This window comes from Pistacia vera, unplaced genomic scaffold (genome assembly GCF_008641045.1).
Source record: "Pistacia vera cultivar Batoury unplaced genomic scaffold, PisVer_v2 Contig478, whole genome shotgun sequence".
Lineage (NCBI taxonomy): Eukaryota > Viridiplantae > Streptophyta > Magnoliopsida > Sapindales > Anacardiaceae > Pistacia > Pistacia vera.
This window is the reverse complement of record NW_022196310.1, coordinates 865,736-985,943: the sequence shown is the minus strand read 5'-3', so window position 1 is coordinate 985,943 and position 120,208 is coordinate 865,736. Positions and strand designations below refer to the sequence as shown.

Sequence of the window (120,208 nt, the reverse complement as noted above, 5' to 3'; positions counted from 1 at the left end):
TGCGTTGCTCATGTCGAATCTTGTATTTGATGGAGCTGTTAACTGGTTACCAGGACCTTGGTTTGGGGAGTGGGGGCGTCCTTTTACTGATGCTATCCTCCTTTCTCTCTTGGGTTCTTGATTGCCAACATTTGGTGCTTCTTCCAGTTTGCTTGAATGGGATGCAGACTGAACATGATGAGACTGAGCCATAACTTCATTGTCTCTTGTCGGAGAGGTGGTGTTGTAACCCCACTGGGAAGTGGAGTCCTTTCTATTAGCCCTCCCAACTTCCGTCCCTACATTTGACCATGCTGGGCCGGCTCCCCGTTGATTAGAGGCTGAAAATGCCTGTGGTTTCGGTTGCCAATGAGAAGTTCGATTTTCTTTTGAAGCAGAAGGCAAGTCAGATTGACTCATCTCAGGTACAGGTACCGAAGATTGCACATAAATCTTATCAGCATCCACGTATTGATCTTCTTGTGATCATGATCATGATTATTTCCGTGCCTTTCTGCCCCTTGTATGATGACGCTTTCCTTGGATGCCACTCCCTGATCTTTTGCAACAGGAACAGTAAGTGGTACCGCAGGGCAGGATTTTCAGGCATGTTCCAGCCACAGAACCCCAATCATCGTAATACTTGGGCTGCTCTTTCACTGGCTACATCAGGCTTTGGGGTTGGGAATGCTCAGTTGATTTTTGAACATTCCTACTGGCATCGAAGAATGTGCATCATGCGACCCTTGCACAATGTCAGAAGAAGCCCGTTGGCGCATGATCCATGCATTTTTCCCTGTTTATTCTGCTATTATCCCCATTTTTAGACTCCATAGCCACCGCCATTTCCCACTGGCAAACCCAGCAGCTTGGGAACTGTCTGCACCGGGAAAACCAGATTCTGCTCTGCCAAAAAACTCATGTGACGTGGTCTGATCAACTGAAGGAATCAAAATGCTGTTGAATACTACCTTGTTGAGCCATTCTTTGGCTACAGGCTTAGGATGTATTCTCCATTTCGCCCTCTTGTTTCTTGAATTATTTTGACTTGATGGTCGCTCTTACAGATGAACCTCAACCATAGATTTCTCACTAGCACACCAGCCACCTCAACTTTGTTCTGAGTCCGCGGTGCCCAGACAACAGCTCATTATATGGAATTTCTCTCTGATTATTAGCTTGTGTTCTTGATGTCCTACGAGGATGCTGAGATTTCCACTGGTTATTGCTCTTCCATGGTTTTCATCGGTTGGTGAAGACAAGCACATACAGAAGACTGATTTGCATCTTTAGGATCGTCGGTGACTGAAAGAGTTAGGATCAACTCAGATTCAGAAGCCTCGTCTTACTAATTCACGTAAGTGTTCAAATATGTGTTTCTGTTACTACTGGTAAGGCGGCCACAGATGAAGCCTCTTACTCTGTGCTTCTTGCCACTCCTGTTATTTCTCCTCTTTGTGTACAGAGGACTCAACCATGACATTTGGATTGCCAGGCAAAATTGACTCATGCTAGGGGTAATTCATCGGTAACAACCTCAATGGATGTGGCAGCATTAACTATTAAATCAGTATGGCCTTTCAGTGACTCAGTTGTGCTAGTACTGATAAAATTCTCAGAGGAATTCCTTTCTGACGAATATTCTTCTGCTTATAGCTTACCGCTTTGTCTAGACAGCTACTTCATATACCGTGGGGCATTGTTTCGTGAACAGGGTCATTAACATCCTGTATTGGGAATAGATTCATTATGCTTATCATCCCAACAGGTTCCTTGTGGCCACTCTTTGGTCTCTCTAGGAAGGAGCTATTGGACAAAACAGTGGATTTTTCAACTCTACTGCTGCGCCTTTCACTACTTTGTGCCACATCACTGAGTTAGAAACCAAACCTGAAGTTGATGCTCCAGATTTGCTAGCAACCTTAATTGATTCAACCAGAGACTGGGATTCTTCTTGTTTATTTGGACATCAACACTAAGAAAAACCTCAGACTTCTGGGTTGAAACTTCCACTGCTTGTGAACGTCTGTTCAGATCCTCCAACTTTGCAAGAGCCCTGGCCTTCTGGTCTCCGCCCGTTCTTCCTTCCTTCGACGTGTTTGACACGTTGCTTGGCTAGTCTCTATCAACTTACACTATTAACCCTTTGCTCCATGATAAACGCTTCGTGGGAAATGCTACATATGAACCCTGAAATGCAATAGACAAAACATTTATTCTACAAGTTCAGACAAGCAAAAAGAAACTCAAAAACTCAATTCTAGTAGTAGCATACATAAATGAAAACTTTAATAGATATGACACATCAGAGCGAAACAGAAAGAAAAGGTTCAAACTAGGGAGGTTCCATGAAAACATATCATCACCTACAGGATTGAACTAGCAATTCATGATGAAGACACAGGATAAGAGGCATTATATAACCAGGAGGCTGAACTGGAAAGCTAATAGTTTCCACTCAGGAACATACAGAATATATATAATGCAGCAAGTGGCATAGTTTCTGCTTATTACCATAATGACATTCAATTCCGTGATTTTGGAAACTAGAAATGTTCGAGATTATATGTAGGGTATGTACACTTATATGAAAAAAGGAAGATAAAGGAACATTGGTGTAGTGCTCCAATTGCTCCAATAGGTTTATCTTAAAACGGATAGTTATTTCAATGGCAAACTTGCTAAGAAATATTAGATTTGGCATATAATAAAAGCGCAAATCCTTAAACTTATTTGAACTGAGACACTAAGACCTACGATGTTAATCAAAATATATATTCCAATAATTATAATACCCAAAGGCATAGAATCAACAATATAGATTCTGATATTAATTAATATCACGTAAACGGGGAAGAAAATAGTTTTACACAATTCTCCGACTGCCAAATATGAAGATTTATACGGTTCTGTACTAGAAACTACATAACCTGCAACCATTATTTGGAGCAGCACAGCCACACAACTATAATTTAGATTCTTCAGTTGGTTATGCCAGCATATTTCAAAATCAATACAAATTTTCCCGCAAGTCTAGGCTTCATGAAATTTAGATGCAAAATTGACAGACAGACACATAAAGAATGCCCACTTTTACAGGCTTACCTGCAACTGATGGGTTACCAACACCATTGTCTTGACCCTAAGCACCGGATCATTTACTCAATAGGACCTAATTCAATAAACAGTTGCTAGATAAGAGCTACTTTCACCACAATGATAATTAAAATATAATCTTAAAAAGACCAAAAGATAACAAAACAGAAGGAGTTTTAAAAAAAAAAAAAACAATGACTTACATTTATTTTTTTCAAAAACCAAGTTTTACAAACGCATAATGTGAAGAACCCTTACATTATCTAAGAAAGCGGAAACAAGAAGCTCAAAAATTTTAGTTAAGCTTATCCTTAAGCAGCAAAAATTAGGATAATTAACATTTATTTCCCGCATGTTCTTGTTTTCCTCGGTTTTCTCAGCACCCAAACAGAAGCCCTAGCTAAAACCTCACCCAAAACATTTCTCCAAGGCAAATAAATTTACCCATAACGTTTAAAAACCAAAAACAACAAAGAATTGAAACCTTCAAATAAGTATTTTCCCTCCTTCTCTATTATCCAGGAAACCAAAAAAAGCTACAAAAAAAAAAAAAAAAGACCCTTCCAGAAAATATCCGTAAAAAAAAGAGAAGGAAGAAGCTTAGAATTAAAAATTGAAGCTGAAAACAGAGATAATACCTGAGTAAAAGAAATCATGAGCGTGCGTGTGAGAAGGTATGAAGATGCAATTGATTATTGAAGATAGGTAGTGGATAGGGAGAAGAGAAAGCTTTAAACGGTGAATTTAGGGTTTATTTATAGAGGATGGGTTTCTTCTGGATTGATTTCACAGTGGATAGAATTAGAAACCAAAGGGTAAGGGTAAGGCGAAGTAAATCGATTAAAATAATTTTTAACAAAAAACAAATTAGTGGCTTTTGTGAAGTGACCCGTTTTTGTAATCAGGTTATTTTGGTGTAAATAAAGTGCTATTTCGGGTTTTACCCTTCTTTTGGGCCAGGCCCATGATGTGGTACGCGCTTATCATGTTAGAACCACTGAATCTACGTTCCCCTTTCAAATTTTCAATGTGTCGCCCACACATTCTAAAAGTAAAAGGTGATAATTTATACCTTAATTTCTCTAATAAGTGACATTTTTTCTCTATTTTTTTGGTACTTAGGCCAAACTTCTGGCATTAAGAAATTAATGATACTGTTTCTATTCTATAATTGAAAATTTGATGGAAGATTTAGGTATTTTTATTATAACTACAGCCCGTTGGAAATGGAAATCATCCACAAAATAGGACTTCCAAAGTCATACAGAGATATGCCGCTCTATGTCTATTCCTGTCGAATTCTTTTACTCATAAAAAGCTGTTCATACAGACCCCAAACATCAATCCACAGAGTAAAGCCAAGCCACAACAAAGGATTAAAATGATATCGAGGGTGAAGTGGGAGAACCAGAAAACTTCTTCTCTACTTCATTCCCCCTATCTATTCGTGTTCCATAATTAGAGCAACGTGAAATATTAATCACTAAATACAAGGCTCAATGAAAATGCAAAAAAGTTCCATAGTAACACCAACCATGACCAAATTACAATGTTGTTCTCATATCAGGTACATTTTAAAAAATAAGGGCAAGAAATCATCCACTTCCATGTACCTCCATTCAAACTCACTATTTCTTTTTGTCTAGCACAATCTTTGCTTTCCTCCTAAGCCTCCTGCTAAATTCACAACCATCAGTTCCAAGATGATTTAGTTTTAGTTTATATCTACAATTCAAAATGCGACCTCAACTACAATACCTGAAAACTTGTGGGATCAAGCCACTACACTTCATTGGGATTTGATTTTTGACCATACAATAAACCACCCATCTGGGCTTATTTTCTTCACTAATCATAACTACCATCTGCTGCTCGAACACAACCACTTTGCCTTCCATGGAAGTTCCCCCCACCGCGCCTTGAGTGACTCTGACCCCTCTCCCTATACCTTCCCCCTGCTGCATTATTAGGGGCATCTTTTGGTCCTTCATAGTTGTTTCCCCTGTTGCTACTACTATGATTGTAAGGTCCAACAGGCTGGTACTCATACTGTGAATTGTGTCTCTGCCTCTCCCTGTTGATAGGTTGGTTATGTTGTTTGTTATCTTGTGCAGATGAAGTCCAATCTCCACGAGATTCATGCCCCCTGCCAAAACGGCTACTCTGATTTCCATTTCTACGGAACCCTGAAGGCATGCGTTGCTCATGTCGAATCTCTGTATTTGATGGAGCTGTTTCAACCTGGTTACCAGGACCTTGGTTTGGGGAGTGGGGGCGTCCTTTTACTGATGCTATCCTCCTTTCTCTCTTGGGTTCTTGATTGCCAACATTTGGTGCTTCTTCCAGTTTGCTTGAATGGGATGCAGACTGAACATGATGAGACTGAGCCATAACTTCATTGGTCTCCTTGTCTGGAAGAGGTGGTTGTTGTAACCCACCTTGGGAAGTGGAGTCCTTTCTATTAGCCCTCCCAACTTCCGTCCCTACAGTTTGACCACTGCTGGGCCGGCTCCCTTGTTGATTAGAGGCTGAAAATGCCTGTGGTTTCGGTTGCCAATGAGAAGTTCGATTTTCTTTTGAAGCAGAAGGCAAGTCAGATTGACTCATCTCAGGTACAGGTACCGAAGATTGCACATAACTCTTATCAGCATCCGCGCTATTGATCTTCTTGTGATCATGATCATGATTATTTCCTGTGCCTTTCTGCCCCTTGTACTGATGACGCTTTCCTCTGGATGCCACTCCCTGATCTTTTGCAACAGGAACAGTAAGTGGTACCGCAGAGTCAGGATTTTCAGGCATGTTCCAGCCATCAGAACCCCAATCATCGTAATACTTGGGCTGCTCTTTCACTGAGCTTACATCAGGCTTTTGGGGTTGGGAATGCTCAATTGATTTTTGAACATTCCTACTGGCATTCGAAGACTGTGCATCATGCAACCCTTGCACAATGTCAGAAGAAGCCCGTTGGCGCCATGATCCATGCATTTTTCCCTGTTTATTCTGCCTATTATCCCCATTTTTAGACTCCATAGCCACCCCCATCTTCCCACTGGCAAACCCAGCAGCTTGGGAACTGTCTGCACCGGGAAAACCAGAATCTGCTCTACCAAAAATCTCATGTGACGTGGTCTGATCAACCGAAGGAATCAATATATGCTGTTGAATACTACCTTGTTGAGCCATTTCTTTGGCTACAGGCTTAGGAATGTATCTCTCCATTTCGGCCCTCTTGTTTCTTGAATTATTTTGCACTTGATGGTCGCTCTTTACAGATGAAACCTCAACCATAGATTTCTCACTGGCATCACCAGCCACCTCAACTTTGTTCTGAGTCCGCACAGGTGCCCAGACAACAGCATCATTAGTATGGAATTTCTCTCCTGATTTATTAGCTTGTGTTCTTGATGTCCTACGAGGATGCTGAGATTTCCACTGGTTATTTGCTCTTCCATGGTTTTCATCGGTTGGTGAAGACAAGCACATATCAGAAGACTGATTTGCATCTTTAGGATCCATCGGTGACTGAACAGAGTTAGGATCCAACTCAGATTCAGAAGCCTTTGCCTTACTACTTTCACTTGAAGTGTTTATAATATATGCTTCTGTTACTACTGGTAAGGCGGTCACAGACAAAGCCTCTTCTACTTTGTGCTTCTTGCCACTCCTGTTATTTCTCCTCTTTTGATGTACAGAGGACTCAACCATGACATTTGGATTGCCAGGCAAACTTGACTCACTGCTAGGGGTAATTTCATCGGTAACAACCTCAATGGATGTGGCAGCATTAACTATTAAATCAGTATGGCCTTTCAGTGACTCAGTTGTGCTAGTACTGATAAACTTCTCAGAGGAATTCCTTTCTGACAGAATATTCTTCTGCTTATAGCTTACCCGCTTCTGTCTAGACATGCTACCTTCATATACCTGAGGGGCATTGTTTTGATGAACAGGGTCATTAACATCCTGTATTACGGGAATAGATTCATTATGCTTATACATCCCAACAGGTTCCTTGTGGCCACTCTTTGGTCTCTCTTGAAGGAGCTCATTGGACAAAACAGTGGATTTTTCAACTCTACTGCTGCTGCCACTTTCACTACTTTGTGCCACATCACTTGAGGTAGAAACCAAACCTGACGTTGATGCTCCAGATTTGCTAGCAACCTTAATTGATTCAACCAGAGACTGGGATTCTTCTTGTTTATTCTGGACATCAACACTAAGAAAAACCTCAGACTTCTGGGTTGAAACTTCCACTGCTTGTGAACGTCTGTTCAGATCCTCCAACTTTGCAAGAGCCCTGGCCTTCTGGTCTCTCGCCCGTTCTTCCTCTTCCTTCTGACGTTGTTTGACACGTTGCTTGGCTAGTTCTCTCATCTTAGCACGCTGATGGAACAAGTCAAAATAATTGTTATAAGAAAATTTTCCGATCCATAAAACCAGCAGGCGTACAATATAAAAGTAAATTACCTGCGCTTCGCTATCATTGGAATCAGACATGGGTAGCATGGACTCCCCTTCATCCTTCCCTTGAAGATATGACGCAGACTGTTCAGCAGCCTCCTTGAGAGCCAGATCTTGCATGTGAACAATAGAACTTTCAGAATGTGTAGCACATGTTACACTTGGAGAGTCTGCAATTGGAGATTTCTTCCGCCACCCATCAACCTCTTGGGAATTAAATCTTCCTTTGCCACGATGATCAGTTCTACCATGCATGGCATGAGTAGATCTCCTGCAAATCTGCATTTCAGTACTTCCAAAACATTGAAAATAACAAATATTCCCTATAGAAACCTACAAATTAAAAAAACAACCTTGAGACAACTGTTCCACTGGCAGCAGCTGATTCAACACTCTTATCTCCAGCAGAAAAACTGCCATCGTGCAAAGCAGGATTATTACTTCCACTGGCATGACTTCTACCAGGATATAAAGAACTAGCAGCAGCTTCATTGGCAGAATGGTTAGCCTCATGATTAACAACTTGTGGTTTATTCTTTTGTTCCTCCTTACTGGAAACAGATATGAGATCATATCTACCATCTGAGGCACGCGCCTTAGCATTTAAACCCTCTATTTTCTGAATCAAAGAGGAACCTTTTGCGGCAGCAGGGTTTTCTGGTAAGACAGTAGTTGGATGTTCCAACTTCTTCACTGAAATGTCATCAAATGCCTTTGTTCCCATACTTTCAGGTGACTTAACTTTGACAGGTACAGAAGAACCTCCAACATGGTCAGATGTCTGAAAAGAAGTTTCTTCATCAATAGCCTTTCGTTTTAAATTCATCTCTTCATCTTTTCTGTAATCTCCTCTCCAGTCCTCATCCCATGATGACGCTCTTGGTTGGTCACCCTTCTCAACATGTGATGCATCAGTTACAGTGTCTTCCCACTTCTGTTCTTCATCCTTCCCATCCCAACCATCTTGATGCTTTAAGAGCACCCTGTATGGTCCTCGACCATCAAGAGGATGACCCATAGGTTCTACTTGTTCTGAAGCCAAGCCTTTGCCATTAGGACCATATCCACTGGATCTAGGGTGGGAATTGTTGGGATCATGAACATTCTGACCAGAGTACCTGTTATAAGCAGGGTGACCAGGTGCCATTCCCATAAATGGTACATCTCGTTCATTGGGATTACGGTAACCCATGGGAGGCCCATAGTAGCCCTCATAGGCCACTGGACCAGGATAAAATCCAGGCCTAATTGGCATACCTGGGCGCATATAAGCATCAGGCATAGGAGGTCTGTACATATCCCCATTTTTTGAATGGTGTGCCCTTGGTCCCGCTCCCGGTGGGGGAACAGGCTGTGGATTAGGAAGCCCAGTTGTTGGCATAGGAGGGCGATAAAAATGAAACGGTTCCATGGGGAAGCCCCCAGGAGGAACTGGAGAATATGGAGGACCTCCTGGATTATTGATTGGAGGTCCTCTATACCAAACACCACCAGGATGATTATTGATTGGAGGACCATGCCAAGCCTCATAATGCTGAGGCGGCATAGCGGCATTTGGGTATGGATGGGGTCCATGAGGATCTGCTTGCCACTTCTCCACATTGGGCCGCCCTCCATCTTCACCATATGGAATATTATCTCTTCTCCATGAATTTGCAGTTCCACTCCTCACATTTGCGTTTACAGAAACATCACCTGAAATTTGGGAAAACATACCTTAAGGATTAAGAGAATGACACTACTTTATAAACATAAATCAAAATCATCTCACTTTTCTTTCTTTCTTTTTGACAATGAAAATTAAGTTCATGCACACAAACCAGATACAGAAGTCTCAGTTCTATCTTTCAGTGGGGCCACCCCACCTGAAGACATTTTGGGCTGACCATGAGAACTGTGCTCTGCAATGCAAGAAAATGAAGTTTTATTGATACTGTAAAGGGAATATAAAGAAACCATTCTTGAACAAGTAGCCAATCATGTTCATAAAACTACAAAATGAACAGGCTAACATACAACTATATCATATGCCCGTAAAACAAAATTAAACATGAAACCTTGTGGCTCTGTGTTCTTTCCCACATTGTCTTTCTCTGCACCAAGGGTTGGAAAGTCTCCAGAAGTTAGAGAAAACCCATCATTCCTAGAGGATTTAACCCCCTGCATGTATAACAGTTAATAACTAGCAAAAGTCATATCATTTGGAAACAAAAGAGAAAACCTCAGAGAGCGAATAACATAAGGCTGACCAGGTGTTGATAGTTTTCTCTATCTTCCTTTTCTAGAAAGATATTTTTCTATTCTCTTTTAAATCACAAAAGCACATACACAAGCGAGAGTTCAAGTCCCATGGAGGCTTTTTGTATAACAATAAAATTCAAAAATCTTATATTGCTTTTCATATAACTTTCTTTGGAACAACATGAATATATAAAATGTTGTAATAATTTAAGAAAATCCTAACATAAGATTACACACTAGTTTCATATAAAATTTTGCTCTAACTCTGCTTAAGGAAAAGATTTGCATACATTTTTCTTTTGTCTGGAGTATTTCAACAACGGTAAGAATCAAATACAACCAGAGACGCAACATTCTAGGACAACCAATTTCCTTAGCATTGTCAACTGCACTAATTCTAGCAACAAACTATCGTTCCTTGAATACAATCAAAACTTTACTCGAGTACAGCCAAACCCAACTGGAAAACAAAATCATAGGTTAAAAAATGCATTTGAATCAGTTCACAAGCTGAGTCGATATACCCAACAGGCTTATGAAAAAGAATTTCACTCGCATATACAGATCAATAAACATGGTGTGTTACTAATAACTTGCTGACACATATTCTTACCAACAAAATCAGAAAATAGAAAATCTCTTAAACGAATACTTGTGACTTCTTGATGATTACGTGTGTATTTTCAGTAGTTGATAATTACAAATGAACTAATTAACAACGGGACCATACCAACTTTTCGGCTGTTGCAGCTGAACCCCAAGCCACCGAATTGTCAGATAATGGTTCAGCAAACCGGGACAATTGTGAGCTACCAGGTCTTGTTTCTGCACTTCGAGGGCGTAAAGATGCCAGTGATGTCTTGTTTGATGTCAATACTCCAGAAGCTGATGATGGTCTAGAATTTGAACCCCATGCACTAGCAATTGATTCATGGGCTCTATCACTACCTGAAGTTGATGGTCGAGTACCACTCCCACCAGATGAAGGGCGGCCACTAAGATGGCTTGGAGAGCCAGTACCACCATCAGCATTTGGAGACAATGTCGAGGAACCCCATGCATTTGATGCAGAAGAAGATGACCTACTTCCCCAGCTAAGTGTACCCCTATCAAGTGTATAAAAATTATTAATTAATCCAAGCACCACTTAAGCCTTTTTAAACTGAAAAAAGGAAACAATTAAGTGCACCCAGAGGCATTAAATGCTAAAAATATGTGGGGGAAGCAGGCAAGAACCCAAACACAAAGACATGTTACTCACTTGGGAACAATTTCCACATTCGGGTCCAGCCCATGATTTTCTAACCTTGAAACAAAGAGAGAAAACATGAGATTTAAAAGGGAAACCCAAACACATCCATTAACTGAACTTTAAAGTATATGAAAACAAAGAAAGAGAGCAGTCAAATGGATACTTTTGGCTGGGTAAGTTAATTGGTTTAGGAACAGCAATTTTCCCCAAAGATGTCATGCCACTTCTTCTGGCAGAAGCCCACCTGCAAAATATTTACAAAAGATAAAATTAAAAAACAAGAAATTGCTTATAACATAATGTGCCTTATAACCATATATATCCAACAATGCTCCCAACCCTATACTGATTGTAAACTATTAACATCAAATGCAGCAAAGTAACTTGCACAAATGGGAAAATAACTAAAACAGGCCTAATAACATCATATTTCAAATAAAAATTGAATATATCATCCCTTAATCACCTTACGCAATTTACCTACAACTTCTGAACAAACATGAGCTCTAAGAACTAAAAATAGCTTAAGTATATCCCATATTGCAAAATAACAGGGTACCTTCGCTCTCCAGTCAACATACTTGAAGTCATGGTTAAGCTGTCGTTGCAAGGTCATTCAAACAATTTTGAAGCAATCTGTGTAAAGAGAAAACAATTAAATCAATCAGTATAAAGTCTTATAAATATTGCAATAACGATTATTTTTTCAGGCAGCTGCAAGGAAAGACATAAGTAAGATTACCAATGCCCAATTATTTTATTTAAAAAAAAGCTATATGAATAGTGATATTCCCCCATTTCCAAAACAAGCACAGCTACCACATATTATAAGAATGTATAATTCAAAAGCCCATTGAAATAGCCAGATACACCCTGCACATACTTACACATATAATGTAACAAATAACCACCAAACTCTTTGACATCAATCCAAAACGATTAAAAATCACAAAATTCAACCCAAAGATGTGAATTAAATAGTATAACCAAAGTATTTCAACCATAAGGCTTGACAAATCCCCTTAAAGTCACCTACCAAGTATATAATATCAAACGAGTTTCTTACGAACAGATTATTAAGCCAAGTAGTCCCCATATTAATTGTGCTAAATATAATAAGGGGGAAGAAACTCCGCAAGATGAATTATTACGCATTTGACTAATTGGACATTGAAAGATCAATTATGAGCAAACATGTTACTTCATGTGTACCATGTAATTACATCAAATTTTTTTACTGATAAAACTTACGGTTAAATTCATAATACTTTATTGTGTGGATATAGGGTCAATAAACTTGTAACTCCTCAATAATATTGCTTCACCAAATGAAAATGATAATGAAAAACTAAAATAGCAGAAACAAAAGACAAGTTCAGTTTCAAAACTGATAAATGCATTTCAACCAAAGTAAAAAGGCATCTTCACCCATCCACCATCAGTTAACACAACAGAAAACCTGAATAGAATCATCTTTGTAGACTTTGAAACATTAAATCTGTCAGTAAAGTGCTCTATAAAGGCTAATTCCATGATAAGAAATCCACTGATTCATTCTGCATTGTACCACTTGTTCTAGAAACTGGTAACACAACCTAACATATGAAATGGCCCATTAAACAAAAAGGTACTCTCAATTCTTCTCTAGAAAAGTACCATAAGCCTGACACATTTTGCATGCTAGACTTCTAGGACAAGTCCTTCAAAACTTATTTCTCTACTTGCTAAATTCCATCCCTTAGAAGAACAAAATGGTTTAAGCTCCAGAGAACATTCAACACTCAGCCAGCAACCATCAGAACAAACAACAGTTTCTATCCACTAAGAGTCCTACCACATTAGTAACAAGTTTCACTGATTGAATCTTCACATGAAACAACAATTCGCTTACCAGATAGTCCTCACCAAAAGTACAAACCTGTAAACAAACAAATCGCATCTAAACCCAAGCTCAAGGCCCATAACTCAAGTGTTAAGACATTGTTAAGGTGAAGACCTAACGCCCTAGATCCCAAATCATATACCTGCCAACTACAGTTCTCTATGGCTAGACTGGGATTTGAAAACCAATTAATCTTTATATAGGCCATAAATTCAATGGAACAGTACATCAAACATTAGTTAAGATTATCATGTAATTTGGAGGTCATTTCAAATATTTGACATGCAGTACTAAACTAACATATTCAGGTGAACACAGAACCCCCTTTTTAATGGAAATTGCTTTACACAGCTCCCAATAACCACCCATATGCTCTCTCAGCATCACCATTCAAGTAAACCATAACCAGCAACCATGCTCTAAATTCCTATTTTCTCTATCCAGTTTCTCTCTTTTCAACTTGATAAAACCCTCTTCCCGCTAATTCCATTTAACCATCCAAAATCCTCCCCACCCAAAGTCCAAAATCATAACACTCATAGCCCCCTTACACTTATCCATTTATCCACATATTTCAGCTATCCTTGTTTGAAACACATCAAGTTACAAGTCATAATTCAAAAACCATTAATCCCAATAAGCACGTTAAGATTTTGTTTTATTATCAACATTTGCACTTCAATATCTACTAAGATACCAAACACTTTCTACGCACTCGATTACCAAACATTAAAAAACAAAAAAAACGCCAGTAATCAAGAACAAATCATCCAAATACACCAAACACTCCACAAACAAAACCAAAAATAAATAAAGAAATCACCAACAATTAATTCTAATAAACGCAAAAACTACCTTAAAGCAACCAGAAACAAAGAAACACAAAATCTCACCATCAAAAAATAAAATTTAAAGATAGAAACTAAAAATAGCAACTACCGGTGACATGCTGCAAGCTTCTAAGGTTTGAGAAAATAAAATTCTAAAGCGACATCATTCCGTCTTCCAAAAAAATAAAAACAGGCAGAGGCTTTAATAAATATAAATAAAGAGGGACTTGCCTGAGATAAGAATGAGATTTAGGGTGCGTTAGACAGAAACCCTAGCGAGAAAGAGAGAAGGAGAAAGAGATCGAAAAGTGAGAGGGTTTGAATGATCGCAACGACAATAGAAAAGAATAAGGAAGAGAGATCCGTAAAGAGTGAAAGCAGGAGATTACAGTAGGGTGATTTTCAGATCGGAGAATGAGAGAGGGAGAGGGAGAGGGAGCGAGAGAGCAAGGTGCTTGTGATTTTAATATAAAAACAAAAACAAGAAAAGTAATTTAATTTTTATCAAGAAATAGAAGAGAAACAGTGATTTGTTGTAAATTTATACTTGTCAAATTAATTAATTAATTAATTAATTTTTATTTTTATTTAATCTAATTTGCATGGCTCTGATTGGCTCGTGTTAATATTATACAATCCGAATAGATTATTACAATCTTACATATGTAAGATTAGGTGGATGAGTTTAGTTTTTACTCTTGGGGTACAAAAAATTTGATTAAAATTATGCTTTTGCATTTTGAATTTCACTAGGTTTTGATACCATACAAATTTTATAATTTTTATTGAGATTGCCCTTCCAATTTTCTCTCCAATACATAATCTAAATTAGAAATATTTAATATTATCTTTACTTTGTATAATTGTATGAATAATTATGTTATATAAAAAAGTGGGTGGAAATTACTTGATAAAGAATAAAAATTTCTATGTAAAATATCTATTGATGAAAACAAAAAAAAAGAACTCTATTGTGGTTGGTAGCCTTGAAAGGAGAGAGAGGAAAAATTATGAAGAAATTCACATAAAATTATATTATTTAATTTCCCAATTAGCAACTGAGAGCCTGTTTGGTTGAGCTTATAAAAATTAATTATTTATAAGCTAATTTGAATTTATAAACATTTGAAATTTTAAACAGTTACGTGTTTGGTTAAAATACTTATAAATGACTGATAAGTAGTTAACGCGTTTAATAAAATATGTCTACATTTTATTATTAAAATAACTAAAAATAATACTATATTATTTTATCAAATAATAAATTATACCATAAAATTTTAAAATTAAATATAGATAATATGGTAATATACATTGTCAAACTAACTTATAAGCAGAGCGTTTATAAGTTGCAAAAAATATATATATATATATATATCTCCTCCTAACTTTTTTTTTTTCTTATAAGCTCAACTTATAAATCTAAAGAAGTTATAAATAAAAAAGTTATAAACAAACATGTCAGCTTAATTTTGGAGCTTACAAGCTCAAACAAATACCCTTTAAGAATCTTTCCACACAAGTATCTTTCACCATTATCTTGAATTTAATATAGTTTTATAATTAGACCAATCAACTTAATTAGCTTCCATACAAATGAAAAATAATCAATAGATTTTATTAAGTAAAAATACTGTATTCTAAGATTACTTATTTAATTATTTTTATTGATGAAAATCATAAATTAATAAATTGCCTAAATGGATTAAATTGAAATGAGTAAACAACATGTTCCCACCCAAGGTTTCTCAAAATAGCAAGTTCCCACCCCTGGTTTCATAAATTATATATTCTCACATTTAAATTAGAGTAACACTACACTCACTAACTTTCTCTCACAAACGCCACGTGTCAGCTCACAATTCGTCAATTCACAAGGGTCTCGCCTGATCAAACTAATCACAAACTCCCACATAAGTTTAGTGAGGGGGATTTGTTAGGTTAGTATTATTGTTTAAATTAACAAAAAAATGTTTATCAAAGGGTAAAGTGGTCATTTGCATTAAATTAAATCTGAAATGAAAAAAAAAAAAACCAAAATAACCCTCCGCATCTCAAATTTCTCTCCCAAGCACCCTTTTTCTAAAACTAGTTTTTCTCCTCTGTCGCTTCTCTCTCCCTCCCTTAGTCACAGCCCTCCATTTCTCTCCCTAACCAGAAATCATGCTCCTCTCTCCCTCCTTAACCCACAGTCGCCAGCCACCAATCTTGTGATTGGCATGGGCGTCGGCAGGTGGCTTTTTGCTACTATTTAAGTGCCCTATCACGGCGCTTCACTTCCTATTTGTACCGCATGACCTCAAGTTGCAATTTCCAACCTGTTTGCTCGCAAAATCCCGCATCGCCATCACCGCACAGGATCTGACGCTGCTGGCGTTTTCGTTCACCGCTGCTTCTAACCACGCAGATATGCTCCAGTGTGCAATTGCACCAGCCAAATGTTTTCGTATACTACTGCTTCCAACCGTGCTATCTACACCAGCGTACGACATGCAAGCCCAGATGTTGCTCTTCACCAACTCTCGCGCACGCATCTGTTGGTTGCACACTCCTCTACTCGCAAGATTGCAGTTAGGGGTGGAGAAAATTTAGCTGACCGGCCATCCGAAGTTTCGATTTAAGAAAATGGCCTTGAAACTGTTTTTCATTTTTTTTTTTAATTTAGAGAAGCTGACATGGCACAGTTAGGATCCATTAAACATGTAAAATGGGTTAAAATGAAAAGATTAAAACATATAAGGACAAAATATAATTAATGATAGTTTTTAAAATTTGAAATTTGAAAAAAAGCCCCACCCATTCAAATCGCTTAATCGAAACCAATTAAGGCAAAAATCGATATCTTCAATACCTAAACGCATTCTGTGCAATTTCCGGCAATAATAGTCCACATTCCTGAAAATTTTCACACCCAAATTCAATCCTAAAGCTTCTTCTTTTCTTAAAACCATGGCTGACATTCACAATGAGGAGGAAAACCCAACTCCTCTTCGAATCGTAGAGTCCGACGGCGCAAGCAGTTCAATGGCTACTCTGGTGGATCCTCCTATCAGTAAAGGTGTTCCAGTAGCGGAGACAACGGCGGCACAACAAGAGAGAGAACAGGAGCAAAACGGTTCTGAAGAGGAAGAGGAGGCCGGGCAAAATTCAGGCCAGGAAGAGGAGGCCGGGCAAAATTCAGGCCAAGAAGAGGAGGCCGGGCCGAATTCAGGCTAGGAAGAGGAGTCCGGCGAGAGTTCAGGCGAGGAGGAGGCTGCCAAAGAGGAGGAGGCCGTCGAAGAAAAGGTATTTGTACTTGCCGAGACCTAAGATCGCTTAAGCGATCGATGGCTTTTACTCTTGGTCGCTTAAGCTATTTAGGATTGCTTAAGAGTAAAAGCGATGAATCGCTTAAGCGATCTTAGATCTGGCAGATGGATTCTGCCTCGTACAAGATCTCTTAAGCGATCTCTTCCGAGACAGAATCAAATCTGCCCAGATCTATAATCGCTTAAGCGATCCTTTGTATCGCTTAAGCGATTTCAGATCACTTAAGAGTAAAAGCGTCGAATCGCTTAAGCGATCTTAGATCTAGGCAGATGTTGATTCTCCCTCGGAAGAGATCGCTTAAGCGATCTTAAATCGCTTAAGTGACCAAGAGTAAAATCGACGAATCGCTTAAGAGATTCGTCCCTTTTACTCTTAAACGATCATCTTGTATGAGGCAGAATCATCTGCCTATCGCTTAAGCGATTCTTCCAGAGTGTATTTTGTTTATATTTGATTTGGTTTAATTTTTTTGCTGATATTTTGTTTATATCGATTATATAGATTTTCCCGAGCGTAAACTATAGAGAGTACGGATTGGAGTATGTAAGCGATACGGTACTGTACTTCCCTATGAGGGTGACAGTGAGGTCAAGTTAGGATGTTTTAACGAGAATAACAGGGATTTTAGGGACAGTGAGGAATGGTGAAAGGAGATTCAAAGAGACTTGTTTCAGTCATTTTTGGGATATGGACACAATGGAAAAAGACATTCTGGGGATCGGGAGTGCATTATATGTTGCTGCACTCAATAAAAAGTAACAAAAGGCACGAAATATGGTTCGTAGTGGATGGAAAGCCACTACGTTTCGGGATGATGGAATATGCGTTGGTGACTGGCTTAAGATGTGGGGAATTGCCAGGTGAGGTTGAGGAAAAAAGAATAAAGGACAGTACGGGAGCCAAAAGGTTGTCTAACAAGGTTTTGGCGGGGAACACGTCTATTAAGGCACAGGAATTAGAGGACAGGTTAAAAGATGGTGAATTTAACGATTCGGAGACGTTCAAACTATGCTTGGTATTGTTCTTACATTCGATCCTAATGGTTGGTGACTCAACAAAAGCCGTTGATATTGATTGGGTGAAGTTTGTGAGCAACTTGAACTTCTTTAATGCTTATCCGTGGGGACGAGTATCATTTAAGCGAACCATGGAGTTCCTGCAAGCAAAAGACTTGGCGTTAAAGCACTCTCAATGGGCCGAGAAGAATAGAGCGGATACGTACAATTTGTTTGGCTTCCCATGGGCAATGCAGGTAAATATTAATAGGTTTTTGTTATATTTTTTTTAATATGTGTTTGAATTATGATATGGATTATTTTTTTACAATGTAGGCTTGGATGTATGAGGTCATCCCTGTCCTGGCTAAGGCAGGGGGGAGGGTTAGAGCTTCGATTGTGCAACAGACATTTCCTAGGATGTTGCGGTGGCACGACTAGAAGTGTACCCATTGGGATTATGAGCAAATAGAGATTGAAATTCAATCAGCTCAGGTAAGATTAAAGGATTAAGCTTTTGAATATGCATTTGCTTTAAAATGTCGCTTAAATCTGATTGATTTTGTTTCTTATTGCAAGGGGTTGTCCGTCCCTTCCTCACCGCTACTGGGGGTGAAGCATAACAACACTATGTCAAATCTTTTCGAGCATTGAAGGATTAAAGGGATGAAGGGATAAACCGCCTGACGCAGGAGCTACAAGGGGTCACACATGTGAGGGCAGTTGCAGAGCCACTGCTTGAGAATGTGGTTGATGTCGAGGAGGATGAAGCCGCAATCGGTGGGAGGGAAGAGGAGGAGGGGAGTGGGAGGGAGGAGGAGGAGGGGAGGGGGGAAGAGGTTCGTATGCCTCAGCAAACCGGTACAACAAGTACCGCTTTGCCGAGGTGTCGAGGTCAGGAGAGTGAGGTGGTTAACCTTATAAACAGTTTGTTTGATAGTTTTACAACAACTGTTTATGGTAGGTTTGATAAGATGGAAGAGCAGTTGAAAAAGGTGGCAGAGAAAGTGGATAAGGTGGCAGAGAAAGTTGTTAGGGTGGAGGAGGAAGTTGGTAGGGTGCAGGAGGAAGTTGGTAGAGTATTGAAGGCGGTTGAAGTGTAACCTGGGCTGAAAAGAGAGAGCCAAAAGAGCAGGTTTGTGAAATTGCCTTACATTGTACTAACACGTGGAATTAAGAGAAAAACAAAGAAACAAATTGAGGAAGAAGCCAAAATTGAAGGGGTTAAAGAGGTTGTTGGAGGAAGTGGGACAGTTATAATGGAGGAGGTTGAGGCGGGAGGCGAAGGAAGCGGGGACGTACAAATGGAGGAAGGGGGAGGAAGCGAGCAAGCAAAAATGGAGTCCATTGTCGATTTGTATAGGCCAATAGAGGAGGAAAAGAAAAAACCCTTCTATGCCTATTACAATGATTATACCGAATTCCAAAACTTGTCAAAGTGGCTTAAGATTTATTCTGTTTTGGCACTATTATGAATGATTTTAAGTTTAAACTTTCAATTACATTGATGTCTCTTATATTTTGATATGTGATGGATTCGATTGATATAAATGGCTTCATTTTGCTGCTTATTCTTTTCGAATTTGGGAGGAAAATGAGTGAGGTCGAAATGTATCACAATCACAGTTATATCGAAATTAGCTCTATAAAGACAGATTATTACATAATTTAGGAGAAATATAAGATTCTTCTCTTTTTGTAATGATCGCTTACGCCATATATGAGCGACCACATATATCTCTTAACCGGCCAAGAGTCTTTTACCAAAATCGCTTAAGCGATACGTAGGATTGCTTAAGCGATCATAGATCTGGGCAGATATACATACTGCCTCGGACAAGATCGCTTAAGCAATCTCAAATATGAACGCCAGATCTGTTTGTTGCGAGCAGAGTTCGTTGCGACCAGGTAAAAGCGATCTCAAATTTCAGCATCTGGCCTAGAGTTGATTATGGCCAGATCTGTTCGTTGCGACCAGATATAGTCGGACTGCGACCAGATCTGTTCGTTGCGAGCATATCTGTTCGTTGCGAGCAGAGTTCGTTGCGACCAGGTAAAAGCGATCGTTTGTAGCTATCGGTGGTAGCCGGAATCTGGGAAGTTGGGTGGTAGGGGTGTTTTTGTTAATTTTTAAACTTTTTCAGGGGGTATTAATGAAATTAATTCACTTAATGGGTCTAAAATTAATTAAACAAATACTAAAATTTCCTAAATAATTAAACAAAGAAAAATTTTAGGAATAGGATTTGTAATATTTATAGAAATGTTCAACCAAACGCACCCTTTATGTTATAAACAAAGAAAAACAACATATGTTTAGCATTGACGTAATGATTACTACACCTTATATGTTTCATACTGACGTCAAAGAACTATATGTTTAATATTAATATAATGACGATCACGGTCTACTGAACGAATTGTAAACCCTATATGTTTAGCATTGAAGTAATGGTTACTACACCTTATATATTTCATACTGACGTCAAAAAACTATATGTTTAATATTAATATAATGATGATCACGGTCCACTGAACGAATCGTAAACCCTATATGTTTAGCATTGACGTAATGGTTAATACACCTGATATGTTTCATACTGACGTCAAAGAACTATATATTTAAGAGTTCGAGCAATAAAATTCAGTTTAATAGTCAAAGGAACTTTGTTTACACAGGGTCGCTTAAGCGATCGTAGATATCACTTAAGCGATGCTTTTCTTTTTAACCTAGTCGATTAAGCGATCGTAGATATCGCTTAAGCGATCATGTTATTGGCGGAATCAAATGTATGATCGCTTAAGCAATTAGTGATATCGCTTAAGCGATTCTTGCCTTTTTCACTTGATCGATTAAGCGATCGTTGATATCGCTTAAGCGATATCTGTGAATGGCAAAATCAAATGTGAAAAAGACAAGAATCGCTTAATTCAACTTTGATTAATAAAATGTTTTACACCAAATACAATTCAATGTATTTTAATTCAACTTTGATTAATTGTCCAACTGAACAAATACAAATATCAAATAAGAGCGTTTCTTCAAAATGAAACCATAGAGAAGAAGAGAAACTGCCAAATATTACTTCTAGAAACGGCACTAGACAATATACCAAATAATTCAAATCAGATATTGAACACACTTACACACCCCAAAACCAATATGTTTTCCACTATTGCATTTTGTCATTTCATTAAACAAATATTGGAATTTCCAAATTTACAGACTCTTGACTTTTGAAAAACAAAATAGAATGAAATTTATGAATCCATCAGTTCCATGCATCAACCTCCTCATTTCCCCAACAAACAAACATAAAATCAAGCAAAATGTTCAAACGTTAAATATCGAATATACGAGTTTTTTATTCGTTCCATATGAAACTCAATTATTTTCATATGAAACTCAACTATTTTCAATCTTGTTAATGGAGGATAGATGGAACTCATATTCATTTTGAATTTTCCGATCTGCATTTCTTAGAAAAAATATTGTCTTTTTTCAGTGAGTTGAACGTTAATTAAAGAGTTAGTATTTACCTTATCGAAAAGTGTCGAAAGGGGGTCGAGGTGGTGAGGTGACGAGCTGTTTGCCGCCCATTGTAGTGTGATAACGGGGGACGGATGGCTGAAACTTCACGCTTAGGGCGGACGATTGACGAACATAGGAAGGACTGAAGGAGAAGTGGTTTAGTTTAGAGAAGAAGTAGATTTTAGGGTTATTTGATTTGGGATTTTTGAAAAAGGGTTTTTGTCTTTTAATTTTGTTTTACAAACCGCTTCGGCTTGGGTACTCGGTTTATTTTTAAAATTGAATGGATACCCGAACAAATTATTCGAGATTTCGGGTACGTCTTATAGTGCTACTAGTATCTGAACCGAATTTCTAGGTACCCGAATTTTTCTGTTCGGTTCAAGTACTGTGTTCGGGTAGTAGGTAATTTTGCACGGCCCAATTGCAGTCTCCACTTCCTTCGAGTGATGCACCTAGGTTAGTTCTTGTGATTGACTTGCTTGTTGTGTTGAGTGATATTTGGTTGAATGCCACCTTACTTGGTAGTGTTTGTTGCGGATTGCAGTGGATCGTGTTTGTGTTGTAATGGATTGTTGGTGATGAAGTTTGTTTGGATTGAAAGAAAATTTAGAGGGTTGGGTGGGTTGGGATTGAAGAGGGTGTTGGTGAATGAATTTAAGATGTATAGGATTTTCTTAAAATTTTATTAATTTGGCTGGAGGGTGATAGTGGTTGGGTGGCAATGGGACAGCAGCTAGGTGACAACAATGGCTAGGTGGTAGTGGCAGTGGCAGCCGCTCGGTGGTTGGAGATATGGATGATGTGAAAGTTGAAGAAGAAAGTATTATTTAATAAATTTGGAAGTAAGATGGTTGTTTTTCTAATTTTACTAATTTGGGGGTTAAAAATTAATTATTTATTTATTTGTCAAGGACAGTATGATAATAGCAATCTCTGTATCTATGTCAAACCTAATAATCGCTAACGCTACTTTAAGGGTGAGAATTGAAATTTATGAAACCGGGGGTGGGAACTTGTTATTTCGCGAAACCTTGAGTGAGAACATGTTGTTTACTCAATTGAAATTTATGCTACATTATTCCGGCCTTAATGTATTTGGGTTGACCAGCTTGCCTTGTTTAAGGAACATATATAAAGCTTTAAAATTGAGATTCCAGTTGTTCATTCTCTGGACACACTCTCTATCATCTCTCGCTCCATTCACAAAGAGAGAGAGAGAGAGCAATAGAAAGTAGAGAGACCAGGGCGTAGTGATTTTCCTGGCAGAGACAAAGAAAGGTACTGTTTTGCATATTATCGTTTCTTTGGAACTGAAATCGAATTTGACAAGCGTTTCATTGATTCATGATCTATTTTCAAGCACCCTTCATTGCTTAAATTCAGTTCCAGATTTGATTGTCGATGATATTGTATTGTGTCTTTCGCGATTTCTAGCATAACTGATTTCTTAAGTAAAGAGTAGCAGAAAACTTAANGGGTAGTAGGTAATTTTGCACGGCCCAATTGCAGTCTCCACTTCCTTCGAGTGATGCACCTAGGTTAGTTCTTGTGATTGACTTGCTTGTTGTGTTGAGTGATATTTGGTTGAATGCCACCTTACTTGGTAGTGTTTGTTGCGGATTGCAGTGGATCGTGTTTGTGTTGTAATGGATTGTTGGTGATGAAGTTTGTTTGGATTGAAAGAAAATTTAGAGGGTTGGGTGGGTTGGGATTGAAGAGGGTGTTGGTGAATGAATTTAAGATGTATAGGATTTTCTTAAAATTTTATTAATTTGGCTGGAGGGTGATAGTGGTTGGGTGGCAATGGGACAGCAGCTAGGTGACAACAATGGCTAGGTGGTAGTGGCAGTGGCAGCCGCTCGGTGGTTGGAGATATGGATGATGTGAAAGTTGAAGAAGAAAGTATTATTTAATAAATTTGGAAGTAAGATGGTTGTTTTTCTAATTTTACTAATTTGGGGGTTAAAAATTAATTATTTATTTATTTGTCAAGGACAGTATGATAATAGCAATCTCTGTATCTATGTCAAACCTAATAATCGCTAACGCTACTTTAAGGGTGAGAATTGAAATTTATGAAACCGGGGGTGGGAACTTGTTATTTCGCGAAACCTTGAGTGAGAACATGTTGTTTACTCAATTGAAATTTATGCTACATTATTCCGGCCTTAATGTATTTGGGTTGACCAGCTTGCCTTGTTTAAGGAACATATATAAAGCTTTAAAATTGAGATTCCAGTTGTTCATTCTCTGGACACACTCTCTATCATCTCTCGCTCCATTCACAAAGAGAGAGAGAGAGAGCAATAGAAAGTAGAGAGACCAGGGCGTAGTGATTTTCCTGGCAGAGACAAAGAAAGGTACTGTTTTGCATATTATCGTTTCTTTGGAACTGAAATCGAATTTGACAAGCGTTTCATTGATTCATGATCTATTTTCAAGCACCCTTCATTGCTTAAATTCAGTTCCAGATTTGATTGTCGATGATATTGTATTGTGTCTTTCGCGATTTCTAGCATAACTGATTTCTTAAGTAAAGAGTAGCAGAAAACTTAATAGTAATTTAAGTATGGAACCCAAATCTCCTTCCAAACATAAGATCTCTATCACTGTATTTACTCAATATAAACGGGTCTTGAAAGTTTGTATTTTTGTTTTAGTTGTAGTGTTGTTTTTTGTTGGCTGTTATTTTGGGTTTAAACCAAGTGGAGCTTATGGCATGCTAAGTGGGTCGTACTATACTGTTGTTGTGGACTGTGGAAGCACTGGAACACGAGTAAATGTGTATCAGTGGAAAAAATATGTGGAAAGCGAGAACTTTCCTATTCTGATGCATTCGTATCCAGATAACTCGACCGAGGGATCACTTCGGAGAAGTTCTTGTCAGTACCACTGTCTGCAGACTGAGCCTGGTTTAGATAAGTTTGTTGGTAATGCTTCAAGAGTGAGAGCATCTTTGGAACCGTTGATTTTATGGGCGGAAAGGTTGGTACCTCCTGAGAGACATGGAGATACTCCTGTATTTGTTTTAGCTACTGCTGGACTAAGGAGGTTGGTTGTTGAGGATGCCAGGTTGGTCTTGGATGATGTTGAGGCGGTTGTAAAGGAACACTCATTTTTGTATAAGAAAAGCTGGATAAGGGTTTTGAGTGGGAAAGAGGAAGCTTACTACGGTTGGGTTGCTTTGAACTATAAAATGGGGAGCCTTACAAATTCCTCAAGGACGTCCACCTTGGGACTTCTTGATCTTGGAGGTTCATCTTTGCAGGTAGTGATGGAAGATGATGCCATAGGAGATGACAAACACCTGATAAGATCTGAGATTGGCTTGATTGAACATCGAATATTAGCATTTTCTCTGCCAGCATTTGGTTTGAATGAGGCTTTTGATAGGACAGTTGCCATTCTCAACTCATTGAAGCCACCCCGAGAAGGTACTCGTGACAGAATTGAAATCAGGCATCCATGTCTCAGATCTGATTTTGTGCAAAATTATACTTGCTATGGTTGTGTTCAACAAAATATTACTAATAAAAAAAATTCCAGTAGTCAAATGCAGAGAACAAATTCCGCATCTGTTTATCTGGTTGGGGACCCAAATTGGGAGCAATGTCGGGGGCTTGCAAGGGCTGTTGCCATCAATTCAAGCAATTTAGATTGGTCACACCCAACAGTTGGTACAAACTGTAAAGCAGGCTTGTCATCTTCTAGCAGTAAGTTTATAGATTCTATTACCTCTCTTCTGCAATCAATCATTCATTCTTATATCTGTATATATTACATGTTGCTAGGCTTCCCTATATTCCTTTATGAGGTTAGTCATCATTACTGAAAATAACAATACAATAGCTCATTTATCAAGTTTTCTTGAGCATAGCAATTATTAGGTTCAGACATATGAAGGGTTGCCAACTTGATTACATATATGTTGTCAATTTGTAGGAAAAAGGTTAGTCCTGTCTAGTGTCTATAGGTTTGTACAGTTCTCTTGCAAGTTGCAAGTATATTAGCAAGTGTTCTTGTTAACAATAATATGCTTATAATTGGAATTCCAAACGAGTGTTTGTGTTGTGGAAGTGCAATTTGTTAATGGGAATACTTGGTGGTGGTCAAGTGGGCTATTGATACAGAAGTTTGGGATTACATACTTTAATACCATGATTAAAAATTATATATAAAGCTAAATAATGTTTATCTTGTGTTTACTGGCCATTGAAGCTGAATAATGTTTATCTTTCTCTCTTTAAAAGGGAAAACCTGCGGTTCATTCTGCATACCAGGTTGGTACTGGGTTTGGGTTGTGGAATTTCCAAATTGAGCCAGTGGCACAATAAAATTTGAGTTAGTGGTCCTTGGGTGGAGAAGACTCACTTGAAGGAAAAACATATCTGTAACTTGGCCGTTGATTCTTGTAAACAAGTTAATACAATTCTACATCTGTTTCTTGAAGTGGCTTTGACTCTGTTATTAATAGATCCTTTTATATGTTCTGTCTATAGGATGCTTTGTTTTTTAATCTCATTGAAGGGGATGAACATGAGTTTGTAATTTACAGTTTCTCATCTCTGTTGTGCAGGCATAAATATACTTAATCTGACAGCTATCACCCACCCAACTGGACACTTTCATGCTTTATCAGGATTTTTTGTTGTTTACAACAAATTAAATTTGATTTCAAGAGCCAATTTGACAAAAGTCTGGGAGAAAGGTGAGCAATTATGTCCAAGATCATGGGCCGACTTGAGTTACAATGCCGGAAACCGAAACCATGCTGTACAGCATTGTTTCCAGGTGCCTTATATGGCATCACTCATTGAGGAAGCTCTGTGTCTTGGTGAGGCAGAGATAATATTTGGTCCCGGGGACCTCTCATGGACCTTAGGTGCTGCACTGATCGAGGGGAGATATTTGTGGCAAAGAACTACCAAAGCTCAAACCAGTTTTTCAATTTTAAAGCATACGGAAGTCTTGTCCTCTCCCATTTTTCTTTTTCTTTTCCTTCTCATTCTTCTATCTGTTGTATACTGTAGTCAAATCCAGCTCCCTATGCCAGGCAAGAAAGGTCCCAAAGTTGGGGTATCTTTGCCATCATATATTCATCCAAAACACCGGCCTAACTAGGATTTAGTGAGTATATTTATTGTTGTACCTTCACAACTTCAATTCATTCATTCTTTTAGGTCACAGATTTTTTTGATATAAGCATTGGACTGTATGGATAATCAATTCTATTGGATAGGTTTTGAGTTGCAAGAATGTTTGCATAATTTTGCTTCTTTGCTTTTCTCTCATCTTTTAACATTTATCTGGTGTGGCGGGCCTTGGTGTGGAAAGCATTTATTTTGATAATGCGAGTAATTTTGTGATATCAACAATATTAACATGCTTAACCTCATGATGCGAGATTTGTGGAACCTTGCTTTTGAGCTTTAGTTTAGAGATTGATCTAAATGCAATGTTGTTGGGACAACTACAAGTAAGCACTGCGCTCTGTCTGCAACTTGACTGTTAATAGTTTTAAAAGAGCCCTGCTAAAGTCATCATTATGAGCAGCATGAAGTCGTCCCTTGAGGGAAAGTGTCACAGAAGAGTGAAAATTGTGAACAGTGTGGTATTATAGGTCTTCTGTTTCCTAAAAGAAAACATGTGAATGACAGGAGATTGAATGATGAATAAACTGATTTTCTCTTAGTTGGACTATCTTTATCGTCCAATGCATGTGTTTTTGTAGGCAGTAAGAAATTGGGTCTTGGAACAGTTTAACCACCTGAGGGCTTGTCAGACTCAAAGTTTTCAACTTGGCTGGCCAATGAACAGCGGAACATTCTCTCAGCGATAATCGTTAGCTTCATTCTGTTTCTATAGCTAAAGAAACTCATTATGGGCAACTAGGCAAGCCTGTGATTGCCTGATTGGAAATAACCTGATACAGAGAACCGCACACTAACATATATTTCAATAAACAAAAAGATGTCCGAAATATAAAAAGAAACAAAGAATACTATGAACTACTTATAATATTTCCCATAGATATCAATGTCTGACTAAAATACAAAGTACCATCTATTTCCATAATATATACACAAAGATAGTAAAATTAGGGATATAGTATTCAATTTTCTTTCAGGCACATATAAGTAGAGACCGATACTGATATGCTACTTATTCTGCAATATTTCAGTATGCAGCTATATTACCGGGTTTACAGGCGTCTATTCCGGATGCATCAATATCTACCCAGATTTCATTAACGCGACCAATGAACTGGAAAGGAGAACTATATTGTGCAATGGAGTAAGCATAATCACTGTCAGAAGAAGTACCGTTAGCCCAAGGAGACCTCCTCAAGCTGATGGCAAGTTTCTCGGCCTCACGCACAATGTTTTCATCCTTTGCAAATCCAGAGAACTTCCTTACAGCAACACAGCGACTGTCCCATACATAAGGCTTCAAATGAAGTTCAGGCAGGGGAGTTGGTGGGTCAGCTTGGAACTTCACAGGCAAGTAAAATCTGACAACATAGGCAGATGAATGAAGGGGGCCAGCTCCAGGAACAATGCTTGTCACAACAGGGGATGTCATAGGAATCCGAGAGTAGTTAAGATTGGCACCTTCGATGAACTGGAACAACCTGTAATAACATAACAAGTTAATTATATATTTTTTTTAGCTCGAAAAGGTTGTAGAATTCATCTCCAAAATAAAGTGACAGATGATACCATCTTCAAAATAAACTGCAGATTCTTCTCCTTCATCCATGTTAAAACTCTTTTTTTTTAATAATCAGATATATAGTCTTCCCAAGAACACAACCAGGCTTTTGAATTAAGGGATGTGATTGTTAATATTGGTTACTTAGAAAGTAATTTACATAACAGTCTGCACCAATTACACACGGGCTACTATTCATTAAAGTACATGATGAGCTTGATTCTGAGTTAAATACAAAATTGGAGTGACAAATCATAAACTTTAAGGTCAAAAGATAATTTTTTTCCCGAAATATAGGAGTGATTACAACTATTTTGATAGTTGATACAAACTATACCATAATATAATTAACAGTTAAAACTAGAATATGGGTTGCTGAGCAGAGCAACGATACCTGTGAAAGCCAAACAAGGTGGCCTTCTCGAAGGAGAGTTCACGAACGGGGGCAGACATCCACGTGGATTCTGTGTAAAGTCTGACATCGAAATCCGATTCTGAGTGTACCACCTCATATTTCGGCGACTCGATCGCGTTGCTTAGTACCACTAGACACAGCAGACTGACCACCTTCATTAACATCCTCGCTCTCTCCATTTCTTTCTCCCACTTTCTCCAGAAACATCAAAATTGCAGAAATTAAGACTGAAGAATCAGAGTATCTTGGAGGAAACGGAGGTTAATTAAATTTACAATTTTGTCCCTGTTTGAAGTCATTGTCCATTGTGGATACGAGTTAAAATTGGGGTAATCAACTTCTCTTATTATTAATTTAAAAAAAAAAATTAATCAACGTTGTTTATAAAGGGTTAAAATTGTAATCAAATTTAAGATAGTGACGTATGGCTTAAAATGTAAAGATATCTTAGCATGGCATACTCACGATGAGGCTTATTGGGCCAAGGAAAAGCCCAGCCTCGAGACAATATTTTGCTTCAAAATTACCTCAACGTTCGAAGTTCAAACCAACAAATTTGTAGGTAATTCTTGTTTTCTCTCTATATTTTCTGATAGTAAAACCAGAGTCAGACAGACTGACGAATTAGGGAGCAAGAATAAGTGAATGGGAACCTCTTTTATAGCGTTATTTAATAATACAATTGAATGAAGAGGAAATGAGAATATGTTTTATGTCCCACATCGTTCAGATTAATTAAGCAGCGGAAGATGGCGCACTATAAAAAGCAGATCAAACACCTCACCAATTCATACCTTTCTCGGCCTTTTGGCTAAGATCAAGTGTAGTATCTGTTCTTATCAGTTTAATATCTGATATGTGGATCATTGATCCACGCGATATTAAATTAATTTTTTGAGGGGGAGGTTCCGCAACGGTAGCTTGCTACTGGGATCCTCAAGCGTCGCCCATGCGTTGCACTACTGCAAGGGCCTGGCGCACCCCTACCAAGTCTTAGTTTAAAATTTACAATCACGTATTTGAACTATTTCAAGGTTAAAAAGCATGTTCTGCCTACACTTTGTAGAATATTAATAACGTAAGTAATTGAATAACAGAGACACAACAAATTAATTCTATTTTGGCTGGGATACAACAAATAAACTCTGTTCTGGCTGGCGATACAACAAATAAAACTCTTTTCTGGCTGGCTGCGCATTTTTTGGACTTGATTTAGTAATGGACATTTAGACATTTTTTGGACTTGATTCAGTAATGGACATTTACTATAAAATTATTGTACAAAAAGTGTTCGATTACAGGAGGCACAATGACCCTAAGTTCTTCTGGTGAGGGACCCATTCCTTTGCAAGGAGAAGCTCTAATTCATCAAATATTTCCAGAAGTCTATCAGTAAACTTCCCAAAGGGGAGGCCGAGCAAGTTGAAAAAACATGAGCCCATCAACTCTGTTTAAACATTGATGAAGTTCAAGCACATTTGAACTGTCTGTAGTCTGCCACAACCCTCGCATCCATGTCTTGATTCTGCAAAATTCCTGCATGCAATGTAAATTTAGAATAAATTTGTGAATCATTTGTCATTGTGCCTGTCAATATCAACCATCCACTTTGTGCTGGGAGAAAATGCTGCGACATCAGCGATGACGTTGTAACATCAAGGATTGATCATTGATGCATTCCTAGCAACTCATTAAAGGATATAAGCATATTTCTCATGATCCCATCATTAATAGCCAGTGATTGTGAAGATTATAAACTCCATACCTAAAATAAAAGGGGATGATACAGTCAGTCTTTGAAACTGACTGGTAGCTTTGCTTCAGTAAAATATTCCTTTCTGACAGTCTCCACAGAGCAAAATTTTACCTTCAAAAAAGGATTAATAATAGCAACCAAATAAGGTTTAGCTCCAAAAGAAAGAACAATCACGTCAGAGATAGGTAAACACTACTGGTGCATACCATTGAAGCATATGATTTCAACAAGGGCTTGACTAGCTGCCAAAATGGCTTAAATATAAATGGAGCTCCCACAAAGAGGACTTCACGCAACCGCTTTGGATAATAATTGTAAAATATATCAAACTGCGATGAGAACAAGTAAAAATCAACTCAAAGGAATTTTTAGGCAATTAGGTATGCACATTCATGTCATGATAGAGAACTTTGTGCAACAGTTTGGATAATAATAGTAAAACACATCAAACTGCCATGAGAACCAGAATATGTTAAAATGGTCCATATTATCATTTTTGGGCAATGAAGTACGAACATTCAAGTTATTAATGGTACTGATGGAGATAAGATCAAATGAGATTTAGTAAATATTAAAAAACAAAAAAACAGAAGTTCACTAGTTCTTGTACTAGTGATCTGCCTATCAGTACCAGCAGCATTTGAATGGTATCAAGAATTTATCTCAAACAAGGACCCCACTATGGTAACATAACGGACCTTTGCAACCATCAGAGATTCAGATGGACAAGATCTTGTTGTGCGGGTTAATCAATGATTGTCAAAGACTCAATAAAGTTAATAAGAAACTATAACATTACCCGTCAAACAAACTCAACCGTAATCCAAAAATACAACCATTCAATCTTAGAAGAAGTAGTTGCAACATTACAGGTACGGCCATAATAGTAGTTTGTTCAGAAACATAAAGAATTATGCAAACCCAGGGAATTTAACAAAAAATGTATAATATCATGTTGCTCTAATACTCATAATGGAATAAATTGGAGCAGCCAACAAAACCATGTCATTAACTGAAATTTATGCTTTACTTTTCTTTATATTTAAGAGAACTAATTTTTCTAGTGTATTATTGCAGCTGCAGCAATAAGGAAAAAAATACAAGCACCCAAGAGATCAGAATCAATTTGTAGAAATTACCATAAAGGTTAAGAATTTAAGATCTGCATTCTCAGTACGAAAGCCTCTGAGATCAAATATACCAAGAATTTCTTCCTTTCCAGGTGGGAGCTTGCTCAATGCCTTCTCAACCAAAAAGGCACAGAGCTTCTGGTCCTCAACAGGATCATGCACCTATAGCCATTGCAATTATTGCTTATTATGGACACGTCAGAAGAACATGGACAGTCTAGACATTCAAATATACCAGTGCTGCAGCCAAAAGATGAAAGTAACAAGAACCCCAGATTACCAAATACTAGTCTGACAAAAAAAAAAAAATTCACTCTAATTTGCAAGACTGATACTAATTTACTAAACTACTACGAGTTTCAGACCGCATCTTAACAGAAATTTGTGCAAAGAAAAATAAAAAAATCAACACAAAAGTTTACCGCAGGTAAATGCTTTGATGCTACCACTATGAGCACTGGTCTGCCATTAACATCAAGAAAGTCATGCACATAAGCTTTTCCAGTTTCAGCAATACCTTTCACAGACTCTTCATTTAGTTCAGACACTCTAAATTCTTGACGCCATTTCTAAAAGGTTAAAACTTAGTAAGAAAACTTTTAAATATAACAAATTTAAACAAATCATCATATTAAACCACAAATACAAGTTTTGAGAACAGCTTTTCATCTATAAAGAATTTCAGTGAATTTCCGATGAAGGATACAATGGCTTTAGTCAATTTTGCAACGGCTTCTTCAACGGAAAACCTCCTGTCCTTTAGGTACCAGAGGATCATATCTTCATCATCTCGTCCATTTTTACCAACTGGGAGACTACTATAATCTTTTTGAAGCCTCTCTTTTACTTGCAAAACCAGCTGCAAATTTCTATAACATCAACTATAACGATTCATAACCACAAGTAGATAACGCAGTAAAAGGCGAACAAGATTCATTATTTAGAAACACATTTGGAATCCAGTTGATTATCTAAGTAGCTGATTAACATTGATATTAAACCCCACAAGTATAAATTACAGCACTTGTTAGGTTCATGAACCTCGCAATACTAAATTTCGTAAATGTAATTAATCTTCCGGAATATAAATTAAATTAATGTTAAACAGAGAGAAGAGTAGTACCTTACGTGATTCATTTGGGTCAGAAATAGAATTCTTAACTGAGAATTTGCAGTTTCGAATGGGTTTCCTAGTCAATTTGATTGAGTTAACGAAAGGAGAGGGAAGAGTGTTGCACGTGCGGAGCGCCATTTCTGTTGCTTGCTGCTCTTAGGCTCGAGAGTCGAGAGTCTTCAGTCTTGACGTGATGATAGTGGTGACGACGACGTTTAAGTGAAATTTTTCAAAAAAGTACAAACTATATTTTCCTATTATGACTAAAATTATTGCGAGACCCAAAGGATTCAGAAATTGACACTTGTATCCAATTATATTAAAACATATCAATCTAAAATCTCTTCCTTTTAGGTGACATCTCGCCCAGTGGTCTTCTTGGATATCGCATTCGGGGATCATCAAATTCAGAAATGTAACAAAATTCAATTTCAAGGCTTAAGATTTTAATTATTCATCCATCTAAATCTAACAGTTAAGCTGTATTGAGATTAATGGCAACCAACACATGAAATTTGACTAATAATTTTTATGTTCCTTGTTGGTGCTGAAGAAGAGGAAAGTTTATTCGGCTGAAGTAGCTGGAAAATCTTCCAAGAACAACTGTATATAGTCGATAACATTATTATTATTATATAACAGATATATTTGACAACATTGATGAGATGCTAAATAATATTCTGGTAGTGATTATCATTGATACAAGGGTTGGTGCATGCGGTGTAAATGTTATTATAATCACTGAAGCTCTAAGAACAAGCTAGCTCGAGGATGGAGGCCAGCCTCTTTGAGAGTAATTCCCATTTGATCAACACCATAAACTCTTCTGGGGAAGCTTGATACCAGTTTGTAGTTTTCAACACCAGGCAGGCCTAGAGAATCAACGTATCTGTAGATTGACTGGATTCTATCGGTGGGCGAAAAGCTATGTTCTCTTCTTTCACCACTTGGAAATCGAATCAGTATCTGAAAACATATTCATCAAGTACTTGAATGATTGAATGGATTAAATCTGTCTCTAGTTTAAGCCAAAAGAGAAATGGTTGCAGTATATATTGTACCTGAGTAACCTGGGAATCCTTTCCCCAGTTTGTAGTCTGCTTGTATTGAGTTTCTCTAATAGTACTGGGGGTTATTTTTGCTTTGCCGTTGTGTTTTTGAATAGGAGTGTGGCTAAACTTCTCATAATTTGCTTTATTTGAACCTACTTCAACTGGGTTCTGAGCTTTTCCTCCAGAGGGCAATTGTTTGAGTTTCTCTTTTTCCTGTGTAAAAGGAAAGTTGTCAATTTTCAGCCATAAAATGAACAATAGTGAATTGTAACTTAAAGCATTGATGGCGTATAATACAAGTCACACACTTTGTCAATCTTTAGAGCTGCTAGATATGCTGCATCTTGTTCTTCTCTTAACTGACGATCTGCTTTTATCTTTTCTTCTTCCTTGGCTCTTGCGATTGCTCTCGCCTTTTCTTCCTCCTTTGCTCTTGCGCCACCAAAAGCCGACCCTTGTTCCTCCATTGTTCTCTGCAGAATCTCCACTAGCTCTGCTGGGGATATTGGTCCTTCCATCTGAACATTGACAATTCAGAAACAAATCAATACCTTTAATTAATCTGGTTAACATATGATGTATATTGCTACAATTACTAATCATCATTATAATTATTTGGACCAATTCACCTGTTGAAGCACTGCTATGCTATTACCGGCAGCAGGAGCTACTACTGCACAGAAGGGGAAGCTGGCAGCCCTCATTGTTGCAGCCATTTGTAAACCTTCTCCTCTATCAGCAAGAGCCCCCCAGGAAATGAAGTTTGCATCAAGAAACTGAGTTACAAACTCTGAACACAATGTGTCTCGACAGAAAGGGGTAGTGAAAGGGTGTTGTGGCGAGTGGAGATACATGAACATAAACTTATGTTCATCTTCAGCTATCTTTAAAGCCTCCATGAAATTACATGCATAAAAGAATGGATGTGTGGAGCCATATTGCTGCTCAAAACTGTTTAGAAAAGCAAACTCTTCTGGAACAACTACTGGTTCTTGTGGAATTAGTTGCGGAAATTGAAAGTTCAATGGTTGAGGGTGATGCCTTCTTCCTCCTATTGATCCCATGACATTTATACCATGACCCATTACTCTTGAAAATCCCCCTAAAATGCTTCTCGGAAGGCCTACCATCCGCCGGACAATGCCATTGCAGGAAGCTTCTCCTATGCCTCTTCCATTTTCTCTAATTGTTGAAGACATTTTTTTTTGGTTCTTCTCTAGTTTAAGCACAAGATTAACAAAGAAGAAATCTGACTACATATGCAGCTATCTGCATACAGAAGAATTTAGTAAAGCCAACAAAAAAATAAAAGTTATACTGCTGTCCACTACTCTCGATGAACCAATCAACTGGGTAATTCTTTGCTTTTTGCTTCTACGGACCTTTATTCAAAGTAAAGTCAAAAGAGTTATGCGAGAATATGAAGATGCTGGCGATTTCTTTTTGGTTTCTGCAAATTTCAAAGAGAATGCTTTGCTTGTCAATCAATCAACCGTCAAATAAAGATGAAAAAAATTGGATGTTAAATACTATGGCGGGTGGAGGATCGGATCCCTATTCCTACTACTTTTCCTTTTTATCCTTCCAAGATCAACAACCAATTGTATTAAGCTTCTTCTACAGTGAAATAAATGTACCATTTACAGTATCATTATCCTTGTTTTAGCGTTGGTGGATTTGGTTTTCGTTTTCCAGCAAATATACTGGTGGTTTTCGTGGATTGAATGAAAGTGTTGGACTTTCAGGTTGGCCCAACAATCCAATTGGCCCATAAAAGAAGTTATTATCAAATAATTGTAGAGAGTCAACTGCTCAACAGTTTCTCCATGGCTCAATAACTTAAACTATTTTCTCAGTTTTCTCTACCATTATGTGACTGAATTTTAGGTAATATCGTAATAGAATTTCCACCGTGCATATCAGAAGAAAAGGGCGTGATGAAACACTCCGAATTGATCCTATTTTAAACACTGGAGGTGAGTTATATTGATATTTCCTACAGATAATAGTGTTAAACAAGTTTTTTGGGGATGAAGATTTGATTTCTGGTGACAGCTGCAGGAGACTACTTTTTGGAATATTACCGAAATTCCATTAATTGAAACGCCAATGAGGTCAAAGAATAATTTGGAATTTGATCCTTCAATTTTAATTCCTTCTAATTGGCGCCAAACTAGAAATCACTTCTACCCAAGGATGATTTGCGGGCCTGCACGAATATTTGATCTCTTTGCTTCATAAGTTGGCATTCCAACAGGAGTGATGGGCCTTCAAAGTTTGCTACTTTTCTATTTGAACCCAGATTGGGGCTCCAATTCCGCCCTGATTAAAAAGTGGATTTATTTCATTTTTTTAGTAATGTTAGGTCAACAATTAATTCTCACAACCTTCTCTCATAAGCCTAGACGTGACACCTCATAAAATGAGTCTTGTTTACTCATTGCAAGCTAATCAATGACGAGCTGTCATGTCAGAGATTGTGAGAGAAGATTGTAAACCTAATATTATTGTTCATCTTTCTCTATAGGATTGTGGTATTTTTAGGCATGGCAATCGGGCGGGGCAGGGTGGGGATCTCATTCACCATACCCATCCCCGCCCTCAAAATCACTCCCCACGCGTGCCCCATCCCCATTACGGGGATGACAGGAATTCCCCTCCCCCCAAAGGGGAATGTTGGAGGTTCGTCCTCACCCCGTTAATTTTACATAAAGATAAATTAATTTGAGCATTACCAAACACAATAGTTAATTCTCGTCCATATAACAAACACTTAAATTAATTGTTTAAATATAATTAATTATACATAAATATGGGTTACGGTTTGTTCTTGTTCAATTGTTTAGGGTGAGGGAAATTGGGAAAATATGGGTTTATATAGGTAGGATAATTGTGTTATTAGGTGAAATATAGAGGTATTAGAAAAAAGTATATAAATGGGTTTATATAGGTAGGATAATTGTGTTATTAAGTGAAATATAGGAGTATTAGAAAAAAGTATATATATATATACACGAGGAGGGGTGGGGCGGGGGAAAGACATCACCCACCCCCGTCCCCCCGCCCCATCCCAGAGGATGGGGATTAAAACGCCCCCCACCCCTGCCTCTATCCCCTAAAAAATCGGGGCTTTTGTGGCGGGCCGGGACGTGTCCCTAGAATTCCGGGGAACATTGCCATGTCTAGGTATTTTTGGGAGGATTTTGTAATTGCAGAACCCATTAAAATAAGATGATTATAAAATAAGCCCTATTATATATTTTTCGGAAAGCATCAGCAGTGATTTTTGTATGCCCTACACAGCGGCTTTATTTGCAAACATTTTAAGTAGAATGCACTTTGAGCCGAAGCTTTTTGACCTCCAAACAACATCTATTTCTTTTTAAAAAATTAATAATAAACCTAGTCATCATTCTACAATATCTGATCCCATGTGCTAATCTGAATCCCTGCCAATTTATGAGCATTTCTGGGATGAAGGTTTTTTAGTGCTACTTTTAAAAAGTTACAATTCAGCTTTCTTTTCATAAAAATAACAAAAATGGTTTAGTTATTTATATATGAATATAGAATTCTTTCACATGGTCTCCACATCAAAAAAGAAAAAGAAATGGCCTGACCCATTACCGTCTTCAACCTTTAAAGTATAGACACTAATGTTAACGTATCTAGTGCTCTAACTTCAACAATCGCCCATTATTTTTCTCTTTCAAGACAACGACTTTGTGCTTCCTTCCACGACGATATTTCCTCTAAATGGTGCCTTACTGGGGCTGCCCATGATCAAACTTATGTATACTACCAAATAGTCATTATTGGTGTAAGTTTTGTTATAATTCACAAAATCATGGGGGTGCTATAAGGTAATAAATATAATTAATGGGAGCAAAAGTATATCATTATTGATAAGTTTGGTTGTAGTACTATATCATGAGCTGCCATTATTCATAAATTTGCTTACACTAAATCTTTGAGGAGGACCACATATATGAATTAAGATTGTGATTTATAACCACCAATTGATGCTATTTATCATATGGCTATGAGTAATAATGTAGCACCCCGACTNAATCCATTAAAATAAGATGATTATAAAATAAGCCCTATTATATATTTTTCTGAGAGCACCAGCAGTGATTTTTGTATGCCCTACACAGCGGCTTTATTTGCAAACATTTTAAGTAGAATGCACTTTGAGCCGAAGCTTTTTGACCTCCAAACAACATCTATTTCTTTTTAAAAAATTAATAATAAACCTAGTCATCATTCTACAATATCTGATCCCATGTGCTAATCTGAATCCCTGCCAATTTATGAGCATTTCTGGGATGAAGGTTTTTTAGTGCTACTTTTAAAAAGTTACAATTCAGCTTTCTTTTCATAAAAATAACAAAAATGGTTTAGTTATTTATATATGAATATAGAATTCTTTCACATGGTCTCCACATCAAAAAAGAAAAAGAAATGGCCTGACCCATCACCATCTTCAAATTATAGGCACTAATGTTAACGTATCTAGTGCTCTAACTCCAACAATCGCCCATTATTTTTCTCTTTCAAGACAACGACTTTGTGCTTCCTTCCACGATGATATTTCCTCTAAATGGTGCCTTACTGGGGCTGCCCATGGTCAAACTTATATATCCTACCGAATAGTCATCATTATTGGTGTAAGTTTTGTTATAATTCACAAAATCATGGGGGTGCTATAAGGTAATAAATATAATTAATGGGGAGCAAAAGCATATCATTATTGGTAAGTTTGGTTGTAGTACTATATCATGAGCTGCCATTATTCATAAATTTGCTTACACTAAATCTTTGAGGAGGACCACATATATGAATTAAGATTGTGATTTATAACCACCAATTGATGCTATTTATCATATGGCTATGAGTAATAATGTAGCACCCCGACTTACTGCCGACCCAACATAATCAAGATATTGTCTGCTTTGGTAGCCTCTGTAATCTGACTCCGAAGCCCAACCCCTCACAATTTTGTTTTCAGACCCAAGAATTCTTGCTTAAGCCCAAAACGCGTCTTGACTATTGGAGGGTTCCCCTAGTATTTAACTAGCTCAGGCTTAGAGTTGGTCAAGGACCAGTCCCAAGCAGGCCCAGGCCTGGGCCCGTTTGGTACTAGTCTCCTATGGGCCCAGGACCGATCCTATGGGCCTAGATAGTTTATTTTCCCCCTGATCTTTTTTTTATATTTTAGGGGCGAAATGAAATTTTATAGGGAGTTTTTAGTATTTTTCAGGGTTAGATTAGAAAGTTTCTAAAAAATTAATTAATTTTAAAAAATAATAAATTAATTAATAGTTAATTTTAATTTTTAACATAAATTCACGTTTCACACATTCACGCTTCACAAATAAACAATTAAATAATTTTTTTATTAAATTATTCATTTTCATCGTCCACAATATTTACATCATTGAAATCTGTATTCCTAAAGAGTTCGAGTAGTTCGGGATCTTCAGGGTGCTGTTGTAGTTTTCTTTCTATATGAGTCTAATCTCGTAAACACGTTATCACTTCAATCATCTCATCGGTTAAAGAACATCTTCTGTCTTCAACAATCCGACCACTAATTGAAAATATTGACTCAAATGCAATTGTAGAAACCTGTACAGATAAAATGTCATGTGTCATTTGGGCTACAATGGGAAATCGACTTTCATGGTGGTTCCATCATTGAAGAATATCCATATCATGTTGCTCCTTCATCGTCATAAAGGACAGGTCTACTTGTAGGTAGCGATTCAGCTCATTTGGTCCATATATGTATAAGTTCGAACTGCTACTTCTACCACGTTCCACATACGTCTACTTGCTCGATCCTTGACGGAGGGCTGCATTAAGGTCCTGATCCTCTCTCCTGAACGTTCAACTTCCACTTCCATTGTACCTGTTCTCATATAAAGAAAAAAGGCTATCCAATTTTTTTTTTTAAAGTTAGTCAAATAAGACGTATAATCATGTCCTAAATGCTGGCCTATCTCAGTAACTATACAGTTAACTACGTGTAATTTAAACCTAGGATCTAGAACAAGGCCTAATCCATATAAGAATGGAATATCTAACAAATATCTCTCATATTTTTCTTCCATCTTTAAAACAATTTCCCTTAAAATGTTATTATATCTATATTGAGCAAAAGTTTTAGCAATTTAAAGTAAAATATCTAACACTAAATTAGTAGTTGGATAATAAATACCACTTAATGTATTAGTAGATCATAAAAAATTTGAAGAAATGAATAAAAAAGTTTACAAACCGCCCAATCATCATAGCTGACAACTTCCTCTAGATAGTGCTTCCGGTTGATGAAATCTATAATTTGTTTCGCGGTTGGCAAAGCTTTTTCCAACATCAAGTAGGTGGAGTTCCAACGGATAGACATGTTTGTACATAACTTCAAAGGTCGAACCGGTGGGTCCTCTTGCTTACAATATTTGACGTACTTCTGCCATCTTTTATTGCTACCGCCGACGATAAATCTGATAGCCGCGCACACCCTCTCCATCTTCGAATTTATAGCATCTAAACCTGCTTTAACTATCAAATTGATGATGTGGCAAGCACATCTCCGGTGAAAAAATTTGTCTTCACCACACGGATCCAATCTCTTTTCAAATAAAGAGATTGTCGCGATGTTAGCAGCTGCATTATCAAGCGTTAGCGCAACAACTCTATCAGTTAATAAATATTTTTGTAAAACTTCAAGAATTGTAAAATAAATAGTTTTAGCACTATGTTTTTCATATAATGATTTAAAACCCATCAATTTTTGTTGTAAACCCCAATTATGATCTAAGAAATGTACTGTGACAGTTAAAAAATTGGTTTTTGATCTACAAGCCCATATGTCTGATGTAGATATATTCCTAAAATTTTGAAATTCGTTTTTAACTTTATTATTTATTTTTTATAAAGTTTTAGTATATCTCTTCTACTTGTACTGCTGGACAAAATGCAGTTTTAATCATGTGAATAAAATAATGATTTTCAGATAAACAAATGGGAGAGTCCATAACAACTATGAATCTTGCTATTTCCTCACGTGCAACATGTGCATTATATTGTCATATTGAAAGAGTTGAGGATTGTGGGTTAAAATTAAGTTGAGTTTGAATTTATCTACCTGATCTGCTTGAAGATGTATCCGGCAACTATATTATTTGGAGGTGCTTCTTCTCCACGTGTCGTCGCACTCGCATCGTCGAAGTCCCCTTCTCAACGCCAATAATGATTCCACAGAAATTACATATCCCACACGATTCTTCCCCCTCCCCATTTGTCTTTGGCCATTTTGATTTGGTGAAGTGTCACCATACATCGGACACGGCTCTCTTTGACGGTCAGGGGGGTTGGGCTATGCCTTGCCCGTTGACTCGCAACTCGCATGTGTTTGACTATACCTCGTCCCGACCGAATGTGGTTGTGGAATTGCAGCTGTTTCCTCTGGAGGAAATGGTGAAAATGGATTGAACCCTTTAATTTCTTCGGTGGATGGAACGTAAAACTCATTTGGGGAATCTATTATAAATTTATGATAAAATAATAAATAATTAAAATAAAAAGAAATTAAATAATAATATGAAATTGTGATGATATTGAAAAACAGAAAAAAATAGAATAATATAAATAAATAATATGAATAAATTATAAATATAAATTGAATGAGAATTTGATTGGAGATTTGGAGTAGAGAAATTGAGAGATTGATTGGTGTGGAAAAAATGAAAGATTTTAGGGTTATTTATAGTGTAGTTGGGGGGGGGGGGGTGTAAATAAAAAAAAAAATGTCATAATAAAAATTATAGCCATTGGCTGGTGGCCAACGGTTAAAAAACAAAATTATAACCGTTGGCAGCAGCCAACGGTTAGTAAAATTTTTTTATTTTTTATAAAATTTCATTTTAACCCTTATAATTTATGTTTATTTAAAATATATAGGGGGTTTTATGTAATTATATAGGGGACTAAACTAAAAAAATTCAAAAAAATTTGGGGCCATGCCTGGCTTGGAGGAGGGCCCAGGTCCTCCTCCGTAGGCCTGGTCCCATTTTGGGACTAGGCCTCCTAAGACTGGGTTTTTAGGCACGGTTTTTTTTTTTTTTGGGGGGGGGGGGGGGGGGGGGGGGGAAAAAAAAAAATGTTTAATAAAAATATAACCATTGGCTGGTAGCCAACGGTTAAAAAAAAAATATAACCATTGGCAGCGTAAATTTTTTTTTTTAAATAAATTTTATTTTTAACCCTTGTAATTTATTATTTAAAATTTATAAGGGGTTAGTAATTATATAGGGACTAAAATGAAAAAATTCAAAAAAATTTGGGCTCATGCCTGGCTGAAGGAGGGCCCGGGTCCTCCTCCGTAGGCCTGGTCCGTTTTGGGACAGGCCTCCTAGGACCGATCCTCTCAAGGACCAGTCCTAGGGCCAGGTTTTTGGGTTGGTTTTGGACTCAGTTCCAATATCCACTCTACTTAGGCCCCTCCTTCTCAAGCGATGTGGGATGTCTCAAATAATATGTAAGATTTGATATAGTTTTATTACTTCTCATATTATCTCATCATGAGGCTTAGATCGTGATGACTAATCAAAATGTAGATTATTGTCATTTCTAGATAATAAAAATGTGTTTAAGGGTCTCATCCATTTCTATTGATAAATTCTGTATTAGCATACTTTTATTATTATTATTTATGAACGGAGGTATTCAAGCTAATTTATGCGCACCTCAACAATTTCCTAAAACTTAGAACATCGGCCGAGTAAGAGCTCTAAGGCTACCCTATTAACACTCGATGAGGGATTCGAACTCAAGACTCTAAGTAATACACTTAAGATCTCTTGAGTAATTCACCCAAGAGTCCATATCAAATCACTCAGTCACCCAAAAGTAATTAGTATTAGCATACTTTATTTGTTTTAGAAAGCAAGATTACAAAAACTTGAAGCTCTTCTTATATTTGTACTAGAAACATGCTTGTTAGTCTTGTTCTTATACAAATTATTCCTTTTCTTTATTTGAAAACATTATTGTAAAACTTCCATTAATGGATCCAATGATTCTTTTTTACCACCAAGGGTGTTTGACTAGCTTGAGGTACCTAACAATCTTCCATAGCTTTGGAACTGTTGGTCGGGTAAAACACAATATCATCTATAATTCTTGGAGAACTCGAACTTAGGGGTTCATAAAACTTTTTTTGCTTTTTATCTTAGGGTTATCAAGTGGTGCCAATTTTTTTTTTTTTTTTTTTTTTCCTGTTGTAGAAATGGTGACAATACAAAACTACTCCTCGCCACTTCAGCTGGAACCCAAGTCACCCGACATGATTGAAGATATAAGAAATAATTCTTTGAGCTTGTGTTTTTGAAAGTATCCAATTCCTTTACAGTGCAACTTTCAAGTTTCAAATGGGTTGTACTCATCTTCAGAAAGCATGGCAATGGCAGCCTTTTTCACCAACATCATAAAACTACACTGCCCTTGATATCACTAAAACAACATTTAATAAATAAAATGGGTGGACGGACTGTGGTGTTCAAAAAATGAATAATCTTTTAAAATTCTAGATTGTGGGGCTGGAATCTATTCTCTCTCTCTCTTTCGGACCAACTAACTTTATACAGGAGCATGCCTCCCTCCACCGAGAACAATACCTTAATGGTACATCTTCTAGTTGCCAGTTGTTTATAATGAAAGTGACTTTAATTTCTCTGTCTGTGTGGACCTCTTTGGACTTGGAGGTGGATGAATGAATGAGCTCTTTTGCCATGGTGGGCATTTCTGAAAAGAAGAGAAGATGAATTAAGAATAGTCATTCCAAGGGAGAAAAGTGGGAAGCACCATGTCCCAGAACCCTAAAAAGATAACATAAACTGGCTAAGGCCCCATAACTTTCTGCTCCCAAAATCCATTGCATTTACGTTAACGAATTTAATTAAAGTTTAACCCATAATTATCTTTAATTACCTATAATAAGACAAAGGACAGGTTATTAGCTTAAAGGGCTAGGCACTTTCACCCCACTTTGGTAAAGATATATATTTTCTACATTGAAGCTGTTGGTGGTGGAGAATTTAGAATCTAATCTGGAGATTCCCAACAGCTGAGAGTTAATTATATTTACTCCATGAGGTTAGCTCCATTATCCAAGTCTTACAATTTAAAGTATTAGGATGCATCTCTTATTAAGAAGAAATAGATGGTCCGAACCTAAAATATGGGTTTTCAAAATTGGAATAATATATTTTGACCATTACAGGATAGTCTTATAGTAAAAGAGCAAAATAAGGTTTTATGAGTTTCTAAGTTTGAGTCTCTCCAGATATTAATAGAGGTGGCAATTAGAGTTCTTATACAGCCAGTAATTTCAGGGTTTCAAAGGATTCGTTGAGATACGTATAAATTGAACTAAGTATCTTCAATGATTCAAAAAAAAAAAAAAAAAAAGAGAACAATATTGAAATGAGGAGTATTCTTGCTTTTGAATGGAAAAACCTTTCAATTAACAGATTATGTAAAATGTTACAAATTAGCGTGAATATAATGTTTTAAAATAGAGGATCCAGACAATTGACCAAATTGTTAAGGGGTAAAGTTTTTCTCTCCAACTTCTGGGAAATAAGAAAACAATAATGATATATTCATAACTCAAATCTTACAATCGTCTTTTATAATTTTTGATATAGCTCTTAAATGGGTAATAAGACTCATATAAATAAGTGGGACTTATTTTATAAACTGATTAATAACGTAATAAAGGTTGCGAAAGAAAGTTGTACAGCTCTAACATTCCACTTAAAAGAAAGTAAGAAAAAATATTTACTGACAATATTCTTCCTTCTTTCTTTGACCATGATTCAATTTACCTCTGACCATAGAACCGTACAATTACGGCCCAGGCCCTCATCAATGAATGCAGTCCTGCATGGTCCCATTGCATTTATTTTTATCATTTCCTCGAGTAGATTGATAATTTAATCACCTCATTAATAAACAATTGTTTTATTTGTTTTCATCGTGCAAAGACATTTTATTGGGAAATCATAACTAGGCCCCTTTTGCTCATCTCCAAACATTATACCCAAGAGTCAAAAAAGAAAAAGAAAAATTGGGCACGTTGGAAAGCAATTTATTTTATTTTCCTCATCATGAAATTCTTGACATTATCATTTCATGTGGCCCAGCGATACTATAGTACAAAGTATGCGTACATGAATAGTCCATTTCATTGTGGTTACTCACTGGGTTACACCTACACCACCACTAGAATATAATACTGTATCCTACTGTATTAATTACAATTGTCAGAACAACATAAACTATGAACAAAAATAATACTGAAAGCTACAGGGGGAGAAGACTGTTCTGTCAAATTTTGGTTTCACATATAAGGTAGACAAAAAGGAGAAAGCTCAAAGCTATATTAATTATTAAGTAATTAAATTCCCATAACTGTATTGTAAAAAATGGTAATTGTAAATTCGGAAAGAAAGAAATGTCATCTCTTTTTTTTTTTTCTTCTGAAAAATCAAAACATGGTCAATCTGAATCCAACTCAGAAGTCTCTGCTCTCTGTCACCCACACAAACCATAACGCAAATTCTTGCAAGGCTGAATCACATTTTCACCCCAAATCTATCACAACATAACTTTTACCCCCTTATTTTCGGAAGTACCCCTATTTTTTGAAAGGGCAATCTTGTCAATTCATAATGTTAGATTAGTTTTTTGTGCCCGTAATGTTATATATGTGAGGTGAATTGATAAAATTATCCTTTCACAATTAAGTTTTGGAGTAATACTGTCTCAACAACTCAATCTTACAACATTTTCGCACAAGTCCAACGTGGCAGTTGAGTTGACAATTGTAACGTCAACTCACACCGTATCTACGACACTAAATGACTTTCACTAAACATGAACAATTATTTCTTAGGAACGAACGATCAGAAACGACCATTTGTCTCTAAAGAATAATAATTCATATTTAATTAAAGTCGTCAATTAATGTGATTGTGTTAACTCTGTTGTTATGTTAAAGTTGTAAAAGAATGTTGTAAGATTGAATTGTAGTGATAATATTTTTGTAAGTTTTAATGTTAGAATAAAAAAAAAAGGGGTTGAATATGGGCTGTTTCCATAACCAAGAAGGGAAGTATTATTTCACAATAAAATGAGGGAACTACCCTGACGCGTGCAAAACTTTAAAAATAAACAAATATTTTGAAGACTGGAAGCCGCGTGGCAACGAGAGAGTCAGGAAAATCCAGTTACCGCTTATGGGTAAAAAAAACTTGGGAGACAAGTATTTTAATAAGTTGGTTGCCTGAAGTTTCTTGTTGTTGTCAGAAGACAAAATCGAGGCACCAGAATCTCTCTTAGAGAGAGTGAGAGTTTGTTATAGTAATATTATTTTCATTATAATTATATAAAATTTTAATTATTTTAAATTTTTAATAGTATAATAAAATTTATATGATTATGATATATATCCAAAATGATATAAAAAAAGGGTGGAAATGTAACATTATTCATATGTTCAGAATGGTGAGGCATTGAAATAAATTGTGCTTCGGCTTCCTCTCTCTCTCTCTCTTTCTGTTTTGTATTGACATGAAGAGATTCATTTTCCATTGACAGAAGAAGTTTCGAATAAATACACCATGTTGTGTTACGACACAAGAGGACAACTCCAATGTATACAAACACTACCCTTCTTTCCAAAACAAACAACTGCACAAATACATTCTTCAAAAATGGCTTCTTCTACTTTTCTTCGCAACAAACTTTCTCTTCTATCATTTTTTGTTTTTTTTCTTGTTGCTTCTTCTTCACTTAGCCCTGTTCAGTCAGTGTCCACTCTCTCAGATTCCGGTCACCGGATACCGGCGAACCAAACTTTCCGGCCTAGTAAGGAGACTCTAAAGCTTAGGAGAATCACTGCCTATCTGAAGAAAGTCAACAAGCCTGCAGTGAAGACAATTCAGGCATTCTCTTTTGTCTTTGGTGCTGTTCTTTTGCGTAAAGATTAATTTTTTTTTTCTAATTATGTTGTAATTTTCTGATCTGAGTTTTTGTTCTTTCTTGCTGCAGAGCCCTGATGGCGATGTGATAGATTGTGTTTTATCTCATCTTCAACCAGCTTTTGACCATCCGGAGCTTAAAGGACAGAAGCCATTGGTATTTTTCTGTTTGTTTCAATTAATTTTTTCTCCAGTCTTGGAGACTTAAGGCGAAGAATATAATTATATATTCAGGTTATTCAATCTTGAAAACAAGATATTGGTTTGGCAGGATCCACCAGAAAGGCCAAAAGGCCATGAGACGACACAAACAATAACTGAGACTGAGACCTTTCAGCTATGGACAATTTCAGGTGAATCATGCCCAGAAGGAACTGTTCCTATCAGAAGAACCACTGAGAAAGATGTTTTAAGAGCAAGTTCCATTAAAAGATTTGGAAGAAAATTAAGGAGACATGTAAGGAGAGACTCAACAGGCAATGGCCATGAGGTTTGTTCCTAAACCAAGTTCCATTTGAAGTTTTACATTCTTCATGGATTTAGCCATTCAACTGTTAATGGAAGAAAATTGCTTTTTCCTTTTTATTTATTTCCATATCATTTCCCCTTTATTCTTCTTCCACGAACCCCTCTACAAAAAGACTAGTTTCCATGAAAAAGGCACATCTTATTTTTCCTATCTATTTTCACTGTAAGCAAACAGTGGATTGAGAGGTGCTGAAAAGACAGAAACAAGGCAGTGAAGAGACATTAATTGCAAAAGTTTGCAATAATAGTATCAGAACCGTTGATTTTTCTTCACCTTGTCTCTAGGGAGGCCTTACTTTAGAAAATTAATGGGTTAAGAGTCTATAAACACCTTTAAATTGAACCATAGAAACTGGGTTATGCTTTATCGTGGAAAAGCTTTGGTTTATGGTTTCTTATAGTTCATATTCAACGACAGCATGCAGTCGTATTCGTAAATGGGGAACAATATTATGGAGCTAAGGCCAGTCTAAGTGTGTGGTCACCACGCGTTAATGATGCTTATGAATTCAGCTTGTCACAAATATGGATCATCTCTGGTTCGTTTGGCCATGATCTCAACACCATTGAAGCCGGTTGGCAGGTACGTTTAATCTGAAAGTTTAAATTTTCCGAAAACCAGTATTTCCATTACTGTTTCTTGTTTGTGTTTGGCATATTATGAAATTTCAAATGATTCTAATAAGCTATGGGCATTCATATTAATTTCATCAGGTTAGCCCAGAATTATATGGAGATAACTATCCTAGATTCTTCACTTATTGGACTGTAAGTATCTCTTCTTATTTTGATCCTAAAGTTAAATAAAGTAGTAGCTTTCCTCGTTGATTTTGTAATTTTACAGACTGATGCATACCAAGCCACTGGATGCTACAATTTACTCTGCTCTGGCTTTGTCCAAACCAACAACAAGATTGCAATTGGAGCAGCAATTTCTCCAAGATCGTCCTACAATGGAAGACAATTTGATATTGGTTTTATGATTTGGAAGGTAAATAGGAACATTCAATAAGCGTAAAGTTTAAGATAATGCAATCCATGATATGAAATAATTTCAATTAAAACATTCTGTCGGTTAAGCTAGAAGTCTTTTTAACTTTTGCAACTACTTAGATTGTTTGAAACGTTTTCCAAAAGGTTTGATCATCCAATATGATTGACTCCTTAGTGGTTACGTTATACTGTGCTATAGTCATTTAATAAAACAAAAGAATGATCAAAGTATTTGACATTTTTCTACTTGATTCTTTTCCTATTCTAAATATTATAATCTAAAGATTCTCTTTCTTTTCAAAGCTTTCATAGTTGCATCGACTTTTGTTTTCTTTTTTCTTTATTAAAGTTAGTAACTTTACTAGACTAATCCCAGATGGTACTTTGGGTTAATTTTTCTTCCCATCTGGATTTACTCTTTAGTTCTATCGTTACTTGTGTCTCCCACCATAGTTTGGATAAGAGGACAATTAAACAGAAGCAAAACTCATTATGTTTGCCGTTGAGAAATCATCATGAGACGTTTATTCATTTTTTGCATATTGGCAGGATCCAAAGCATGGACACTGGTGGCTAGAGTTCGGGTCAGGGCTGTTAGTTGGATATTGGCCTTCATTTTTGTTTAGTCATTTGAGAAGCCATGCGAGCATGGTTCAATTTGGAGGAGAAATAGTGAACTTAAGATCATCTGGTTACCATACTGGTACACAAATGGGTAGTGGCCATTTTGCAGAAGAAGGATTCGGAAAAGCATCTTATTTCAGAAACTTGCAGGGTGTTGACTGGGATAATAATTTGATTCCCTTAGCAAATCTTCACCTCTTGGCCGATCATCCAAATTGTTATGATATAAGACAAGGTAGAAATAATGTATGGGGAACTTACTTTTATTATGGAGGTCCTGGTAGGAATGTTAGGTGTCCATGAAAATCATATATATATAGGTAAAGATAAGCTTGATTTTTCTTCATTTTTTTTACTTTTTTTTTTTTTTTTTATGGGTATTTCTCCAATTTCCCTTTAGAAGAAAAAAAAGAAAGGTTTTCTCACAGGATGATCATCATCCTCATCACTACCCCATTATGATTATGTAAATTTAATAATCATAAAAGATTGTTAATAGCATTGGGTTTTGTGGACACTTGTCTCTTCTCTACACTTTTCAGCATATTCATATCACCTTAACAACTACTTTATGAAATGCAGTGAGCTGGTGTGCTTTTATTTTATATTGTTTTTTGCCATTTCTACTTAAAAATCAACCCCAATGCCATTACTTATTTCCATATGGGTTTGCATGTGCAGAACGACAAAAAAGATGAGTTTTAAAGGGGCCCAGACTTCAAGCCGAATGAACCTTCTGTACAATATTATACTATTGTCAACTTGCTCTTAGTTTTCTAAGATTATAAATTAAAACAAACCAATGAATCTCACTAACCACTATTTATTATTGTTTCTGTGCTGACTGCTTGCCATTACTATATTCTAAAGAAAAAAAAAAAAAAAAGTAAAAATACAGTCAATCCGAACTGCATCAACATGGCACGAATTAAGTAGTATTGAAGTATTAAATTAGAATATATATTTTATGGCAACATATTGTCCCTTTCTATTTTGTTAGAAAGAAGAAAGGCACTTCCCTCTTGAGATAGGTGGAAGTCAATACGTCACTGAAACCTAATCTTCTCTGTCAACTAATCCCATATATCAACTTCAACTGATTAAAGAAATGGGTTTTCTGAAAGAGACAACACTTAATCTACAAAGGCAAATTTATAACAACTGAAAAATGCGTCACAAAAGATGAACTAACAAATAAGGTAAAAAAGCTTGACAACTATAAGCTAACAGAATTAAGTGTTTGTATCGTAGAGTGGAAAAGAATATTGCAGCTCAGATTATACAGTAATTGATCATAAATAGAATGTTTTGTGAAAATTGTGATGAAATGGTATGGTCATTTTTCAGCCCTGACATAAACCCGACAAAAAAAAAAAGTATACTAAGATGCTTTAGCATGAAAAGGAACGAAACCAAAACTTTGTGGGACTAATCAGTCTAATCAGATAAAGCAAAGGAAGAAAGAAAAGCTGGTCTCTCATGTGGCTGCTTTTTCTTGAGTTGAATAGCACAATGTCCAATTGAGAGAAAAAAAAAATACCAAATCATGAAACAATGAAAAGATGTTTCGGGTTTTTCAACCTCTGCTTTTCAAATTTGAATGCTCTTGTTACTGTAAGTATGGTTGCAGATTTTGCAATAAAGTGAGACTCTGGAAATGACTGGCTAAAATGTGGCAGATATTACAAAGTGTATCTAAACAAAGAACAAAAAAGTGGTAATTAAACATGTAGATCCCATAAAAAGAAGAAAATTTACTACAGCAACCAATTTAAGTGGTTAAGTTGTACTGACATAGATGTATAAATACATGTCCCTGGGTACCTCCATTTCTGAAACACTTCAGTAGTTTCCTGAATTGTGGCAGAACGTTAGTAATGACAGAGTAGTCAGAATCAGGCATCATCAAATTTAGACAGCAAAATATTTTCCTCAGAGNAAGTTTTAAAGGGGCCCAGACTTCAAGCCGAATGAACCTTCTGTACAATATTATACTATTGTCAACTTGCTCTTAGTTTTCTAAGATTATAAATTAAAACAAACCAATGAATCTCACTAACCACTATTTATTATTGTTTCTGTGCTGACTGCTTGCCATTACTATATTCTAAAGAAAAAAAAAAAAAAAAAAAAAGTAAAAATACAGTCAATCCGAACTGCATCAACATGGCACGAATTAAGTAGTATTGAAGTATTAAATTAGAATATATATTTTATGGCAACATATTGTCCCTTTCTATTTTGTTAGAAAGAAGACAGGCACTTCCCTCTTGAGACAGGTGGAAGTCAATATGTCACTGAAACCTAATCTTCTCTGTCAACTAATCCCATATATCAACTTCAACTGATTAAAGAAATGGGTTTTCTGAAAGAGACAACACTTAATCTACAAAGGCAAATTTATAACAACTGAAAAATGCGTCACAAAAGATGAACTAACAAATAAGGTAAAAAAGCTTGACAACTATAAGCTAACAGAATTAAGTGTTTGTATCGTAGAGTGGAAAAGAATATTGCAGCTCAGATTATACAGTAATTGATCATAAATAGAATGTTTTGTGAAAATTGTGATGAAATGGTATGGTCATTTTTCAGCCCTGACATAAACCCGACAAAAAAAAAAAGTATACTAAGATGCTTTAGCATGAAAAGGAACGAAACCAAAACTTTGTGGGACTAATCAGTCTAATCAGATAAAGCAAAGGAAGAAAGAAAAGCTGGTCTCTCATGTGGCTGCTTTTTCTTCAGTTGAATAGCACAATGTCCAATTGAGAGAAAAAAAAAATACCAAATCATGAAACAATAAAAAGATGTTTCGGGTTTTTCAACCTCTGCTTTTCAAATTTGAATGCTCTTGTTACTGCAAGTATGGTTGCAGATTTTGCAATAAAGTGAGACTCTGGAAATGACTGGCTAATGTGTGGCAGATATTACAAAGTGTATCTAAACAAAGAACAAAAAAGTGGTAATTAAACATGTAGATCCCATAAAAAGAAGAAAATTTACTACAGCAACCAATTTAAGTGGTTAAGTTGTACTGACATAGATGTATAAATACATGTCCCTGGGTATCTCCATTTCTGAAACACTTCAGTAGTTTCCTGAATTGTGGCAGAACGTTAGTAATGACAGAGTAGTCAGAATCAGGCATCATCAAATTTAGACAGCAAAATATTTTCCTCAGAGTAATTGTCACTGAGTTTTCCAGCAGCATAGTCTATAAGTTTAATGAGATCTTCAACAGTAGAAATCAAATAACTGTAGCCCTCGAGGTCGACCATCAAAGATTTCTTCATGTCACAACTCCATTTTTCTAGCTTGTGTATCATTCCATACATTTTGGAAAAGCCCATGCACAGTTTAAGAAACTCAGGATCATCTAAAGTTTCCCTCAAATCCACAAAGAATTTACAATTTCCTGATGGAATAACTACACACTTCATTTTCAGTGCAATCTTCCGTATGGATAGAAGGTTCAAAGCTAAGTGCTGAGCTATTGGGGATGAGCTCCGCATTGGATTCTTGGAGTCTCTAAGTAGTTGGAAAAGTTGGACCACATTGAGTAAGGTGAAGCGTGATACAAATGTGAAGAAATCATTAAAGTTCATTCCTGCGAAAGATATTCAATCAGAATACAATATATGGTTTATTAAAAGAATCCTTCCTAATCCTAAATTACAACTAGCACTATAACATGTTCATAGTCATAGAGTTAGTGGTCACTTAATTATCATTAACAAGAAGGAAGTTTAGAACAAATCTCTAACCCAAGGGAATTTTGCTTTCCCACCAAAATGATAGAAAACCACAAACTTGAATAAGAGGAAATCAAATGGACATTAAAAACTATGTTGTAATCCTATTAAATAACCTTTTCTGTGCATCAAACAGGCTGGTTTCAGCTTGGAAAACTTTCTAATCAGGTTTTAATGAGGAGAATTATTTGGTATCATGAAAGCCAGATGTACTCAGATCAACTGAATTGGCACACGTTTGCAACTATTCAATAGGACATCTATTATATACATACTGGATAATGTAGTCCTTCAAGATTAACCCATACCTGTGTTAGCTGCAAGATTACGTTGGCATAGACCTTCAAAATCATCACAGATGTCCCTGAGGTCCTCTATGTACTCCTTGGCCTCGTTATAGTCCCTCAATAATAAATCCCACTGAAAGAAAGATGAAATTCATTAAAAAGTAATTCAATTATATAAACCCCTAGTGCTCCCTACATTTTTGCTTTTCATGGGCTAATCTTACTTCGAGAATTACTTGGATGCAGTTTCACTTACCACCCAAGAAAGGTTATAGGCATTGAACCAATTGTGGTTTATGGATATTGTATCTTCCTGGAAGCATAACAAATATGTGTTAAATTGGAAATGTAGCCATTCACCACGCATAAACAATTTACAGAATGATAAGAGATACAAATAAACGTTCTAATATCCAAATGCTGTAAAGATCAGAGGCTAACAATGAGATAGAAGTTGGACAAAACACAATGCTCGATACACTGACATTGGATAAATCTCATAACCATTTTTTACTTCTCTTTCCTGTTCAATTTTATTTTTAACATTAGAGACATTTAATTAGATTATTCAGTCAAATCAGATGATAAACTTCAGTTCAACTAATACTAGCATCCTTTTCTTAATGAAAAAGTCACAAAGCACTGGAAAAGCTATATTTCTAGTTCATATTCAAAAGAAGGCAAAAGAATGAAGAATACCAGATTTTGAACTTGATGATACCACCCACTAGGAACAAAGATGATTTCATTTTCTTCTTGAGTGCACTCCAACCAGATAGCCTGCAAAATGACATGACCATACAAACACATAAAACCAAGTATATGCGACTAGAAGTTACAAATACAAGTTGAAGATCTAGAATGGTGACCTACCTTCTTAAAACCAGGAAAGTTAGTTTCACTAACATCGTCAAAGATATCATATACGCAGTTTTTCAAATTCCTGAATCAAAATATAAAGCCAAGTTAGCCAACAGAGTTAAGGAAATAGAACAAGTAGAAAGTAATTTATTATAACATCAATATGTGGATTAAGAATCCAAAAATACCATCTAAATGCAAATAAAATTGACATAATATTTAGAAAATGAATAAAGTGGACATGTGGTAGAAACTCGTTTCCCCATCCTGTTTTTTTACATGGAGTGGCTATAGTTAGCTGTTCGAAGGAAACATGCCCAAAGAACAAGTCATAAGAACATTATAGAGTAGGAATAATGACAAAGTCGGGAATATGTTCATTGCTGGAATTTGGATATCAATGTAGAGGATAACTAGGCATCTGTTATTGTAATCTATCCCATAAACATGTACAGGTTCCAATACGTGCAACACAGGAACTTCATACAAAGCATGAAGATGGCTGTTTCTCTTCTGGTTCTATTCTTTTAAAAATATAGAAAAATAAAAACTTCTCTTCTGGTGGTTTGACACTCTCGTTTAACATTATAACCAATTATCTTCATTTTCATGTTACAAAAAGGTTAAATAATACATTTAACAACATTTGTCTATTTCCAGAACAAGGCCAAGTTAAATTAGCAAATGGAGATCTATTCATATATCTACAAGGCAAAAAGATTATAAATACCTATCAAACACAAGATGACATTGAGAAGGAGGCAAAAATATCCATTTTTTCTTTCCGCATACATTTGCTGACCAACTATAAGATCTGAAAACATCAGCATGAAGAGGAGTCCAAGATCCTGCAATAAAAATGAAATTTGGCAGTTTTCTCACACTAAGAACACAAGCAAACAAAGCACAACCAGTGTAAATGTTGAATGCCAAAACAAATTAAATGTATCCATATCTAACAAGGAAAAAATAGGCTTCACAATATCTACCCTCAAACCTTTTGCTCCCATATAAACAAAACGATAGTCAGAGCAACTTATTTCATTATCCTTTTGATAAGTATCAGGATCCTTATGCATACGATAATTGTCCAGATATAGATTGAGCCAATCATCACAAAAGATCAGCGGGGTTCTGTACGCTAAATATTCTTGATACTCCTGACAATCAGATTAAAGAGGATAAGAAAACCAGTGAGAAAGTTAAGCCAGTAAGCCACTAATATTTTGACATATTCACCTAGATACGTTAATGACTAGAGGTAAGTGACACCCTCTCTGTTGATCTGATCCCATGTTAAATAATTAATTTATTAATTTAACCCTTCCCTAATGAAAAACAAATAAGACAATATAAGATCTGATGAAATAACAGACGAAACTGCTTTGAACATATAAAAATGTCTCTGAATCCCACACAAAACATCAACTTAAAAACAACACATTTCAACCCCTTCCATGTTAAAATCACAGTCTTGCATCACTATGATATCTATCTCAGTCTATAAAAAAGAAAAACATTTGAAAGGCATGGTGGTTATCTCATAAGAAACTAAACAAATTTTATTTATTTTTATATTAGATCTCAGACTTAACACTTTGTCTTCTATATCTTTGAGGCTGACAAGTCCGTTCTTAAGATGATAGCTCATCAAAACCTTGGCTTTCTACAAACATCTATAACAGGTGTGAACCCGTCAAGTATGCCATACAGCAAGTTAACACCAATTGCAGTCTGCAGGCAATCTACCATTCCACTAAATCATATTGATATAAAGGCTACCAATTTGAAAAGCAATAAGTAATCAGTTATACAACTAAAGGAACTAATTTGAACTCTCACCTTGACAAAATGCCAGTCTTTCAAATACAGCACGGACATGCCATTAGCCTCACTGGTCGAACTATCACTAATCTCCTTAGTAGAATTCTCAAGCCAGTGCTTCACAAACTCCGAAACAGACATCTCTACTCTCTTCTGATCCGTGAACTCTCTAGTACCACAATCCGCAACCTTCAAGTATCAAAATATCACATAACATTAAAGTATAAAACGCAGTAAATTTTAGTTAGTCCAATTTAACTCAGGAAGACAGTAGCAGATAAAGAAAACCTCATTAGATTATATACTCTGTTATCAACTCTTAGTAATGAAATATTAAGCAACAAAAGACAATTACAAAGGTATAATTGAATATGCAAGGAAATAAAACCTGAACTTTGGATTCTCCAAAATGGGTAGAGAAGAATTGAAGATTAGGATGACCATTAGGAGTGACCCAGTCTTTGCAAGCTCTCCAATCATCCATTAAACCTGTTAACACTACTGGCTGGTTCTTTACCAAATATCTCTCAACAAACTCACTGTAACTCAGCTCTTTCCCGTTCACTTTCTCTACTTGCCCCCCGATCTTGACACCCATTGCTTTTCTCGTTCAGGCTACAGAATTTTGATCGAAAATATAAACACGAGCGACGGTTATAGAAGTCATATTTTCAGGTCTGCAGCTGACATAAAAACGACATGCCGGTTTCTAGTTATTGAAAAACGACTTGCCGTTTAAGTAGGAAGAGTGAGGTGGAGAGATTATGAATACATAGGAAACGGCAAAAAGTTGTTCAATCAAGAGCTAAAACGACAGGTCGTTTTATGTGGCACCCGCCGACGCTACGTGGCTGCATGTAATTGACTAAACGACAAGTGTCCGAATGAAACATGGGTCCTTGCTCTGTTCTACTTCCGAAATCCAAACAATCTCTTATATAAACCGCCAAGCCCACACCGATCGCTTACTTTATCAGCTGTAAGTTTTGATTTAGAAGAATCCAATTACAGAAAGAGAGAAAGAAACTTGGAAGCTTAAGAAAATCAAAATTCAAAAGCAATGGCTGATCCTAGTGCCCAACCATCTTCTTCTTCAAACCCGTACGTATTAGATTTTTTATTTTGTCTTTTCTGTTCCAAATTTATTTATGCCTTCCTGGAATTTTGTGAGTATCGGTTTTACCTTGTCTTGTGAAAGTTTAGATTTTATTTGAAGTAATCAGTGTTATACATAATTTGTTGATTCGAGGGTGTTAAGCTCTGTTTTTATTTGTTCTGGGGTTAGGTTAGGGTTTTAGGGAATATCTGTTTGAATTATATAAATTTTGCGTTTCTTTAACATGGGTTGATCAGTAGAAGTGTGAACTTTTTCATCTTAAAAGCTATATGTTGAATGCTGTGTTCCTCTTCCATGGCGGTTTTTTTTTTTAAATTTTAATTATTACTTCTTCCTAATAGGAAAAGTGATAAGAAAGATTTTTCCACCGCAATCCTGGAGCGCAAGAAGTCTCCCAACCGTCTTGTTGTTGATGAAGCTGTCAATGATGACAATTCTGTGATTTCCATGCACCCTACGACCATGGAAAAGCTTCAGTTTTTTCGAGGAGACACTGTTTTGATTAAGGTAGCTTTATCCTTCTAGTTAGCTGCTAAGAGGGGGTGTTCTTTTGAGAATTTATAATGCTCTTTTTGTTATGCAGGGAAAGAAAAGAAAAGACACTGTTTGCATTGTTCTTGCTGATGAACAATGTGAAGAACCAAAAGTGAGAATGAACAAAGTTGTACGTTCTAATCTTAGAGTTCGCCTTGGAGATGTCGTATCTGTTCATCAGTGCCCTGATGTGAAATATGGGAGACGGGTTCATATCCTTCCCATTGATGATACAATTGAGGGTGTAACTGGCAACTTATTTGATGCATATTTAAAGCGTAAGTGTCATTCTTTATTCATCACTAACAGTCTCATTCTATCCTGTTTTTATTAATTATTTCTTCCTGTTTCAACAGCATACTTCTTGGAATCTTACCGGCCTGTGAGAAAGGGTGACTTTTTCCTGGTCAGGGGCGGAATGCGAAGTGTTGAGTTTAAAGTAATTGAGGCGGACCCTGGGGAGTACTGTGTTGTTGCACCAGATACTGAAATCTTCTGTGAAGGGGAACCCATCAAACGTGAGGATGAGGAGAGGTTAAATGAAATAGGCTATGATGATGTCGGCGGTGTTAGGAAGCAAATGGCTCAAATTCGTGAGCTTGTAGAACTTCCTCTCAGACACCCTCAGCTCTTCAAATCAATTGGTGTGAAACCCCCAAAGGGAATCTTGCTTTACGGGCCACCTGGTTCTGGAAAAACCTTGATTGCAAGAGCTGTTGCTAATGAGACAGGTGCTTTCTTCTTTTTGATTAATGGACCTGAAATAATGTCAAAGTTGGCTGGTGAGAGTGAAAGCAACTTGAGGAAGGCATTTGAAGAAGCAGAAAAGAATGCCCCAGCGATCATATTTATTGATGAATTAGATTCCATAGCTCCAAAGAGGGAAAAGACACATGGTGAAGTGGAGAGGCGTATAGTGTCCCAGCTTCTAACTCTAATGGATGGCCTTAAGTCCCGGGTTCATGTGATTGTTATGGGAGCCACAAATAGGCCAAATAGCATTGATCCTGCTTTGAGGAGATTTGGGAGATTTGATCGAGAGATTGACATAGGTGTTCCTGATGAAGTTGGAAGATTGGAAGTTCTCCGAATCCACACAAGAAACATGAAGCTTGCTGAAGATGTAGGACTCTTATCTGCTTCATCTCATTGTCTTTTATAAATCATTTTATGTCTTTTTTCTTTAGTATAGTCACATTCTTATTTGATGGCATGTTTTAGGTTGATCTTGAAAGAGTTGCAAGAGATACCCATGGTTATGTGGGAGCAGATCTTGCTGCTCTCTGTACTGAATCGGCCCTTCAGTGTATCCGGGAGAAAATGGATGTCATTGACTTAGAGGATGAGACAATTGATGCTGAGGTGTTGAATTCAATGGCTGTAACTAACGAACACTTCCTAACTGCATTGGGGATCTCAAACCCATCAGCCTTGCGTGAAACTGTAAGTTTTTTTTTTCTTCTTTTTTGTCATAATGTACCTAATTAATGCAAATCGGTGTTGTTTGGCCTTCAATGACCTTTTTGGTTGTCAGAAGAGAAAATACTCTGGTTGAATAATCTTTTTGAGAAAGTTTTTAACTTGTGGAAAAATATGTGCAATCACATTTACAAAATACTAGTTTTTAATGGAAGTTGTTAGCGCTTTTATAATCTGCTTGCAGTGCATGGTTTTATGCATTTATCTGTCAAGTCATTATATTAATGTTAGGATCCCACATTGGAAGGAAAAGGGGTGGGCATGTGGGTTATAAGAGCTTGGGCACCCTCCCTTGGCAAATTGGTTTTCCAAGGAGAGTTCTACCCAAGCTCATGAAAGACTCATGGCTCAACCCAATTGTTTGAGTTGTTGGGGTGGGTTCCTATTAATTGGTATCAGAGCCAGGTTCCTACGCCCACGTGGACGTCGCCTACATGGTGGAACGTTAGGATCCCACATTGGAAGGGAAAGGGGTGGCATGTGGGTTATAAGGGCTTGGACACCCTCCCTTGGCAAGCTGGTTTTCTAAGGAGAGTTCTACCCAAGCCCATGAAAGACCCATGACCCAACCCAATTGTTTGAGTTGTTGGGGTGGGTTCCTATCATATTCTTACCTAAAAATATCTTTGTCATGTCTTTCTGATTGATTTTTCTGGCATATTTTTTAGAACTACTAAATGATTGCTGAGAATAACAAATGCATATTCTTGATTTGTAGGTTGTGGAGGTTCCTAATGTCTCATGGGAGGATATTGGTGGGTTGGAAAATGTTAAGAGAGAGCTTCAAGAGGTTTGTAATTTGTCCCCAAGTTAATATTATCTTTATGAATAAGTTTTATATGCAGACTAGTTTTCCCCTTGTTTTTATTTTATCCACTCGTCATATTTCTCTCATGTGACTAATATTTTGGGGGCAGACTGTACAATATCCAGTGGAGCATCCTGAGAAATTTGAGAAATTTGGCATGTCACCTTCTAAGGGTGTTCTCTTCTATGGACCTCCTGGCTGTGGTAAAACCCTTCTTGCAAAAGCTATTGCCAATGAGTGTCAGGCTAACTTCATAAGTGTCAAAGGACCTGAGTTGCTAACAATGTGGTTTGGAGAAAGTGAAGCAAATGTACGGGAGATTTTTGACAAAGCGCGGCAGTCAGCTCCATGTGTACTATTCTTTGATGAACTCGATTCTATTGCTACGCAGGTACATATCTGTCTTGGCCTTCGACAAATGGTGCACCTAATCTAGTTGTGATTCTCCACCCTATTTCCCTCTGAATGCTTACAGCAACACAGAATTCATTAGTCACTTTTTTTCTTCTATTAACTGTTCTGAATGACATTTATGTTTGGCTTTTCGTCCAACTTTCAGCGTGGAAGTTCTGTTGGAGATGCTGGTGGTGCTGCTGATAGAGTCTTGAATCAACTACTGACTGAAATGGATGGGATGACAGCGAAAAAAACAGTTTTCATCATAGGTGCTACCAACAGGCCAGACATTATTGACCCAGCATTGCTCAGGCCTGGACGTCTGGACCAATTAATTTATATTCCTCTGCCAGATGAGGCTTCCCGTCTTCAGATATTTAAAGCATGTTTGCGAAAGTCGCCTGTCTCTCGTGATGTTGACTTAGTAGCTCTTGCACGTTATACCCATGGTTTTAGTGGTGCAGATATTACTGAAATATGTCAGCGTGCCTGCAAATATGCTATAAGAGAAAATATTGAGAAGGTAAGAGAATTTCTCTTTTTTTGAAGCATGTACTCATGGTTCACCAAAATTATATTTCGAACCTGTTCTTTTTACTCGTTTCAATTCCTCAATTCGTATCTGATTTGTGATCTTTGGGAATGACAGGATATTGAGAGGGAGAGGAGGAAGAGTGAGAATCCTGAGGCCATGGAAGAAGATGATATTGATGATGTCCCTGAGATTAAAGCGGCACACTTTGAGGAGTCAATGAAGTATGCACGCCGGAGTGTCAGTGATGCAGACATCCGGAAGTATCAGCTCTTTGCACAGACTTTACAGCAATCTCGTGGAATTGGATCCGAGTTCCGGTTTCCCGATCGAACAGCGAATGCTGCCACAGGTGCTTCAGACACATTCTCTACAGTTACTGCTGCTGCAGATGATGATGATCTTTATAACTGAACTAACACCCTTGTGACATCAAGATACTGCAGCATATAGAAGTAGGGCAGAAGATAGATATACTGCCATGAGAACACATGTTTATTTTGCTTAGTAATTTTCGGATCTGGTGCTTTATTTTCCATTTTATCGTCATTTAAGTAGTTTCTCATATAAGATCCAGTGTGGATAGATATGGAATCGAGTTTTGATGTGTGAGGAAGGCTTTAACATCGTTGTATAATATCTATACATATAGACATATTTATATATATGATTTTGGACTTGGTATGGCGTTTCTTCTGTCATTATGTTGGGTAAAAGAAACCTTTATGACTTTGGTGGGAATTTATTAGCCGATGAATTAGTAGTTTTCTTGTTTCTTTACCGGTTATTTACGAGCAGTGGTTATTTACAAGCAGTATTTAAGTCTTATTTTTGCAACTTTGGCTGTGTCGTATATAGACTGAATCCATGGAGGGTACCAATAATGAAAGGATGAGATATATAGCTGTGGTGCTAGTTGTTTGATAATGAGATGTGGTCTGTCCAGCCAGACGTAACAATAGTCTAATTAAGAAACACATTGATGTTTGCTCATTCCCTAATGTCATCATGAGCATTAATGCTTCTTCATCAGTTGTTTAAATGTCATCACCAAAACTAAGCGTTGGTGTTCTTCATCTTGCCGGGAAAATAACATGCTAATTTCTTTGTTCAATTATAAGAATTCCATGTAAAATTATTTGCACCTATTTAACAGTTTCTAGTGCTAACTGTACTGATACATTGGTTGATATTGAAAGGGATAAGGACGGTTTAGTTTTTAGGGCGTTGGATGGGCATTGCGTGGGTTGATTCCTGTATGTTTTATGTCGATCTTTCACGTGGGGGGAGGGGCCTTTGATGGCTCCATGGAAGTTTCTTCTGATCCTTTAAATTAAAAATGAACGATGGTGATGGAAACCCAATCATTACACACATTTCCCCATAGCCATACATCCATTCCTTTCCCTTTCTCTTTCATGTCCATTCAAGCAACAGTTGGCTGTTTCACCTCCTTTTTCAATTGAAAATGCCATTTGCTTTTGACATTAAAATTAAGCAACTTATAGTTTCAGAAATAATAGCTCCAGGCACTGCCAATAATAAACTCAACTTGCTATACATTGATGTTGCCATCTTGTCATCGGTTGATCCTTGCTACCTTTTTACAAATACCTAATCATCACCATGCCCTTTATAACTCCTCCTATTCCTAACAAACAATTTATATTAGAATAATTAAAATTTTAAATTTTCATCATTACTCCATAATAATGACACAGTTATTGCTTTCTTGAGATATAACTAGCTGATGAAGAAGATGAATAAGCAAGAGAGCAATGAGAAGATCCTTGAACCAGCAACAATTGCTCCGGGGTCACTGAAGATGTTGGAGCTTGATCCATCTTTTTTGAAACATTGCTGGTGTGCTTGTGGGCCTCGCTTCCTGTGGCAGGTTCTTGTCGAATTTCCCTTAATAATGCCGCCACATCTTTCATCGTCGGACGATCTTCTCCACGATTGCTAGTACAGAGCAAGGCGATTCCTAATGCTTGNTCCTGAGATATAACTAGCTGATGAAGAAGATGACTAAGCAAGAGAGCAATGAGAAGATCCTTGAACCAGCAACAATTGCGCCGGGGTAACTGAAGATGTTGGAGCTTGATCCATCTTTTTTGAAACATTGCTGGTGGGCTTGTGGGCCTCGCTTCCTGTGGGAGGTTCTTGTCGAATTTCCCTTAATAATGCCGCCACATCTTTCATCGTCGGACGATCTTCTCCACGATTGCTAGTACAGAGCAAGGCGATTCCTAATGCTTGCAGCATTTCTTGTACCTGAGTGTCTGGATAGCCTTGTAGTTTAGGATCAAGAATTTCAACTGGGTCTTTTTTGCTCTTTAGATGGTCTCGAACCCATTGTATTACGTGTTGCCCATCAGGGAATGATGGATCCACCGGTTTTTTCCCAGTTATGATCTCTAAAAGCACTACTCCATAGCTATACACATCGCTTTTTTCACTGATTTTCATCATGTTGGCATATTCTGCAAGAATCATTGAGCAACAATCAAACAAACCTAAGAAATAGTTATAATATAATTACGCATTTGTCTTATCCCCGAGATTAGAGATCTAATGCCACGTAATGATACCAAATTGGAAAGCTTAGCTTCATGTCAAATAAAAAACGTGTTAGCTGAACCAAGTAAATTAGTTCATACACCAAAATGAAAATCATATAACCAACTGGTTTAACTGTCACTACCATTACTGTTATTAAAAAAGAACCGTAATGATAATAAATCACTATGAAAACGATGGCTGAAAAGTGAAAATGAAAACTCACCCGGGGCAATGTAGCCGTAGGACCCAGCGAATTGTGGGTTCGCCGAAAATGAACCTCCGTTATCATCCTCAACCAATCTCGCTAACCCAAAATCCGCCAAACACGACTCGTATCGCTCCCCTAACAAAATATTGTGCACTTTCACGTCTCGGTGCAAGATTGCCGGTACGCAGTCGTGATGTAAGTAACTTAGCCCCTCGGCCACACCCAATGCTATCTTGAACCGTGTGTCCCACTCCAATGGTCCACCGCACTCCCCGTCGTGTAACAGCGCGCCTAATGTCCCGTTTGTCATGTAGTCGTAGAATAACAGTTTTGTTTTTCTGTTGGCTCCCCACCCCAATAGTCTAACGATATTTCGGTGTCGGATTCTTGCCAATGTGGCAATCTCGGACGAAAATGCCCCTGTGGATATTTTATCCGATGCCCGAAACCTTTTGACTGCAACCGTTAATCCTGAAGGAAGAGTCACTTTGTAAACGACACCGGTTCGGCCGCGGCCAACGATGTTTCCAGCTGTAAGGCTTTTTACTACGTCAGTAATTGACAAGTCGAGTTTGTTGTACAGTGTCAGCTCCCAAGGTGGGCCCAATTCCACGTCCTCATCACCATCGTTGTCGCGGGACCCAACAAAGCCCCGCAATGTCGGTCCCATGATGATGTAAAGCGCCGCCAGAAGCAGCGCACACGCGGCGCAAAGAAGTACCACCATGGCGACACTCGCTGCCGTCGCGTGTTTGGACGCGCTACCATTTCTGTCTGAAGAGGAATCGGCGCACTGGTTGCCTGAGAAGCAGAGTGCAGGGTTTCCTTCGAGGACGCTGAGCGGCAGCTTTGCGAAGAATGGCGTGTCCGGCACGCGCCCCGAAAGGGTGTTGTGCGAGACATTAAGCACTACGAGATTTTCCAACTCCGCCAGAAAATGAAGGTCACCAGTCAGCTGATTGTGCGATATGTCGAGAACCCCGAGCTTGTCCAACCCCGCAAGTTCTGAAGGAATCTCGCCGGAAAGCTGGTTGCAGCTCAGATTGAGAGCAATTTCAAGGGCCGGAATCTTCCCCAGACTCGCCGGGATGCTCCCTGAAAGCTGGTTACTACCAAGGTCTAGTAACTGTAGCTTTACACACGAACCGAGTTGACTCGGGATGGAACCTGATAACCTGTTCTTACTCAAAACGAGTTTGGTGAGTGAACTCAGCGATCCGAGATTCGGACTCAATGTCCCTTCAATCAAGTTATCCGAAAAATCAACAAATTGCAATGAAACAAGCTGACTTAAACTTGTCGGCAAGTTTCCAGCAATCGAATTTGAATGCAAGTCAAGAAAAGTCAAATTCCCGCACCCAGATAGTTCTCCCGGTATTATTCCGGTCAACCGGTTCCAGCCGATATCTAAGAAGTTCAAATTCTTCAAATTCCCCGTCTCCGGAGGAATGAATCCTGTCAACTTATTATTACTGGCACGGAAACGAATCAAAGACGAGCAGTTTCCAATCTCTGACGGGATAACACCAGAGAGATTGTTGGAGAGAAGTAAGAGTTTGTTGAGTTTCTTAAGCTGGAAGATTCCTCCGGGAATGGGACCCGTTAATCCGTTTTGAGAAAAATCAATGGCTTCCAGGTTTTGGCAGTTGGAAATGGAGGGAGGTATCTCACCTTCAAGCTTGTTGCGCCAGAGAAATAGAAGAGTTAAATTTGATAAATTGCCCAACTCAGAAGGAATAGCACCTGTTATCTGATTGTTGTCCAGCTCGATGTGAGTGAGCTTCCGACAGTTTCCAATTTGAGCCGGAATTTCGCCCGAGAGTTGATTGACACTGAGTTGGAGTTCCTGCAATTCGGTGAGATTGCCAAATGATTGGGGCATGCTTCCGGTTAATGAATTCATCGACACGTCGATTATAACTAATTGATTGCAGTTGCCAAGCTCTGGAGGAATGACTCCAACGAGGTTGTTTTGCCAGAGAAACAAGCTGACAAGATTTTTAAGTTTGCCGAGTTTGCTGGGTATTGATCCAGTAAGGGAGTTTTCGTATAAGTAAAGGTATTGAAGCTCAGTGCAATCACCTATTTCTGGTGGGATTTGGCCTGAAAGAAGAGCTGTGTAGATGGCAATTGTTTGGAGTTTTTTCAGAAGGCCAAGGCTCGGTGGAAGGAAGCCTGAAATGCTCGTTTCTGCAAGGCCTATCATTACCAAATTGGTGCAGTTACCAATTTCTTCTGGCAATGAGCCTCCAAGGTTCTTGTTTCCACCGGCTCTAATCGCTTCAAGATTCTTCAATTTCCCGATTGAACTTGGAATTCCATCGCTGAGTTGATTGTCATACAATATTAGCTGCTTTAAGCTCGTGAGGTTCCCAATTTGAACTGGGATGGCACCCTTGAGTTGATTGGAGTTGAGATGGAGTTCTTCAATGTTCATCAAGCTGCAAATCTCACTTGGGATTTCGCCGGTTAAGGCATTTTCACTCAAGTCTAGGTAATTCAATTGTGTAAGAGAAGCAATCTGTTTTGGGATGGAACCAGTGAGATTCGCTCCGGATAGAACGAACTTATTCAAGGTCAATAACGAGGTGAAATTAGAGGGAACGTTTCCGAACAAGTCAACGTACCGCAAATTCAATTCCACAACATCATTGTTGAAGTTGCAAAGAACTCCAAACCACCCACATGGAGTTTCATCATGGGAATTCCAATTACTTAACTCATGGAGGGCTCCCTTCCAGGTTCCCTTCCATGAAAGAAGAGCTTCACCTTGTTGATTAACGGCGAGAGGTGTGAAAGGGAAGTGAAATAAAATGGAAAAACAAAGGATTAGAGAAGAGAAAAGGGTCCATGGATATACAGGCATTACAGCCATCCTAAGCTACAAACTCCAATGAGAAGAACAACACAAAACGAGACGGAGGGAGGGAGGGAGGGAGGAATTGAGGGAGCCTAGGGAAGGACAAATACAATAACAATAAGAGAAAGCAAATCATGTCTGGTGGGCTATGAGTATTATATTTAAAAATAAAAATAAAAATGTAAAACGTATAAACTAATGTGAAAGAAACCCAGAATCTCCGGATCCAAGAAACAGCTAGGCCATGGTGTTTGTGCAGAGAGAAATGGAACTTTAGATGGGGTGTTTTAAACATTTGTTTATGGTGAAGAAGAAGGGATGGTGGGAAAGGAGCAGATTTAACTGTTTTTTTAATTTGAATGTGTAGAAAAGAGAGAAGGATGGGTGGTGGCCTGGTGGGTAAGTGACTTTTGTCTGCAATTTCTTTTTTTTTTTTTCTTTTTTTTTTTTTTCAGTCTCTTTATCTGGCCATGTGTTTCGCCCTGGATTTTCTTTTGGATTTTTCTTAGAAACAAACACAACAAACACACTAAATATATAAATTTACTAGTTTGCCACTACTCATTTGCTGATATTACTAGTTGCTCCTTGTCCTTGTTTGCCCAAATCCCAATTACTATCAAGGAATCTGTGTTTATATTATTAATATTTCAAATGGTGGATTTGCTAACTGGGCTATGAAATTTGATTAGTTTTCAGTTATATATCATAAGATTATTTATAATAAGTTTTGAGGAATTATTCATCGTAAAGCTGCATTTGACAAATTGAATTTAAAAAAGTCCAAAACTCCCTTTTAAAGACATTTTTACACACAAATAGATTGCAAGCAAAAGAATAAAGCTGCAGTAGGAGGCAGAGGCAGGGTAGTAGCTCTGTCACGTATTGATTGGGGAGGTATTTGGATCCAAATTCTTAAGTACATATTCATATCCAAAACAAACCAGACCTAGTCCTTATTCAGATTCAGATCTAAATCAAATTTTCTTATTATTAATGAAATGGACCCATATGTATATGAATGAATCCCATTTGTTTGATTGTTAGATTGATCTATGACAAAGTCCTTTGTACATGTACATGAATTCGTTTCATAGTTTATTTATTTGAATCTTAAACACCACCAATCAAATTCTGTACATAGACATAGACATTTGAAATGAAAAATCAAATATTAATAGCACCATGGCAAAATCCCATTAAATAAAAGGGCATCACGTGATGTCCTGCTAAACAATATGATTGGTTGGTTGATGATGATGATATTATAAATAATTAAGGAGGGTAAACGTATTGCCTGCCTCGTGACGTGACACTGGTGTTGTGTAATTGAATTAATTTCTGTGGGGGGAGGAATCTAAGCACGAGATGGTAAGGGATTTGCACATGACAGAGAGGTTAAATTTGCTTTTAATTGAATTGATGAAAAGGGACCAATGCCAATCCAGCCATGGTGTAGGACAGCTTTTAAAGCAATGGCAGAAGAGGAAGCCGAGAAGAAGACACATAACATAACCCATCAAAATTAGAGTTAGAGCCTAGAGGTAGAGGGGTTCCCTATAAATTCCCTCCACGTATCACCTTTCTGTATATCACTATAACTCAATTATTTCTCCTCTTCTACTTCTATAGCCACATAACCAATTCATAAAATATTTACCCAAATCAAAATTAATGGTCAAGATGTTTGAGTCAGTTTGTATACATCTTAATTAATTTTTGAGATCTATTAAATATTTTACAAGCTCAATATTCTAGATAAATCACAAATATGATAGATAGTCTTAAAATGATTTGAATCCAAAAAATCAATAAAAAGAACAAACATTCTTAACCATCAAGTCAACCCAAGTCAACCCATCAGGAGGGTTTATTAAAGTGTTATTAACAAGGTTTGTAACAAAAATACTATTATTTTCACTTTAATTTCTATCTTAAAATGAAATTAATGCATATTTAAGTTGTTGTACTTAGAATGCACTGAAATCTTCATATCTGAAACCTTCAACAAGTTAGTAGTGTTAGGCTTTGGAGATGATTGGAAACCAAATTGTCGGCAATAAAAGTGAGAGAAACAATGAAGGAGATTGGCACAAGTGTTTATTATTATTTGTATAGGAATCCAATATGTGTATTGTAAATGAATGGTCGTTTTTGCTATGTATATTCACTGGCACATCATGTGTAATATGGCCACTTGGGGATCTTCTTTCTTTAAATCATATATGCCACATCAAATCAAAACAACCAAAATACAAAAGATCTTCGATCCCTATTTGGGTTAAAAACTAAGACCCCCTAATATATAATAAAATGAAAATAAATTCTCTTCAAGTTTTAGAAATAACATAATTTTATTTTTTGTTAATGAATTATTAATAAGTTATTAAAATTTACACAATTAAAGTTCGTAAATATTACTAAATTGTCTTTTTACTGTTTGTTTTGATACCTAAAAGTTAACGTCAAAATAATTTGTATTAATTTATCATATTTTAGGGGATTAATTTATTTCTTTTTCATCCTATTTATTTCATTTTCCATGGTTCTTTCTTGTAACATAAGCAAGTGATGGGTCACTTTCTTTGTCTGATTAATGAATTGAGGCTGAGATAACATGAATCTGAAGCACAGTAGTGAAATGTTGATATACTTTTTATCAATTCGTTAAAAAAGTTTAATTTTTCACTTAAAGTTGATCACATGGTATTACAGAGATAGGCAAACAATATAGATATATATATATCTCAATTATAAGCATGTAAAATCAATCAAAAAGGGTATTCAAATCTATGACTATGTTCTTGAAATTGATATATACATTAATTTGTTTAGGGTGATAATTCAACGAGGATAGAACAATGTTGAATTTTTGGTTTGTTGGTCAAGAAGGTTTACTCTCTTCATTGATTTGCTGAGTTTAAACTACTCTGAGACCACGTATTACATATGTGGTTTACCTGGAATATTAAGTTTGTAGAATATTTAACGGGCCTTGAGGATTAATTGAAATACGCATAAATTGGTCCGAACACCTTGGTTATAAATAAAACAATGTTGAATTTTTTAATAAATGGCATGATATAACATGATTTAGTTAAGCAATCTCCACCATTAATTATAACATAAATGAGGAAGCAGCCTATAGCACATGGCTTTTTTTGTTTTTTTTATGTGACGTTCATGTTCAGATGATTGCTTCCTGCTTTTATTAATTACAAATTTAATTGCTTAGTTGCTTGTTATGGATGGATTAAGCTACCTCTACTAATTAATTATTATTATTAATAATAATAAACATTATCTTGCTCCAATGGTGATGGCCTGATGGGGACAAGTCCAATAGGAAACGATAATTAAAAAGATACCATACGTATTGCCTTATTGGTATAGTGACTTCATCTTTGTATGTATTAAGCCTTAAAAGGTGGAACCCAAAAAAAACCCTATTCCTTTTTTCTTTTCTACTCGATGACAAATTTCTATATACACATGTCGAGGATAAGATTTTTGACTATCGAAAAATATTATAATTATGTTATAGATGATATAGTGGTCTTTAAATCTTTTAGATTCATCCTAAATAGCATGTAAGGACTTGTGACTTAAATATGATTCAACTCTTTAATAATAGTCCCACATCTTTTTATTTTTATTTTTTTGATGACCAAAGTATCCGGGTTAATTTACATATATTTCAGTTAATTTTCGAAATCTATTGAACACCCTATAAACCTAAATGATCATATAAGTTACAATATTATTATTATAAGTGGTTTTAAAATTTGAACTTAAAAATTCAAAGAAAAAAACAAACCTTTATAATCGTCGAATGAATCTCTTGGGGCCTATGACTTGAAATGGGATTCCAAATTTTAGTCTCTATAACACGTTTTAATTGAGATTTTTATTAAACGGCAAAAGCAAATTAAGGTTCATTCATGCTTGCTTTTGAGCAATTATCGAGTAATACAAACATTAAATAATCTCATTAAATTGTTAGTCAACTATTTGATCATTTCATTTGGACAAAGAAGATTCATATAGCATCTTGGTCCAACATCATATAATGGCCCGACAATTGGACGGTAATACAACGTCCCAAATAATTTAATCAAACTATACCCACTTGTTTGTACAATAATTTCATATTAACAGACTTTTTGAAAGCTAATTCTTTCCTTCCTGGTTTAATTTCTCTTTTCTTTTGTTTTTTTTGGTTTTTTGTGTTTACTTTTGGCTTTGTGGGTTTCGTTTCATCCTTTTGCTTTCAACATCCAGCGGCACTCTCTTGTTTATTTGAATGTTCTTCCCGTCTTTCAAGGTTAATGGTTTTATGGCTTTTCTTCTTTCGGCTCCAAAGAAGTCATTAATTAATGTTACGTTAGAAAAGAAACTAATTTATAGTATTATTTATGCCCAGTTAGTGCTCTCTATTTTTAAGAGACTAAACCTTTGCTGAAGCCAGTAACCTTTCTATGCCGCTGAGTGCTGACTCCATCTTGCTGGCCGATTCAGAACTCATACCATTTGGACCCATTACATTAATCAATGGCTCCCTACAGGTACAACGCAACCATTGTGTTGCATCAGGGGCTTCCCAGATGTGACTGCTTAAAGCCTTAGAAGGACGCTACAGTGCCATGCAATAGGAATAAATAATAATAAGATAACACCTTTTATCGTTCGTGCCATGACATTAGTAGGACAAACAGATATAGGGCACTTGTATTGTATGTTCTTTACATTGTGTTACGTTTTTCAATCTGACACTCATTTTTTGTGTTGGGAGATTTCTACAACAAACTTTATGTTACAATTTATTGACACAATATTTTGCGTCGTTGTACAAGTAGCATTATGCGATTTGATGATTTTCTAACACAATTTTTTGTGTTGGAATGTAGCAAACTTTTTATAGTGGTACTATCTTCTTTCTAAATTCAAGTTACAGAAATTACAATATATTAAAAGAATTGTTTAGATCCCATTGCAACTTTCCTATTAGGCTCTCATAATTGTAGACAATTTTTTTGATAATTACTAGGCGGAACCACATGTAGACTGACCAAGCCTTTTTTTTTTTTTAAATAAAAAAAGTTTATACTAGGTTGAGCTTTAACCAAAAATTTTGAAAAAATATGTTAAATTCAAATAATAAATTAAGAATAAAACTGGATTTTACAAATTAAGATTCCTATTTTTATGGACGGATTATAACTAAATAGGATAATCTTTCACAAAATTCAAAATTCATTAATATTAATGCTCCCAAATAGATATAGTAAGATAAAATCATTTTATTTTATATACATTTACATTAGTACTTATACAAAAAAGTTTCTTGTTTTGTCATTCTATGTCAAATATAAGATAAAGTGATAAACTAATTATAGTCTAAACTATTATTATTATTTTTTTTTTTGTTTTGAAAATTTTGTATATTTATATTTACATTAATATTTATTTATACTTTCTTTTCCATTTAATTATTTCATTTGCATTGTATTTTCCTTTACTTCATTATCATATCGTATTATTAAAATTTCTATTTTGATGTAAAAAAATAGATTTTGAAGGGTATATAATGTCCTTTCGATCAATAAAACAAGATTTGTCTAAACAAAAGTCTCTCATATTAACAAGATTTGTGACAAAAATATTTTATAATTATGTATTATTTTGAAAAATATGTCTGTCTTCCATATTAAATATAGTAAACGGATCAGGAGAACATTAATTCAGAAATAAAAAAGGAAAATTAGAAACAATAACAGTTGACTTATGAGTAAAAGAATCTGAGGAAGATTGGGTTGACCTCATATACCTCGGCGTTGCAAAGAGGTCAAAGTCAAACTTTAAGATTAGGCATGTGCTAATAAACGCGGTGAACAGCAAATGGGTTAAGACAAACTGTCCCAAAATTCAATACGTAATTGATTCTGGGTTTACATAACAGCAAGTGTAAACATTTTAATGTTGTATTAATAATGATTTTTAATTAACAACTGAATGCTTCCACTTCACTCTAATACAGTACATGTATCATTACTCTTTGCTGTACCAATGATCACATCAGTTCTAATGGGCTTTGGTCATATAATATTGTCTTAGCACATGCCTTGTTTCTTGCTAATTTTAAGCTTCATATCTTAGTCAAATCCCGCAATAATTTGCCTGAAGGATTTATATTTCTGTATAAGACACTTTTATTAATGTATTTATTATCATAATCTTTGCAAAATCTAGATAATAAGTTATATTTATTGAAAAAATTAAACTTAGATAATTTTATCATTACAAAAAAAAAAAAAAAAAAATTCACTCAATGGGCCGGGCCGAAGATTAAGCTCTTCGGCCGGCCTCAGATTTTGCCAACGGATAGTGGGGGTACAAACTCTATATGATGCCACGTGTTCACTAATTTAAGAATAGCATATGGAAATCTATTATCTATGTATGCCACCTGTGTCACTGTGTTAGTCTCACTCTCACCACGCGTCTTAGCTTCAACTGCCAAAAAAGAAAGTGAAAAAAACTTGAAAGCAAAAAAAGGCGGGCTAAATCTACTTGTCATTCAAATCAAAGACGCTCTCTCCTTCACACGCTGAACAAAACAACAAATGCAGATCAAAGTTGAGGACTCTGTATATACGAAAATGGAGTCGCTTCGGTTGATCTGCGACAAAGAGATTCCCCTCAATCAGCAGAAAATGGACTCTTTCACGACGTCGTTTCGACATTCTCTGGAATCGGTCAAGGCCAAAGCTCTAGAAACCGTCCAAAATCAAGGTGATATTCTGAGCTTCACTTTCACTAAAAACTATAATTTAGGGTTTTGGTAGCGATTTTCACTGTTTGTATGAAATCAGGGCTCTTGTAGTTGTTTTTAACTTTTTATAAAAATGGAACTAGAATTAGGGTTTTATCTCGAAGAATTTTAACTGGTGCTTTGTTGTTTTAATTGTTTGGTAATTTTATGTTGAGAATAATGAGTTCAGGTTTTGTTATTATTGTTAATCTTACAGCGAAACTGGCGAAAGCGAAAGCTGAACTGAGAGACGCTGAAGATGAATACGTGAAAGTACTAGCAGGTATGGCTTTGATAATGGTGATTTAAGTTGAAATTATTTAGATGCGTTTATGTGACTTGAAGTGGCACTGATATTACTGTCATGTTGTTATTAGGTCCTTACCTTTTGCCATTGTCTTTTGTGTCTAATTGAAGATAAGTTGTATGATGATTTTCTTAATGTATGAATTATGATTCCGGTTTATGGGATTATAAATTCGCTAAATTTCTAAATGCTTGTTTTTTCTGCATGTAACGCATGTTGATCCGATTCTCTGGAATATATTAAAAGGTGTCATTTTCACTTGTATTAATGGAAGCCATAATTCCTAGAACAGAGAAGCCATTGCTGATGTGGCACAGAAGAGTTTATGTACATTTGTTTAAATAAGATGTGCATAGCTATTGCAAGTTTCAGAATTCATTGATGTTAAATTAGCAAGAATGAACCTTGATGTTGAGCTTTAGCAATTAATTTAAAGCATGTCATCATGGTTCAAAAAGATTTTTTCTACTCTCTAAAGTTTATCATTTTTTTTTTCAATTTCAAGAATTTGTAGTTGTACTTATAATAGCAATTAAACTAAAGTAAATAAGTAACAAATTCTGAATCAGTGAAAGTGTAATTTCAAATCTAATAAACTTTGAAGGTGCAAAGTTTTGAATCTAACTTTATTTTTTTACCTTTTTCCCTTTTTTGGTGGATTTTATTCCTGTGGTTGTGTAGCTGGAGAAGGATGAAATATTGACATGATTAGAAGATGCAAGGATACGCTATTTGTAAAATTGGGGAAGTGTTCATATTCTTAGGAAATTGATATGAACTAGTTTGAATATATATTTTGCAGCATAAAGCCGTCCATTAAGTTTGTAATTTATATTTATTAGTCATTAGTAGGCCTTTAAAGAGTTATGATGAGTTAAGTGGTTTTAACTATTTTTTTTTTTTTTTTTTTTGGTTTACTCTGAAAGTGGAATAATGATGCTTCTAAAAATATTTTGTCTTTTTCTTTTTCTTTTGCTGTATAGTGAAGACTCGTAAAGAGGCCAAACAAATGACAACCAGGGATTCAATATCTGCAACAAAAGTAAGACTAGAAGAACTTAAAAAAGCTGTTGAAGTTCAGAGGGCTAGGAGGGATGAGTATGCAGCAATTATATTTCAACACTCTCGAGGTAATTTTCTTTGTATATTGGTTGATTTTTTCGGGTTCTTGCATCATTCTCATAATCTTAACATCTAAATTTTATGTAAGCTTTTTAGAAATGGATGATGTTCCCAGCTTTCAAATTCTATTCGCATCTTGTTTTTATGTACATCATAATTTGCATCTTTCCCCTCAAATGTCTTTTAGGAAACAACTTATGTTAGAAATGATTGATGCATCGGTCATACCTATAAGAATTAGTTAAGTTAGTGGTGCTGGACTGTGAATCTGTGAGAATTTATGACAATACTATGTTAGGGTTTCCTCAATTCTTAGTTGGGTTGGATACAAAACGATGTTGGGGCTAGATTAAAATCTTTGTCTGTTGTTTATTTTTATTCTTCTTACATGAGAAGAGTATTGAATGCGTTCATGACATGCAACATGGTCGTGTTACTGCAGAATTCCAGATTTTTTAGTTTCCAAAAGTGGAAGCTCACACCTATGTGTTTTTGTTACCTAAGGTGCGTTGGTCTATCAAATTGTTGGTGGGAACTTGTTATTAGTAATCCATGAATCATTTATTCAATCTTGTTTGAAAGGTATCAGAAATTGATTGGGTTGGCAACTGCTATATTGAGCTTCTATTGTTTATAGATTTTGGTTAAACCTAGTATCCTTCTGTCGAGTATGCTTGAAGTAGTGATGTAAATTGATACGTGTGCTTAATTATATTGATCATCTTTTGTTTGTGCATGTGTTCTACCTTCATGTCAGTTTTCCAGAGCTATATTTTCTTGTTAGTATCTTGGTAGAGGGTAAAGTTTATTTCTGTATCTGCCACTCTTTATCATAAAGGAAAGAATATTTAGTTTTCTGATTCTTGTGGTCATTATTTACATTTTTTCTTTGTTGGTACCCACCATAGGTTTGGCTATCTCTGAAGAAAAGACCAACCAAGACACTAAACGGAATGGAGAAATTCAAGAGGCCATTTCGTGGTACAATAGGGTTCTTGGTTTTCATATTGAAGGTGGACATGGTAATCAAAGTTATTGTGCAAAGTTTATTTTCCTTGTCTTTCAAGATTGATCTACACACTTACAAATTCCTTTGCTTTTAGGGGTAAAATTTACATTCAGCAATATAGATATTAAAAATCAAAATGAGGAGTACTCTTTCACCGTTTGCCACACAAATGATACCTATACCTGTAAGTACAACTTATTTTTTTTTTAAAGTTTTCTATTTTAATATTGGGTGTATTCGATGTGTCTGCATATGAATTTTTCTCGTAATCTTTAGTGTTGGATTGTGACCCACCATTGAACAATATCAAGGAGTTAATCCAAGAATTGAACAGAACCAATGGCTTGTTCAGATTTGTCCGAATTATGAGAGAGAGGTTTCAAGAAGCTGCAGCACTTGGTATGACCTCATCTTGCTTCTTCTTCTTCCTTTACCCTGTTTCTTGCATGTTCAAAAGTGACACTCTCTAAATAAGGAGGTCTTAATCTAGTAATTTTGTATTTGTGGTTCCTGATGTGATTTGCTTATGATACTTCCACACAAACTTGCTGTTGCAAAACCATAATAAAAGATTAAACTCTTATCTTTTATTTATTTATTTATTTATATTTTTGGGGTTCATGCTACTATTTTTTTGAGATAAACCTTTTTATTGTTCATGATGACTCCTAGGATTACGACCGCAATCAACAACTCTTCATCAAGATTCTTCCATGATCTCTGGGTCTGCTCCCTTGTTTTCAGTTTCAACTAACAGAAGTGGGTCTCCAGCCAAGAAAAATGAGTATCAAATTGAACATGAAGAAGCCAACCGACAATCCAAGAAAGTTAACCACGGAAGAGGGGCCACACCAGCACTTCTATCTCCGGGATCAGCAACATATTTTCGCCGGTCTCCTCGTTTTAAGGTGATCCTAGCATAAATTGCTTCCTGTATCGCTGCAGTTGGTTTATATATGCAAAAATTAGTGAAGAAGCATTTTTTTTTTTCTCATATGGATCAAGTTAGGTTTTAGATTGTAATTTCCTCCCTGTCAAATTGCATAAGAACCTTTCTATTGTTTTTCTTGAAAAAAACATCCACCCATATCATATTTTCTAATTGAAAATTGGTTTGGCTTTGTTTTTTTGATACTGTGCTGGTTTCAAATTTTCTCAAGCTGTCAGTTTGTTCTATTTTGTTTCAATATTCTAGAGATGGTGTATGATATTTAAGATCAAGAAAATATAAATTTACATTATTGCATGATGGATGCGGGATAGTAGTATGTAGAGGTATAGTGTTCAGATGGAGGGTGGCCTTAGCTAAATTTCGCTTGCTTTACCTACAAGTTTCCTTGTGCTTGGCAGTTATGGTAGTACTTTAATATTTTATTTTTTAGGAAATGTTTTGCTCATACATCTAAGACTCAACACTTTCAATCATTCTGGAAGTTGTGTCACCAGATATTTGGCAGGACTAGACATAGCGATTTAAGGTTTTATAACATTTTCAACTTTCTTATCTGCTTGGGACATTTAGCTTAGAAGCCTATAGGTTACGCTAGTAAAAGGGCAATTTGTGTCTGTAATTATTCTTTGTCCATACTGATTATGCTGACAAGAAGGCCTATTGACTGTTGATTGTGCACTATATATAACAATAACTGATGGCAACAAAATTCTAATGGAAGAGATTACATCATTTGGCAGGTTAAGAAATGAAGATGAAATAGATGCTGCTTTCTCATCTCTATTTTGTTATCATGCGATCAGATGCTTTAACTTGCTCTGGTTGTCATAATTCGTGAGCTGGTGGTTGAGCCGTTAACTTCTACCGTTTGAAACTTGATATTCTTGTACTTCCGAAAATCTAACGTGGCGGTCTCAAGTATATGCCACTCAGCAGACGAGACAGCCTGGTTAGATTTGTATGGTTAATCTATTGTATTTCATTAACCAATTGGAGAACGGCTGAAATGTAAATGTGATAATTGCAATTTTTTTTTTTTTAATTATTGAGTGCTACTATTTCGAATAAACCAATCTGATTTGTTGATTTCAGTTTACTGTGTGATTCATGATCTAAACTTCATTCTCTGTAGGGCTCTGTTTTAAAAACCGGACTGGACGGGCCGGTCGGACCGGTTGGACCATGAACCGGTAGCTTCTCCGGTCCGGTTTAGGTCTCAAGGGGGTTTTTGAAATATTTTAAAATTATGAAGGTTACTTTGTAATTTTATAGGGGTATTTTGAAGATATATCAAAAGTTTAGGGATTAATTGGTAATTTTATTAGGGTATTTTTGGAATAAATAAAAATTTTAGGGACCAATTTGAATTTTTTTAGGGGAATTTTTGTAATATATTAAGATTTAAGGGGTTAATATGTAATTTTTTAAAAATAAAATATTGCTGACGTCACCGGTCCAACTGGTTGAACCGTGACCCGAACAGCAAAATGGTTTGCCCTCCGGTCCGGGTTTTAAAATAATGCTGTAGGGTGCTAAATGTTACTTCTCTAGACGAAGGATAAATACAAAGTTAGTTTACAAAGGTTATTTCATTTTTCCCCCTTGAACGCATAGTATTAAATTTATCAATAATACTAGATGTAGTAAGAAATTTTACAAAGATTTCTGTACAAAGTAATGTGGTAAGAAATGAATAGAATAATAAATTTGATGAATTTGATTTTTTGTGTTCACTTTTCTATTCATTTCTTGTCACATTATTTTGTATATAAATCTTTGTAAGATTTCTTTGTACATGTAACATTACTCTAAATTTATATACTTTGTTAATGAGTAATATTAGATTTATAAACAAATTTTATAAAAATTTGTGTACGATGTGACAAAAAATGAATAGAAGAGTGAATATGATGAATTTTATTTTTTGTATTCATTCTTTTATTTATTTTCTATTACATCAATTTATACAAAGATTTGTTTTTACGTTTTTGGATATTCTTTAGAAAGGGTGTTGATAATTACAAAAGTGTTTTTAATACTTATAAAAAAAGTGGGTAAGTATAAATACTCAGCGATCTTACAAGGGGGCAATTAAATAAATCCTAATGAACAAATTTGAAATTATTTATTTATGAGTATAACACGTTTTCGAAAATAATTTTTTTACGTAATGAGCATGATTGTCAGATCATATATCGTATCGTGTATCAAAAACTTAATTTTTCGAATCGTGTATTGTATTTTAGGATACGCCTTATTCAAAAAAATTAATATCATTCCAAAAATTAATTAAAGAATTTTGTAGTATTATTGGTTTTAAATTATGGTATTACGTAATCAAAATTAATTACAAAATTAAGAATTTATATCATTTCCTCTCAATCATTTATATCATTTTCAAGATCAATGTCAATATCTTCACTTGTATTATTATTATCATGCAAAATGGGTAACATATGTTCTTCTTCACTTTCTCTATACAAAATGGGTAAATTTGGACAGGTTTTAGTGAACCGGGTTGGGTGACCCGAATCTGACTCGAATTTTGTTTGGGCCTTTGACCCAAATTAGTAAAACCGTATAGATTTGTATCAGTATTTTTAAGAATACGAATGGATACATATCGTATCGTAGGATACATATCAACGTATCAAAAGATTTATAATACATTCTCTGATATGTATTGTTGGTGACCGTTATCGAATCGTATCATAGGATACGTTTCACGTATCGTGGAATACTAATAACCATGACATTTTGATTTTGATCATATTTATTTCCTAGAAGAAAAGAATGTTAGTGTAATCAAGGATGTGACCAGGATTTTTGATAAATGGGTTTAAAACATTTAAGTTGATAAATTTATAAAAAATTTTGTGAGTTTAATATGAATTTAAGTGAGGTCAAAATTGAAAATATTATATAATATAAAACATTTTTTTTTCAAAGTTTGAGTGGATTCAATTGAAATCATACATTACAATGTGGCTACGTCCCTGAGTGTGACACCTTAATCTTGTTACGAAATCATTGCTATCAGTCTCCTACGTTTTCTCCCCTTGTATATTTTATTTCCTCTTTTGTATATTTCTTAGTTGTACATGATAAATTAGGATTCCTATAATCTTTCCTTCCTGTAATTAGTCATTCTAGTTCCTAAACTTTAGGAACAAGTCTGTATCTTGTAACTATTTAATCCCATTGTTGAAAGAGAATAATACATAAGTTTTAATTCCCTTTCATTCAACTCTTGCTCTTTATTGTACCAGTATTCTTTACTAATCTTGCTTAACCAGTTAGTAGAGGATGCATGAGTAAGAAGTGATACAACAAAATAATGTAAATAAAAGAAGTATTTTATAATACTAGTGTCTAAGTCGTATAACACCATACAGATACAGTCTAGGTTAAAACTTAAAAATGATCCTTTATTGACATATTACCTTTGATAGACTTTAACTTTTTTACTTCATATACATAATGCTTTATGACCATATGTACAGCACGTCACGTCTCCTAATTTTAAAGGTTTTACATTATGAGATGAGAGTGAGACACCGTGGTCCCTGGTGGTAATTAACGCAATCGTCTTTGGATGAGCGCACGGGTCTGCTTCCACAGCCTTTGCCCCTCAGATTCATCATTTGCCAAGGGTGAGGTGTTGGTTTCATTACAGTCTGCAAAGTATTTCCCACTGACACCTTCTGTTTGTGGGCTCAAAGCGACATAGCATGTGGTTGAAGCACCCTGCACAAAAATATTACATCAACTCTATCAAATGAATCTTTTGGGCAAGACACTCATGTCTTGACAAACCCTACCTGACTTGTAGATTTTAGTAACTTGGAAGCAATGAAAAACAGAGAATCTGCACAGACAGTTTGTTTGCATGCTTTTAGATTTGTACAAAACGAAAACAGTACACCAATTTAAATGTGAATGGGACTGGATTGTAAGCTAATTCTTGCCTGTAATGAAGCCCTTATGAGCTCTAATTATTCCAGTCTTTACAATGCCTGGATGTACTGCATTGATGGACACTCTTGCGTTCCTCGACTGCAGACAGCCAAATCATTGTCTATAATTTTAACCAACATTAGTGAAAACCTTTTTTGGTTTAAAGGTAGCCTTTTTTACCTGGAGCTGCCTGCTTAATTCCTTGACATGCAATATATTAGCCAATTTGGACTGTGCATATGCGCGTGTGCCATTATAACTGTAAACAATTATGCTCTTTGTTAGCCAATCTGAACATACCATATGCTGAAAAATTAAATGGGGAAAGAAAGGGTAAATTTACTTCTTCGGATTGAGCATTCGAGCGAAGCAAAAATCATCTCTCTTCACCCAACTATGAATTACTGAAGAGAGATTAATAATTCTTCCCTGGACACCTGTTTTGTCAGCTGTTTCTATCATTTTCTCTATCAGCAATTCTGTCAACAAGTAATGCCCTGCCAAATCAATCAAACATAAACAAAAACAAACATGTTCATGTCAGTTTGTGCCCAAAAAAGACTAGACGGGCTCCACGTCTGTGCAACCTGGACCAAGTTTATCTTAAGATTCTTTTGTAAAGACTGGGCCAAACGGCAGGCCTGTAAAATGCTCATATTCTTCAAATAATAATAAAAAGTGCCACCAAATCTCTTTCTAAGCCCTAATACAAAATTAGGCTTTATAATTTTAAAAATACCCATTTTTTAATCTCTTCTACGATGATTACCGTATCATTTTGTCTTCAAAATCATATAAGATTTTATCTGTTGAATCCCTAATTTAAACTGCAGGATCTATCTTCATTTATTTCCTAGAAGAAAAGAATGTTAGTGTAATCAAGGATGTGACCAGGATTTTTGATAAATGGGTTTAAAACATTTAAGTTGATAAATTTATAAAAAATTTTGTGAGTTTAATATGAATTTAAGTGAGGTCAAAATTGAAAATATTATATAATATAAAACATTTTTTTTTCAAAGTTTGAGTGGATTCAATTGAAATCATACATTACAATGTGGCTACGTCCCTGAGTGTGACACCTTAATCTTGTTACGAAATCATTGCTATCAGTCTCCTACGTTTTCTCCCCTTGTATATTTTATTTCCTCTTTTGTATATTTCTTAGTTGTACATGATAAATTAGGATTCCTATAATCTTTCCTTCCTGTAATTAGTCATTCTAGCTCCTTAACTTTAGGAACAAGTCTGTATCTTGTAACTATTTAATCCCATTGTTGAAAGAGAATAATATATAAGTTTTAATTCCCTTTTATTCAACTCTTGCTCTCTGCTGCACCAGTATTCTTTACTTGGTATTAGAGCGAGGTTCGTACCATCCATACGTATCATTACAACTTGAATCTTCATCTATTCCTTGTACCATGATTGACAACAAACCTGAATCACCTACATCCATGTCACCTACACCCATGTCACCTACAACAGTCATACATGTGCAATCCGAAAATGCTAGCTTCGAGTCTGGTATCATTCTTAATGAGATGAACTATGATGTATGGTCCCAAATCACGGAGATGCATATTGCAGGGCGTGAAAAGCTTGAGTATATTATGGGAAAAACACCTCAACCAACGAAGACTGATGCTTCCTATGCAAAGTGGAATGCAGAAAATCAGAAGGTTAAGGGCTGGTTATTGACATCCATGTCACCTGAAATTATGAAGCGGTATCTCAGGATACGCACCGCACGAGAAATCTGGAACGCCCTGGCCAAGGCTTTCTATGATAGGTCAGACGAAGCACAAATCTTTGCATTAAACCAACGAGCTTTCTCCACTAAACAGGTTCGTCATCCTCTATCAACTTATTATGGTGATCTTGTAGAAATTTTTCAAGAGCTAGATTATCGTGATAAGGTTGTAATGAAAGATCCAGATGATATTATTGCATATAAAAAATCAGTTGAATGCTTGAGAGTGCACATCTTTCTTAATGGACTCGATGCAGAATTTGAACAACTCAGAGAAGAGATTCTCAGAAAGGATCCAGCACTAGATTTTGAAGAAACATATGCGTATGTATGTCGTGATGCTATCCGCAGAACGACATTAAATGGAGAAATTGATCATCATGAATCATCTACTATGATAGCTCGTCAGAACAAACCTCAACAAGGGCGTACAAATCAACAAAACTTTGGACCTTCAAAACAGATTGTTGATCAAAACCAATCATCTGAATCGCAAAATCACAGCTATGAAATAGGAACTTCAAAATCAGAACGCATGTGTACTCATTGTGGTGGAACTGGACATACCAAGTCAAGGTGCTATGAACTGATTGGGTATCCAGATTGGTGGGATCCTACTAAAACACCCAAATAGAATTCAAAAACAAAGCCTCATGCTTCCGCTGCTGTGGCTGAACCTTCTAGCAACCTTGAAAATTCTTCATCATTAATCGCTACTTCAGGTAATATTGGTAAGACTTTCAATGTTTCCACACTTAATAGTAATAGTACTTGGATAATTGATTCTGTAGCTACGGATCACATGACTTTTGACACTAATCATGTTCAGTCTATGACATGATCCAAACAATCCAAAGTGTCCATAGCCAATGGTACTCCTTCTCATGTGATTGGAGAAGGCTCAATTACTCTTACTGAAAATTTAAACTTGGATTCAGTTTTGGTTGTTCCCTCTCTTAACTATAACTTATTGTCTGTTGCTCAAATAACATGTTCTTTGCATTATATTGTGATATTTTGGCCTAACTTTTGTGTTTTTAAGGACATCCAGACTTGGAGGACAATTGGTTATGGTACTAGAAAAGAGAAGCTCTATTATCTTGAGTTGACTCCGGTAAGTTCGAATCAATTATCCCAAGCATTCTCAGTTGAAAGATCTGGCAATGTTCAAAACTCTGAAATTTGGTTATGGCATAAGCGGTTAGGCCATGCTTCTTTTGGATATTTAAAAAATTTATTTCCAAAGATGTTTTCCTAGTTGACTAATTCTAGTTTTAAGTGTGATATTTGTGAATTGGCTAAAAGTCACCGTGTTACTTTTCCAATTAGTATGAATAAAAGTCCAGTACCTTTTATGGTTGTTCATTCGGATGTATGGGGTCTTGCAAAGATTTCTTCTCTAAATGGTGCACGCTGTTGGCATTTGAGTGAGTCACACACGTATGACTTGGGTTTGTTGATGAAATAAAAAAATGAAGTTAGTTCTTTGTTTCAGAAATTTCACAAGATGATAGCAACCAATGTCAATCTCATATACAGGTTCTTCGCCACTGATAACGATGGAGAGTTGTTAATCAAGACTTAAAACAATATTGAATTTACATGGTATTGCTCATCAAACGACTTGCCCTACTCCCCCCACAAAATGGGGTTGCAGAACGCAAGAATTGTCATCTTCTTGAAGTTGTACGTGCATTATTTGGGGCTCACATGCCTACCAGTTACTGGGGTGAAGCTGTCACAGTTGCAGCCTATCTCATTAACCGTGTACCGTCAAGTTCATTACAATTTAAGACTCCTCTCATGTGCTCATGAGACTATAAATGCTTGCGTGCCAAATCTGCCACCTAGAGTATTCGGATGTAACCTTCGTACATCTTTGCAAATCTTTGAGAAATAAATTGGAACCTTGACTATTCGATGTGTATTTGTAGGCTATGGCTTGTATCGAAGGCTATCAGTGTTATTACCCCCTTCTCGAAGATGTATGTTACACTTGATGTTACCTTCATGAAAATGAATGTATTATTTTGTCCCCGAGTCTCCATTTCAGGGGGAGAGTAGAGATGAACTGCAGACTCTAGATGACTTAGAGGATTTTACAAGTAATGGCAACTGGGAAAGTCAAATGAGGCGGTTGGTCATACTTAAATGATGAGGCAGGTCTATATGTACACATGAGAATGAAATAGAAGTAGTACCGCCAGTCTCTCTTATCACCAGAAGTAACAACTTCCTCTCCTCAATCTGTACCATTTAATCAATTGTCCCCCCAAGCCGAGTCCGTCTCCGAACCTTAGGTAAACTCTGAAACCCATATAAAAGTGTTACCAAATCGAGTCACAAGGGTATACCTAAAGTAAATATGAACCTACTCTTACCTCCAAACTAAATATCCCATGAGTAATGTTGTGTCCTACCATAGGTTGTCAAAGGAATGTGAATCTTTTGTGAATCAATTATCTGTAGTATTTATTCCTAATAGTGTGCAGGAAGCCTTGAAAGATCCTAGGTGGAAAGAAGCGATGAATGAAGAATGAAATCTCTCCAAAAGAATTCAAACATGGGAAGTTGTGATTTACCGAAGGGAAGACACCAGTAGGGTGTAGATGGGTCTTCACTATAATAAAAAAAGCTGATGGAACTATCGAATGGTCAAAGCCAGACTTATTGCTAAAGGGTATACTCAACTTATGGAGTTGATTATATGGAAACGTTTGCACCTGTTGCCAAAATCAATACTGTTCGTGTCCTGTTATTCTGGCGGTAAATCTTGACTAGCCATTACACCAGTTTGATGTAAAGAATGCCTTTTTGCATGGAGACCTTAAGAAGAAGTATATATGGAATTGCCTCCGGATGTAAAATGCGATTAAAGGAAGTCAATAGGTTTGCAAATTGAGAAGCTTTGTATTGTTAAAGAATCTCCTAGAGCCTGGTTGGCAGATTTACTAGCTCTATGAAGGTTTTTGGATATCAACAAAAGTAACTCAGATCATACTCTCTTCTTAAAACATAAAAGAGAAAATCACTGCTCTATTGTGTATGTTGATGACATGATAGTGACAGGAAATGATCCAGAAGAAAAGGTTGCGTTACAAAGTCATCTCGCTCAAGAATTTGAAATGAAGATCTGGGTCAATTGAAGTACTTCCTAGGAATGAGGTGTCAAGGTCGAAGAAAGGCATTTCTTGTCTCCGCGGAAATATGCTTAGATTTATTATATGAAACAGGAATGTCGCTTGCATCCAGTAGTACTCCATGGAGGAAAATTTGAAACTAAGTATGGATTCGAATCAATCCCTGCTAACAAAGATGTTATCAAAGATTAGGCAACTAGAGTGCTGGACAATACGAGATCTTTGGCTATGCATAGTGTTGTCAGTCAATCATGCCACCCAAAGGAGACCGTATGAATGTGTTATTGCATTTTGCGATCAAAGTATCTCCTGGAAAGGGTATTATGTTTACAAAAGGAGTAGCTTGGATATTAAAGGGATACGATGCTGATTGGGTTGGTTAGTTGATGATAGACGTTCCTAAGTCTATTTCACATTTGTGGGTGGAAATTAGTTACTGGGCGAGTAAGAAGCAAGAGGTTGTAGCTGTATCCAGCAGCAGGCTGAATACAGAGGGATGGCTAAGGATATGTGAATTATTATGGATCATGAATTAATGCAGATTTAATATTTAGCAGGTCAGTTTTATGAGATTATATGTGATAATAGGCAGCGTGCGATATTGCTCATAATCCAGTTCAACATGATTGAACTAAGCATGTTGAGTTGATAGACATTTCATCAAGGAAAAATTGGAAACAAAAATCATTGAGGTGCTCATGTTCGGTCTGAAGATACACTTGCAGATGTGCTAACTAAGGCAGTATCCAGTCAAGCATTAGTCGGTGTCTGACAAGTTGGGCATGTGCGACACTATAGCACCAACTTGAGGGGAGTTACGAAATCATTGCTATCAGTCTCCTCGTTTTCTCCCTTGTATATTTATTTCCTTTTTGTATATTTCTAGTTGTACATGATAAATTAGGATTCCTATAATCTTTCCTTCCTGTAATTAGTCATTCTAGTTCCTAAACTTTAGGAACAAGTCTGTATTGTAACTATAATCCCATTGTTGAAAGAGAATAATACATAAGTTTTATTCCTTTTCACAACCTTGCTCTTTATTGTACCAGTATTCTTTACTAATCTTGCTTAACCAGTAGTAGAGGATGCATGAGTAAGAATGGATACAACAAAATAATGTAAATAAAAGAAGTATTTTATAATAATAGGTCTAAGTCGTATAACACCATACAGATACAGTCTAGGGTAAAACTTAAAAATGATCCTTTATGACATATTACCTTGATAGACTTCATTTTTTTACTCATGTACATAAGCTTTATGACTATATGTACATCACGACGCCTCCTAATTTTAAAGGTTACATTAGAGATGAGACTGAGACACCGTGGTCCCTGGTGGTAATTAACGCAATCGTCTTTGGATGAGCGCACGGGTCTGCTTCACCAGCCTTTGCCCTCAGATTCATCATTTGCCAAGGGTGGAGGTGTTGATTTCATTACAGTCTGCAAAGTATTTCCCACTGACAACTTCTGTTTGTGGGCTCAAAGCGACATAGCATGTGGTTGAAGCACCCTGCACAAAAATATTACATCAACTCTATCAAATGAATCTTGGGCAAGACAATCATGTCTTGACAAACCCTACCTGACTGTAGATTTAGAAATTGGAAGCAATGAAAAACAGAGAATCTGCACAGACAGTTTGTTTGCATGCTTTTAGATTTGTACAAAACGAAAACAGTACACCAATTTAGATGTGAATGGGACTGGATGTAAGCTAATTCTTGCCTGTAATGAAGCCCTTATGAGCTTAATTATCAGTCTTTACAATGCCTGGATGTACTGCATTGATGGACACTTGGTTCCTCGACTGCAGACAGCCAATCATTGTCTATAATTTAACCAACATTAGTGAAAACCTTTTGTTGTTTAAAGGTAGCCTTTTTACCTGGAGCTGCCTGCTTATTCCTTGAAATGCAATATATTAGCCAATTTGGACTGTGCATATGCGCGTGTGCCATAAACTGTAAACATATGCTCTTTGTTAGCCAATCTGAACATACCATATGTTGAAAAATTAAATGGGGAAAGAATTGAGTAAATTTACTTCTTCGGATTGAGCATCGGCGAACACAAAATCATCTCTCTCACCCAACTATGAATTACTGAAGAGAGAATATATTCTTCCTGGACACTGTTTGTCAGCTGTTTCTATCTTTCCTATCAGCAATTCTGTCAACAAGTAATGCCTGCCAAATCAATCAAACATAACAAAAACAAACATGTCATGTCAGTTGTGCCCAAAAAAGACTAGAGGGCTCCACGTCTGTGCAACCTGGACCAAGTTTACTTAAGATTCTTTTGTAAAGACTGGGCCAAACGGCAGGCCTGTAAAATGTCATATTTTCAAATAATAATAAAAAGTGCCACCAAATCTCTTCTAAGCCCTAATACAAAATTAGGCTTTATAATTTAAAAATACCCTTGTAATCTCTTCTACGATGATTACCGCGCATTTGTCGCTCAAATATAAAGATTATCTGTTGAACACCAAATTTAAACTGCAGGAATAAACGTTTGAGATATTAATTAATGGAAACAAGGAACTCTTATAAAATTTTGAGGATAAAGAAATTAGAGATTACCCAAGTATTTGTAGCAAATGTCATTTCAATTTTGTCCCGAGAACTCCAAATTTTGAATAAACCCCTGCGTTGTTTCTGAAAAACAATTTACATATAAATAAATATTTCTCTCTCCAATTCCAAGTAGCAGAAGAATTAAACCTAAAAATAAATACTCACATAAGGATGTTAAGGGAAGTCTAGAGCTAGAAACTCATGACAAAATCCCTGAACAGAAGCCAGGGAACTTAGATCAATCTCAAACAATATAATCTCTGCCTCTGGACTTTCTTTTGAATCCCCTCTTCACTTAACTGCCTTTTTCAGGTCCCTCGCCGGAATCACAACTCTCACTCCTCTCTTAGCTAATACTCTGCCGGTTTCAGCTCCAATACCAGAGTTGCCCCTGCAAGATGATGTAAAGGTTTGATAATGCATAAGAATTTCTTCAGACAGATAATGTAAGTATAGAAAAAAAAAAAATAATACCCAGTGACAAATTTATGAAGTATATTATTAAATAATCATGATTAGTATTCTCAGTTTCTGCAGAAAGCCAGCAGAGATCTAGTCGAACCATGAGAGACAAGACTAATAAAGAAGACAAAAACCGTATCCTCCTACAACCAAAAAGAGCCACAATAAAATATCCAGCTTAGCAATTAGCATACCCACCAAAATACCTGTTGTAGGGAAAGGATGATAAAGATTTTCTCTGGCCTTGCCGATTATCTTGAAACATTTTTTATACAAAAAGGAAGAAAAAAAATAATGCTAAACTAAATGTTTTACATGTGTCCTCTTGATTTTGAATAAAATATGCGAGGAAGTTAAGGCAGATCCTTCAAGATCATCTGCCATAATGTGAAGTCTGAAGAAAACAAAATGAAATGGTAGAAAGGTGTGGGAATTAAAATTTCATCACATATATAAAGTATTAAGAACAGTTTTCCATGAGATAGAAGGCATGAGAAATTTATATGTATCATATCAGTATCATACTTTACTTTCAAAAATATGTAAGTGGAGAGATTTACATGAAGCTAGCCAGCAAATCATCATCAGATGGAAGAAAAGAAACAGAAAATTGTGAAAGATAACTTGCCTAAACTTCGCTTTAGATATATAAAGTTCTTTTTGATTTCTTTGCCCTTTCATGCAGCAGTGAGGAGTAAAAAGGTGACAATTATCACCATATAAGAAAATCTCTTTACTTAGAGATTTATATATGTATATAATTATAATTACTAACCAGTGATTATAGCAGTGAGAGGAGATGAAAAAAAGGAAGAACAATCTTCGGTAACTTGTTCAGCTGTGATCTTGAGCCATAACCACTTGGCCGGCATGCCTGCTAAGTATCTGAGTGTTTCCTTCATGAGGCGTAGCAGCTTTAGATTCTCAAGAACAAGAAGCTAGAAGTAGAAGCCAGATAATAGTACACAATTTACTATATAAAAAAACTTGGAATTTTCTGCTAGTTATGGACCATCTACTTTGGTGATCTCAACCCATCAAAACTGTTTGGAAATGTTGATCAAAAAGTCATCCAATGAAATCAAAAATGTTGGACTTGCAGTACAGTGATCTTAAGTAATCGTTAGGTTGTGTAATTGTAAAATGGTGCCGTTATTAAGGGGTCTTTTTATATTTCATAATAAACTGTCTGCCCTTTTTTGTTTTTTTTTTCTCCTGGGCATTTTCCTACTTAAACTGGAGCTTGATATACAAAATATACAAAGAATTATGATGTGAAAAACAGCAATTTTGACAGAATTATTAGAAATTATTTATAGAAATTAATAAAATTTTGGGACTGTTGTTTCTCTTTAATCTCTTCATGGTTGAATATGAATGGTAATTAATTGGTTGGACATGACATGGACATAATATTTTTCTCATTATAAATGACTTCATCGATAGGAGACAGTGTATAAGAAACTGGGGTGATGTTCAAGGTTGGACTACGAGAATTAACAGTGGATTGATGATGATGTGTTAACTCTAAAACAGAAGAAACATGAGAAAGGGTTAAGTAAAGTTGACTTATGAGGTAAAAAAAAAAAAAGTATTCAACACAATGATAATTAAAACTGAAGGAGCTTTTTACTCTGTAAGGACTGAAAACAACATCACTTTCCTTGAGAATTAAGACATATATGCTGTGTTGAACTTGATCATGAAACTCTCTTTCACACGTGCACATCTAAATAACCAGTATAATTACATGAATCTATGAGAATTCAAAGTTTTTTTCTTTTTTTTTTTCTGGGAAATAAAAGAAAGAAAATTGCAGACCAATTTAAAGGGGTTTTGGGTAGTGCGTGTGAGTGGTGTGTGTGACCCGTCACTACGTCTTCTTTTTTTTTGGTTTCACTATGGAAAAAATGATGGTCGGTGGTGGGGACTTGAGGACTAAAGAGAGCAATGAGGTGTTGACTCTTCAACAATGGAGTTGTGCACAAGGGACCCTTTGTTTCCCAACTTGCAAACATCTATCATTAATTTGCCATCAGTTAGTGAAGCAATTCTTCTACTTCACATGTGATCTTCTTCCTCACTCTGCCTATAGTCTTTCACTATTGCATATGTTCAACATAAAGTGTAAAGTTAAATTAAAATTGATGCTGCAACAGAAAACAGTCTCCATTTCTCACCTATATCCCCATACATCCATGCTTCTTCAACCCAAAACCATAATATCAATCATTACTCTGAAGCTAAAGAAAAGGGTTTATGGATTCAACTTTGGTATTTTGTTTCTTGTGTTGGGTTTTATTTTTATTCATTGCGTTATGCTTGATCGATGTGAGGGTTGGGGAAGGAGATGACCAATAGTAGTCATGACTAATGAAGAAGATGGTAGAAAATTAACATTCACCTCAAATTGTTATTGTCTTCTGACTCATCATTTGAATTAAGGATAATTAATCCTAATTATCTTATCAAATCACCAACAACTCCACCAAATTAAGTGTGAAATGAAAACCATATTTATCTACCTAATAGCTCAACTACCCATTGCATATATCAAACACTAAATTGACATTTGTATACATATAAACACAAACACAAGTAAAAAAAATACTAAATTTTATCATGTTATAGAGAAGACTCTAGGGCCATGAATTACTGTTGATGTCCCCTAATCACAATATTTCCTAACTGAATTCAACTTTCAACAAAGCTAGCAACAACAGTGCCGACAACCTAATATTTCCTCAATATCATCTACCTTTTGTCATCCATCAACATTAGAATACTTTAATAATACAGATAAATATATATAACATTCTAATGAGTGCTAGTCCCACGTGCCATACACCAATCAAGGATGACAAATGGCCCCATCAGGTGGAGGGGTCATTCCCATCAAGCCAATACGGAATAGAATTGGGAACAACCCGTCCTAGTGTTGTGTTGATTTCATTATTGTACTAGAACATGGTAAATTAATTAGCTCCAAATAATTAGCATGATTGATTATAGTGTGTTAATTAAAATAGTGATATCTTGTTTTCTTGTTAGGAGTCTTATACAGTAAGATTTAGTTTAAAGGTGTTTGTCTATCTTATTTCACCAAAAGAAAATCATTAACTCCAAGCTGTAAAAGCATTTTCACTGCTGAATCATGTTCATGTAACGGAAGCTTGATCAACAACATGGTGATCATACTTCATATACCAACAAGACACGAAATTAGATTTATCTAGATTTATATTTATATTTTGTTTATTATATAGTTCAAATGGGAAAAGAGATAGATCTCTATGTGAGATTGGTTGAATTATTTATCAGAAAAAAAGTATGATGGTTTAAGAGAGAGGCAATTCAGGTCGAGACGTATAATTCAAAGACAGTATAAGTGTTTGCCATTCTTTTTTGTTTCTGGGTGAGTTGAGTGGGGAACATTACTACATTGCAATATTCATTACTTTACGTGCTTAAGGTTTTAATTCTATTTTCAAATGTAATATGATTATGCATTTTGGTTGCTTCATATCTGTATTCCAATACATAAGTTTTTTAGATTTTTATAATTTTCCTTATGCTTTAAATCAAATTTTTATGCCTTTTTTTTTTGGTGACCAAGAGTATTCGGGCTAGCTTGCGCACCTCAACTAATCTCTCAGGACTCTGAAATTGACAGCAGGGTAAATCCCTTTAGTGACCACCCCTATTAGCAACAAGGTAAATTGAACTTAAAACTTTAATACACCCAATTGTCTTTGTTGACCGCTGGGCCACCTAGTGATAAATATATATTTTATCAGTAATTGTCTTTGTATTCCAATAATATTGCGTTGGAAATCAAAATAAAATGATAAATTTAACCTTAAATGAAAAACATTAAACCTATTAAATGTTGGTTAGAAACTTTTGAGTGAGTTTATTTAGAAAAGAAAAAGTAACAGGTTTATGTAGAAAAATATAATAGAGAGTGTGAAATAAGAGAAGCTACTTTGCTAAAAGGAATTAAAATTACCATTACCAGCACTAAATAAAATCGATTAATTATATTAAACCCAAGATATAAGCTCACATAAATTATAAAAAAAAAAAATCATAAGGTATTTTATTCTAGTGTTAAAATTGTTTCAAATTGGGATTGAGATCATGTAAGTGTAATTAAAAATGATTTTCGAAATTTAATAAGTGAAAATTTAAAAATTAAATATGTGAGTAAAAATAGGCGTGTTTGGTTCAGTATTCTATTAATTTTTTCAGTCAGATTTTTAAAATATGTGTTTGACACATTATTCAGGGAATCAAATTTTGAAAATTTGATTATTGACTAATCTGATTTAGGCGGCGTTGCAATTTACTTTTTTTTTTTTTTTTTTCTCCTTTCCTCTCATTCTTCTTCAGTTTATCTACGGCTTCCACCTTCATATACTTCTTCTTCAAAGATCCGAACTAGCGACCGCCACCCTCTTCCACATTTCTTCTTCAAAAATTACAACAGAAACCGCCACCCTCTTCCACGTTACAACCACCATAACACCCTCTTCCACTTGCATTAAAAAACACCACCCAAAAACACATTCTTTCACCGCTTAAGACTCAAGAAACACCACCATCTTTTGCTTTCCTCCAACAAACCAAGGCCAGCAGCTACGACCACGATCACCTCCTCTCCCCTCACAAAGAATTCTATCAATAAATCTTTTATAAAAAAATATACCAAATACTTTTTTTACAATTTATTCAACTCTAATATACTATCCTAAATATTTTAACAAACATCAAATCATATTCTCGTAATAATAACCCAACTAAATACTATACTAAACACATTTTTTTTTAAATCCTATTATCCAAATAATAACCCAACCCCATTTTACAATAATATTTCAAAAATACTATTCAAAATAACTAAACAAATGCACCCAATTTTCACTGCTCGTAATGGAATTATTTGTTAGTAAATTAAGGTATGCTAACCTTGTAAATTGATATTATTGATTTGGGCCTGAATATCTTTGCACCGTAAGGATTTTTTTTTTTTAATTTATTTTTATATGGGCTTAACTTTACATAANAATTTATTTCCAAAGATGTTTTCCTAGTTGACTAATTCTAGTTTTAAGTGTGATATTTGTGAATTGGCTAAAAGTCATCGTGTTACTTTTCCAATTAGTATGAATAAAAGTCCAGTACCTTTTATGGTTGTTCATTCGGATGTATGGGGTCTTGCAAAGATTTCTTCTCTAAATGGTGCACGTTGGTTTGTTTCATTTATTGATGATCACACACGTATGACTTGGGTTTGTTTGATGAAATAAAAAAATGAAGTTAGTTCTTTGTTTCAGAAATTTCACAAGATGATAGCAACTCAATGTCAATCTCATATACAGGTTCTTCGCACTGATAACGATGGAGAGTTTGTTAATCAAGACTTAAAACAATATTTGAATTTACATGGTATTGCTCATCAAACGACTTGCCCCTACTCCCCCCAACAAAATGGGGTTGCAGAACGCAAGAATTGTCATCTTCTTGAAGTTGTACGTGCATTTATTTGGGGCTCACATGCCTACCAGTTACTGGGGTGAAGCTGTCACAGTTGCAGCCTATCTCATTAACCGTGTACCGTCAAGTTCATTACAATTTAAGACTCCTCTCCATGTGCTTCATGAGACTATAAATGCTCTTGCCGTGCCAAATCTGCCACCTAGAGTATTCGGATGTGTAACCTTCGTACATCTTTGCAAATCTTTGAGAAATAAATTGGAACCTTGACTATTCGATGTGTATTTGTAGGCTATGGCTTGTATCAGAAAGGCTATCAGTGTTATTACCCTCCTTCTCGCAAGATGTATGTTACACTTGATGTTACCTTTCATGAAAATGAAATGTATTATTTTGTCTTTGAGTCTCCATTTCAGGGGGAGAGTAGAGATGAACTGCAGACTCTAGATTACTTTGAGGATTTTACAAGTAATGGCAACTGGGAAAGTCAAAATGAGGCGGTTGGTCATACTTTAAATGATGAGGCAGGTCATATTGTAAACAATGAGAATGAAATAGAAGTAGTACCGCCAGTCTCTTCATCACCAGAAGTAACAACTTCCTCTCCTCAATCTGTACCATTTAATCAATTGTCCCCCCAAGCCGAGTCCGTCTCCGAACCTTAGGTAAACTCTGAAACCCATATAAAAGTGTTACCAAATCGAGTCACAAGAGGTATACCTAAAGTAAATTATGAACCTACTCTTACCTCCAAACCTAAATATNAACACTGGGTTTGCTTTACTCTGTATGGATCTTCCGGACCAAAATTATTAATAAATCATTCAAAAATGCTATATCCACCTAAAAGTTGCACCGAAACACGTGAAAGCTGCCACGTTGGACCGATTGAATACTGACATAAATGGACGGCCGTCCAAAGTTTTAGGACGGCCGTCCATACATCCCGAACGGTCATTCATAGTTTTATGGACGACCGTCCATAAAAAGTTGGCTTTTTTTTTTTAAAAAAAAAAAAAAGACAATGGACGGGCGTCCATAAAGATGGACGCCTGTCCAAATTTTTGGGACGGGCGTCCATCATATAGAGACGGCCGTCCCTAAATGATGGACACTCGTCCCTATGATGAACCAATAAATATATCTATCTATTAATAATCAACTATATAAAATATGAAACCCACACACCCCAGCAAGCTGTGACCTATGACATTGTTCTGATGTTTATAATATACAAAAGCTCGATTGGTTAGTTTCAACAACTCATGATAAATCAAAAGATCCCTGCCCTTCACTGATTGCATATAGCAGTTTCTTCTAAAACACCCAAAACAGAACACTTCTATTTGTCAATTACACAAACCAGTCCCACCAAATTGACTAGATTTCTCTTTATCAAATCAACTCCATTCAACGCAAATGTAAATCCAAGACATTCATCCAACACAAAAAAATAAAAAAAATTGAAAAACGGAAGTGTCTAATTACCGCGGCTGGTTTGTTTTTTGAGATGAAGAAGATGATGAACCAGAGCGCGCAGATGAGATGAAGAACACGATGGACCAGAGCGCAGATGGAAGAAAGAAGAAGAAGACAAGTGCCGTTTTTTTTTTAAACGCTTTCCCCAAAAGTTTTTAACCTAAAACTTTTTTAATTGAAAATTTTGTTTTTAATTAGAGTAGGGACGCCCGTCCTAAAATAAAGACCTTATGGACGACCGTCCAAATATTTTTTTTAAAATTTTTAAACCAAATTATGGTCGAGCGTCCATTCTATACGCATGCCCGTCCACACATTACGGATGCCCGTCCACAATTTGTGGACGGGCGTCCTAGATTTTTTAAAAATTTTTATATTTTAAAAAAAGGATGGGCATCCCTTATTTAATGGACGCTCGTCCAAAATTAAGGTACGGGCATCCATTAACAGATGAACGCCCGCCCAATATGTATATTTTTTTTAATATTTTTTATTTCATTTAGCAATGGACGAGCGTCCTCTAAATCAGGACGCTCGTCCATATGTAATGGACGGCCTTTCGTTAGACAAAATTTAATAACACTAAAATGCGTTGAATGGTTTGAGTCAGCACACACGTAAGCCGATACAAAATTTCGGTGTAAAAACACCGGTGTCTGTAGCATTTCCCTTGGATTAAGAGCATATATTGTATAATGAAATTAAACTAAAATAATTTAAATAATTTTATTCTGTATTATATATGAAATAACGTATTTTGAAATTTTCGCTTTAAGTTCCAAATTACTTTGAGCCGACACTGCAGGGGGGTTGGATTGTGGCTGAAAGTACCACAACAACAAAGGGAAATGACGACATAACTAATGAATAATACTAGACATACATCATTTTCATACAACATTATATGACAAGATATAGTTGGGTGAAAGTTTAATTTTAACTTTAAATTAGCTAATCATATCTTGCCACATAATGTTGTATGAGAAATGTTGTATGAAAATGATGTGGGTGATTATAAAAGTTATATCACTAGGGCGTTAGCATAGATAAACTGTTAGTGAACTGTTTATCGAATATGACCATTTATGATGAATCACATAGACATTTAAAATGTAGTCAATAATTCATCACAAGATTGTACTAGTGTATTATTAATCCTTAAACCTGAGATATCACGGTTGGATTCTGCATAAATGCATATGGTTCATATGGTGTATAAACACGAGGGAAATCATGTCATGTGTTAATAAGCCGATTTGGCCACGTATTGTTTATGTGTGAGGACAAGTGATAGTCAAGATGAGATTCGTTGACCTGGTATAGATTGATATCAAGTTTCTAGACAAATGTCAAGATACATTGGAAAAGGGAAATCTTCGGCCAAGGTATATAAAATGTTACTTGAAAGGTTGTTTCATGGTGACACATTCCATATGTATTGATTGTCAATTTGATATAAAATTAAGATAAAGATTTTGACATACCGTGAATCCATTCTTAATTGGGATTAGACAACAGAAAGATTTGATTATACAACTTGTATGATTATAATAGAGTTCGTTGGAGTATATCTTCATTGTGACTTAGGGGTTATGGAGCATTGCTAGATGCCTACCATAATCGATGGGAGTTTTGTTCATAAAGAGTTATGACAAAACATATCAGAATAGACTATGATATTGGGCCCATGGCTAGGCCACAGTGAACCTAAGAGGTTACATATAAAAACTAAGGAGAATGGAGAAATAGCTAAAAATAGTTGATTATCCAAGGTTGGCTAGCACCTACCAAAGTTAATAAAGTTATTTATATTATTATCATTGAATTAGATTCAATGGAGGTTTATATTAGTTATTATGAATAATTTAAGAGTTAAATTGCTAATTGGAATTAATGGAATTCTGATTCATAATTAATCATTTTCTTTATATTAAACTGAATCTAACAATGAGTTATAATTGTAAACATATGAACAATTTAAGGGTTAAATTGTTATGTAAACAATGTAAGAGTTAAATTGTTAATTGTGATTAAATGTTAATCCAACGTTATTATTTAAAGAAGTTTAACAACTTCATAATAATTATAGAATTATTTACAATTCTAAAACAACTATGGAATTGTTTAAGAAATTCCAAAACAATTATTGAATTGTTTACAAGGCTACATATATAAAGAAAATGATATATCAATTTTGAGATAGAGATAAAAAATTTCTAAGAACCCTAAAGGTCTCTCTTGGCCTAATTCTTCTTTTACCTTAGTGTGGATACTCTTTTGTTTAATTTCTCTTGAAATTAAAAGTCTTCAAGATTGCTAAGGACTTAAGGTAACAAGTTATACCTTACTTGTTTTCAATTTGATTGATTTTTTTTGCAAAATATGAATATACATGTTATAGTATCACATGCATCATTCTCCATGCATTCCATCTTTCACAACAATCAACCCTAAACGGAAACGATTGACTATGAGTGAGGAAGAAAATCGTTGGGAAGCGAAGATGGTGGAGGATGACTGAACGAACGTCGGTGATAGTGAATGAGTGTAGACTGTTAATACCAACTTGATGCTGGAAAAATTGTCAAGGAAGAGTGAAGGAAAAAAACCTAAGGAAGTAGCGTTTGTGGTCTAGGGCAGAAGGAACACTTCGGAGAGGGGGGGAGGGAGCCTACTGATGGAAAATAACGTTGAAAAAACCGTAGACGACGAGTGAGAAAAATTAACCTTGGATAGCGATGACAATGGAGTAGGGGTGAAGGAACAACAATGACAAACGACAACATAAGGATGTTTATGGGTATGTTGATAGTAGATAAATCGTTGATGACGACCGAACAACGAAAACCCTAGAGATAGTGGAGTAGGTAATATTCAACAACTTTATTTTTTTGTGAAGAAAAACACTGTAGCAGAATAGATATCGAAAGTTGTTTGATGGTTCGTTGGTTGTCATAGTTGTGTGTATGTTTATACGGTTTTGAGATAAGTATTTGCATAGGGAAAGTAACTATTTTGTTTCTTGGTTCTTCATATTTCAGTGCACTACTAAATGGGTATGTGTTTGGTTCGTAGGATTTGCAAGTGGTGGAGATCAAAAGTGGACATTGAAGCGAAGACGTAAGGTGAGGTGATTTTCTTGGCTTCTCTGTATCCGAGGAGAAATGGTGTTCTGCGTGTACGAGTAGATGAACATATGTGGTTTGGTTGCATTATTGTATGTTATTATGGATTGTTAGTGCTTCATAGTCTTTTGGATTGTTAGTGTTTAGACATACCTATAGTGAAATAAATATACTGTAAATTTAACTTTTATTTTTCTCAGAGATTGTTGAACTACATGTTAGTTGTTATGTTGTTTGGAACTTGATCAATACTACATTTATTTAGGTTGTTTGAAAGAGCTTTGTTGTGCTGTACAATATTAAACATTAAGGAGACGAAGTTTCCGACGTGTTCCTAATACAATGGACCTTATAAGGTTTGTAAAATGATAGAAAAATCCAGCCAAACCGTGGGGCTAGTTTGGTTGAATTGATTATTGGGAGTGCTTGTGTGAATAACTTTTCTTATACATTTTTGGGTGGTAGGATGAACCCGCAACTGTTTAATTTGAAGTTTCAGTTTTTTGGTATTTATTGTAAGATGCGGAATATGGACTCGATGAATTTAGTTACATAGTGTTGATAAAAGATATGAAAAAATGTGTTGTAGGGGAGAATGAGGTCGTTTAGCTTTATCCTTATAAGAAGTTTAGGGTGAAGGCTAGGTTACCGTTGGTTGGGGGAGAAAGGTTTATTAGATACTGATAAGGATGTGGCCTTCATTTTCAAGCAATATGGGTTGAAAAACATTAGGTGTCAACTACAGTTGACTTTGGTAGAAAAAAGAATTGACTTTTTGTATGTTGCCTCTTTGTTCTATGTCTCCAAAGCAGTTTGAGCAAATATGTGGGAAACCATTTATGATGACAAGTAAAATGAAAACCGACAATAGTGGTAGAGCAAAAGCTATGAATGACAACCAACCCTAAATGGAAATGATAGACGACGAGCAAGGAAGAAAACCATTAGGAAGCAAAGATAATGGTGGACGACTGAATGAATGTTGATGACAGTAGACGAGTGTAGACTGTTAACAACAACTCGACACTAGAAAAACTGTTGAGGACGTGCAAAGAAAAAAAAACCTGAGGAAGCAGTGTTCGTGGTCTAGGGTAGAAGGAACACTTCAAAGAGTAAGGAAAGAAGGCTATTGTTAGGAAATGATCTAACCCCTGGCAGCCAAAAAACAAAAATAAAATAGCGATCGATTCCATTTTAAGCCAAGATCATGATACATATATTACAGATGATATGTCAAATCAAATATTCTGCAGTAATATGAATGATCAGAGTAAAGATTAGAGTTCATACGCACGTTTGGAGGCTTCTTCAAACTTGTCTTTGACTGGGTTTGCTATCGATTCAAAACAGAATCGAACTAGTGGTAGTCCATACGAAGGTAACTTGAAGAGCTAAAGAGAGATTTGCTAGATCCTCTTTTGCCTCAAGAACCAAGAACAAGAATTCAATAAAATTTGATTCAACAAAAGTAAAGTGGTGTGAATAGTAAGATGGGGTTGGAGATTTTTCAATGAATAATATAAAATGAATTCACTCATTTAATTCATAAAGCACATGCACTTATATAGTGCATGTGAAACCCTTATTCCATTTAGGAATAGGCTTAGGCATCAACCCAAACAACCCCTTTATGTCCAAACACAAACTGATTCTTAAATTATCTTCTATGTGTGTGACCCGTATACTTCTCATCATATCAGCAGTGTGTAGTATCGTGATTAACACCAATTAATCGTCTCACTACACACAGACTAAGATTGGCCCCTAGCAAGGCATCATGGCCACTCCATAGATTCAGATTCTGCGAAGTAGTTACCTGACAACGATATGGTTATCGTGCAATTCAATCTTTTCATCATCTGTTATCTCATCGAGACTGAGGCACAACAATAGTGTTAATCTCAGTTACTCTTGATATGTATATATTCTGTTACTGGACCAATGACCAAAATAATAAACTGGATTGAGTAATAACTCAATCCCACTATGGCCACAGTTTTTAAATGTCATTATCATTTATTGAATTGCGCTGTGAGATAACTTCTCCCGTACTAGTGAGTGATGAATCCTTTGTTGATCTACCATAGTCTTGATACACTCCTTGATGCAGCCAATCACTACCATATTGACAACTCTAAATAGAACTGCGTTAGACTAGTGTCAAACTACACCAATCGATGCACATGATGCTCTGGTGATCTCAAGTCTAAGGATCACATGCACCACCATTTGTTAGAGGATTTGTTTCATAGACACGGGGTTACCATCCATATGAAATCCTCGAGTGGGTCAGTCTAGTAAACTTGCCTACAGCAAGCACCCATGTGTTGCACCAGGTTGTCACCAAACAACATTGACAAGTGAGATTAGTCACTGCCTTTCGACAGGGTTGTTCAACACTATGATAGCCTTACCGTATTATATGTGTCCTTACTTCAAAATAATACTGGGGCTATGAATGTTTCTAGAATGGCCACCATATGTGCTCATAGGTCCTCACCATCAAGATTTGAAACCTTGTCACGGTTCTACCATTCTAAGAACATATATCAATACATAAAATATGATTTACGCGATATAGAATAAAATGTCTTTTATTGATCAATGAACATTATTACAAAGAGTCAATTCTGCAATAATTGATTGGCTCTAGGGCACCTACTCTAATAGCTATTGACAACGAATAACGTTGGACAAATAGTAGATGACGAGTGAGAAAAATAAACCTAGGATAACGACGACAATGAAGTAACGGTGAAGGAGATAGATCTGAGCATCATATAAATTTGATACTGGGTTCAAGTCTACCTAAAAAGCCCATTACCAAGAAAGAACTTGAAGAACTTCAACAAAAAGTTTATGAATCCCATTATTTTCTTTCAGAACCTGGTTTTTGTCAATAAAAAAAAGTAGCGTGATAAATGCCCTTTTCATAGTCACCATGGAAATCCTCCACTATGGCAAAAGCTATAGTTTTTTTGTGAGGATTCTTTGAGTGAAAGAAAGTGAAAGAAAAGACCTGCTTGGGTTTGTTGCTTTCATGCCCTTGAGTGTGTTATGCTTCAAGATAAGAAGTTGATTTATCGTCGTTAGGTAACAACCACCTATCAAATTCATTAGGCATTAGAAAGATCTATTGGCAAAGCATTTGGTTGATAATCTGTTATTGGATAATTTACTTTTGTCAAAGCATCCCAACTAGCCTTCCTCACCTTACCAGCCCTAGGACTGGGCTTTCTCTCAAGAAGAAGTGTTCACCTTGCAACACAAATAGTTAAGTCCAAAACGAGATGCTAGAGCCGGGCAAAAGGTCAATTACAGTGGTAAAAAAGAGCGATTGAGATTGGATTTCAGGTTTGATAGTGTCGAGCAGGTATTAGCCATTGGTGAGTGTACTTTCGTAAAAACACCATTGGGCGGTGGTTCCTTTCTTTGCTCTTGACCTTGAACAAAACTCACCATTAGCTCGAGTAAGAGTTCCAAATTGAAAAAGTAAACAGAACATGACTTTAGAAGAAGGAACCGAGTGTCGAGAAACAAATGGTTTCTTAAGGTTTCAAACTACTAGTCATTAACACTGCTAGAAAAGAAAAGTAATGAGGTCTTTTTCTTGTACAAGTACGTTGACTATAGATAAATCGTCGATAAAGACCAAAAAAGGAAAACCCTAGAGATAACGGAGTAGGTAATATTCATCAGTTTTATTTTTTTTGGTGAAGAAAAACGCTGTAACAGAATAAATATCAAAAGTTGTTTGATGGTTTGCTGGTTGTTGTAGTTGTGTGTATGTCTATATGGTTTTGAGATAAGTATTTGCTGAGGGAAAGTAACTGAGAAACAGTTGTTGTGTTTCTTGGTTCTTCATATTTGAGTGCACTACTAAATGGGTATGTGTTTGGTTCATAGGATTTGCAAGTGATGGAGATCAAAAGCAGACATTGAAGCAAAGACGTAAGGCAAGGTGATTTTCTTGGCTTCTCTGTATCCGAGGAGAACTAGTGTTCTGCGTGTACGAGTAGATGACATATGTGGTTTGGTTGCATTATTTTATGTTATTATGGATTGTTAGTGCTTCATAGTTTTTTGGATCATGTAACACCCACATGGAGGTACGTAATTTAATTTATTTTTTTATACCCCTTAGTTGATTTGTTAAAGTTATTTTGAGAAAATGTGAAGAAAATGTCTTAAACTTGCATTAAGGGTAAAATGGTATTTTCACTCAAAATTAGTTGAAATTGTAGGGAGTGAAAAGAGATAGAATTTCATGGAGAATGTAATAAATATGAGGGCATTATGGTAATTAACTAAGGAACATAAATGAAATTTTAAAGAAAGTGCAAGGGCAAAATGGGAAACTATATATATATTTATATCAAATTGAAGAGTGAAACCCTAGCCACTCTTTAACCATAAGCACGCCATTTTCACCTCCATATTCTCTCAAGCTCTTAAATTTTTCTTCAAAGAAAATTCATAGATTTTGGGTACGTTTGGGTGGATTTTTAATCCTAAGCATCTTTAGGTAAAATCCTTGCACTAAGAAGTGAGTTTTAATTTTTAAAGTGTTGAATTTTGATGATTTATGTTCATAGGATTTAAGAGGAAGGGAGTTTGATCCAAGAAGGTTTTTAAAGTGTTGGATTGCTCTTGTATAAGGTAAGTAAATCCTACCCAAAGTATGATTTAAGTTATGTGGTGTAGATAATTTCTTTTATGTATACATATGTCTTATATGTAGAAACTGTTGATGGATTTGGTATTGAATAATGATTATAACTTGTCCATGAGTATTTGTGTTGGTGTATTGGATGTTTGATGAATGTTTGGATGAAATTTGGAAGAGGTGGAGTGGAAATTTTGGAGTGTCTCTTTTGGGAAGATTTGGTGTTGAATATGGAGGGTTTAATTCCCAAATTTTGGTGGCTTAGAAAAGAGATAGAAATCTAGCCAAATTAGAGTTACTTTGTGCACATAAGGTGTTTGATGAAATGTCTAAGAGAAGTGTTTATAAGAGTATGATTATGTATTATATTGAGATGAGTTTTTAGATGGTAGAGAATGGCACGTTTGCATTTAAACATGTGAATTTAGAAAGAAGTATAAGCATGAAACCATCTACATGCATGCAAATTCATAAGAGTATGAAAAAGCACTAAAGAATGTCAAAGATTAAATAGAAAGAAATGAGAATGTTAAAAAGTTCCAAATTTGAATTTTAGTTAAAGAAGTGTAAAAAGATAAAAAGAAGGAAAGGTTGTTGCGATGGGGAACCGTGAGTGACAAGAAAAATTTTCCCCACATGCACGCCGCCTTTAGTGAGCGGCTTAAGAAGAAGAAAGAAAAATTGGTACAGTCCGTAAGAGTGCATGTGGATGAGGGCTGTACCCAAGAAAGAAGAATACACTCACACGGCTAAGGTTCTAAATCCATGCCTCAACTAAGTCCGATCGGTAAAAGAATAAGAATAAGAAAAGAATAAGGATAAGAAAAGAAAGGAATAAGAAAGAAGAGAAAAGAATAAGAAAGAAAAGAAAAGAAAAGAATGAGAAAGAATAGAAAGAAAAAAAAAAAAAAAGAGAAAGAAAGAAGCACAAAAAAGAAAGAAAGAAAAGCAGAATAGGAACCGAGAAGAAAGAAAAACAGAAAAGAAAATGCACCTTTTATACAATTGTGCATTTGCATTTTATTTATGCATAATATCATGCCCATTATCTGAGTAGTGAGAAATTAGAATAGAGAAAGAAAAGAGAAATAACAGAGAGAAAAACAGAATAAGAGTAGAGAAAGAATATAGAAGAATAGGGAAATGTGAAGTAAGGAAAGAAATTCAGAATTTAAGCAAAGGAAAGAGAAGGGTAACATATCGGGTTTACTTATTGAGCAATTAGTGCTCACCCCGTTGTTTACAATGTTTTTGCAGGTAACAGGTGAAATGCGGTCATTTGGATCATCACGCAGCGGAAAGGGTTGGGCAAAACTGTCAAGCTAATATTTTGAGACTTATTTGTATTATGTAAAGTTTTGTGTATAAAGAAAATTAAATATGGGCCTATACTTTTATACTCATTTATATACTTTTCTTATATGTATTTAATGAGTTTTTACTGTTATTTTACGAGTATACTAGCTAGAAAGAGAGTCATTACATATCATTAGTGTTTAGACATGCCTATAGTGAAATAAATATACTGTTAATTTAACTTTGATTTTTCTCAGAGATTATTAAACTACATGTTAGTTGTTATGTTGTTTGGAACTTGATCAATACTACATTGTTTTAGGTTGTTGGAAAGAGCTTTATTGTGCTATACAATATTAAACATTAAGGAGACGAAGTTTCCGACATGTTCCTAATACAGTGGGCCTTATAAGGTTTATAAAATGATAGAAAAATCTAGCCAAATTGTGGGGCTGTTTTGGTTTGAATTGATTATTGGGAGTGCTTGTGTGAATAACTTGTCTTATACATTTTTGGGTGGTAGGATGAAACTGCAACTTTTTAATTTGAAGTTTTAGTATTTTGGTATTGATTATAAGATGTGGAAGGACCTCGATGAATTTAGCTACATAGTGTTGATAAAGGATATGAAAAAAATGTGTTGTAGAGGAGAATGAGGTCGTTCAGCTTTATCCTTATAAGAAGTTTAGGGTGAAGGCTAGGTTACTGTTGGTTGGGGGACAAATGTTTATTAGATACTAGTAAGAATGTGGCCTTCATTTTCGAACAATATAGGTTGAAGAACATTAGGTGTTCGCTACAGTTGACTTTGGTAGGCAAAAAACAAATGAATTTTCGTATGTTGCCACATCGTTCTATGTCTTTGAAGCAATTTTAGCAAATTCGCGAGAATCCATTTACCGATGACAAGTAAAACAAAAATCGACGACAGTGGTAGAGTGAGGGCTATGAATGACACCCAACCCTAAATGGAAGTGATAGACGACGGGCAAGGGAGAAAACCATCGGTAAGTGAAGACGATGGAGGAAGACTGAACGAACATCGATGATAGTGGATGAGTGTAGACTGTTAGCAACAACTTGATGTTGGAAAAATTGTCGAGGTCATTCAAAGGAAAAAAAAAAAAACCTAAGGAAGCAACATTCATGGTCTAAGGTAGAAGGAACAATTTGGAGAGTGAGGAGGGAAGGCTATTGATGACAAATAACGTTGGACAAACAATAAGCGACAAGTGAGAAAAATAAACCCAGGATAGCGACAATAATGAGCACCTTATAAATTTAATACCAGGTCTGAGTCGAGTCCGAAAGAACTTGAAGAACTTCAACAACAAGTTCATGAATCCAATTAATTTCTTTCAGAACTTGGTATTGGTCAATAGAAAAAAGTAGCGTGGTAAATGTCATTTCCATAATCACCAGGGAAATCCTTGATAGTGGCAAAAGCTGTAGTTTTTTTTTTGTAAGGATTCCTTGAGTAAAAGAAAGTCAAAGAAAAGATCGGCTTAACTATGTTGCTTTCACGCCCTTGGGTGTGTTATGCTTCAAGACAGGAAGTTGATTTATCGTCGTTAGGTAACAACCACCTATCAAATTCATTAGGCATTAGAAAGACCTATTAGCAAAGCATCTGGTTGATAATTTGCTACTGGATAATTTACTTTTGTTGAAGCATCCCAACTAGCCTTCCTCACCCTACCAGCCCTAGTACAGAACTTTCTCTCAAGAAGAAGTGTTTGCCTTGCAGCACAAATAGTTAAGTCCCAAACGAGATGTTGGAGTCGAGTTAAAGGTCAATTACAGTGGTAAAATAAACGATTGAGAGTGGATTTCAGGTTCGATAGTGTCGAGAAGGTATTAGCCATTGGTGACCATACTTTCGTAAAAGCACCATTGGGCATTGGTTCTTCTGTTTTCTCTTGAACCTTGAACAAAACTTGCCATCAGCTCGACTTAGAGTTTCAATTTGAAAAAGTAAACAGAACTTAACTTAAGACATAGGAACCGAGGTGTAAAAAAAAAAAAAAAAAAAAAAAAAAACAGTTTCTTAAGGTTTCAAACTACTAGTCATTAGGACTACTAGAAAGAAAAGAAAGGAAGTCATTTTTCTGTACAGGTACGTGACAGTAGCAAATCATCAACTAAAGTGAACAATGAAAACCTACCATTGTCAGGGGAGAAATATTTATTAGATATGATGAGGATATAAACCTTCATTTTCGAGCAATATGGGTCGAACAATATTAGGGTTCGCTACAGTTGACTTTGGCAGAAAAAAAGAGAATGACTTTTCGTATGTTACCTCTTCGTTCTATGTCTCTAAAGCAATTTGAGCAAATCTGTAGGAAAACTGACGACGACAGTAAAACAAAAACCGAGGCAATGGTAGAGTGAAGGTTGTGAACGACAATCAACCTAAATGAAAACCATAGACGAGCGAGGGAGAAAACCATCGGGAAGTGAAGATGGTGGATGTCAACTGATAAACGTTGGCGATAATGGACAAGTGTAGACTGTTAGTAGCAACTTCAGTTGGAAAACTGTTGAGGACGGTGAAGGAAAAAAAAAAAAAAAACCTATGGAAAGCAGCGTTCGTGGGGGACTTTATCAGGTCATATAAAGGGAGTTGTGTTAAGAAGCTCTTAGATGCTGAATTAGGAAATATGCATTTTTTGGAGATACATAAACGAAAGTTGTATAGGGCTAGGAGAATGGCCATCAAAATGACCCAAAAACAAAATACTGAGTCTCTTCCCTTGTTGAACAAGTACACCCACGTTCTTCAGGTTATCAACCTTGGATCCATGACAGAACTTAGGTTGATTAGAGAACAAGGCCTAGAAAGTCCTAAATTTAAGAGATTTTTTCTAAGTTTTGCTGCTTAGAAAAAAGGATTTCTAGAGGGGTGTAGACAATTTATAAGGATTGATGGGTGTCATTTGAAAGGTTAATATGATGGGGTACTTCTATCAACAATCTCGATGGATGTAAACAGTGGGATATTCCCTTTGACAATGTGTGTTTTTAAGGTGGAGAATAATAACTCGTGGGGCATCTTCCTTCGACTATTGTATGATTTTTTGGGTGATTTAAAACATGTCACATTCATGAGTGATAGGTAGAAGGGTATTCTAAATGCATTAGAAGTTGAGTGGCCAAATGCAAGAAGTCGATTCTGTGCTCAACATGTGTATGCTAACTTCAAAAAGAATTTTCCTAGTGTTCACGCCAGGAAATTGTTTTGTTCAATGAGTAAGGTTGCAAATAAGATAGATTTTGTTGAGGCCATGGGTAGCGTCAAGGATGTAAATGAGGTTGCATACAAATGGTTGCTTGAAAATGAATCTAACTAATGGTCTAGACATGCCTTTGACACAGTAACAAAGTCAGACCACATTTCCAACAACATGAGTGAATGCTTCAATTCATGGTTGGTGAAGACAGGGAAATTCCCATACTAAGTCTACTGGAGTTTTACGGATGTAGGGTAATGAAGCAATTATAGTGACGATTCAAAACCGGTATGGAGTGGATTACACATCTTCCACTAGTGATTCACAAAAAGATTAACAAGTTGATTAAGTCAGCAAAAAATGTCGATATCATGTACCTTGGATTTGATGAGTTTGAAGTCCTTAGTAAGAATGTGCTAAGAAAACATGTTCTGGTTTTAAGTAACCAAGTGTGTGATTGTGGGTGGTAGCCAACGGGAAGTCTTTGTGTTCATGCTATAAGTTGTTTGTTACCCATGAACATTTCCAACTTTGAATATCATGTTGATCATAAGCTTAGATTCTCGATGTTCCTGCAAACTTATGTAGACATGATCCACCTTGTCCTCTACAAGACTAGTTGGCCAGTGGTCAATGATGAATATATATATGGCCACCATATAAGTAGCTCAAGCTTGGCAAACCTTCGAAGTCAAGAAAGAGAGATCCAATTGAAGAGTTGAAAACTAAAAGGTTTTCTACACTTAGGTGTAGGTGTAGTGTCTATAGTGTCATGGGGCATAACAAAAGGTCTTGCAAAAAATCTAGCAAATACAGATAAAAGGAAGAAGCAGAAGGTAACAGTAAAAAGTCCATTTCATCATAATTTTTTTTTTCTAATGATTATCATACTAATATTGTTTTCCATTTTTTCATTTTGCAGTGAACTTTTGTGCCCACCATGATTGCACCCTCTTCAGCAGCTTGGTTTGCAGCATCTTCAATGCCTTCTTCAACTCAGATGTCAACCTTTTCACAAGCTTCAAGATCAAGAGGTACTTACAACTGTTTTACATCATACTTTTTACCTTCCCTAACATTATTCTTACTCCTCTTAATAGGTCGACCAAGTTAGTGATGCAATGGGGGAGTTTTTTTGTTTGGTGCAACAATAGGTTGCTTTTGGTATGCAACACTAGTGGTATGAAATTTGGGCATACTATTTTTTGGTGGTTGGATTTTGACAATATTTGTATGGGTATACAACACTTGTGTATGGTAAACTTGTTTGATTATTTTTTGTGGTTGAATTTTGGCAATACTTATTTAGGTATGTAGCTCTTGTGCATGTAAAATTGTTTGATTCTGTCTTTTTTTTCTTTTTTTTTTTTGGTGGTTGAATTTTGATATAATATGTTTTAATAAAAGCACTTGGGGCTTGGTAAATTCGGCTGCTTGTTTTTTATGGTCAGATTTTGGCCTAATTAGTTTGGGTAGGCAACAGTTGTGCATGGTAAATTTTCTAAAAAAACTTTTTGTGTTTTTATTTGTTTGTTTTCTCTTTTGTAATCTTAATTGTTGTTGCTATATAGCCTATATTTCTATTTTCTTATCATCTTTTTGTTTTGTTATTGAAAACCATGGTTTATCTTTTTGTCTATCTACACTTTTTCGGAGATCAGATTTGCGAAGCCCATGGAGGAGATAATTTCTAAGCCTATGTTAGAGCGATAGGCTAGACTTCAAGAGCAGTTGAATTATTGAAGATGTAACTCAACGAATACAAAGTTGTTAAAGATTAACGCAACATTTAGGAGTTGGTAATAGAAGCATCTTGGAAATTGCTCTTTTTTTTCCATTGTATGCCTTCATTGTAAACACATTTTGCTATACTGAATTCATAGTTTGTGTTTCTTTGTAACTTGGGAAGAATTTCATTACAAATTTTATGTTCTTTTGGATGAAGGATTTCTTTTGAATCATGAAGAATTTCATTACAAATTGCTTCGGCCACAAATGAACAATTTCATTCTGCTTCTTTCTTTATATATCTTCACTTTGAAATTTTGCTACCAAAATAGGGACAAATTGGTCATTTACTGTGTTTCAATTTTTAAAAATCCCAATGATAACTTTTATAAACTCACAGAGACAAACTAGTCATTTCACTAACCTATAACAACTTGATGGCATACAAGTAATTTAATGTAAATAATGTGGGTATTTACGTAATTGATTGAGTTGACTTGCCATAAATTAATAAAAAAACTATAATATCAAACTTCCAAAGGCATTCTAGTCTTTTCCAACATTGTTGTCCTTCAACAAACAGAAATCCTTAACAGAACCTGATGGAAAGTGTTTGTTTGTCATTTCCAAATTTTTTGTGTACTAAATTCTTTACAGCAAATTATGGGTGGGTTCATGTTGTTTGCCCTTTACTTAAAGACTAAAATACATGGGAATCTAACTAAAAAGCATATAATATAATAAATATCATAACATATAATTAAAACAAACTTCAAATCATCACAACTCAATAATTTCAACAAACTTTCCTATTTTAACTCTATAACACACTACATAAATTACAATAATATTTGTTTATATCAAAGATGTTAGCTTAATCATGTGAGAGATTCTTCATTTCGAAGCTTTACGAAAAGTTGAATGGTGTTTATGGTTTAAGTGAAGGTTTTGCTTAGTTGTGAAAGAGTTTAGAGGGTGGGATATTTTGGTATTAAAATGTAAGTGTTGGCTAATAGGTTAATTGTTATAGCCATTGTTTTAAAACATTCCCAGCCCAGCCCAGCTAGGTGGACTGGTTCGACTGATGAGCTGGGCCCGAGAGAGCTTACAAACCAGGGGGCTATTTCACCCAGATTCACTCGGGGTTGGATGGCAGGTACTGTAGCAACCCGCCAGTCTAACCAGTTTTTGAAAAAAATTGGGTGAATCAAAATGTAGAAAAACGACGACTTTTGGTCAACGTCCGGTAGGCAAACATGAATCTGGCTTATATGGTTTTGAAGGGTGGATCATAGTGAGTTGAGATGTGGTGTTTGATTAAGTTTTAGTCACCCGAATCGTCAAAATTTGGCCAAGAAATGGCAAAAGCCTAGCTTCTGATTATCAACGATTGGTGGGTGGAATGGCTTGGGAACTTTGGGGGTTTTGTATGGGAGAAGCCGGTGAGTCTAAGGTTGGTGGTGTTAAAGTCATGAAAGTGACTCTATGTTGTTGATAAAAAGATCTTATGTGTAATTAAATTGAAGTCATATTGAGACAATTAAGAGAAATTATGAATTTATGTATAAAAAAAAATATTTTGAATTTTTCTTACTAATTTGGCATGTTTGGATTGAAATTTGAGATTGCGTAAGTTGATATTAGGATGTGAATTATTTTCTAGGGTTGATTTTGTCTCATTTATGTTGTTAAGGGGTCAAATTGTCATAAAACTAGGGGTTGATTTTGTCATTTTTCAATATGCAGAGACCAAATGGATATTTGCCGCAATGTGTATAAATTCCAGGTGAAAGGTCGTAAAATTGGGACGCGCCAAACCCAAAAACCCTAGCCTCTTCACCGGAGTTTGGTTGTTGGCCGGCGACCTTTCATCTTCTAGGCTAACGACCCTTCACCTTCTCCCATCGATCGTCACCCTCCACCGCCATTCAACGCACGCCGGCAACGTACACCTCTTACCATCACTCATCCTCATTTTTCAGTGACCTTTGAGCTTTTCTGGCGTCGATCTAGCTTCTCTTGGTGTCGACCACCCTTCCCACGGTCAGATTTCCATCTCGCCAAATCGCCGCCGTTCAGTCGCTATCTCGCCAAATTGCCGCCGCACCTCTTCATCTTCCGGCCATGATTTCGCTCACTTTCCGGCGACATCTCACCTTCCAACCAGCAAATCCATCATCTACATCACCTGATCTATCTTTTTGTACCCTTAGATCTCCTCTTCATTGATCGCTGCCGTGAGCCATCGTGAGTCGCCGTCGGATTCTGGCGAGTTGCTTCTGTTCGTCTTCCAGGAGTTCCCTTGGTGATTTTTATCCCTTCTTCACATCATCTCATCATTGGTTACGTCCTCTTCACCATGACCAGCTCCATTCCCGACATTCCAGCCTTCGTCGACACTACCATGAGCGGCTGAGCTTCTAGTTGCTTGTTACGGTGTAGGCGAGATCAGGATCGACACTCATGGATGTTCTCGACAGTTCTCGACTAGTTGGATAAGCCCGAATGTTAGACATTTGGTTAAGTTTCTTGTATTCAGATTATATTTGTTTTTGTTTCAGTTTGTTTGCGATGCTTTAATATTATTCTAATGCTCGATGTGCTGAATTCATAATGTCCATTGAGAACGTTTGTTGATTTATAACCTTTCGCATAATTGAATGTTGGTTTGAGATTACTGAATGTTGATTATGGCTTTAAATTGCTTCTCGTTACTTGATTGCAATCAGTTGTGTATAGCGTTTATATCATTTCTACTAGAATGCATTTGTTGTGTAATTAGTTGATTGGACGTACAAGTTGATAAGTTGTACTTGTTAACGTTGTACCAGCTAGTGGTGTTTAAGGGTTTAGCATTTTTCGGTTAGTCGATATAGTCTTACCTGATCTGTAATTAAGACGGAACTGATAGATATACCTAGACTGAGGGGAGATGTTTTTATTCATTTGCCTAGCCTTGTAGGTTTAAGAATTGAAGAGCGAAGAGTAGGGTGGGATAAACCAGTTAACCAACTGGTTTATGCAAACCGAAAACCGAACTAGTTTCAGTTAAAACTATGTAAACCAAACCAAATTTTCGGTTTGGTTACCGATTAACCAGTTTTCAAACCGGTTTTCAAATTACCCTTTAAATCCAAAATTCTTCATGTTTTTATCAAACCCCTAATTTCAAATATTTATTATTTTATATATAATATTTCATACTATGTTTCTCTTTTATTTTGTATTATTGTTGTATTCTTTATATGAAAAATACATTAACATATTAATAACTTATTTGCATACTGAATCCAGAATATGAAATAAAAACATAAAGAATTCATTAAACATCATTGAATAGTCATATCATTATAAACTCAAATACATAACATAAATTACAAGTAAAAAAACTTAATATAACATAAATCATCTTCATCCCACAATGTTGGTGTTAGTGAAGTTTCTTGATTCCGCACTCCTCGGATTTGTTAATGACACACGAAGAAGATCATCATCTGCAATTACCAACTATAATGAAAATAATAAAACATATGAACATTTAACCATCCAAAAGCTTCCACCCAAAGTCCAAAATCATAACACTCATAGCCCCCTTACGGCTTACACTCATCCATTTACCACATTATCAACATTTGCACATCAATATCTACTAAGTACCAAACAAACGCAAATATGCACTCCATCACCAAACATTACGGCTTACACTCATCCATTATCCACATTATCAACATTTGCACTTCAATATCACTAAGATACCAAACAAACGCAAAATATGCACTCCATCACCAAACATTAAAAAACAAAAACCAAACAAATGCTTTCTATGCACTCCATCCAAATACACTTAACCCTCCATATCCCACAAACAAAACCAAAATAAATAAAGAAATCACCAACAATTGATTCTAATAAACCCATAAACTACCTTAAAGCAACTGAAAACAAGAACACAAAATCTCACCATCAAAAAATAAAATTTAAAATAAAAACTAAAAAAGCAACTAATGTAATTCAATTACTCAATAGTCAAAACTCATTAATAAGCTTATAGTTACAACTCTCTAAAAATTTAAAACAAAAACTATGCTGTGATAACTTTATGATAATATACCTCATATATTGAAAATTTGGAATACCCTTCAATCATCAAGATGGGTTATACTACTTTCCGCTCTTAAGAGAATACCTCTACACAAAGTTGGACAACAAGTTAGTAGATCTAAATAATGAAGAAAATATATTATAATTGAAAGTTAACAAAAAATGTCACCTGACTCAAGTCGAGATAATTCCTCCAAGCTTTCCTCAATGGCAATGGACCACGCGCATTCCTAATCCAATCCTGTGTACAGATAGAGTCCTACCGTCTTAGTAGTAAGGGAGCTACGAAATAGATCAATACATGACCTCTTACTAAAAGCCGATTCAGATGCAACCGTTGAAACAGGCATGCCAACACATCTCGTGCTATCATAGAGAGTACAACATATTTTTTTGAATTTGTCTTCCCCAATTCAAGATATCAAAGTGTTGCCGTCGTCATCCCTCACAATCATCCGCTAATACTTATCCAACTCTGTTCTTATCTGAACAACTTTCTTTGCAGCCTTTTTCTCTCTTATACATAACCCTTATGAATCCTCATTAGCAACATTTACATTATGCACATCAACGTTAATTGGGACTTGAGATTTCTCTCTTGATTGCTCATGTCATCCACCATAAGCAAACTATATTGCTCAAATAAGACAACAAAGCTTCTTTCACTCTTTTCATCACTTGTCAGCTATAACAACATCATAGGCCTCATTAATAATCCATCCACATAATCCAATTTGTGCCTAGGATCCACACCTCTGCAATGAATAACATAATGTTGATGTTATCAACATTTGACCAATACTTATCAAATTTCACTTTCATCCGTGTAGCCAATTCTGTAAGCCAAGATCAGGACTTTTACACTATGTTGAAATCTTCAACCCAACGCCAAAAATCTCTCGCATATTGCATTACCAGTACATAAAGAGACCCAAAGACACTAAGTAGCATCGTAAAATACTTGCAAGAAAGGTAACAAATAATGAGCATACCCCATCAGTACTCTAGGCAAACTCGTGACCTCACCACTGGTAAGTTCATCTGCATACTTGGTTCTCCATGCCAACAACTCAAAAGCTTTCTGAAATTTTAATGCCGCTTCCAACATCAAGTATGTAGAGTTCCACGCGGTTTCTAAATCAATGTAACGCCCCACTTGAGGTACGTAGTTTAAGATTTGAGAATGACTTGAATGTTTATTGATTTATCTTCATTGAGTCTGTATGTTGTTAATATTGTTTGGTTGGCCCTTGGTTGAAAGGGTGTATTGGTTTGGTTAGTGGTTGCCTTGAAAATTTGTAGAACTTGGTGAAATCTTGATATTACAGTCTTCGCTGGGCGAAGAGAAGCTTCGCCGAGGCGATGAAGTGCTACAACCCCCGTGTAGCTGCTGTGAGTTTCCGCCGGCGAAGAAATACTTCGCCACGGCGAAAACTCGGCTGAAATTTTCCCTTGAGTTTTGAGAATTCTTCTTTTTGGCTCAAGGACCATTCTACCCCTAATTAGCAGGAAAAGTGGGAGTGAAATGCAAGGAAATTGCATGGAAATAGTTTGAATGGGGATGTTTTTGCCAAGATTAAAGGGCATAGGTGAAATTTCAAAGGAGGAGCAAGGGTATATTGGGAAAGAGTGGAGAAAATATGAGATATTCGGGTTTAGCTTTGAAACCCTTTCATTCATTCTTCTCCACCGCCTCTTTCATCCTTCAATTCTCTCAAACTTTCATTCAAATTTCCAAGGATCTTTGAAGGGCTTTTGACTAGATTGATACAAGTTATCCTAAGCACTTAAAGGTGAGAATCCTACTCTGGATGTGAATTTTATTGTTGAAAGAGTAATCCTTATTAAGTTTGTGTTGAGGTTTAAGAAAAGTATCAAGCCATCAAGAGTAGAGAGCTTAAGTGGATTCTACTTGAGCCTAAGGTAGTAAATCCACCTAAGTTGTGATTTGCATGATTGAATGATGTGTAGAGATTATATATGATTAATGCTTGAATTTTTATATTTGAAATGAGTTGATGAATTTATGGATAGTTTATATTGATTTATGGAGAATTCCACCATGAGAAGGGTGGAATCTGTTGATAAATTGTGGTAGAAGTATGGATAGAATTAGAAGAATTTGAGAGGAATATTTGAAGTGTGTTTTCTTGCAGGATGTGTGATGATTTAAAGGAGTTGAACTCCAATTTGGATGTTGAAAGAAGTATAATTAAAGTTAGAATATAGTTTATGTATGCACACATATTATTTGATGAAATGCCTAAAAGAAGCATGAGTAGAAGTAGAGAACCTTACTTTATGCAACATAGCATATTTGCATTTCATGAATGCATCTAAGAAAGATTTTAGGCATGAGCCATCCATATACATATTTTTAATTGAGTAATCACATAAGAAAGAATTATGAGAAATGAGAAGAAAACACTCTAAATAGAGATAAAGAAAGAACTAATTCTCTTAGAATAAAGGAAAGAAAAAGTACACTAGAGAATAAAATGAAGAATAGTGCTACAGAAGAGAAAAGAGAATAGGTTGTGCGATGGGGAGCCCATGAGTGTAGAAATGTCCCGCATGTAAACCACCGTGAAAGAGCGGTCTCCCCATGAGACAGCGAAATGAGAATGAGAATGAGAAAAAATTTGTATAGCCTGAGAAATCTACGGATGAGAGCTATACACAGAGAGAGTACACTCACATGGTCAAGGTTCCGAATCCATGCATCGACCAAGACCATCGGCAAAGAATAAGAAAGAAAAGAATAAAAATTAGAGAAGAATAGAAAGAAAAGAAAGAAAGAAACTATATTGTTATGCTTAGTGTCTCATCCTGCATTTTATGATATTTTCCATGGCGATGAGAATAGAAAGAAAGAAAAGAATTGAGAGTTAGAAGTAGGAAAAGACAAAGGATTGAATTAGAGAAAGTGACAGAGTATGAAAAGAAATGAAGGATAATACACGGAATTATAGAGTAAAGATTTACTTACTGAGCTCTTTGTGCTCACCACGTTGTTTTCTATGTTTTACAGGACATAGGGAAGGACGTGGTCGATGGACGTCGGCAAGCGGGAGACTTGGCTGCACTGTCCTGTTTTTGAGAGTCTTTTTGTACAAATGATGTTTTACTATGTAAGGAATGTATTTATTAAGTAAAGAAAATTTTGGGCCCACTATTTTGATAAATATACTTTTCTTTTATTAATATAATTTATGAATATGATAGTAGAAAGAAGTTGTTACAATCAAGAAACCAAATACTTTTACTGCAATTTTTTTCTTTCTCCACACACGCCTTAATCTCTGTAACCTTGCTGGAGAAGACCTTACATACTTCACTGCTAAACATATTCTAAATATGGAGTCATCCATTTCCTTTAACCCCTCTTTCACAATTAAACTCAAAATATGTGCACAACATTTCATGTGTAGAAATCACCGTCCAATACACTTCCTTCCAAACTTGCTATCTAGTCTTCAGATAGCTTACCCCAACATCATTCGAACTAGCTTACTACTGTATTGTGAATACCTTATAATACCCCAATCAAGCAAACATCTTCACTCCCTTGCCAATCATTATACCTTATAACTAGTGATTGGACAGAAATTTAAAATTCTTTTCTGTAGTTGCCAATGATCATCAATGAAATGCGCAGTAAGACACATATAATTAAGGTTTTGAATGCTTGTCCATGATCAGTCGTTAGACAAACTCTATGCAAACTTATTGAAAACTTCTTCAACTTTTGACACTCTGCAATAATATTTCAGCAATCTTTAGTCACAGTTCTCTGACAAGGTACTTGAAACCTAGTTATGTCACCTTCATAAAGTTGCGGAACCCCTCATGCTCCACAAAACTAAAAGGTACTCATCAACAATGATCATTTTTGCTATAGCTTCTCTAATCAATCTGGATCATATTTCCATGACACCAATGCAGATTGTGTGGGGAGCAATGTCGCTTGAGAGATCACGTAATCCACTTCCTTGTTGAAAAATTAGAGTCTTCTGTCTCTTGTCGCCACATTTGGAGGATACTTTTTGCATCTATTTAAGTGGTTACGTAGACAACTCGTACCACTCTTAGTCGGACTGCTAGAACACTCCCACAATAACTACACTCGCATTCAAATCATCCTTATGCTCACAATCACTCTTAACAAAGTGATCCCACACTTGAGAACTATTCTTCCTAGAACTGTTGCCCTTGCACGTTTGGGGCTAAAGGAGCTGGTGGTGCGGCTGGTGCCATGGATTTGAGTTGGAGTTGCAGTTGAGTTAGTTGGAGTTATACTTGTCAGTGTCTCACCAGTATTGTCCGCGGCCGATGACATCTACAATTCATTTAGTAAATATGCAGTAAATAATGACTCCTATATAATCATATTCTTTATTTATTGCAGTAACTAAAAATAAAAGAGAAATTTAGGGTATGTATAACAAATTTATAATCTTAAGAAATTTAGGGTATGTTAACAATGTTTGTGCCAATTATTATTTGCATATATGCTAAAGATTTTATAAAAATCTAATGGGTGAATAAGCTAGAGTATTTTATCAAACAATAACGTACACATCACGACTTTAGAGAAATGTTGTAAAATAGAACTCAAGACTCCTCAAAAGGAATATGAGCTCAAATTCTATCAACCAACAATCAAATTCTATCAAGACTTCATTGCAAGGACTATTTGTTTTCACAGAAATTTAGTACATTCTCATTCAATCAAACATGCATTTCTTATAGCAACTCATTCCTAACTTCCTATTGAAAACGATGGCTGACCTTTTAATGGGGCTAATTAATAAACTATATCATGAATTTTTTTTTTTGGATTTTATGAAGTTTATCAAAAGGCCTATAGCCCTTTAGGCCCTGCCAATAGTTTGCCGGTTGCAACATGCAAACTTGTAAATTGGCCCATGTATTTGTTGTTAAGCTTGTCCAAGTGGTCATCTCTATTTTGACTTCAAGATGCTGAAAAGGGTTCAGTGATGTTACGCAACTCCACTATTTATCAAAGGGCCTAATGTTTGTTATGTGCTAATCTAAGCACCTGTTATCGGCCTAAGCACCTGAAATTTATCCGGCAAAAATTTTTATTTGTATAATCAAACCCATCTCACAGTTCTAAGTAGCTTCAGGTTCATATAAGATATAAAGATTGTTCCTGCCTTCTTAGCCCACCCACAAAACATTCCCTCATTGATGACATATTGCAAATATATACAAGATTGTACATGTTTTGTTTCAACAGCCAATATCTTTTCAACCATAAGCAAGTAATAGCACATCCACATCTCCAAAAATGCTTTAACAAAATACCATTATACCAATCTCAAAATCATTTACTAAAACCTCAAAACACCACCATTAATACACCAAAACTGATTAACTGAGACCAGAAATAGTGAAACAGAAAACCTTCGATCTGCTCACGCCTCACGGTGACGGTGGGTCTGCTCACGCCTCACAGTGGAGTCTATTGGAGTGCTGGGTGCTGGCGAACGATGAACGAAGCTCACGGTGTGGATGGAGTAGCTCATGACGACTGGACAGTGGATTGAGTCAGTTGCTCTGCTCAGTAGCTCACGGTGGGAAACTGACGAACTGTGGATGGAGTGGATTGTGGTCTGTGGATGGACACGGTGGGAAACTGACGAACTTGAGTCTGGAATTTGGTCTTTGGAAGTTTTGAAATTTTCAGATTTGGACTTTGGAGAATGGAGGCAGAGGACGAGAGAAAGACGAAAGCGTGAGTGGTTGTTGAGTGCGTGACTGTGTCTACGTGAGGGTCAATGACTGAGGCTAAATTTTTTTTGCTTTTATATTTAGGGTTAAACCAGTTTAAAAACCGGTTTTCGGTTAACCGGTTTGAATTTGTTTTCAAACTGAAAACCGAACCGGTTTTCCGGTTTTTGAAATCCCCAAACCGAAAACCAAACCGGTTTAAAAAAAACCTAATTTTCAGTTCGCTTTCGGTTCGGTTACTGGTTCGGTTCGATTTTCAGATTTTTTATCCCACCCCTAGCGAAGAGAGGAATTGTGAGAGTTGGTCTTGAGTCAAATCGAATTTGTAGCGGCAATGCTTTTAATATTGTGTTTTAGTTAGCAATTTATTTGATACTTTTAATTTCCTGCAATTAATTAGTTTCCTTAGTTTTAATCAATCATTTTTCCAATTTCTCTTTCGTTAACTCAAATATGCATTAGGACATTAGTCTTGCTCTCTGTGGATTCGACTTTGCTTACTGCTAACTACAGTATTTAAGTTTAATTTGTGGCTGTGATGACCAGTTCGACAGGTGGTGGTTGGAGTTGTCGTTGCTCAAAACGGTCAAAATCTGGCAAAGGACAAATGATCGATGCGGTTTTCGTGGCTGGCGATCGGCGAGTGATGAGACGGGATAAAGTGTATGGTTTTGAAAAGGAGAGTGTGGGGGTTCTATTGGTAGTGACAAGGGTGATTTTAAGTGAGAAAACAACTGAAAAATGGGGAAAGAAGGCTGACGTCGACGCGTGCTAATATACGCTGGAAACAGTCACTGTATTAACGTGCACCGATATAAAAATTTTGAAATTTTGTTATAGACATGTCACTGTTTTGACCCATCGGTCAAACCAATCAACCTGAGACCCGACTTCTTTGTCGGGTTTATCCCCATATTGGTTTTTAAAACATTGTTATAGCCCCTAAAATTTAAGCTAATTTTGTTGATTTCCCTTACCATAGGGTGCTTTTAGCTGTTTTATGAAATATATGGTGTATCAAAAAGTTCAGTGGTTTATCAGGAATTTAA

The 120,208-nt window shown here is 36.0% G+C and overlaps 10 protein-coding genes, 2 long non-coding RNA genes, 1 other non-coding gene and 1 pseudogene across 20 annotated transcripts; 6 read left to right on the top strand and 8 right to left on the bottom strand.

Moving 5' to 3' along the window:
• Nucleotides 1–2,127: 2,127 nt before the first annotated feature.
• On the bottom strand, nt 2,128–3,890 carry LOC116146411. Its single transcript, XR_004130491.1, has 3 exons — nt 3,714–3,890; nt 3,085–3,151; nt 2,128–2,169 (listed from the first exon to the last, which is right to left on the bottom strand). It is a non-coding gene; the product is annotated as an uncharacterized LOC116146411 (long non-coding RNA).
• A 584-nt stretch (nt 3,891–4,474) lies between these two features.
• LOC116146509 (protein MODIFIER OF SNC1 1) lies at nt 4,475–14,213 on the bottom strand. 3 transcript variants are annotated; one of them, XR_004130511.1, is made up of 11 exons: nt 13,979–14,213; nt 11,595–11,671; nt 11,199–11,279; nt 11,045–11,089; nt 10,514–10,889; nt 9,600–9,702; nt 9,363–9,443; nt 7,896–9,237; nt 7,549–7,813; nt 4,834–7,464; nt 4,475–4,752 (listed from the first exon to the last, which is right to left on the bottom strand). XR_004130511.1 is itself a non-coding variant. In XM_031431926.1 (10 exons), exons 2-10 carry the CDS (start codon nt 11,624–11,626, stop codon nt 4,924–4,926), a joined length of 4,866 nt encoding a protein of 1,621 aa, XP_031287786.1. In that variant the 5' UTR covers nt 11,627–11,671; nt 13,979–14,213; the 3' UTR covers nt 4,475–4,923. The 3 variants fall into 3 exon arrangements, 1 of the variants encoding a protein (XP_031287786.1); XR_004130510.1 differs by having other exon boundaries at nt 4,475–4,749; XM_031431926.1 differs by having other exon boundaries at nt 4,475–7,464.
• Nucleotides 14,214–22,527: 8,314 nt separating this feature from the next.
• On the top strand, nt 22,528–26,707 carry LOC116146431 (probable apyrase 7). Its single transcript, XM_031431827.1, has 4 exons — nt 22,528–22,563; nt 22,831–22,864; nt 24,433–25,299; nt 26,163–26,707. Exons 1-4 carry the CDS (start codon nt 22,528–22,530, stop codon nt 26,705–26,707), a joined length of 1,482 nt encoding a protein of 493 aa, XP_031287687.1.
• An 882-nt stretch (nt 26,708–27,589) lies between these two features.
• On the bottom strand, nt 27,590–29,016 carry LOC116146475 (heme-binding protein 2-like). Its single transcript, XM_031431887.1, has 2 exons — nt 28,692–29,016; nt 27,590–28,217 (listed from the first exon to the last, which is right to left on the bottom strand). Exons 1-2 carry the CDS (start codon nt 28,889–28,891, stop codon nt 27,764–27,766), a joined length of 654 nt encoding a protein of 217 aa, XP_031287747.1. The 5' UTR covers nt 28,892–29,016; the 3' UTR covers nt 27,590–27,763.
• Nucleotides 29,017–29,502: 486 nt separating this feature from the next.
• Nucleotides 29,503–29,698, top strand: LOC116146516. Its single transcript, XR_004130514.1, has one exon. It is a non-coding gene; the product is annotated as a U2 spliceosomal RNA (small nuclear RNA).
• A 99-nt stretch (nt 29,699–29,797) lies between these two features.
• Nucleotides 29,798–32,869, bottom strand: LOC116146482 (phosphatidylinositol transfer protein CSR1). Of its 4 annotated transcripts, none has more exons than XM_031431896.1 (7): nt 32,722–32,869; nt 32,305–32,457; nt 32,021–32,167; nt 31,608–31,760; nt 30,675–30,797; nt 30,478–30,579; nt 29,798–30,248 (listed from the first exon to the last, which is right to left on the bottom strand). In XM_031431896.1, exons 1-6 carry the CDS (start codon nt 32,848–32,850, stop codon nt 30,502–30,504), a joined length of 783 nt encoding a protein of 260 aa, XP_031287756.1. In that variant the 5' UTR covers nt 32,851–32,869; the 3' UTR covers nt 29,798–30,248; nt 30,478–30,501. The 4 variants fall into 4 exon arrangements, with proteins under 4 accessions (XP_031287756.1, XP_031287757.1, XP_031287758.1 ...); XM_031431897.1 differs by having other exon boundaries at nt 32,305–32,467; nt 32,722–32,866; XM_031431898.1 differs by having other exon boundaries at nt 32,727–32,866.
• Nucleotides 32,870–33,268: 399 nt separating this feature from the next.
• LOC116146491 (plant UBX domain-containing protein 10-like) lies at nt 33,269–35,001 on the bottom strand. The gene is made up of 4 exons (XM_031431907.1): nt 34,394–35,001; nt 34,073–34,282; nt 33,774–33,977; nt 33,269–33,678 (listed from the first exon to the last, which is right to left on the bottom strand). Exons 1-4 carry the CDS (start codon nt 34,961–34,963, stop codon nt 33,451–33,453), a joined length of 1,212 nt encoding a protein of 403 aa, XP_031287767.1. The 5' UTR covers nt 34,964–35,001; the 3' UTR covers nt 33,269–33,450.
• Nucleotides 35,002–46,318: 11,317 nt separating this feature from the next.
• On the top strand, nt 46,319–49,510 carry LOC116146455. Its single transcript, XM_031431846.1, has 7 exons — nt 46,319–46,777; nt 46,884–46,970; nt 47,085–47,303; nt 47,760–47,924; nt 48,056–48,109; nt 48,186–48,332; nt 48,884–49,510. Exons 1-7 carry the CDS (start codon nt 46,454–46,456, stop codon nt 49,259–49,261), a joined length of 1,374 nt encoding a protein of 457 aa, XP_031287706.1. The 5' UTR covers nt 46,319–46,453; the 3' UTR covers nt 49,262–49,510.
• A 1,278-nt stretch (nt 49,511–50,788) lies between these two features.
• On the bottom strand, nt 50,789–56,305 carry LOC116146470 (2-oxoglutarate and iron-dependent oxygenase JMJD4). 2 transcript variants are annotated; one of them, XM_031431881.1, is made up of 10 exons: nt 56,074–56,305; nt 55,704–55,874; nt 54,859–55,021; nt 54,592–54,709; nt 53,874–53,943; nt 53,700–53,780; nt 53,257–53,313; nt 53,022–53,133; nt 52,138–52,568; nt 50,789–50,889 (listed from the first exon to the last, which is right to left on the bottom strand). In XM_031431881.1, exons 1-10 carry the CDS (start codon nt 56,281–56,283, stop codon nt 50,854–50,856), a joined length of 1,449 nt encoding a protein of 482 aa, XP_031287741.1. In that variant the 5' UTR covers nt 56,284–56,305; the 3' UTR covers nt 50,789–50,853. The 2 variants fall into 2 exon arrangements, with proteins under 2 accessions (XP_031287741.1, XP_031287740.1); XM_031431880.1 differs by lacking the exon at nt 50,789–50,889 and having other exon boundaries at nt 51,794–52,568.
• A 326-nt stretch (nt 56,306–56,631) lies between these two features.
• On the top strand, nt 56,632–61,235 carry LOC116146450 (cell division cycle protein 48 homolog). The gene is made up of 9 exons (XM_031431841.1): nt 56,632–56,786; nt 57,144–57,309; nt 57,386–57,614; nt 57,693–58,459; nt 58,558–58,779; nt 59,534–59,605; nt 59,733–60,014; nt 60,183–60,542; nt 60,669–61,235. The coding sequence occupies exons 1-9, from the start codon at nt 56,746–56,748 to the stop codon at nt 60,963–60,965; spliced, it is 2,436 nt and encodes an 811-aa protein (XP_031287701.1). The 5' UTR covers nt 56,632–56,745; the 3' UTR covers nt 60,966–61,235.
• Nucleotides 61,236–61,812: 577 nt separating this feature from the next.
• LOC116146497 (LRR receptor-like serine/threonine-protein kinase) lies at nt 61,813–66,535 on the bottom strand. The gene is made up of 3 exons (XM_031431911.1): nt 63,337–66,535; nt 62,605–63,034; nt 61,813–62,342 (listed from the first exon to the last, which is right to left on the bottom strand). The coding sequence occupies exons 1-3, from the start codon at nt 66,194–66,196 to the stop codon at nt 62,273–62,275; spliced, it is 3,360 nt and encodes a 1,119-aa protein (XP_031287771.1). The 5' UTR covers nt 66,197–66,535; the 3' UTR covers nt 61,813–62,272.
• A 6,137-nt stretch (nt 66,536–72,672) lies between these two features.
• LOC116146490 (kinetochore protein SPC25 homolog) lies at nt 72,673–77,433 on the top strand. Of its 2 annotated transcripts, none has more exons than XM_031431906.1 (8): nt 72,673–72,973; nt 73,210–73,275; nt 74,283–74,429; nt 75,330–75,434; nt 75,525–75,614; nt 75,707–75,829; nt 76,103–76,338; nt 77,123–77,433. In XM_031431906.1, the coding sequence occupies exons 1-8, from the start codon at nt 72,805–72,807 to the stop codon at nt 77,132–77,134; spliced, it is 948 nt and encodes a 315-aa protein (XP_031287766.1). In that variant the 5' UTR covers nt 72,673–72,804; the 3' UTR covers nt 77,135–77,433. The 2 variants fall into 2 exon arrangements, with proteins under 2 accessions (XP_031287766.1, XP_031287765.1); XM_031431905.1 differs by having other exon boundaries at nt 75,330–75,443.
• A 2,331-nt stretch (nt 77,434–79,764) lies between these two features.
• LOC116146493 lies at nt 79,765–89,180 on the bottom strand (annotated as a pseudogene).
• A 13,615-nt stretch (nt 89,181–102,795) lies between these two features.
• LOC116146413 lies at nt 102,796–104,434 on the top strand. The gene is made up of 3 exons (XR_004130492.1): nt 102,796–102,903; nt 102,982–103,037; nt 104,302–104,434. It is a non-coding gene; the product is annotated as an uncharacterized LOC116146413 (long non-coding RNA).
• The last annotated feature ends 15,774 nt before the right edge of the window (nt 104,435–120,208 follow it).

Bases quoted from the DNA above. Each gene is read 5' to 3' on its own strand.
- LOC116146509 (XM_031431926.1), bottom strand. From the start codon at position 11,626: ATGACTTCAAGTATGTTGACTGGAGAGCGAAG. The intron at 9,444-9,599 runs GTTTCATGTTTA...CTTGCATTGCAG, and splicing joins AAAGAACACAGAGCCACAAG to AGCACAGTTCTCATGGTCAG. The intron at 7,465-7,548 runs GTAATTTACTTT...TTGTTCCATCAG, and splicing joins CCAATGATAGCGAAGCGCAG to CGTGCTAAGATGAGAGAACT.
- LOC116146431 (XM_031431827.1), top strand. From the start codon at position 22,528: ATGTCAAACCTAATAATCGCTAACGCTACTTTAAGG. The intron at 22,865-24,432 runs GTACTGTTTTGC...ATTCGTATCCAG, and splicing joins CCTGGCAGAGACAAAGAAAG to ATAACTCGACCGAGGGATCA. The intron at 25,300-26,162 runs GTAAGTTTATAG...TCTGTTGTGCAG, and splicing joins AGGCTTGTCATCTTCTAGCA to GCATAAATATACTTAATCTG.
- LOC116146475 (XM_031431887.1), bottom strand. From the start codon at position 28,891: ATGGAGAGAGCGAGGATGTTAATGAAGGTGGTCAGTCTGCTGTGTCTA. The intron at 28,218-28,691 runs GTATCGTTGCTC...ATGTTATTACAG, and splicing joins ACCTTGTTTGGCTTTCACAG to GTTGTTCCAGTTCATCGAAG.
- LOC116146482 (XM_031431896.1), bottom strand. From the start codon at position 32,850: ATGGCGCTCCGCACGTGCAACACTCTTCCCTCTCCTTTCGTTAACTCA. The intron at 32,458-32,721 runs GTACTACTCTTC...AGAAATTTGCAG, and splicing joins ACCCAAATGAATCACGTAAG to CTGGTTTTGCAAGTAAAAGA. The intron at 30,798-31,607 runs GTAATTTCTACA...TTCTCATCGCAG, and splicing joins TTAAATTCTTAACCTTTATG to TTTGATATATTTTACAATTA.
- LOC116146491 (XM_031431907.1), bottom strand. From the start codon at position 34,963: ATGTCTTCAACAATTAGAGAAAATGGAAGAGGCATAGGAGAAGCTTCC. The intron at 34,283-34,393 runs GTGAATTGGTCC...GTCAATGTTCAG, and splicing joins GCATAGCAGTGCTTCAACAG to ATGGAAGGACCAATATCCCC. The intron at 33,679-33,773 runs GTACAATATATA...ATATGTTTTCAG, and splicing joins AGGATTCCCAGGTTACTCAG to ATACTGATTCGATTTCCAAG.
- LOC116146455 (XM_031431846.1), top strand. From the start codon at position 46,454: ATGTTGTGTTACGACACAAGAGGACAACTCCAATGTATACAAACACTA. The intron at 46,971-47,084 runs GTATTTTTCTGT...TTGGTTTGGCAG, and splicing joins TTAAAGGACAGAAGCCATTG to GATCCACCAGAAAGGCCAAA. The intron at 48,110-48,185 runs GTAAGTATCTCT...GTAATTTTACAG, and splicing joins GATTCTTCACTTATTGGACT to ACTGATGCATACCAAGCCAC.
- LOC116146470 (XM_031431881.1), bottom strand. From the start codon at position 56,283: ATGGGTGTCAAGATCGGGGGGCAAGTAGAGAAAGTGAACGGGAAAGAG. The intron at 55,022-55,703 runs GTGAGAGTTCAA...TCTGATTGTCAG, and splicing joins AAGACTGGCATTTTGTCAAG to GAGTATCAAGAATATTTAGC. The intron at 53,314-53,699 runs GTATTCTTCATT...TTATGCTTCCAG, and splicing joins ATCATCAAGTTCAAAATCTG to GAAGATACAATATCCATAAA.
- LOC116146450 (XM_031431841.1), top strand. From the start codon at position 56,746: ATGGCTGATCCTAGTGCCCAACCATCTTCTTCTTCAAACCC. The intron at 57,310-57,385 runs GTAGCTTTATCC...TTTGTTATGCAG, and splicing joins GAGACACTGTTTTGATTAAG to GGAAAGAAAAGAAAAGACAC. The intron at 58,780-59,533 runs GTAAGTTTTTTT...CTTGATTTGTAG, and splicing joins CATCAGCCTTGCGTGAAACT to GTTGTGGAGGTTCCTAATGT.
- LOC116146497 (XM_031431911.1), bottom strand. From the start codon at position 66,196: ATGGCTGTAATGCCTGTATATCCATGGACCCTTTTCTCTTCTCTAATC. The intron at 63,035-63,336 runs GTGAGTTTTCAT...TGATTCTTGCAG, and splicing joins CTACGGCTACATTGCCCCGG to AATATGCCAACATGATGAAA. The intron at 62,343-62,604 runs ATCTTCTCATTG...GTTGCTGGTTCA, and splicing joins CAATTGTTGCTGGTTCAAGG to AGGATCTTCTCATTGCTCTC.
- LOC116146490 (XM_031431905.1), top strand. From the start codon at position 72,805: ATGCAGATCAAAGTTGAGGACTCTGTATATACGAAAATGGAGTCGCTT. The intron at 73,276-74,282 runs GTATGGCTTTGA...TTTGCTGTATAG, and splicing joins ATACGTGAAAGTACTAGCAG to TGAAGACTCGTAAAGAGGCC. The intron at 75,444-75,524 runs GTAATCAAAGTT...CTTTGCTTTTAG, and splicing joins TCATATTGAAGGTGGACATG to GGGTAAAATTTACATTCAGC.